Source organism: Miniopterus schreibersii, assembly GCF_964146895.1.
Source record: "Miniopterus schreibersii genome assembly, chromosome: 16".
Taxonomy (NCBI): Eukaryota; Metazoa; Chordata; class Mammalia; order Chiroptera; family Miniopteridae; genus Miniopterus; species Miniopterus schreibersii.
Window position 1 is genome coordinate 18,309,474 of NC_138116.1, and position 121,896 is coordinate 18,431,369.

Consider the following 121,896-nt stretch of genomic DNA (forward strand, 5'->3'; position numbering starts at 1 on the left):
CAGAGTTACCACATTATTAGATTTAAATGTCCATTTTTCAACAAAAAATCACAAGGCATACAAAGAAACAGGAAAATATGGCCTATTGGGGGTGGGGAGCAAAAAAACTGTGTGAAAGATCTGATGGCAGATCTACTAGACAAAGATTTTAAAACAATTGTCCTAAAGATGCTTAAAGAATTAAAGGAAGATGTGGAGAAAGTAAAAAAAACAAAACAAAAAAAACGTATAAAACAATGAAAATATCAACAAAGAGATAGAAAACCTAAAAAGAAACCAAAAAGAAATTTTGGAGCTGAAAACTACAATCATTAAAATGAAAACTTTACTAAAGGTACTCAAAAACAGATCTGACCAGACAGAAGAAAGAATCAGTAAACAAAGAATCAATAGGAAGATAGAACCTACCAAGTCTGACGAACAGAAAGAAAAAGACTGAAGGAAAGTGAACAGACCTTAAGAGACCTATGGAACACATCAAGTGGACTAACAGATGCAGTGTGGGAGTCCTACAAGGGAAAGAAGAGAGGGGCAGAAAGAATATTTGAAGAAATACTGGCTGAAAATTCACCAATGTGATGAAATACACAAATATAAGTATCCGAGAAGCTCAACGAACTCCAAGTAAGATATCAAAGAGTCCTATACCCAGGTACATTTGTAACCAAACATTCAAAAGACAATGACAAAGACGAAATACTTAAAGTGGCAAGGAGAGAAGTGACTTGACACAAAGGATCCTCAATAAGATTCAGCAAATCTCATCAGAAACTTTGGAGGCCAGAGAATAGCGGGCTGATATACACAAAACCTACCAAGACTAAGCCATGAAGAGATACAAAATTTGAATACACCTATGACTAATAAGAAAATTGAATCATTAATAAAAAATATAACAACAACAACAAAAAAAGCACATGAGATGATGGTTTCACTGATGTATTCTACCAAATATTTAAACAAGAACTAATACCAATCCTCAAAAATTTTCAAAAAACTGAAGAGGAGGGAACACTTCCTAAGTCATTCTATGAAGCCAGCATTACCCAATACCAAAACCAGACAAAGACGTTACAACGAAGCTACAAACCAGTATCCTTTATGAACACCGATGCAAAGACGCTCCACAAAATACTAGCCAACCAAATCGAGCAGCATATCAGAAGGATTATACACCATGACCAAGTGGGACTTATTCCTGGAAAGCTAGGATGCTTCAACATACAAACATCAGCCAATGTAATACACCACATTAAAAGGAGAGAGAGAAAAACACACAATCATCTCTATTGATGCAGAAAAAGAATTTGGCAAAATTCAACACCTTTTCATGATAAAAACACTCAACAAAAAAGGAACAGAAGGAAACTACCTCAACACAATAAAAGCGATACACTAAAAATCCACAGGGTACACCGTGTTCAGTAGTGAAACTGAAAGCTTTTCCTCTAAGATCAGGAATAAGGGGAGGATGCCTGCTTTTGCCATTTCTCTTCAATGCAATACTAGAAGTTATAGCCAGAGCAATTTGGACAAAAAACAGAAATAAAAGGCACACAAATTGGAAAGGAAGAAGTAAAAGAATCTCTCTTTGCAGGTAATATAATCTTATATGCAGAAACCCCTAAAGATTCCACACAAAAAACTGTTAGAACAAATAATTTAATTCAATAACATAGCAAGATACAAAATCAACACATGAAAATCAGTTGCATTCCTATAGACCGTCAATGAACAGTCTGAAAAAGAAATTATGACAACAATTCCATTTACAATAGTATCAAAAAGAGTAGTTTGAAATTAAATTAACCAAAGCAGTGAAAGACTTGTACAATAAAAACTACAAAACAGTGCTAAGAGAAATTAAGGAAGACATAAATAAATGGAAACACATCCCATGTTCATGTTTATGCCTTAGAACACACGTAGGCACTCTGGCTGGTTTACTCAGTGGTTAGAGCGCTGGCCCCTGGACTGAAGGGTCCCAGGTTCCATTCCGCCCATACCTCGGTTGCCGGCTTGATCCCCAGCCCAGGTCAGGCATGAGGGGGAGGCAACCAATCAATGTGTCTCTCTCACATTAATGTTCCCCCCAGCCCTGAAAAGCAATGGAAAAAATATCCTTGGGTGAAGATTAAAATAATAATAAAAAATTTAAAAAATTTTTAAATTAAAAAAAAAACACAACAATACACGTAGATATGGAGAAAAAGGCCATGGGAAAGTGGAGGCAGGGATTAGAGGGCAGTGATGAACCAGGGAACACTGAGGATCGCTTGGCAGCCCTCAGAAGCTACCGAGAGGGCCTGAAATGGAATTTCCCTCCGAGCCTCCAGAAGGAATCAACCTTGTCAACGCCTTGATTCAGACTTCTGGCCTCCAAAACTGAGAAAATAATTTCTGTTGTTTTAAGCCAGCCACTTTGTGGTTATTTGTTATGACAGCCCTAGGAAATGAGTATACCCTTGTTAAGAATCTTGGGGACTTTGAAACAGGGAGAGGTCTCCTTTAAGTCTTCTGAGCCACTGAGCTCCTTGCATTCTCAGGGCCTTTGCACTTGCATGTGCTGGCCCCTCTGCCATGAGCATGCTTCTCCACGTTCTCTCATGTCTGTCTACTTCTATTCCTTCTGGAACTAGTTCAACGTCACCTCTTTAGAGAGACCATGTCTGAGACCCAATCTAAAGCAGTCCCCCTGCCCCACCATAGTTCTCTAATACTATATGCACATTTTATCTAGAACTATGTGCACACAGTTCTCTAATACTCCATGCACTTAGACCGGGGGTAACCACAGGCTCATGTGTGGGATTGTTTGACTGGCATCTGTTTTCCATGGGGGCAGGAATAGTGTCTGTTTCATGGGCCTTCTTTACCTAGGCCCTGGGGTAATGCCTGAGAGGTGCTCACTAAGTATTCAGTGAAAAAAAGAAAGAAAGGGCAGAAGGAAGGAAGGAAGGAAGGAATGAAGGGAGCGAGGAAAAGAAAAAGCGCAATAACTGCTTTGGATCAAGGGCCTGACGTCCACCGAGAGATGTTTGCAGGGCCTTAAAAACTCCTTTCCTGGGCGTTTCTCTTACAGGAACTTTTGGGCTTTCGAGGTGGCCATGACCATTGTGGCGCTGAGAGTGAGTCAACAAAGAGTGACGCCTCCCACGCGCCAGACATTGTTCTTGACTCTGAACTTGACAGTGAACATGGAAAATCCCGGTCCCTGAGGAGTGTGGGTCCAGAGAGGGAAAACAGACTGTGAGTATGTCAGCACGTAGCTAAATGAGGCAATTTGCAGTGCTGGGACATGCCGTGAAGAAAAGAAAATAGAATCGCGTAATAGAGTGGGACTCGAGGGGCTGCTCTGTGCAGCGTGGTCAGGGTAGGCTTCTTTGAGGAGGTGACAGCTGGAATTGGAATGATGGGAAGATAGCCGCGTGAAGGCCAGTAGAGAAGTGGAAGGTGGGGTGGGGAGGGGGGTTTCCAAGAAGAAAAGCCTTTAAGGGCCTGGAGCCAGACGGATTTCAGACAGTCAAGGCTCAGAGAGCAGGCCCCTGTGGCTGGAATGCAGCGAGAAGGGAAGAGATGAGAAGGGAGGAGATGAGAAGGGCCGTGCCTTGTAAGTCCTGGAGGCCACAGTCAGGGGTTTGAAGTTTATTTCAAGTGCAATGGACAACCTTCAGAGGCCTTTAAGCAGAGGAATGACAAGTATTATTTCTGCTTCAGAGGAACCTCCCTGGCTGCAGTATGTAGGATGAACTGCAGGGGGCAGGATGACACAAGCGTGGACACAGGAAGCCAGCCGGGAAGTCCTTAGGATAGCCTAGGCTAGACTTCGGGGTGACTCGGTCTCCGGCTGTATCTGTGAAATGGTGAAAAGTGGGCACTAGTCTATTTTGGAGGCAGGATGAGGAAGTGAGGGAAAGCTAAACTTATTAGAATAACTTAGCTTTTTGGCCTGAACAGCTGGCTGGCTGGAGGTGCCATTTATTTATGATGTGACAACTTGGGAAGGACTGAATTTGGGGTGGGGTGGAGGGAAATCAGAGCCTAGTTTTGGCTGTGAAATGCTCATTAGGCATCCAAGTGGAGGTGATAGGTAGTAAAGCATAAGTTAAATATATAAGTCTGGAGATCAAGGGAGAAGTCTTGGCCAGAGATACAGATCCGAAATGGTCTGTGAAGCCACAGAACTGGATGAGACCCGCTGTGGGAGTCAATGAAGACAAAGACGAGAGGGCCGAGAGGGCCTAAGACGACACCTTCGGGTCAACTATGGTTTAGAGATGGTGGAGGGGAAAGGGAAGGAGCCTGAGAAAGAGCAGCCCTGAGTAGGGGGAAAACCAGGGAAGTCCACGAAGGGAAGTTTTTCCCGAAGGAGTAGGGGCCAAGTGCGTCAAAGGTCACTGATAATAAATGAGGCCAGAGGGCTGAGCTTTGGCTTCGGCGAGATGTAGGTTATTGGTGTTGTGGACAAGAGCCAATTCACGTAATGATGGGGACAAAGAGCTGATTGCAGCGGGAAGGAGCAGGAATAGGGGGGAGGAAGTAGAACAGCACACTCAGGCCAAGGGAGTGTCAGGGACGGGCTTCTCCAAGCCGTGTGGTGAGCATCTTTACGTACAGGTGGTGTGATAAAGGCCCAGTAATGACGGGAAAAGGCTGGTGCTGGAGGGCCTGCGGGAGTGAGGTCTTCAGAAGGTCCAAGGGGGTGGAATGCAGCTGGCGGTGTGGGATTTGGCTTCCACCGTAACCAGAGGTGGGAGGGGCGGGGGAGATTGGGTAGTTCTCTTGTGATTAAATGACTTATGTGATGCCATCACCAGCTGAAGTTGAGGTCAGGACTGTGGGAGACTCAAGGAGAGTAGAAGGCATGAATTAGTCTCTCTGCAGAGAGAGAAAGCAAACCTTCTAAGGTGGGATGGAGAAATTGGGGGTCCGCTTGAGATTCACAGTTTTGATTTTGAAGTGAGTCCAATCACACAGGTGTGCTGGTGCTTGAGCAAAAGTTGATTTCAATCAGAGTGTGGGGTTTTACCAGGTACATACGATGGATGGAGAGAAGGGTAAAGGAGTTAGCTGCGGGGTGGTGATTACCCGGCGGAATCAAGGACTCCAAGCTGCATAAGGAAGGCAGGGAGGACATGGCTGGTGGGGCGGAGGAGCTAAGGCCAGCGGCTTGGAGGCCTCAGTGGGCTCAGGGAATCGCTGGCATGAGACTGATACAGTACCTGAGCTGGAAGAATAGGAGGTGATGTCCAGGGCGTGGGAGGTTTGAGGTTATCAGGATGACAGGATCAGGTGTGCCCGTTCGAGAGCGTGGCTGAGGAGGAGTGGAGGAAAGGCTGTGGGAGTCAAGGAGGTTCTCTGAACTCTCTTACCTCCTTTGCCCCTCTCAACTTGGGAAACAGAGAGCTACATTCTACCAGAACTAGAAGGAGTAGACCTCTTCCTTGTACAAACAGGGAAACTGAGACCAGGAGATGCTGGGTGCAGAGACTGAAATGCTGGAAGCTGGAGTTGTGAGACTCAGTCCTGGGGTGAGGCGAGGTTTTTGGTGGTGCCCTCCTCCCAGCGCCCCACCGAAGCAGAGCTCCACTGTCCTCCCCCCTCAGACCCTGGAGCACAAGGGCCTCCCCTAGCACCCCAGCATGCCGCCTGCCTCACAGTTTTTCCTGCACTCCCCAGTCCTCTGGGGGGTCCCCTGCAGAAAGAAGTTCAAGTTCACAGCCACAGGGAGCACCTTTCTGGTGTTAACCAAGTTGTATGTATCTTTACAAATGTCTGATGGCAGATCTTCACATTTGCTCATTCATTCCCTAACTGAGGCAATCATTCATTCATTCATTCATTCATTCATTCATTCATTCAGTGATTTCATCTTTTATTATTCATTCATTGGGTTTGAGCTGCTAAACCAAGCAAAAGAAATGAATTCTCAGTCATTGTGAAATTGCTTATCCACCCACCCAACCAGCCAGACATCTTATATATGCTGAGAGCCAGTCACAGTCCTGTATAGGTTTCACATACAGGCATCACATGTCCTCATGTCTGGAGGTGTCCAGGCTTTCCCACGTCCATCATGTATCTAGTCTCTGGGTCACATATAGGTCATGTGTCTGCCACATGACTGAGTTCTTCCAGCCTCTTCCTCATAGCAGAGCTGATAATACATGAATTGCTGTCGATCAAAGTTCACAAGGTGAGCCTTTATTAACTTCTAAAGCTGTCTGTGTTTTCCAGTAAAGAAATCTTTTCTAAATCTGCAAAAGCCACGCTTGCTCATGGTAAAAATACAAACAATGATAAAGCATAAAAAGTAACCATCCCACAGCGTCAACCACTGTATAAGTGGGGCAAGTGTGGTTTGGTTCATATCCTTCTAGATCTTTTCCATACACCTGCAAAGGAAATATATATATAAAATATATGATGTAGTATATATTTACAAATTGAGATCATAGGCCTTTTCTCTGTGATAATAAATGATGAACATGGTGCCAGGTTGGTGTTTCAGACCCACTTCATTCATTTTAAAGGCTGTATAACATTCACAAGCTGGATGAACCTGGTATATTTAACAGGTTGCTGTCAATGGACGTTTACCCCCAGTTAGAATGCTGTGATGGGCATTTCTTAGAGCTCTTTTGTGTATGAGCATTTCCAAAAGATGTTCTTAGAAGTGGATTGCTGGGTTATGTGCATTTAAAATTTTAATGGAATGCCCAATACCAGGCATGGTGCCAGAAACATAGTAGGATCTTTGTAAATATCTGTGGCACAAATGAATACTGCTAGATTGCCCTCCAGGAAGATCACACTATATCCACTCCCACCATCTGTGAACAGAGCCATAGAACTGACCATTTCTGCCACCAGGTCCCAGCAACACTGGGCTTTGGGACCACTTCCCTTCAGGTCTCTCTACTGCTGCCAGGAGGATTTTAAGGCCCCATGTCATCTTCGATGAAAGGATGGCAGCGTCCAGGCTGAGGGTTACCTCCTCCTCAGGTCTGCCAAGCCCATTGCTTAACATGCTCCCACTTGGGTTGGAGGCAACATCAGCTCTGAGACCTCTGTCGTTGGACCCAGCCAGATTTACAAAGCACCACATAGCTCCCTTCTGACGCCCCTGATAAATCCCTGAAATTGAAGGGAAACTTCTGTGACTGAGCTCATTCTCCTTCTATCAACTCTACGTTGTGGGCGAGCACTGTGCTCCCTCTGAGGCCCTGTCTCAAGCAGGAACTCTCAGCCAGACAGCCCCTTTCTCTAGCCTTTTGGGGGCTGGCTGTGCCATTCCCCCTGCCCCTGCCCCCCTGCCTGCATCCCGATGCCCCAAGGCTAGGTATTACTAGGAGAGGCCTGGAGGAGCCATCAGGCCAGCACACCAGGGTCAGTGCTATGTCGTCCTCCCAGGAGCTTTGGCCAGTGCTGCTGCTGTAGCCCCTGCCTGGGGAGGAAGGCCAGCATTTGTGGGCTGCAGGGGAGCAGTGCAAAGGCAGGGTCAGTGCGCAAAGGAGCCCAGCCCTGCCTGAGCCCCACGACACGGGCATGGGCTCTCTCTCACTCTGCATGTGCCATGCTAGGCTCCCAACTCCATGCTCCGCTACAGACTCCCTGGGACCTATGCCCTGGCAGACTGTTGCAGTGTTGTATGCTTCTTTCCTCTTAGGGGTTAACCCTACAGATGGGACTGCCCAGAACCACCCAGGCTGGAAGAAAAGGGTGGATCTGCCCTCTCCTCTCTACCCTCCAGGAGATTCTAGGGTGGGGCTGATCCAGGTCTGGGAAGCCCAGCCCTACAGAGGGCCAGCCTCCTTACTCCCCTCCCCCAGGGTGAGAGGCAGGGAGCTGAGCTCTGTTTCCCCAGGACAGCAGCAGGAGGATGGGGTGCGGAAGTACACGGGTCACTCCCACCCCATCCCCAGCTCCCTGTCCAGGCTCTTTAGTACCCAGAGACCTCAAGGAACAGGAGGTCAAAGCATCTATAAAAAATCCTCTCCCAGAGGGGGGCCCATGGATGTACTGTCTTCCCAGGCTTATTGTCAACACAGTCCCAGAAGACTCATCAGTGGTGGGATTTTGGGTGCAGAGACACCCCCCCCGCCCACCCTGCCAGTTTCCCAGCAGGGTCTGGGCTCACCTCCCCATATAGCCAGAGGCAGAATCGCAGCAGCAGCAATCAGTTAATTTAGTGAGTACATGTGTTGGGGGGTAGGGTAGGGTAGAATGGGGTCTTCTCTATTCTGGTAGAACTGGAGGTGGCTCAGAGCTCACGCAGCCTGACCTCCACATTGGAGCTGGCTGTCCAGTCAAGAAACGGGGCTCTTGCCACTCCTCAGAGTAGTCCATTCTACAGTCAGTCACCTCCAGCTGTTGACATTTTCCTCTTGGCAGCCTCTAACTTGGGTTGTGGGTTGTGGGTTCTGGGGTGGATAGACACTGTTGCTCCAGCCCAGCCCTTGGGACAAGAGAGACAGCTGGAGTGGAACAGGGGCAGGAAAAGCAATAAGTTAAGTTCAAGAAAGGCCAGAGCTGTAGCAGGATGGGGGAGTGAGTTTCAGGGGTCCCAGGCATCTCTGGCTTGATCCAGGAGGTGTTGGAAAGGAGGTGGCTGAGGCAGGATTCCAGGCAGTAGGAGGTTCAGAAGGCTGGGTTGTCAATGCCCCTGGGGACCCCAGAATGTTCTCCAGGTCTGAAGTTGTAGGGAGGGGGTGGGTCCATGGGGGGCAGGCCCATGACTGGCTTCAGAATAATCTGCAGGGAAAGGAGGGACAGAGTATTACAGCCTGGCACTGGCGTCACCACCCATGTGCTGGTGGTGTGCCAGGGAAAGGGGTGACCCAGGTCTGGCAGCAGAGCCCTCCCCCAGGTAAGGAGGCCCTCCACTGTCACTGCTGCTCTGAAAACCGGGATGACAGGGAGATACGAAAGGCCAAGGAACAGAACAGGGATTAGGATAGACACCCACCTCACTGTAGGGAGGTGGGGGCTCCAAGGTGGACACCTCGACCCTCTCTGTGGGGAAGACGGTGGGCCGTTCAGGGGGCCCCGTGTCACCCATCGGGGGGTCCTGTTCCTGCCCTCTGCAGTTGTGACAGAAGTGCTTAACCAGGCCACAGATGCACATGATGGGCACGATGGTCAGGAAGATGATGATGAAGATCCTGGAGCGAGGAACCACCAACATCACCTGGAGCCTCCAGCCGTCCCCGCTGCATCTCCCTCCCTCCCCTCCCCTACACAGCTCCCCAGGGCAGGAAGTCCAGTCTGTCCTGTGTGGCCCAGGTCCCTCGGAGGGCTGTGCCCAGAGGAGCTGGCCCTGGGCTCACCTGAAGGGGCCAGAGAAGAACTCAAATTCCTCGCAGCAGGTGTCACCACAGCACGTGAATCCTTCGGGGCAGGGGCTGCTGGGGCAGAGAGGCTGTTACCAAGGTGGAGAGGCAGAAGAACCCCAGCCTCCCCAAAATGTACCCATATACTCAGGGCACGAGCCATGCCCTTTGTGGGGTAAGGGTAGGAGCTCCCTCTGGGCTCAGTGGGAGGAACCTGGGGCTGGGATCAGAACCTGGGTTTCAGTGCATCTCACTACTAGCCTTGTGTACTTGTGCCAAGTTATGCTCCTCACTGGGCCTCACTTTCCTCATCTACAAAATGGGTGTAATGAATGTCATTCGGACCTCACTGGGCAAATGTGGGGACTGAGTGTTGTAGTGGAGAGAGGGGGAGAGGGGAGTGTCCAGAAGCTAACTGAGGAGGAGCGAGCCCTTGGTGCCCATACAGTAGGAGTGGGGCAGGAGAGTGTTCCTGCCACTTCAGTGCTGACTTGATGGAAGCACTCTTCTGCCTATAGACTACCCACCTCCTCATGGTGCTCAGGCTTCCTGACATTTATATATTAAGGTAGCATACTGTTTGCCCCCTCTCCCAGGGTCCCCTCGGAGGGGAGATGGCCTGAGATCGCAGTAAATGGGAGGGGGATTAGGCTACAGAAGGCCCACAGTGTGAAACTCCCCCTGGGTGGCTGGTGGGGAGAGAGGGGGGGCAGAGTCTCCTTCTCTGGGTGGGGTATGGGGGGATGGTTTCTGCCTGGAAGGGGAGTGGGTGAGGGTGATGGATGAGGCGCTCCCTCCCATGAAGGCAGGCAGGACAGGTTTGGGATGTCGCCTCCCCAGTTTGGAAGTTGTAGCCCTAACCCCAGACTTACAAGAGGGCACATCTGGCTGCAGCCTGTGGAAGAAAAGAGGCAGAGGTTAGGGGCAATAAACTCAGATGCTGCCCAGGTATCTGACAGCCAGCAGGTCCCAGCGAATAGCATCTTCCCCTGAGCCTGCTCTCCACCTTACTCTACCATGTTCCCCTGCTCAATGATGGGAGCCCTACTAGCCCCCCGGAAGCGCCCAGTTCTCCTTCCTCTCTTTATCACACCCTCACACCACATTCACTCCCCCCAGGCTGCAAGCTCATGCCTTCTGACATCTGCAGTCCAGGACACTAGCAACTCTCTTGCCGCCCACCAGTCACTCCCCACGCTGCAAGCAAGTTTCTATTCACAAAAATCTGATCACCTGCAATCTTGCTGGAAGCCCCTGTCAGGGACTCCCTGGGGCTCTAACCCCCAGAGACCAGCCTTAGCCCCCCTCTTCCCTCTTGCACACATACCCACTGGGAGTTCCCTGAACACACCTGGCTGTTTTACACCTACATGCAGGGGCAGGCTCTCTTCCCCATGCCTCCATGGTCTGCTGAACTCTGCTCATTCTTCAGATCCCTGCCTGGTGAGCTTCCCCCCTTGCTCTTTCTAGTTGCCCGGACCCTCCTCTCTGGAACAAGCTCCTCTCTCCCCACCTCTCCTGCACTAGTTCTGCAGGGCATCCAGGATGTCTGTCCAGAACTTAACCCAATTAATAGCAATTATGTGTGCAAGCCTTGCTTGGAACATTCTTCCCCCAGGTGTCTGCAAGGCTGGCTCCAGCACCTTCCTCGAGTTCTATCAAGTGTCAGGATGATCTTGGGGAACCTCAGCTTACGGTCATGTGCTACATAACCACGTTATGGTCAATGACAGACTGCATATACAATGATGGTCCCATAAGATTATAATGGAGCTGAAAATTTCTATTGCCTACTGATGCCACAGCCATCAGAGCAACTTCCAGTCCTGTAAGCTCCACTCATGGTAAGTGCCCTATACAGGTGTACCTTTTCTATGTTTAGAAACACAAACACTTACCCTTATGTTACAGCTGCCTACAGGATTCAGCACAGTAACATGCCGTACAGGCTTATAGCCTAGGAGTGACAGGCTATACCATACAGCCTAGGTGTGTAGTAGGCGATATCATCTAGGTCCGTGTAGGTGCACTCGATGATGTTCCCACAATAAAATCACCTAACAATGCATTTCTGAGAATGTACGCCCGTTGTTAATTGTTAATCAGAGCATGACTGTACACTGTACTTACAGGTGAATTGGGGACCTTAGCAATGCCTGCCCCCCTGGAGATGTTGGGAGGAATTAACAGGATGCTCAGCCTAGTGATGGCACAGACTGATGGCCTAGTGACTGAGGAGTACCAGGGCTTCAGGAGCAAAGCAGCTCTGAAAGTCAGCACAGTTGTGTGAATGTGCCCTGTTCTGGGAAGCCACCCTGGCACTTCCCTTGGATCTTAAATAGAAGCTAAAAATCTGTCTTCTAGACTCACATCGGTTTCCAGGATAATCTCCCATCGCAGAACTGGATAGAACTTCCCCATCACTGGGGGCGTGAGAGATGAGGGCGTGCCCGCCCCTCTCAGAACCACAGATTCCAGAGGTCACCCCAGCCTCGGGTCAGGCAGCTGGATCAAATCCCATCATGGGCTGGAATCCTACCCCTGCTCCTGGAAAGTGACTAAGGAGCCTCCTCTCCCTTAGGGCACAAGCAAATAAACAGTCCAGAGAAGGCCAGGACTTCCCCAAGGTCACCCAGCACTGGAGGAACAGAGCTGGGGAGACAAGCTAGCTAGGCGTCCAGACCTCAGGCCCAGACGGTTCTCGCTTTCTGACGCATGGGGAAGGAGCGGGAAGGACTATCCAAGGCTAATATGCGGGTCAAAGTCCCCACTCACACAGAGGCGCTGGGTGTCAGATGGTGGTGAGCGTGGGTCAGTGTCACTACACAGTTCCCCCAAGGTGAAGGAACCCCGGGCCTTTTCAGGGCCCCCCTCAGCTGCCCCCCCTTCACCTCCCCAGCAAAATGAGAAAGGAAGCGGCTAACTGCGTGTGGTCACGAGGAAAGCCTAACAATGGGAGGCAGGGAGCCGGCTCCCGAAGCAGGCCCCAGACCCACAAAGGTAGGGCCCCGAAAGCGCCGCAGCTTCACCTCCCGAGCGCTCACCTGTTGGAGGCCGGCCAGCAGGCCGAGCAGCAACGTGGGCGAGAGCCCGGGGACCCTGGCGTCGCACATCCTGGCGCGGGGGCCGCGAGCTTCCGTGTGCGGGGACCCGGGCGAGGCGGGAGGGGCGGGGCCGCGACCTCTCCCACGTCCCTCCACCTATGGGGTCCCGCCTCGGGGTGGGGGTGGAGCTTCTGCGCCCGGCTGGGCCGGCCTTGGGGCCGGGAGGAGGCGGGAAGGAGAGGGGAAGGAGTCCGGGTTGGGTTTGGGGAATGGGGAGTAGACGAGATTAATTGGAAAAAATGGTGGGGTCCGTTCAAGACGGCTCAGCGACCCCTTCCCAACCCCCAACTACTGCTCCACGCCCAGGTGGCCCCAGGCTTAGGGGAGGGAGTGCGGCGCCCACGGGCAGAGAGGATGCGGGCGGGGGGAGCCGGGCCCCTCGAAGTCCCTTCCCACCTGGCCTTCTGGGGGGCAGAGGTTGAGGGGAGGAGGATGTTCCCGAGTGGGCTGAGGGGACTGTATGGGACAGGTGTCACGCCCCTGGAGAGGCGGCCTGGCTGAGTCGTGGTGAAGGAAGACCAGGAGGACACCCCTGGTCCGCCCGCGTCCCCCCACCTCCCTTGAAATCCTGGGAGGAGGTGTTGGTACTTCCTCCCTTTGACTACGGGGGGCAATGAAGGCCCCAGAGTTCAGAGGTTTGCCACGGGGTCCGCAGCGGGGCTGAGCGGCAGCGGGCGAGGTTCCGCGCGGGCGAGCAGGTCGGTCCGGATTCCCGGAAAGCCCCGCGCCGGGGTCCCCGCCGGGGGGCGGGATTCCCTCCCGCCGGCCGCGCCCGGCCCTCCAGACGTGCTGTGCTCCCCGGGTCTGGCCAGGAGGTGGCAGCATCACTCAGCCGGGGATTTTCCGGGAGCGGTGGACGCGCGGCTGCGGCTCCCGAGCTGCCTCCCCCGGAGCTGGCCGGGGGCGGGCTGGGAAGCCGTCTAGGCGGCGATAGGCGCGGGAGGAGAGCCAGACGCCCGGGCTCGGAGGAGCCCCGGGGAGACAGTGCGGGAGCTGGAGAGATGGAGCCGGACGCCTGGGCACGGGGCGCAGTGGAGCTGAGCGGGGCGCTGCTCTTTGGCCTGGGGAGAGGGGTAGGGCTCCAGGAGATGCTCAGTTCTTAGGTTGTCACACGTCCCCTGCGGTGTCTCACTCTGATCTTGCCCCTGGAAAACATCCCCGCGTTGGTAGGAAAGGACAGCACGTCTCCTCTGGCCCTTTTTCTCGCTCTCACCCCTTTCTCTTTCCCTCTTTTTCTCATCTCTCCCGGTTCTGCTCTCTCGGTTCTGTTTACCCTTTTTCTCATTTCTCCCAGTCCATCTTCCTGTTTCAGTTTCTCCCTATCTCTGTCTCCACTCAGTTCCTCTCCATTTCTCTGTGTTTCTCCTTTCTTCTGTTTGTTAATCTGTTTGTCTCAGCCCGGGAATCTGTTTTTCTCTGTTTCCATTTATTTCCCTGTCTCTGCTTTGGTCCTGTCTCCCTGTCTGTATATGTGTTTTTCTCAGCAATTTCTTGGTCTCTCTCTCTCCCAGGATCTCTCTCCCTGGTCTCTCTCTGTTCCCCCTCCTTCCCTGTCTCTGTTTCTCATCATATCTTGGCCCTTTTTGGCCCCAAAGGACAGAATCTTACAATTTCCTGATCCAAGTAGAATTGGGGTCTGGCCCTAGAAAATTGGGGTCTGGCCCTAGAATTGGGGTCTGGCCCTCTCTATTCTCATTTCCTGGTGATGCTGAGCTTGGAGAAGGGAATGTACATGAGGTGGGGGCACCTCTTCCCTCATCACCCTGACATTGCCTCTGGACCCAGCCTGCCCCTCTGCTAAAGGGGACCTAGTCCAGAGTGCTGGAGCCTTCTCCCATCACTGCCCATTCTGCTGCCTCTTTGGTGAAGCTGTTGCTAACTTGGACTTCTAAGGCCCTTCCATCCCTGCCCTGGTCTCACTGTGTCAACACTCAAGGCAGTGAGGGGAGTATCTCTACCATCCCCCCTGCCACCCTGCCCAGGCCTAGAGCCCTACAGAGGTGTAGCCCTTAGAGGAGAGAAAGATAGGTGAGTTTAGGGGAGGATGGTATCCTGGGGGGTAAAATGGGGGTGCATAAGAGGACATGGAGGAATTTGTGGGGTAGACATTGGAGGGCTGAAGAGAAGGGACCAGGTAGGCACCAGTGCCCAGGGATGGGCAGGAGGTTGGCATCATTCCCCTCTGGCTTTCTGGCATACACCTGACACAGATTTAGGGTTGCCAGACAAAATAGAGGACACCCAGTTATATTTGAATTACACATAAAGAATAGATAATATTTTTAGCATGAATATGTCCCATGCAAAATTTGGGATATACTTATACTAAAATTTATTTGTCGTTTATCTAAAATTGAAATTTAACTAGGTGTTCTGCATTTTTATTTGTTAAATCTGTCAATGTTACCCACATCCCTAAAATGTCATAGAACAAATATTTGAGAACAGCTGCTCCACTCATTGGCCCACCTCTCCCCAATGGGAAAGTAAGGCTCATGGAGCAGAGTCCAGAGGGCCTCTGGACCCTGCCTCTGGGTCCCCAGTTTTTTTTTTGTGACACAAAACTGCCCTTCTATGCTGCTTCCTGCAAATGGGGGTGGGGGGAGGGGCCTGGAGGTGGGTGGTCCCAGCCCAGGCCAAGAACACTAAGCCCTGTTGTCAGCATCCATCATGGCTCCCAGGGCCCCAGCATTCTTAGTGGGTGAGGTCTGGTGGGGGTGGGGGCAGAGTGGGGCCCCAGACTGAGCAGACAGGGGGCTGTTCTTCTGTAGAGGCAGGAGTGTCCTGGACAGAGCCAACAACTTCTGTTCAACACTTAATCTGGTAGGGGAGGGCACTGTGTGCATGGATGCATGCATGCACGTGTGTGCTCAGGCATCCAGGTGGCAGGGAGGCCCAGAGATCTCATGCAGTCAGTGGGTCCCTCTAGATTCCACACCAAATTCCGTCTGGGATTTCCCAAGAGCAGCAAAGTCCAAATGTCTTCATACTCGCTTGCCACTTTCCCAGCCCCTTCACTAAAGAACGAGCTGATTGTCTGTGCATCCTGCAAGGCCCCAGCTGGAAGGGCCTGGGAGGTCAGCTAGTCCACCAGCCCTTTCTCAGAGAAGCCAACTGGAGCTCAGAGGGGTGGGAAGGCCAAGTCACATGGGACATTGGGGCTGAGTCAGGACCAGAACCACACAGGTCTTGAGACCGACCCCATGCCCAGAGGCAGCCTCAGGAGGCAGCTGCTGCTCCGGATGGAGGAATCCTCACTGGGGGCCTTGTGCAGCCTGACTGAGCCCAGCCCAGGCTCTGGATGAGGCAAAGAGCCAGGCCAAGTTCTGTTCCTCTCAGCCCCGCTCCCCACCATACTGTGGTAGACACTCATATCCATAATGGCTTATGGCTCTGGGCTGGGATCTTTCTTTTCAAAGCCCATAGAACATTCTGCTCTAGCCCAGCTCTGCCTGGAGGGACAGTATTCTGTCATGTTGATAAGTGTGCCACTTACTATGTGGGACCTTAGTCAAGAAACTTAACTTCTCTGTGTCTCTCAACTCACCTGTGAAGGGTGGTGGTGGTGGGGGATAACCTACTTTATCACATGGGGTCATTATGGGGATGAAATAAGCCCCTCAGTGTCTGGAATACAGTAATGGTAAATAACTGTTAGTTTACTGATAATATGCAATAAATGTTTTGTTCCTGCCAGAGAAAAGAAGCCCAAAAGTTCCTTCTCTGTATTTCACTTACAGGCAGAGTGAGGTGACAAGGAATTAAGGATTTGCTTCTCTCTGAGAAAGGCTCTTCCCAGAATGCTGGCTCACTAGCCCCCTCTGCTGTCCACTCAGAGCTCTGCATGCTCCAAAGGCCAGGTCAGAGACCACCAGAGACCTATCTCAAATGGTTACTTGGCATTCACCACTCTTCCTAGAGAGCCACAGGGGCTCTGGATGTAACAGTGGTGCTTGGACCAGAGACATTTGATCAATTCCTTCTGTTTCTGGTTTGTTCCCCCTCCCCCATTCTGCTGCCCCACTGCCTGCTGAGCACTGCCTGGGTTGGCCTCATGGTGGGTGCCCACCTCTCTCTCAGGCTGAGCATTCAGGGGGACTGGGGACTCTGCCTGTCACAGGTGTCCCCGCTGCCACTGCTTCCATGCAGTGTGGCTCCCCAGGGCCATCACAACCATCTTCATAAGGCCTCCAGCCTAGTCTCCCCATTGCCCATGTTGGGGCATGTCACTTTCTTGCTCTTTAATTTCCAGAGGCTCCCCACTTCTACCTGAATAAGTTCCATCTCAGGGAGACCTCAGGGTCCTTCAGAACCAGCCCCACCTGGCTTTGCAGTGTGCTCTCTCTGCCCTGCCCACATGTTCTCCAGCCACACACCTAACCCTTTCTGTTTCCTCCCTTCCTCAGCTTGGGTAGCTCTCTCCACTTAGCACACATGTCCCCAGACCCCTCCCTGAAACGTAACAAATTCTCACCCCATCCTTCAAGGCTCAGCTCAAATGCCGCCTCCTCCAGAAAGCCTTCTAGGACTTGGATCTTCCTGTAAGAAGTGACTGATCCCTCCCTGCTCATCCCTACCCAGGCCTTCTCTCCCTAGAAGATGTGTGTACATGTCCTAATGTTTCCACCAGGCTGCGGGGGCTGGCCCAGTTCTGATTCAGCTTTCATTTCCCCATGGTGCTTTGTTCCAAGTAAACACTAGCTGTTGTCACTGAATTGAAGCTGGTTTGGGACCTCCCTGAGGTCAGGGGCCAGGTTTCTCCAGGAGGATAGGGAATGAATTCCTAAAGTCCTTGGTGGGGGAGGCTGTCAGTTGCGGGGGGTTGTTCCTGACTGACTGGCTCCTCAACTCCACTGGCTGTGTTGTTTGGGGAATCCACCTCTTCTGCTTCCTGCCCCTCCCAACTGTACAACACCCTCCTAGTGTGTCAAATGGCTCCCTGGGGATCCAGCAGCTCCTACGGGTGAGCTGCAAGGAATGCTTGGCTCACTGTCCACCTTCCAGGAGGAGCAGGCAATGCATGTTAGGTGGCCAATAGGAATTCTTGGGCAGGGTCTAAGTGTCCTTCCCACTATTCCTCTGGAAAGTGAACTTTACTGGACCCCTCACTCATTCTTGGGGTGATGGGCTGAGGGTGGTGAGATGACTTCTGGAGTTGACCCGAGGTCTGAGCTGCCAACCTGTGGGCCTGGAGGGTGGAGGGAGGCGTGCCACCTGCCAATTAGCGGTACAGGGAGCTTATTATCCTAATGAGTGGGTTGGAGGAGCTGGACTAATGCTCACCTTACAGAGGCTTAGCAGAGACAAAAATGGCTTTTCGGAGCCATTATCCTTCCAAAGTGTAGGTTTCCGGCTCCTTTCGGCCAGCAGTGGAGAGGGAAACACCTCCAAGAGGTGGGTGGGGAGAGTAAGGGGGGAGGTTGGGCTACTGAGTTTGGCCATCTGGGGTGGTAGATGGAACAGAGCCACTAAGACTCAGGCAGGAGGGCTGAGCCAGTACCAGAGCCAGTACCAGGTTAAGGGGCTTGAGAGTCCAGCAGCCCTGGTCTGCTCTCTCTGGGGCTCCTTCTCTCCAAGGCTTCCCAGCCCCTCCCCCTCTCTGTAACCCCACTCCCACCCCCATCCTCACTGTTGACTCTTAGATAGGACCCTGTAGCCAGAAAGAAGAAATGGGCTGAGGATCCCCTAGGACCCCCACTTTCTAGCTCTGCTCTTCTTAGCCTCTTGAAAGAGGGCTCCACTGCACCCTGCTGTGGGTTCCTCTGTCTCAGATCCCAATGTTACAGGGGATTGTGGCTAGACTTCAGAAGAACTTCCCAGTCCCAAAGCAGCTGGGAGTTCAGGGCAGCCAGTGGAAAGGGTAGCCCCTATGTAGGCTAGTTACACTTAGGGGAGGGCCTCTAAAGGGTCTGGGGTCTCAGACTAGGGCATCCCTGAAACTGATCACTTCTTAGGGACCTGGGAGCCAGGCAAAGAATGAGTGCCAGCAGAGGGGCGGGGGGGGGGGGGGGGGGGGGGGTGAGGGGGCAGGATCACATTCTTCCGCAAATCATAGCTCCTCTAAGCAGCCACATCATCTGGCCCCTAGCCGAGGACAGACTTGGCTTCAGCTGTGTGCACGCACGCATGTGTGGGCGTGTGCAAGCGTGTCTGTATGTGTGTACCTACATGGGCACGCATGTATGCACACAGTCCAGCCTCTCATGCTGATGTGGCAGCCCTCCTCCATCCCCCAGCTTTCTTATCTCCAGGCCAGCCTTTAGGGGTCTGGCTCCAGGATCCCCCTCACCCCAGTGGCCCTGTTAGCACCTCCTCCTTCCCTTGTTAGCGCTTCACAGCCCCTCTTCCTCTTCCAGCCCCTGCTGTCCCCTGGAGAGGCCCCGTGGCTTGCAGCCCAGTTCTCCTCTTCCGACTCCACTTTAGCTATTTTCCAAAGCTTCGCAAGCCCCCTACCCCCTCCACTCCTCCCTCGGCCCGTCCCCGTGGAGAGGTTCTTTGCTGAACAGGGAAGCCTGGGGGATTAAGTTGGTGTCCCTACAATTTAGTGCACACTCCTCTTCCATGTGGGGCGCAAAGTGAGTGCCCCCCAAGCCCCGCATCAGCCCCTCCTGCCTAGAGGGTGGGAAGGGCAAGTTTGGGAGGGAGCCCTGGACTAGGGGCCACAGCTCAGTCCTGGTGCCCTCAAGAGGGCAAAGCGCCACCCCCTCTGCTGCACTGAAGGGGTGGGGGAGAGGGACGGGGTAGAAGCTCCCTCTTCTGCCCATCCCCTCCAGGACCGCTAAGCCCATCCTAGGCCGGGCTGCCGAATGGGACAGGGTGGTCCTGCGCCCTGAGCCAGGCTGTCAGGCCACCAGGACTGCAGGTTTCCTCTACCGAAGGGCCCCTTCCTTACGGGCTTTGATGTGTCTGCGAGGTTAGAGGAGGATGTTTGGCTTCAGGGCCAGGTTCCAGGATAAACTCACTCTGCCTGCTGGGCCAAACCACTGCCTCCTCAGCGCCTGGCTCCCCTGCCTTCCCCAGCCCCGGCCTGGCCTCCCCCAAGGCCAGCACTGCCCTGCCCACCCAGGGGGTGGGCACTGAGTGGCTGCCTTTACTGCTACTGGGGAGAGGTTCTGAGGCCCATGGATGTCCTGTTGCCGAGGCTGTCACTGGGGTGCCTGCCTACCTGCTAGGTGACCAAGGGCCTGGCCCAGGTGGGAGGTGAGGGGCCAGACCAGCTGTTAGTGGAGGTGGGGGTGAGATGGGGGATGTGGGAGGGGTTTCCACATGGAGCTCTCTGCATAGGCTTCAGCTCTTCCAGATGTGCAGAGGCTCCAGATGTGGGGATGACTCAGCCTGGAATGGAGAGGTTGTGGGGGATCCAGGTCCATGGAGGGAGACAGAGCAGGGGGAAGTGAGGTCCTGGGCGACTGTCAGCTGCTGCTCCCCTTCCTCTGGAGCCCGTAGCTCCCTCAGGCCTGCGGGGGTGGAGTGGTAGCTGCCAGCTGCCGGGAGCTGCCCAGATGTGCAGCCTTCAAGGTTCCCACCGTGTGCAGATGGGGAGAGGAGAGAATGAGGCCTGGGGCAAGGGGCCCAGCTAAGAGGTTGCCCAGAGACTGGAGAGAGAGGCAGAAGGTAGGGGGCAGCGAGTGGAAAGAGGGGCTAGCAGAGGAGGTGGGAGGAAGGACAGAGACAGGGAGGGGAAGGGAGAACCTCAGGACTGAAATGTGAGATCCCCTCTTGGGCTCCCTTGGGGGTGTAACGCTGGGAAGAGGGTGCAGGGGTGCAGAGAACTTGTGTGTGCCCCTGTGTGCGCACGTGTGTGTGTGTGTGTGTGTGTGTGTGTGTGTGTCCTCATTGCTGGAGTGTGGGTTATATGTGGGGAAGGGGAGTTTGGAAGACGTTGTGTGGCTGACACGTTGAAGATGAGGTGCCTGTGGGGTATGGCAGCTGGGAGGCGATGGTCTCCATGGTCTGTCGATAGAGGACCAAGGCAGAGACAGTGTCTGTACAGTGATTGGCTGGGGGGCTTTGATGGTGCTCTTAAGCGAAGCCATGTGTACCTTTGGGTGCTGAGAGCAGGTCCCTCAGACCTAGGGGACATCCAGGCAGGCCAGGCCAGGGCTCCAAAGTCTTGGGGTTTCCTCCACCTCCTCCAGCTTCCCTGCTTCCTAGGGGTGGGGGGCATTTTGGGGGATGCTTCCAGAATCCTTGAAGCTGCAGTTTCTCCTCTGGGCCTCAGGCTGGTGTGATTTTCTCCTGCAGGGCAGCTAAGTGGCTCCTGAACTTTGGGGGGTAGTGCCAGGACCCAGTGTGCAGCAGGGCTGGTTGCCCCTCCATGCACCCCTCCCCCAGCTCCACAGAGCCTCTGTCCTGGCGTCCTCTTTGGCCTCCAGGTGGGTCTGCTGGCTGGGCCTCTGGCCGCTCCCTGGAGAGCCCCACCTGCGCCAGCCACCCATGCCAGGGTAAACAAGGCACTAAGTGTCTGGCCTGGTGCCTGCCGTGAGCTGGACACTGCTCCTCCACAGAGGCTCAGCTCCCGCCTGTGGCTTCGGTTGCCTCCTCCAGCTAAATGACAGGTCTGATGCCCAGGCCCCATAAACAGTGTTTTCTGGGCAGGTGGGGGTCGTGGGGACACAGTAAGCAGACAGATAATCAAGTTTAATCAGGAGACAATGTGTTATCACCTCTAAGGGGGGCTGTTGTGACTTGCACCCCTACCCCAAGCTACAGGGGCCCTTGACCCTCTCTGGAAGCACTGGCATCCTCGATTCCACACACACGCACAAACAGCCCGCTCCTCCAGGTGCCTGGCACAGTTCTTGCACCCACTTCACTTGTGAGTGCAAATATGCCCCCTCGGTAGTGGCTGGTGGCGGCTGGGACCAGTTCAGCTCATCTTGTGCTGCCTTGTTCCCTCTTTTTACAGCCGTGAGCGGAGCCCAGAGAGGCTGAGCCCTGTCCCTTAAATCACCAGCATGAAATATGAACTTGGATGTGTCAGGGTCCTCCAGACGCTGCAGTACTATCACCCACACACCGCCCGATCCTTGGCCATCTCCATCCCGCCTCCTGGGACTAAAGCCTGAGGGTTGGCTCTTTCTCAGGCTCTCCCAGCCTCTCCACTCCTTCCCCTCCCCTATCCCCTTCCTCTCAGTTCCTCTCCCCTTCCCTCCTTGGGGGCTGAGTCCAAGTGTGAGGGGGCACTTACTTCTCTGCCCTCCCTCTGGACTCACTGCTGCCCCCCACAGAACGGAGCAGGAGGAGGACCCTGGCCTCTTGAAGCTCCCCTGAGGGGCAGGTAATGGCCTTGCCCTTGGGGGAGTGGAGTGGGCTCCCACGGCAGGGGAGGAGCACTGCGCAGGCTGGGGTGTAGAAGAGCAGGAGCGCGCCTCCTGGGGGAGGCTGGAAGCCCTTCACCCACACTCCAGGAGGGCAGGGAGGGGGCCCAGGAGTCAGTGGGTCAAAAACAAGCATCCAGGCCCCTGGGTGCCACACAATAGAGAGAGTGATGCCAGGCCTGGGGCTCTGGAAGCACCCCCATCCTCCTCTTTCCCTCCCTCCCACTGTCATTACTCAGCCCAGTGTGTCTGTCTCTCCACATTTGTGTTTCTGTGTGTGTGCACTCTCTCTGCCTCCCCCTCTCTTCTCTCTCTTGCCTCTCCCCTTCCCTCCCCTTCTACTCCCCGAGAGGAGCAGCCCCACTGTCAGAGCCAGGTTCCCAGAATGGACGCTGGCTTTGTCCAGGGAGGTCCTTGGCTTAAGCCCATGGTCTCAAAATAGCCACGTCCAGCTCCCTGCTCTGTGCCGGGGTCCTTGGAGCCAGAGATATCCACTCTTCTGGGGTGCTGGGGGGTGCCCCGGATTCAGAACTTCTCCCCTCTGCAACCAGGGGTGAAGTCTCTCTCTCTCAATATCCCCCCCCAATGTCTTTTTCTCAACCTCTCCTCAATTTCTCTCTCAATCAATCTCAGCCTCTCTCTCTCTTAATTTCTTTCTCAATATCCCGCTCTCAGTTTCTCTCGCTCTCAATCTCATTCCCCTTTCTCTTCTCTCTCTCAATCCCTCTCTCTCTCAACTAATCTCAAACCCCCTCTCTCCTCTCTTTCCCCTTTCTCTCAATTTCTCTCTGAAGGCTGGAGTCTGGCTGCTTTCCTGGGTGACTAGATGTCCAGGGTGCCGAGGACAGTCCAGACCTATGCTGTGCCTGAGTGTAATTGTTAGCATTGCCCCAAAGCAACCTGATTTGAACTATAAATTCCTGGAGAGTCTCACAGCCTCCCCAATGCCTTACAACTCCCAGGAGAGCTGTGTAGCCTGCTGGGCCTCGCCTAAGGACACCAGGGCCAGACAGCAAAGAGGGGAGCTGTATAAATAGCCCATTTGGGGTAGGCCCCCCCAGCATTGGGTAGGGTGGGTCTGTTTGCTGGAGAAGGAGGAAGGAGAGCTGTGGTCGCCCCCAAGCAGCATGTAATTTAGGATTTATTTTGGGGCACTCTCTATAGCTCTGGGTGGGGCTGAGGTTAATTTAAGGGCTTAATGGGGTGGGTGATTGGATGGAGAAGGGGAAAGGGAAGCCCTCCCACTCAGGCCTGGCTAGAAAGGTGTGTCCTTTCCAAGATCCCTGCTACCCTCTGTTCCTGGGGCCCTCCTCAGAGGCCCTCAGGGACCCCTCTGTACCTGCCCTCTCTAGCAGCGACCGCAGCTGGCAGTCTCCTCCAAGGTCTGGGCTCCAGGTGGTGGGTCTCAGCTGCACTGGGAGCAGTTGGTGGTTGAGAGAAGTGACATGCTGGGGGGGGGGGGCAATGGTCAGCATGTGGGCAGAGAGGACCCTGCTGGAGGGTCCTTGGGCTGGGGAAACAGCCATTCCTAGGAGCTTTCTGAGCCACCTTAGCTTTTGCTCCCAGATGCTCTATGCTCTGTCCCTCCCCAGAGGGGCAGGGCACCCAGTCTGATGGAGGAGACTCGGGCTCTGTCCTCAGGAAGCCTGGGTCTGAGAGGAAGACAGGACACAGGCTCTACGTTCAAATGGCCAGTCATTATTTTCTTCACCACCCCTATTATGACCTTAATTTTTAGTCTTTATATGTTTGTGACTTTATAGTCTGTGTCTCTTCCTGGAGCTTAAGCTCTGTGCTGGCAGGGACTTGATTCTGTCTCTTACAGGATCTTCAGCACTTTAGAGCTCAGAATAGGAGCTCGGTCAGCATTTCCCAAATGAATGAATGAAGAAATGGCACTAGGTCCCAAAGCCCCTGGTCAAGAGGCAGCTGAGCACAAAGTCTGGCTGCTTCCCCCTTGGCGTCCAAGGCTACACGATCTAACCCCTTCACCCAGCCTTCTGCCCCCTCTGGCCCCGCTCTTTGAAGCCACCAGCCACCCTGAGTTATTGTCCGCTGCCTAAATGTTGGGCCCCTTTTCTGCCTCAATGCCTTTTTCACCATGTTCCCTCCACCTGCAATTCCTTTTGCTCCCATTACCTCTTGACCAAATCCTGCTGGTCATTCCAGGTCCCGGGCAGAGTCACTTCTGTGAAGCCTGCTCGGATATCTCCGCCAGATGCGAACACCCGTAGTCTGTTCTCTGGGCCTCGCCTCTCACTCTGCATGGACCTGCGGGGGTGGTTGTTTCTCTCGCTTTAGACTGTAAGTCGCTGGGGTTCAGGTTTGCCTGAGCTGTCCTGGAGCCTGGCGCCCCATGGGTGCTCAATCGGGGGAAGCTGGGCCCCTGGGCCGCCTGGTGGTGTGTGCTGCCGCCTGCCCCGGGTTCTGGGAACTCTGGGTAATCCCATTGCGAGAGGTTTACATGACAGGAGGCGGTGCAGGGAGGTGATCGCAGGAGCGAGGAAGAGGAGAGCAACCAGGACCTGAGTGGGGGACATGGGGGCGTGAAGTTTCCCTTAGAAAGATACTGAGCCTTCGGGTCGGAGAGAAGAGGAGAGTGAGGGTGCACTGGGGTGGGGAGGCTGGGGGCAGGCAGAGAGTGGGCAAGGCTGGGGTCAGAGAGAAGGGCAGGCTGGGGATCGCAGGAGGCAAAGACCTCTTGGTCCCGAAGCCCCACGTCCCTTCTCACGCCACAGCCTGTTCCACCTCCATAGCGGTTGATGCTGCTGGCCAATCTTCCTTTAAGACCCCTTGCCTTGGGGGCTCTGGTGGCCCCTCACTCCCTTACATTCCTTCTCCCTCTCCGGCCTCTCCTTCCCCAGCTATTTTGCAGACTCTGTTTCTTCACCTTCCCTCAGGTTTGGATCTGGCTTCTTTCCTCCACGCTTTCCCCAAGGGATCTCCATACATCGGGCCACCTGGCGAGCACGCCCACTTGGATACCGTACAGGTGTGTCGAAGCCACCGTGTTCAACAGTAAACCACCCAGCCAGATGTTCAAACCAGAAGCCCGGAGTCAGCCCTTATCCCTCTGCCAATGGGTCACCAAGTCCCGTGACTTCGACCTCTTGCATCTCTGGCAATCTGGCCACCTCTTTCCACCCTGCTGCCAGCAGCCTGGGCCTAGTCTCCATCACTTTCTACCTGGACTGCTGTGGCAGCTTCCTAGGTGCCACCCCACCTCCATGCTGATCACTTTCCAACCTACCCTCCACACCTCCCCCAGAAATCTTCCTAAAACAGAAATTTGATCAAGCCCTCCCACCTGGCCTACCCTGAGGGCTCCTTCCCAGCACCCACTCCTCCGTAGGTTCTGCACTTTGCAGATGCTGTTCCCGTGGCCTGCAGTGCTCTTCCTCAGGGCTCCACTCAGTCGTCACTTACTCTGAGAAGGCTTTCCTGATGCTCTCTCCGAGCTTGGGTCAGGAGTTCCCTTCCAGGGGCTGTTATCACCTTAATTCCCCCACCACAGCACTTTCTGTGTAGAACAGCGCTCCGCTCTTTACCGAGAACATGACTTCCCTTAATAAGACCTGGTGCCAATAAGGTAGGTGCTCAGGAATCATCTGTGGATGGAACATTCATTCAGGGGAGACTTACAGAGCAAGAAGGAAGACATATGACTTCCTCCCCAGAGCTGGGGGGGGGGCAGTGGAGTTGGGGAGTTTCCAGGGCCTGGGGATGGAGCAGGAGGCCTTGGTTGGGTTGACTGGGGTGTTGGCCTGGGATCAGAGTTGAGGTTGCCCCCATCTGCACTGCTCACCCTATGGAAGTTGACCTCCCCAGGAGACACAGGGAATCAGCAGAGAGCTCCAGCCCCAGGCTGGGGGTAAGAGAAGGCCTCTGCATCCCAGGAGGGGCCAAGGCTGCCCACTGGCCCCCACCAGCATCTTCAGTGGCAGCCTGGTGTCCAGACAAACTGGCCACAAACAGAGATGACCAGCATCCCAGCCCAGTTCATGGCCAGGCCCAGGAGGAGAATGCTGCTCCGTGACGGTTGTGGACAGCCCCAAGTGGACATCTTTGCAAACTTGTTTTCTACATTAAAAATTCATAGGCAGCCCCAGCCAGATGGCTCAGTTGGTTGGAGGGCCGTCGTCCCGTGCACCAAAAAGGCTGCGTGTTCGATTCCCAGTCAGGGTACATACCAAGGTTGTGGGTTCCATCCCTGGTCAGGGCAGGCATGGGAGGCAAAGATGGATCCCTGCCCCCCTCTTCCTCTCCCTCTAATACTCTAATATCAATAAACATATCCTCAAGTGAGGATTTAAAAATTCATAGGCATTTTTCTTCTTACTCTGTACTATGTCCTTATATGTTTTAACATCAAACTAACGTTTTAAATCACTTACCATTGGGGGAGGGGAAGACATTCTGGGAGATGAGGCAAATAGTCGGGGTGGAGCTATTCCTGCCCTCTTCCTGGGTTTGGAAAGAGTGTAGGACCAGGAGCTCCAGGCTCAGGTCCCAGGCCCTGCTCTGCCCACACTGAGCGAGGCTGCGTCGTCCACAAAATGGGCTTTGGCTTAAGACAGTGGCCACCATAAGATGGAGCAGTGGGTGTGCTGACTTAATGATTCACACATGGAGCCCCAGGTGCCAGGCTGGATGCCTGGGAGCCAGGCCCCTGGGGGACGGCGGGAGCAGGAGGGAGCAGCTAGGCCGGTTGGTGGGCGCCCCCAGCCTGGCCCCCATCCAGCTCCCCGGGAGCAGGCTGGGGGTCCAGGCAGCGGCCACCCCCTTCCCGGCTAGAGGAAAGGGTGAGCTCACCCTCTGGCCCGGGGAGAGCAAGCGGGCAGGAGAATAATTAAAATGCCAGAGGTTAGGAGGTGAAGTTACAATGGAAAGAATGAAGCCCCAGGCTGCCGCCCCGCTGCTGCCGGCTGCGTCTCCCACCCCACTCCCTCTGCCAAGCCCACATTTGATTTTTATTTCGGGAGCCGCCAGCACAGCACTTGGGAGGGAGCGCAGAAACCTCACTCCTGCTCCCCTGCCACGTCTGGAGCTGGGGCCCAGCGCGGGGGAGGGGGCTCCTGGGACCCAGAGGAAGAGCCTAGAGGCCCCACCCCAGGACCCAGCAGTCCTCAGGGACTAGGTCCTAGGGAAGGGCGGCATGTGGGCAGGAGTGGGATTGGGAGGCAAGAAATGGAGACCCCCCAAAATGAAGGCCCTTCCTTCCCGTTCCCATTAGCCTTTGCCCTTTCGCTTCTCTCTTTTGAAGCTGAGGGAGAGAAAACTCATCCAGCTTCTAGCTTGCCCCCTTGCTCCAGCTCTCGCCACGGCCCCCCTTCCACTGTGGGGACTTCCAGTGTCCTTTGGTATGTGCACACATGTAGAAGGGTTCTAACTCTGATCCTGTTCCTCCTGACTTGCTCTGTGACCCTGGAGGAGTTACTACCCTTCTCTGGACATCAGTCTCATCTATGAAATGGGAGGGTAGCTAAGATAAGCATTTTCAACTTGGGTTCAGCAGAGGTGTCTGGAGGCCTGGGCCCTGCCTTCCCCAGACCACCCTCTCCTGGGCACATCCTTCCTCTGCCCCATCCAGGGCCTGGGGAGGTGGGGGCAGCTGCTGGCCTCTCCTCTGAAGAGCACTGAGCCCCCTCTTCCTGCAGACAGAGCTGCCGGGGCCAACTCACATTTTCCTGCTCTCAGCTTTCTCCACTGCCCATAATACACTCCAGATGGTTTCTCCATCGAAAGCCGAGGCAGCAGATTCCAGAGGGAAAGTGGTTGGGCTCCTCTCTGGGCTCCTCTTTCCACCAGGCTGGAGAGGGGCCGGGGCCAGGGACTGGGGCTGCTGGAAAGATGGAGTGAGGGCAGTGTGAGACCCGCAAGAGGAGGGTGCCTGGAGGGGAGGTCTCTTCAGGCCCCTCTGGGCCAAATAAGGGGCTGGGAACGGTGGGAGAGACCGGGGTCTGTGCTGGGGAGGGGCATGTCCCAAAGTCCCTCGTGGATTCTCTCTAGGCTCTTGCCTTGACTGGAAGCCCACCCAGGAGCTGCTCAAGGGGCTCAGGCCCCCAAGGAGAAAGGCTTTCCAGTGTTTCCAGTGCAGGAGAAAGAGTACTGTCCAACGAGCTGGATACAACTGGGTTCAAATTCTGGCTCTGCCACGTCCAGGCTCGGGACCTTTGACTTCTTGGAGCCTTAGGTTCCTCATCTGTAAATGGGGATGGCTAATGCTTCTTGGGTGGCCATGAGAGTGTCAGGATAATGTACAGAAAGACTTCCAGTGTCCCCAGGTGTTCAGGAAGTGCCCAGCAGGTGCTAAGGAAGTGCACTGGAAACACTGGAAAGCCTTTCTCCTCGTCCTGAGCCCCTTGAGCAGCTCCTGGGTGGGCTTGAGTCAAGGCAAGAACCTAGCATGAATCCAGGGTCTGTCTCTCCCTTAGGAGAGAGCCCTGTCCCAGTCTGACTCAGATCTCCTGCTTTAGCTTCCCAGCGGGTTCTTCTAGGAGCCCAAGGGGACTTTTGGGACCTGTTTTGGGGACATGCCTAGGGAGAGGGTGCTAGGGGCCTGAGGCTGAACCCGAGCCAGTGCTTGTTTCCTCCCGGTCTCCAGGCCCCACCTCAGCCTCAGGACTCTGCCCTGGGCCTGGAGAGCCACGTCGAAGCAGAGGGGGCTGAGAAGGGAGGCAGTGTGTCCCTGCCCCGCGGCCAGGCCCCGCCCGACCCTCGGCTCCCCTGCCAGGACAGCCTCCCAGCCACGCTTACCCTCTCCGCCTCAGCTGTACCAAGGGGCGCGCTTCGATTTTTCCACCAGAAGAGCCAAGAGCAAAATGAGTAACAAATTCAGCCTGGGGCTGCCGTCTCCCTGCCTGCCCCACGGTGAACGGAGGGAAGGGACAGTGAGCCCCCAGCTCCTTCCCTGCTGCCACTCCCGCCCTCCACCCGGGACCCTCAGCCTGCTTCAGGGCCCCAGGGGCACAAGCCTTAGCTGAGGAGGGCAGAGGAGGACCCTCAGGTACCCACACCCACTACGAGGCAGAAATAGGGGCTCGCATTCACTGCTCCCCACCCCCAGCCTGGAGAGGACAGAGCAAAGAGGCTGCTTCCTTTCTTCACTTCCCGTCTGAGGCTGCGGGCCCATTGTCAGAGGGGAGGGGACAGTCACTGCTCTCAGGTGCTCCCAGTCTAGACATGGAAATGGGACCTCTGAGCCCCTTCCCACTTAATAAGTGCCCTCTCCCTACCCAGCCTCCTTCCTCTCACTGAGCTCCCCCCCAACAAAGCTCCCTCCCTCCATAAAGCCTCCCTCCCCTGCATCCCACTCCTCCACCCCCACCCCACGGGCTGCCCTTTCTGCAGAGACCTCATCTCCAGCCAGCCCAGGAAACGGCAGCCCCAGTGAGCGCTGGCAGTGTCCCACCACGGTCCCGCACACCTGGTGGCCCCAGCATTTCCTCTCCTCACCCTGTGAGGTGGTGCCCGCTCTGTCCAAAGTGTGCCTGCCCTGGGCTCAGGAACCCTCTCCTGCCCCTGGCCACCACCTCCTTCTGGTGCAGCCACACCTCCCACTTGAGGGCCTCCTTCCCACCTGCCCACAAACACGGGCTAGTGTCTCTCACCACCCAACACCCCTGAACCCCCAAATCACCTTCCTGGCTCTCATCTCCCCTTCCCGGAGGCACTTCTCATAGGGGCTGCTTCCTCTGCCATTCCCTCCTCAACCTGCTCCAATCCGGCTCACAGTTGCCACCCTGGAAAGGGACACACCCAGGGATAAGGGAGCACTGGAACCAGACCAGCTTCCGTCATCCAGACAATTTACCTGCAATCTGGCTGCGGGAGAAAATGAAATTCTGGGTGGAAGAGACGACATCACCAGAGCCTCTACAACCTGTCACACACCAGGTCCCCCTTTCAGTAAAAAAATTGCCAGGCAGCTCTCTCCCTCCTCCCCCGCCTCTCCTTTCCTCTCCTCTTCCCTTCTGTTCCTTTCAAGGTCAATTCAGTCCAGAAGTGGGGGAGGGGGAAATGCAGTTTCCTAACACGTGGTTTGGGGGCTCAGGTGAAATAGGAGGGTGTCTCTGATAGGGGGCAGTCAGAGGAAAGAGAGATAGAGAGCACGTTCCATTGCGCAGGCAGATGGCCTTGGCCAGAATGTTGGAGCTCGAGCAGAGAAAGGAGGGCATCCAAGTAGGAGAACAGCCCAGCAAGGAAGATTGGGCCCTGAAGAGGTGAGGGGACATCTGACCAGGGCAGTGACCAAGCACCAGGAAGTGGAGTCCACCAGAGACGAGAAGGGCACCTCTAAAGGGCTGGGGAGGGCGTCCAGAAGGTGTGAGATGTCAGAGCATGTTGAGATGAGGGGCACATCCAGGTAGGGAAAGAGGTGGAGAGGGTACCCTGAGGCAGGCAGAAACTCAGTGATGACACTGATAGGCTAGCTCATCCAGTAACAGCAGAAAACACATTCTTCTCAAGGTCACATGGAACATTCATTAAGGTTGACTATATTCTGGGTAATAAAATACACCTGAACAAATTTAAAAGTAGAAATCATATAATGTCTGCTCTCAGATCACAGTGGAATTAAATTAAAAATCAGTACCAGAGCCCTAGCCAGTTTGGCTCAGTGACTAGGGCGTCAGGCTGTGGACTGAAGGGTCCTGGGTTTGATTCTGGCCAAAGGCACGTACGTAACTCGGTTGCAGGCTCGATCCCTGGCCCTGGTTGGGGCACATTTGTGAGGCAACCAATCAATGTGTCTCTCTCACATCAATGTTTCTCTCTCTCTTTCTCTCCCTTCCACTCTCTCTGCAAAGCAATGGAAAAAATATCCTCGGGTAAGGATTAAAAAAAAGAGAAAAAATCAGTACCAGAAAGCTACCTGGAAAATGCCAGACAAAACAACACACTTTTAAATAACACATGGGTCAAAGAAAAAAATCTCAAGAGAATTAAAACATATTTTGCACTAAGTAAAAATGCAAACATAACATCAAAATTTGTGGGATCCAGAGAAAGCAATCTTAGAGGGAAATTTGTAACATTGAATGCATATATTAGAAAAGAAGAAAGATCTCAAATTAGTAATCTAACCTCTACCTTATGAAACTGAAAAAAGAAGAGCCAATTAATTCCAAAGTAAGCAAAAGAAATAAAAGTGAGAGCAGAAATCCATAAAATTGAAAAAACAAAACAAAAAACACACCTTGTAGCCACAGACAACATCATGGTGATTACCGAGGGAAAGGAGGTGGGGCAGGTAGAAGATGGTAAAGGGGAGACAAATGGTGACAGAAGGGGACTTGACTTTGAGTGATAAACACACAATGCAACATACAAGTAATGTATTATAGAATTGTACACTTGAAACCTATATAATTTTATTAACCAATGTCAACTCAATAAGTTCAATAAAAATTTTTAAAAATCAACACAATTGAAAATATGCAATCAATAGAGAAATTCAATAAAACCCAAAGCTGGTTCTTTGAAAAGATCAAGTAAATCAATTAGCTTTTAGCTAGGCTGACTAAGAAAAAATAAAAAGAGAGAAGACACAAATTACCAATATCACAAGTGAAAGAGGGGCAGCACTATAAACCTCATGTACATTAAAAGGATAATAAAGGGATATGATGACTAACTCTTTGATCATCCAGCTGAAATGGACCAATTCCCTGAAAGCACCATCTGCCAAAACCCCCACAAGGCAAAATAGACTATTTGAAGAGGCCAGTATCTATTCAAGGAATTGGGCTGATCATTAGTAACATCCCCACACAGAAAGCACCAGGCCTAGATGGAGTCACTGGTGAATTCTGCCAAGAATTTCAGGAAGAAATCAGACCCATTCTCCGCCGTCTCTTCCGGAAGACGGGCGCAGGGGGAATGCTTTCTGTCTCCCTCCATGAGGCCAGCATCACCCCAATAGCAAAGCCAGACAACCACATTCAAGAAAACTGTAGACCAATCTCTCTCATGCAAAAATTCTCAACAAAATATTAGCTAAGCAAATCCAACAATGCATAAGAGGAATTACAGGTGCGGAGCCTCCCCCCGCCACGTGGGAGGGACAGCTGGAGGGGGGAGGGGGGGCTAGGGCGGCGCAGCGCCCTCTGCGCCTGCGCCGGGGCTTGAGGCGGGGCTGCGGGCTCCCGGGCGCGGGAGTGCGCGCCCCCGGAGGGGCGCAACCGTCACCCCGCACTAGGGCGGGAGGCGGCGGGATGGCGGCGGCCTGCGGGTCCTCGGACTTGCCGGGCTCCAAAGCGCCCCCACCCGGCGGGGTTGTCCGAGCGGCGGAGGCTGCGGAGCAGGACCTCGAGGTGGTGCGAGTCCGAGTCCAGAAGCGGGAGGGCCACCTGCCGCCCGAGTCCCGCTCTTTCGCGGTGGACCCCCAGATCACCTCCCTCGACATGCTGCAGCACATCCTCAGGCGGGCGTTTGACCTGAACGGGAAGAGCTTTGTCGTCAGCTACCTGGGCCGGGACGGGCTGGGGCAGGACGCTGACCTCTCGCTCCTGTCCGACTGGGACCTCAGCACGGCCTTCGCCACCGCCTCCAAACCTTACCTGCAGCTGCGGGTGGACATTCGGCCCACGGAGGACAGCCCGCCGCTGGAAGACTGGGACATAATCAGCCCCAAGGATGTGGCTGGCTCGGAGGCGCTGGGGGCTGAGAAACGGCCACCCCTGACGGCTGCCCTGCCCTTCCCCCAGTCCATTCTCTCGCAGGTGGGCCGCACCTTGTCTAGGGTCCAGCAGGTGCTGAGCTGGTCCTACGGGAAAGAGGTCAAGTCCTTCAGGCCGCCCCTGAGCGACGCTGAGCTCCACGCGTACCTGAACCAGGAGGGCCAGCTCTCCCGGCCCGAGGAGCTGCGCCTGCGGGTCTATCACGGCGGTGTGGAGCCCTCCTTGCGCAAGGTGGTGTGGCAATACCTGCTGAACGTGTACCCAGAAGGGCTGACAGGCCGCGAACAGCTGGACTACCTGAAAAGCAAGAGTCGGAAGTATGAGCAGCTGAAGGGCGAGTGGGCTCAGCGAGCGAGCCCCGAGGGCCTGGAATTCCTCCGCGGCACCATCCTCAGGGACGTGCTGCGCACTGACCGGACGCACCCCTACTACGCGGGGCCCGAGGACGGCCCACACCTGCGGGCACTGCAGGACCTGCTCACCACCTATGCCGTGACCCACCCGCAGGTGTCCTACCGCCAGGGCATGAGCGACCTCGCCTCGCCCATCCTTGCCGTCATGGACCACGAAGGCCATGCCTTCGTCTGCTTTTGTGGCATCATGAAGCGCCTGGCCGCGAACTTCCACCCTGATGGCTGGGCCATGGCCACCAAGTTTGCCCACCTCAAGCTGCTGTTGCGACACGCGGACCCCGACTTCTACCAGTATCTGCAAAAAGCTGGTGCCCACAATCTCCTCTTCTGCTACCGCTGGCTGCTGCTAGAGCTCAAGCGGGAGTTCGCCTTTGATGATGCCCTCCGCATGCTTGAGGTCACCTGGAGTTCGCTCCCTCCCAGTCCTCCTGAACACGAGATAGAGCTTGTCGGATCCCCCGGCCAAGTGGCAGGCACTGGCTTCAGCAGCCACAGGGAGCAGCCCTTGAGACAGAAGCACATGCTGAGGCTTGCTGGTGGGGGAGGCAGTGCTTTCCAAGAGGCAGTTGACCACTTGGCCATGACAAGCCAGGGGCCCGGTGGAGGGGGTCGTCTCCTGAGACAAACCAGCCTGGATGACCTCCAGCAATTCAGGGATAACACCCACCCCAGGATGGACCCTCTGGTCCCACCTCCCCATCCAACTGCCCTCATCAGCTCCAAGTCCCTCTCCAAGCCCTTGCTGAACTCCTCAGACCCACTGCTCTCCTCCTCTTCCTGCCCTGATTCCCCACCTTCCTCATCTCCGCAATCCTCCCAGGAGGCCTCTCCTGCTGGTGACGTGGCTGCAGGATTCCCCCTGACGCCAGAGATGAGCTACCCACAAGACCCTGAGAAGTCCCTGCCTCCGCCCCACGAACTTGGCCAGGGGAACCCATTCATGCTCTTCCTCTGCCTCGCCATCCTGCTAGAGCACCGGGATCAGATCATGAGAAATGGGCTGGATTACCACGAGCTGGCCATGCACTTTGACCGCCTTGTAGGAAAACACCACCTGGGGCGTGTCCTGCACCGGGCCAAGGCTCTCTTTGCTGATTATCTGCAGTCATAGGCATGGGACTCAGAGGAGGGAGCTGAGGCCACAATCCCATCCCTCCAGCCCATCACCAGCCCCACAAGATCTCCATTTTTTGCCATAAGGGCTTCCACATGAAACCCTACCTACCTGCCTGCCAGCCCTAGACCTGTTGGAGCGTGGGGCCCTCTCTCTGCAGGTCCGAGAGTATGGGGCTCTGCTTCTGCACTGTCCCATTGAGGCTAAGGGCCTCTTTTCTGTTTTCACTGCTTTGTTTTTAACAACTGTACTTTATACACATGCAAATAAATAAATAAATAAATAAACAATAATTATACACCATGACCAAGCAGATTTATCCTAGTTATGCAAGGCTGGTTTACTCAAAAGTCAATTAATGTAATCCATCACATCAACAGGCTGAAGAATAAATATCACATGATCATATCAATAGATACAGAGAAAGCATTTTACAAAATCCAACACTTATTTATGATCAATACTCTCAGAAAACTAGGAATTGAGGGGAAGTTCCTCTTTCAGCAACTGATAGAAAAGGAGAAAAAACCCAGTAAACATATAGAGAATTTAAACCAATGTGACCTAATTGAGACTTGAGATATATCACACACACACACCAATGAACCCAGCAACTTCAGAATATATATTCTTTTCATGTGCAAAATTGACCTTATACAGGGTCATAAAGGAAGTCTTGAGAAATGTCAAAGAATGAAAATCATACAGAGTATGGTTTCTGACAGCCATGTAATTAGGCTAGCAGCCAGTAACAAAGGATAACTTGAAAATTTTTAAATGTTTCAACATTGAGCAATGCACTTCTAGATAGTTCATGGTTTGAAGAAGAAATCATGCTGGATATCAAAAATATTTTTAAAGGAATTATGATGAGATATATTAAAACTTTGGGATGTAACTAAAGCAGTGCTTAGACAGAAACTTATGAACCATATATACATACATTAAAAAAGAAGAAAGGCTAAAAATCACAAAGAATAGCAAAATAAACCCCATAGCAAAAGAAACCCAATAAAATAGAAGGGAGGAATAAAGATTAAGAATGATCGAGTGAGGAAGAAAGAAAAAAAGGGCACGAATTGCCAACACCTGGAACAACAAAGAGGTCATCACTATCCTACAGACAATTAAAATACTCTGAGAATATTATAATGACACTATGTCAGCAATTTTCAACTGGTGTGCCAAAAGAGGCACACTAGTGTGCTGCAAAATTTTTAAAACATGCAATACCTAACTTTTCAGTCAGGGGCACTGATCTCTTTTCCCTTAGATTGTCAAATAAAAAAATGACAACAGCCAACACAATAATAGCCATCCAGTGTGAATGAAAATTGTACCAATTTTTTTGTCATATAGGCAAAAAATATAATTTTTAATGTGCCACAGAATTTTAATAATTAGCTATGTGTGCCGTGAGATGAAAAAGATTGAAAATCCCTGCTCTATGCCAATAAATTTGAAAATGTTGATGAAATTGGTAAATTCCTTGAAAAGCATAACTTACCAATCTTACAGAAGACAATACAGAGAACAGTATCATATCTATTAGGAAAATTTGTCAGTAATGAAACATTTCCCACAAAGAAAATTTTAAGTCCAGATAGTTCACTAGTGAATTCTTCTGAACATCAAAGAAAGAAACATCAGTTTTACACAATCTCTTATAGAGAAGAAAGAGAACACTTCCTAACTTTTTGGATGAGGGCAGCATAACCTTGATGTTAAAACCAAACCAAGACATTGCAAGAAAGGATAATTGCAGAATAGTTTCTGTAAAATCAAAGGAAAGATTGAGGAGCCATTCCACGCTGAAAGAGACTAAAGAGGTATGGAAACTAAATGCAATGCATGATACTGGACTGGATCTTTTTGCTACAAAGAATATTATTGGGACAAATGGCAATACATGAATAAATTATAGTAATATAATTTATTTTTTAATCCTCACTCGAGGATATGCTTTCATTGATTCAGACAGAGAGAGAGAGAGAGGGAGAGAGATCAATGTGGGAGAAATATTCACCAGTTGCCTCCTGGATGTGCCCCAACCAGGGATCAAACCTACAACTTAGGCATGTGCCTTGATCAGGAATCGAACCTGCTTCCTTTTGGTGAATGGGACAACCCTCCAACCAACTGAACCACCCAGCCAGGGCTGTATTTATAATTTTTATGGTTGTCTTGTGATTATTTAGGAGAATGTCCTTGTAGGCTTTGCATACTAAAATGTTCAGGGGCGATGGGACATCATGCTGGCAATTTACTGTCAAATGCTTCAGGAAAAAATAGTTTTTTGCACCATTCTTGGAACTTTTCTGTAAATTTGAAATTATTCCCAAATAAGAAAAAACAGTGATAAAAAGCTTATAACTATTATGTGTATGGTAAAAGTAGAGGTGTGTATCTATGTTAGCAGCCAAGGGATAGAATGTTTTGGACATTTATTGCTTCTGCTTTCCCTAGCATTCATTCCTCCTTCTTCCTGAAACAGCATCCAGATTTTATTTTGGGGAACTGCCCCTCCCCCATGCTTGGTCCATGTGTCACTAGTGTGGGCATGAGCCCAGGTCAACCAGCATATTTCTTCCTCCTGGCCACTGTCATTGGTTTAGGGAAGGGCTCAAGTCAGCTCAATATAGGTCAACATTGGGATTTTTTTAAAACTATTGTGAAAGATGCTCTGTTTTTCTCCTGGGGTTGTTCAGTTTTTAGAAAATAAACCTGGAACTGCCTGAGACCACCACATGGAGCCAGAATGCCCAAGGGAAAAAAGGCGTTTCAGAGAAAAGCAAAAATAAGAAAGAAACGGAGTCTTCTTGGTATCATTTTAGCCCATAGACCAGCTGTACTTGGACTTTTTGGTTAAATAAGCCAAGTATATTTAATTTTCTGCTTAAGCCACTTTGAGTTAGCCTGTTGGCAACTTGCAGCTGAAAGAATCGTGACTAATGTTAGGAAATTCCTAATTCAGCTGGGCTGGAGTTCAGGGCAGGGTGAGGAGGGGGGATAAAAGAGTCGTGGCTCACAGCCAGACACGGCACGGCCTCTGAGCATCAGGATTCAGTGAGAGTCTTGGGGTGCTCAGGGCCACCTGAAGGTGGGTTTGGAAAAGTGGTAAGTGCAGGAGGCAGGGAGACAGTGACCAAACAGAAGTCCCTGAGTGACTCTGGACAAAGCTTAGGCTTAGGCTTATCCCCAGTCAACTCCACTCCACAACAGCTTGCTGCCCAGCCCAGAGCCCAGTGGCCACGCCCTGTGCCCTTGGCACAGCCCAGACCAGAGACGCCTGCAGGCTTGGTCCTGATCCAACCTTGGTCCAACTTCATGGTAACTGTGCCTTGCATTTCTTCGCACTACCTCTGTTTACAAAGCACCCTGTCTCCTGCCCTAAGAGGAGGCAGGGCTGCGATTATTCCCATTTTACAGATGTGGACAGTAAGGCTGAGAGGTAAAGTAATTTGCCCAAAGTTACACAGCTGTTCAGTGGCAGAGCCAAGACTAGGGAAAGGGGCGCTCCTCTTACCAAGTCCAGAGTTCTTTCTAGAGCTCCCTGTGCTTTAGAATTTCTGAGACCCGGCTTGGTATGGGAGCTGTGATGAAAGACAGAATCTCTCCCTTTGGATTTGGGGACTGCCCTTGAGTGAGGGGGCAGGGGGCCAGGCTTCCATGGCACATGAGCCCTCAGGAGAGGGGAGTGGGATGGGAACACTGTGAGGGGTCAGGATACTGACTGGAACAGGTGAGGGTAGCTTCCCAGAGGAACACTCAGTTCCTGGAGCAGAACCCAAGGGACAGCCCCATGCCATGCATTGGGCGGGGCCCTTGGGAGTCAGGAATTGAGAAAAGGTGAGGTTGGACTCCATACTCAAGGATCCCACTGTTCAGTGGAAGAGGCATGTAGAGGAAAACAGTAAACTAACACCAAAAATAAGATGAATAATAGTTATATATTACCTAACATATAGTGTCTGCTTACTTATGTCAGCCCCTGTTCCATGTGCTTAAGTTCTCACAACAACCCTATGAAAACCTATTATATCCCCATTTTAGAGATAAGGAAATTGAGGCACAGATAAGGGAAGTTGCCGAGCTCTCAGGAGCTCCATTCTCCTGCTCCTGCCAGGTCCATTGACCATCAGCTGCAGGTCAGGCGCTGTGCTGGGAGCCAGGATGAACGCGACAGGCGAGCCCCAATCCACCCAGAACTCGGGGTCGGAAGGTGGGATGGAGAGGACAAGCAGCCAAGCGGAGCGTGGGCTCCGGGAGGGCGAGTGCGGGTCCTGTGGGAGAGCCCTGGAGGCGTGGGTCAGGGGCGGCTCCCTGCAGAAGTGGTGCCCAAGGTGAGCCTCAGAGGGACGGGCGTCTGGGGCGCACAGGGGAGCAGGCTGGGGCGGCGGGTGCAGCGGAGGTTGTTCGGGTCAGAGGAGGGGCAGCCTCAGCACCGAGACCTCAAAGCCGGTTAGGACCGGGGCCTGGACCCCCTGCGAGGGTGGGCGCGGAGAGGGTGCCGTGGGAACCCCTGCTCCTGGGGCAAGGGCGGGGTGCCTGGGAGCCTGCACTGGGGGGAGGGGGGGGGTTGAAGTGAGCGCCTGGGTCGCACAGCGCAGGCCAGACACAGGGGGCCTGGGGTCAGGCAGGAAAAGCTCCCGCGTTTAGAGACACAGAGGAAAATGAGGGCCTGGGGACGGTGACCCGCTGGGGCGTTGACGTGGCGCAGAGCTGGGGAGGCGAGGAGCGGGGCGGGGGGTGTGATTGAGGGACGGGAGTCGTCTAGGCGGAGGATTCAAACCCGGGCGAATCCTGGCTCCGGAGGGCGGGAAAGCTCACCGCGAGCGGCCAGCCCTGTAACCGGGCGCTGGAAGGGAGCGCGCCCCGGGCCCGCGGGCCAAGTGCGCCCCGGCTCCGGCGCAGCGCCCCGCACGTTTGGAGCACCGAGCGGCCGGGCGCGGGGGGGGGGGGGGGGGGGGGCAGGGCGGCCGGGAAGCAGGGCCTCGGTCCCCCCCAGGCGAGGGGGAGGAAGGAGCGGGCAGGTTCTGGAGACCACTGGCCTTTGGGAGAAGGGGTTGGACAGGAGCGAGGAAGGGCTGGGGGGGGGGGGGGGGGGCTGATGCAGGGATTCTCACAGCTGGCGGGGCAAGGCCAAGACAGGGCAGCTCAGACCCGATTTCAGGGATCCAGAACTTTAGATCTTTAGATGGGGAGGCTCGGAGCCCAAAGCTCTGGCCATTTGGGCGGGGAGGGGGGTGCGGGGGGTGCGGGGGGGTGTTTAAAAACTGACTCTTGCCTGTCAGGCCTCAGTTTGAGGCTGATGTTGCCACTCCCTAGAGATGCGACAGAGGGCAAGTTACTTAACCTCTCTGAACCTCAGTTTCCTCATATGCAAAGTGGAGCTAATTAATGATGAATATTACTCATAGGGCTGCCGCGAAACTGGACGGGGGCAGAGTCTGGCGCTCATTCAGTCCGTAGCCTATTTTGTAGTTTAAGTTATTTTGCAGACATTTAAATGTGAGGGAAAGAGCCTTTCTGCGGACATAAAAAGGCTTGGGGTTTTTGTCCGAGCCCTTCCCCCACAGCCTTGGGAGAAGCTCCCTGGACTTTCGGTCCTATCTGTATAATGGGAACATTAATACCTCCCACAGTAGACTTGGAGTGGAGCAGATGGGACATTGTGAGCAGGAGTTTGTGACTCACTGGGAGAGGCTGTGATGGAGGGTCAGTCCAGCTGGCAGGCGGCCTGGACTAGACAAGCAGGGCTGCAAGATCTTAGGGCCTCTCTGGATTCCCTTTAGGGATTTCTTTATCTGCTGTGGAATGCGGCCATCGTAGGCAGTATGGAAAAATGTTCCCCACGCTCTTAGCATCAGAAATCCCTTAATGGGCACTGAGCTCACACACCAACCACCACATCTAAGCTAATTTAAAAAGAACATTGTATTTCTAAAGTAATAAAAATGCAGCTTTGTAATATGAAGGATAATTGTTTCCTATCTGTGAGAGAGATGACACTGTCTGAAAAGTCCCACCAGTATATCTATACCCTGTGTGACAATAAGGAGCCATAGGAGTTTTCACATCCTGTCAGTTTCTTTTCTTACTCCTATTTGTACTAAATTAGAAAATCCTAAACCACAATTATAGGTCATTAGAAATGCCAGCAAATGTTTGGTCGCTCTGTCAGACGGTTGCGGATTCAGACCAAAGAAGCATCCAGAAATCACAGAACTGTTTCTCCCTGAAGACTATTTTCCGCTCTCTCAGACACTAACTAGGTCAACAGGTACAGAGCTTCCAAAAGTTACAGGACTGAGTATTTCACCTGGAGAGAGAAGTTGACCAAAGGAACCATAAATCCTGTCTTTGGTTGAATTTGACGTCAGAAAGAATTCTTTAAGTTCTGATGTAATATTTGGATGTGGTTTTTAAATAATCTTAATACCATGTCACTGATTCCTTTGTCCTGCTCAGAAACAAAAATCACCAAGTGTTGAGAAAGAATCAAACTCACACAATGGAGGAATGACGCTGCAGTTTGGTTTGAAGAAATTCTGCTAATTTGATACTCAACAGTAAACATCGTAATAGTCTGGCGATGCTTGGGCAAGACAGATGTGGAACTTATGGCCACCTGAGCAGGTCACTGAAGATCTTAGAAGTGGTCTTGAGTGGCATTATCAATAACGACATGAAAAAAATGGTTTTATCTCATTGCTCTTCTCAAAACTTCTTGTGAGACCCTTTTCCCTCCATAGCTAAACTATCTCAGGGTAGAAAAGTGGACTTGAACTTGCTGCCGTTGTCTTTGCATAGGATGCTGAAAAGACGTGTACTCAGTGAATGAAATGGGATCAGAGTTACGCTTTTCACTATTTCCTTCAACTGCATATTGGGTAGGATTTCGGTTTGACCATTCATTATAAGACAGCAATTCATTTCTCTTTCATCTAAATAATCCAGAGACAGGTGGTCCAGGGCTGGAAAGGTGGTTCTTGCTCCCTAGTTTGGCCAGAGACCCAGGATCCTTCTATCTTACTGTTCTGCTACCCTTAGGCCTTGCCCTCACCAGTATGCTCCAAAGTGGCTCTTCACAACATGAGGTTCCAAACAGTAGTTGGAGAAAAACGTGGTAGAAAGACATGCCCGCTCCCTCTAAAGACCCGAAAGTCAGACTTCAGCTCACATCCCACTGGCCAGCACACTGTCACCTGACCACACCTCGCTGAAAGGGGGGAGGGGAAATGTCTTTTTTATTCTAAGTGGTCCTGTGTCCAGCTAAGAATTGAGAGTATTATTACTATGAGAGAGAAGGGGAGGAGAAATATTGAGGGACAACAGCTGACATTGCCAACATGCTGGGGAAAGAGCAGGAAACAGATAGGAATTGGCTTTTAGGCACAACCTCTTTCATCCTCGGAGGGGTGCCCTTCCTGGTGCTCCCTCAGCAGCAATAGCCAAGCCATCTTTTCACTTCATACTATGATTCACAAATAACCACTTAAGCAAAGAATTTTTTTTTCTTTTTTTCTTTGTTTTTTTTTGTTTTGTTTTGTTTTGGGGGTTTTTTTTTGTGTGTTTATTTTTGTTTAAAATATTACAGATGTTCCTTTTTCTCCCCAGTGACCCATTCCACACCTAAGAACCTTTTTTCTTGAAGCATGGACTCTTAGTGATAAAACTGAAAGTTACTGAACCCTTTCCTCTATATACGAACCACACATATGCTAATGTGTTTGCACTCTGCACATCATTGATTTAAACTAACCTCACACACATGGGCCCACATGAATTTTTGAAGAGAAATGAGCTAAAAACCATTGATTATGCCACTGGAGACCAGTTCTAGATCTTAAGCAGTTTGCTCAGAAGGCAGTATGTTCAATACCTGTGATAATCCAAAGCTAACCTTAGAAAAGCAAAATTTTACAATTTTTAAGGAGGAGTATAGGATAGTAGGATTTATTAAAACCCAACTATTTTCTCATAATGTGTGCCATGGATACTATGTGGTGCCCAACCCTGTCACTTGATAAAGGAAATTTGCCAAAATGTGGTTTTATAGTCTCTCTGATAAAAATGTATATCCTCAATAAGCTGTTTTACAAGATTCTCAGATAGTGTTACGTGTATCTGAGTTTTACTAAGAGGAATGCAATTTTAAATGCTGCCTGAGTAGCTTTGTTTTTCTTCCTCCCTTTGGTGGGGTGGGGTGGGAGAGGGATGGGGGGGAAAATCCATCAATGTTGTCCTGGAAAGCTTATTTTACTTTTGTTCTGGGGGGCGGGGGGAGCTCTAATGGTTTACCAGAAAGGTCACTGTGCTGTGTTTGAAAATGATGTGAAAGTCTTGATGGCTTTATGCCACTATTTGACAAAGTTTCATAACAAACGCACACTGGGGATTAGGATGGGATGGGTAGCCAGGCCATGAAGTCCAGTGCTGGCTGGTCAACTTCATACTCACTATTTACACTTTTTTATCACAGCTGCTTGTGCGAAATCATGATGCATGTCCTGGTTTTTAGAGATTTACATTTTTAGACTGGATTACTCTTCACTATTTACTTTTTTAACACTGTTCTCAGTTGTAGTATTTGGGTTACTATTTTCATCAGTCTTTTATGAGCCATTTTTTGGAAACCATTGACTTCTTATTTGAGTTGAGGATATTACACATCACAAAGTAATCACCAAAAACCCATAATTGACTTGAAAATATATCACCTGAGACAAACTTCCAAGATAGATTAACCAAATTCAAACCTGTAGTACATGCACTATGTTGAAGAATGTGACAGTTATTAAGAACATAATGGGATGGCTGTGAAAATCTTAATTTTGCATTTCAAATTTATGGGTAAAATCATTCCACCCTTCTTCCTTGGAAACCTCCAGCACCTGTGGACAACTTGTAGACCTTGGGAGAACCGCCCCCCACCCCCACCAATGGTCCACAAACAACATTTTAGGAAAATTTTTATAGCCATTAAGTCTTCCGTCTGAGTCATTGGATGGAGGGGTGTGTATGTGTCCTGTTACTCAGATCTCCGGCCACATCCAGCTGGAAGCACATGTTCTTGGCTGACAGGTTAAGTGGAAGGAACATTGATAGCCACATAAGGGGTCCCTCAAGAGAGATCTAGGCAATGTAATCACCAGAAACCCAGGCAGTTCAGTTAGAAGGAGAGGAGACTCATTGAAACATGGTGGATGTGTCAGAACCCAGCTTACGATAGGCAGCTCCAACCACGCAATCACCTGGTGTCCCTGGCTGTTAGGCACTCTACCTCTACCAAGGCCCCGCAGCATGACAGAAGCTGTTTTTAAACAGTGTGCAATCCTCCAATGCAGATTGCCTTTCTCTAACACCCTAGGAATCTACATTGTGATGCCCTTATTGAAATGTCAAAGTCTTTTTTGATGTCACAAATACTTATACCATAGGGTCTGTGGATCTTATGGTGCAAGTGGCCACACCTGGAACTTTTGTAAAGCTCTTTGCTGCTTTGGGTCTCACTCAGATTTGCAGCCTTTTATGTCACCTGTAAATGGGTCAGAGCAGTTTTCCCAAGTGTAGAATGTTTTCTCCAGAATTGGAAGAGGCCTCCCAGATGTGCTTTCTTGTGAGATATACGAGATGCAGTAATTTTCCCTTTTCTTTGGAAGGACATCCAGACATGCCCCAGACGCTAAACTCTTAAAGACTTCACCGGTGTTATGAGCCTTAAATCTCTGTAGGGAATTTTCTTCCCACCTCCTGGAATGCATGTCTCTTACCAATGTTCCCTCCACTTCTTGCTCTTCTGGCCCAATTAACATGATGTCAAATGTAGATCATCAAAATCATAGATCAATTGGATATTCTGCAGAATGTCCAGATCATCTAGGTCCCTTCAGACTATATTATGACAGAGAGTGAGAGAGTAACAACACACCCTAGGACAAGACCTTAAATGTATATTGCTGTCCATCCCAAGTGAATGTTCCTCCCTCCTTATAGGGATAAAAAATAGTTCATTTGCTGGATCAATACCATAGCCACATACTATGCACCTAAGGCATGTTAATCTGCTTAGTAAAGATACCACACCTGGCCCAGCAGCTGCAGTTGTGGCTAATACTTGGTTGCATTTCAACAGTCCTGTCACCCTCTAGCAGATATCTGGTGAGTTTTTGGTTTCACGTGCCTACTTCTCTGAGCTTCTACTATTTCCTATGGTACTTCCAGCATTTCTACTTTACTTAGTGTAAAGCTGGCCAATGGGCGATCCAGGTCCAAAATCCTACTGTGGAGTCTGCTTCCTTGGACCACTCCTGGTACCAACTGTCTTAGGACAGGTCCCCAGGATACAGACTCTGAAATGGAAGTTGGTTGGAGAGTGGATGAAGTAGGACGGGGCAGAGGGAGGTCTTTAACTGTAAAGGCCTCATCCCATCCACCATAGCTCTGGAACTGAGATGGCCCTTCAGAGTTGTTCCCCCTTGAGACAAAAGGTCAGGACTTTTGCACCCTCACATCAACCAGTCATGGCAAAGTAACTGTCTTTGGCTGGCAAAAATACTTGGAGAGGGATAGGGAGCCTGTCACCTTTCTATCAGCTGGGGAAATGGGTGTCCCAGTCCTGTAGGGTGTACAGGACACCCCAGGTGTGACTACAACAGAGGCTGTGGGGGAAGGGGGGCAGATTTCAGTGTTCTTTCCAGTCATCAGAGCTTCCTCAAAAAGTAATGATGGTCCTGTTCTTTCCAGTTATCAGATGGTCCTGTCACCAGAAGTATGTGAACCTGAGTCTATCTCTACCTGTCCAGGGCATTATAGAAAAAAAACATGCAATGAGCAGAGTTGGCCTCAAGTAATGGTTTTCAAACTAGGCTCCGTGACACCATAGGGATTTCTTAGAGTTCTTGCGGGGAGGGGAGGCAGGGAGATCCATATTCAGCTCCCCCCACGGCCTCTCCCATTGCTGCTAGGACCAGAGAACTCCACTTTTATCTCTGCTCATAGCCCAGGACTCTGCACAGGGTTTCGTTTAAAGGAAGGCTTTTCCTGCTGGGAAATAACACTGGGGAATTGTACAGAATATGTAACCAGGATGCCTCAAAACTATTCAAGCTGTGGAAAGCAAGGAAATGCCGAGAAACTGTCACGAACAGAGGAGACCAAGGAGACACGATGACCAAAGGCAATGTGATATCCCAGGTGGGATCCTGGAACAGAAAAGGAACATTAGTAGAAAATCTAGTGAAATCTGAATAAAGTCTGGAGTCAGTTAATACTAATGGACCAGTATTGGCTTCTTAGTTTTGGCAAACGTACCATAGTGATGTGGGATGTTAACATTAGGGGAATTGGATGAGGGGTATGTGGGAGCTTTCTATACTCCTATGGCAACTTTTCTGTAAATCTAAAATCATTCCAAAGCAAAGGGTTATTTTTTTCTAAATAAAATTAGGAAACCATCAGGCAAATGAACTCTAAATACTTCCAGAAATGAGGAGAAAGACAGGAGGAATTTGCTGGGCCAGGAAGGCTTCCAGGAGGAGACCAAGTTTGGATTTGGGGTAGGATCTGGATGTTGGAACACTGGTGATTGGGCAGGATCCCTGCCCACAGATTTTTCTGTGGTTTGTTGTATAGTATTCCAGTCTTCCATATCTCCAGACCCCCCAGGGCAGGAAGGACCCATCTGGGAGGGAGGACACTAAAGTTGGGCTCACTAGAGTGGGGTGGACATCAAAACATTAAAGTTTGAATGGGTTTTGGAAGGAGCTCTGGAGGGTGAGGAGCACTTCAGTCCCTTCATCCCTGCTCAATACCTCCCAAGGCAGAATCCAAGCTAAAGACTGGGAGACCCAGAAAAATGAGGATATGCAGGCCCTGCCCCCAGCCTGATGGAGGAAGCCCAGGTCATACCTTCAAGGAACCCCAGTCTGGTGGAGGAGACACCTTCAGGGAGCTCTTGGTCTGAATGAGGAGACGCAATCCTCATCTTCAGGAGCTCCCTGTCTTATGGGAGGGATACAGCTTCTTCCCCCAACCTGAAGGGGGGGCAGGACACATCCCAGACCTGCAGTCTAGGCTGACTTTCAGATATTAGTATTCAGGGACAGAAAGATCCTGGGAGGAAGGCTTGAAGAGGAGAGAGCTGCGGTCCTTTGTAGACAGGAGGCCGGTAGGAGGGATCCTGAGACAGAGCTGATGTCCACTCTGATGGTGGGTGACCAAGCCTCGGAGCCATCATCCCCACAGGGCTGATAGCATCTGATAAGCAGTGAAGGGACAGGGAAAGACAGGAGACAGATGGATACACACAGGGAGACAGAAATGGAGAGGATCAGCCAGAGATGCCAGGAGAGGGTCTGAGATGAAGAGACACAAAATAGAGTGAGCCTAGGACCAGAATGGAGGCAGAAGTAGAGAGATGGCCCCGCTCCACCCCTGGCGCAGCCCTGGCCCCCAGATGTCCTACCCTATTTGCATCTCTCTGCCTCTGTCCCCATTCAGGCTTTGGCACCACTTCAGTATTTTCCCTCACTAGGTGTCAAATGCAAACCAGAGCCAAGATCCACATATCCTGGCTGGCTGGAGAGGAGGCTCTATGGGAAGGAAGGGGAGTGAGTGGCGGCACAGCTCCCATCTATTGTGTGGTGCTGGGTAGGGCAGGTGGAGGAGGCAGGGAGGACCTGTGCCTTGTTCACTTCTGTGTGCCTAGGGCCTGGCACAGTCCTGGGGGCAACAAGGTGTTCGGTAGTGGTTGCTGACTGCTTGACTGAGTAGTACCCAGTCAGTATCAGAAAAAGGGCTACAGCAGAGTAGTGAGAGCCCGGGTTCAAATCTCAGCTCTGCAGCTTCCTAGCTGTGTGACCTTGAGTAAGTTACTTAACCTCTCTGAGCCTCGGTTTGCTCATCTGTAATATGAGGATAAGGATATTTACAGAACTTACAGCATGGAATTGTTGTATCCACTCAGTGAGCTAATGCATCTACGACCCTTAGGACAGTGCCTGGCACACAGAAAACACCAAGAAACTTAGCCTGCATCCTGCAGGTGCATCATGGGTATAATTTCTTGTATCTGTTACATTCCTGTGTGCTTGGGGGGGATGGGATGTGTGCAGGGGTGCTTCTGGGCTGGAAGACAGTGAGGGTGGCAGGTAGTATAGTGAGATAAGAAGAATGCTGGCTCTGGGGCCAGGCCAGGCAGGCACGGGTTCTAGTCACAGCCTCACCACTTCCTGGCCAGGGGCCCCCAAGCACAGGGCTTCCCCTCACCTACAGAATGAGTATAACACCTTCCTGGGGGGACAGTGGGGAGGAGCAAAGTGCCACTTGACACAGGACTGAGGGCTGAATCTTTCCAGTTACACGTGGCCTGTTGGACGTGGCTATGTGTGTCTAGTGGTTACGTGGATTTGTAATTAGGGAGCACACAGGGCAATGAGAAGAAGCTTGGCCTGGCACCTGGGTTCCCTCTCAGCTCTAGGAGGGGTTCTTAGATAATGCCTGAACCCTTCTGAGCCTCAGGTTCCCCATCTGTACAACAGAAGTATTAAGACTGACCTCCCAGAGCTGTTATGAGGATTAGATGGGATGACGTGCGTGGAGCTGTCAGCTCACAAAAGTTCCTCCGCAGTTGGGAGGGGGACGGCACTTCCAGGGAGCCTTCCAGCCGCAATGGTGGGGCCTGCGGTCAATTTCCAGCCACGTGACATGACGCTGTGCTCCTTCCCACGTGTGCGCAGGACGGGGTGGCATGTTAGCGTAACAAACGCTTATTCAGACTAGGCAGGGGGGCACCTCTTGGCAACCCACCTGGGTCTCTTAAGCCTGTGGGCTCTGGAGCCAGGCTGCCTGGGTTTGAATCCCAGCTCAGACGCTTCCTAGCTTTGTGACTGCAGGCAACTGACTTAACCCCTCTGTGCCTCTCTTTCCTTTTCAGAAATTGGAGACAATAACAGCACACACCTCAGAGGGCTTTGCGGGGAATACATTAGTTCAACCGCGTGAAGCGCTGCGCACAGCCTGGTACAGATGTTCGTGGTTATCCCTGAGTCAGGCCGGGTCTGAGGGGTGAGGGCCGCTGCCCAGTTCCCACGCCTCTTCTGGCCAACAGATAGCTCATCCCCTGGAACGGTCCTTTGTGAGCTCTGACCAGATTCCCTTAGGTGGAAGTTCCTAGAAGGGTACAGCCTGGGGCACACAGCCAGCCCAAGCTGCTAAAATCATACAGAAAAGGACGCCCCGGGATGTCCAGGGTGCAAAGATTTTTGAAAGTGATTGTTAATGAAGTTCAGGAGAGAGAAGTGAGGGGCGTCCCTGCAGGTCCCCAGCTAGAGGAGAAGAGCAAGCCTTTCTCTGCTCTGTTCCCTCTCCCCTCTCTCATCCCTCCCAGCCAGAACCCCAGCAGAGCCCAGTGACCTGAGAGGGTGGTGGGAGGGGGCTGCGGAGGGGTCAGATGTCTGACACTCCGAAGTTCACATCTCACATCCCACTCTTTCTTGTCTTTACCCTGCCAGTGACCTCAGGAGGGGGAGAACCAAGAGGAGGAAATTACAAAGGGGTGGTGAAGGGGAAGGAGGTGTGATAGGAATGAGAAAAGAAATGGGGGGACAGTGTCAGTCTGTCAGGAAGAGAGAGAGGAAATGTGGAGGCTGCTGCACCCAAAGCAAGCCGAGGGCCATGTGCACACGCAAAGGCTTGTGCGAAAGAGTGTGAACTCGAGTGTGTGGAGGGGGGTGTGTGAGACAGTATGAGTGTGTGTGTGTATAAGTGCCTGAATGTCTGTCTGTCTCACTGGGAAGACACAGAAATACAGACCAACCCCACTGGTAGGGACTTTTCCTGCCCAGACCCTATTTTGCAGGTGAGGAAACTGAGGCTCTGTAATGGATATGAAATGCCCAAAGTCACTAGGTAAGTCAGATACTAGATTCTTGGTCTCTAGACAACAAATCCAGGGCTGAGGGGCAGGAAATTGGGGAAGAAGGGGACAAGGGGACACATTGAGGTGGAGGGCATTGGGAACTTTCCCCAACTCCTGTCCTTCCCCTCAGTCTCCCCTCCACTATCAGCTGTTTCTTCTGACTGGAGGAGGAAGACTTGGAACAGGGCTGCCCAAGAGGAGAGACAGGAGAGGAGGAGGGGATGGGAAGCAGCCTCACAGGGTGCAGGAGCCCTGTGGGAAAGGTCCAGGCACCCGGCACCCCCCTTTCCTGCAGACGTGGACTCCCCACCCCGGCCAGGACTTGTCATCCTTGGAGTCTGCGGCAGTAGCAGTGGCCTCTCTCCAGCTTTCCTGCCAGACCTGGCTTTGAATGTAGGGAGGGCCCTTCAGAAAGAGGTTTGGGCCAGTTCCCAGCTTGGCCACGCTGGGTCCTAAAACAGAGGGAGGAGGAGCCTGAGTCCACCAAAGTTCTGGCCCTCCCCCGGCAGCCCCTCCTCAGTTTCCCCACCTAGGAAATGGGGAAAAGGACTGGAAATTCTATCTCTGGAGTCTGGGGGAGTCCTCTCAGTCCCCTCCTCGCTGCACTGGAGGGGCAGGGCCTCACAGGTCTTGCGCATGGCTTCCCTCCCCCTCCTCCAGACCCCCTGCCTGGGAGGGGCACCCTTGCCCTTAGCTTGTTGGAGGAGGGGACAGGGGTCCACAGCCTCAGGAGGGAAGCAGCAGCCAGAGCAGACATTCCCGATGACTCACAGGCCTGGAACGTCTTGAGAGGAGAGGCAGCGAGGGGACAGCCCCCTGTTCAGCTGGGGCAGCTGGAGAGAAGATCTAGGGCCTGAGGGGCAGGGAGGCAAGGGGAAGGCAGAAGGTCAAGAGGCTGAGCTGAGGAGAGGCTCTGGCCTGGGGGCAGGATGAAGGGAAGGTCACAGAGATGCCCTGGGGGAGGGGAGACGATGTGCTTTCCCCCTTATGTCCTAGCCAGGAATGACACTCCCAATGCAGCAGGAGCCAGAAGCCTAGATCAGAGACCGTCTCCACCCCCAGACACACACCTCCAAGGAACTCCCTCTCTTGAAAACTGTTTGAGAAGAGGAAGATGTCCTTTCCCTACCCCTTTCTGGATCTGAGAAGGCAAGGGGATGGCTGACATCACCTCCAAAGAGCACCCTTGGTTTTGCCTACTCCAACTTACTTCATGGTCATGCTCCTCCCAAGACCCCAGGCTACTCTGTTTATTGGGCTCATCTTTGGGAGGGGAAACAGGCCCAGAGTGGGCTCAGGGAACACAACTGCTGCCCCAGGTCTGCCTAACCTGGCAGGGCTCTGGGCTCAGGGCACCCGTGTCGGTCTGCTCTTCCTCCCAAGCAGTGGATGCAGCTAAAGCCCAGTCTACGTGGCAGGCAGAGGGGGGCCTGCAAGGGAGGGGAGCTGGGAATGAGGTCAGCGGGTTGGATGGGCCAGGCCATGGCTGTGAAGGCATCTGGGCTGCAGCAGTCTAGAAGGTAGGGGCCTCTGGGCTGCCACTCCCAGCCCCAACCCGCCATCCACCCGCCCACCATGGCCTCTTTCCCGGCTTCTGCCCCTCCCTCCCTGCAGCCCACACTCCGCCCAGGCCAGATGGTTCACATCAAGCCTCTACCATGTGGCAGTTCTACCCTGCCCACCAGGCTCCCTTCCCCCTCTGGCCACATGGCTCAGCTGAGAGTTGGGAGCAGCTCTCTCACTCTGTCCCCACAAGCCTGGACTGGTATTCTGTGGGATCCCCAAGTCATGTTGATACCCCCTTCCATCCACAGCTGCTCTCCTGGCCTCTCTAGTTCCTCAGCCCCCACCACTCACGATCTTGAAATGAGGCAAAGATCTTACCTCTGACCCCACAATCTCACATGTGTGACTTTAAGTAGGTTTCTGCTCTCCTCTGGGTCTTAGTTTTCTCCTCTGTGCAAGTTGGGGGGGGGGGGCAGGGAAGAATGAGCTCAGCATTCCCTTCCAGAACATCTATTAGTCTATGATATGCCTACCTTAAGATCACAAGATTCCAAAATCTAGCAGAGATCGCTTCTCGGCCTTTTGGCTAAGATCAAGTGCAAAATCTAGTAGAAATTGAAACCTAACTATGGAGGGGTCATCTGATCTACCTCCATGCCTGCTCCCAAGCCACATTTTCTTGTTGATTCAAGACTCACAAATCCCATCTACTTTCCTTGTATCTCACCCTTCCTTTAAGGACCACAGCCTTCTAAAGAGTTCTTCTGCTGTCACCAAGTTATAGGTTCTCTGGGTAAGTCTTTGGCAAAAAACTCATAGCCATATCCTGCTCAAAAACAGTTACTGGCTCTCTGTGGCCACCAAATTGATTATAAATCCTCTCCTAGAATTCCAAGCCTCTGAGAAGTTGTCCCCAGTCAATCTTTTACTGTCCATTTATTGAACATGACACAGGCCAGCAAGGTGGTTTTACTACTACTACCCCATTTCACAGATTGGAGAAATGAGGTTCAGAGATGAAGCAACTTACCTAAAATGACACAGCCAGTGCTGCCTTGGGTGAGAGACATTTTTGTGTTTATTTCCCTTCCTGACTCTCCACTCTCTGAGGGCAGGACCTGTTGTCCCCTGAACACTCTTCAGCACAGGCTGGCCCCAAGAAGTCTGTGTAACCATCCACGGAATAGTCAACTAAAGTGTCTGCAATAGACACCGAACTCAGGATCTTCCCCAAACAGGGTCCTCGCCCAGCCACCTCTCTACCAGAGCACCACTCCCGTGGTCTCTCAGGCAGAAGACCAGGAATCGGCTGTGCTCCCCACCACACTCCATGTCCAATCCAACCCCGCTGCCTGTCAATTATGCCTCCCAGTGGTCTCTTGAATCCATTCTTTCCTCTCTGCTCCATTCCCTCCAACCTGGTCCAGGCTCTCATCAGCTTTACCTGGGTACCTGCCGCAGCCACCTTCCACCATGGCCTTCCTTCAGTACCCACTCCACCTAGTGACCATGATGATCTTTTCAAATGCGGACATGATTGAGACCCTCTCTGCTCCAGAAGCTCTAGGGACAAAGATTAACACCCTTACTGGCCTTCTCTGGATTTCATGGGCATATAGAACTTGCCATGCTCCCTCCTGCCTCAGAGCCTTTGCCTGTGTGGTACCTTAATCCCCTACCTTGCCACCTACCCCTTACCTAAGTTATCTCTATTCATCTGTCAACCTATTCGGGGATGCCTTACTGGGTCCCCAGGTCTAAGGTGGACTCCCTGGAATGCCTGCCACTCAGAACTCTATATTTCTTTCTTGTATAAACTTTATACTTGCAATTACATGTTCATATATGTGATTTCATTCATGTCTGTCTCTACCAGACATAAAAGCTCCACGAAGGCAGACACTGAAATCCCAGCACCCAGCAAATAATTGTTTCATGAATAATTCTGGGTCCTTTCTGGGTCTAAGCCAGACTATGTCCAAAGGGGTGCTCTGCCCAGGGATGGTGCAAGCAAGCAGAGTGGGATCTCCCTCTTCGGCCCAACCCACCCCGGCTCAGAAAGTCCAGAATCCCAGGTTTGCCAGAAGGAAGGATTGGGAGCTAATGTGGAAGACACCAGACATCTGTGGCTGGGGCTTATCTGTGGGAGAAATGTGAGTGGAGGTGAAGGAAGGAGATCAGGATCTGGATAGGTGCCTCTGCCTCACACAGGCTTCCCCTCTCACTGATTTTTTTTTTTTTTTTTTAAATCTAAGCTTCAAAGGAACCTCTGCATCCATCTCCTGAATATTTCAACCAGACATCTGGTTGTGACGCAAGCCTCGGGCCCCCACCCCGCCCAGCTGCGCTCCCTGGTGGAGCTTAGGCATCGGGAGACAGGACAGATGGAGCACCAGAGAGGCCGGAAGCATGTGTGGGTGGAGGGGTGGGACAACCAGCCAGAGACAGGGGACAAAGGGAGAGGGAAAGGAAAGAACTAAGAAAAGGCAGAATAATACCTGAAGAGGGAAATGGTTAAGGGTGGGGGAGATAAAAGAATTGAAAGGAGAAGTGGGGCCTGGGACAAAACAAGCACAGTATTGGACCAAACCAGAAAGGGGTAAATAATCCTTCAATAAACTCACTCGCTCAAACCTGTGCTGAGAACCTGCGCTGCTTCCGGACACAGTGATGGACAATGATGAAGACCCTGACAGGTCCCTGCCCTGTAGCTCTCGGTCCAGCAGAAAAGACAGGAGTTGCCCCCTCACTTGTGATCAGCACAGAGTAGAAGAGAGGACTTGGGTGCCCCAAACCTGACAATGGCCCCATTCAGCCCATTATTCTCAGCTGAGACTGGCTGGGACCTGGAGGGGTGGCTGGAGTTGGGCCTGGGGAGCAGCATTAGCATGACAGTCCCAGTGTTATCTAAGGACCATGCTCCAGCCCTTTCTTCCCACCTCCTCCCAGCGCTTTCCCTGGTTCCTCTGCCCCCAAGTTTCCCCCTCTTGAGCTGGAGGAGGGTACCATAAATGAGGCAGGATGTGCCAGGGCCAGGGTCTTGGGCCGAGGGCTTGCTCTGGAAAGTGAGGTGGAGGCTGGGCCTGGTGCAGGCATCTGAGGGCTCAAGTCACCTGGGAGGAATAGAGAAGGGGGAAGAAGAACAGAAGAGGCACATGGAACCCACAAAAAAGGTCCAGAGAGAGGAAGGGTTTAAAAGAAGCAGAGTCCCATCTGGCCGGCGTGGCTCAGGGATTGAGCACTGACCCATGAACCAGGAGGTCACGGTTCGATTCCCGGTCAGGGCACATGCCCCGGTTGTGGGCTCGATCCCCAACAGAGGGCGTGCAGAAGGCAGCCGATCAATGACTCTCATCACTGATGTTTCTATCTCTCTCTCTTCCTTTCCCTTCCTCTCTCTGAAATCAAGGCATATTTGAAAAATAAAAAGTAAATAAATGAAAGAAGCAGAGTCCCACTGAGAGAAAGTGAAGGGAGGCAGGGAACAGAAAGACAGATAGGAGTGGGGGTGGGGGGAGTGGAAGAAAGAAGGGGAGGGAGGGAGGGAGGGAGGGAGGGAGGGAGGGAGGGAGGGAGGGAGGGAGGGAGAATCAGACACCCACTTTCCTCCCCCTCTCAGCTAAGCTCCCCTGAGTCGTCTGCACTCCGACCCCATTCCCAGGTCTCCCACCCACTCCTCAGCCCACTCCAGTCTGGCTTCCTCACCCATCACTCCACCAAAACAGTTCACCTTTAGCTGCCATGTTGCTAAATCCAATGAATATTTCCCTCCTTATACAAGTTCTCTCTGTATAACTGTCCCTCCTTCTAGAACAATCTTCCCTCTCCTTACATGATACCCACCACCCCTCTCCTCCTTGCCATCCCACTTCTCTCATTCTTGTCCCATCTCCTGTTCGGGCTCCTCCTCCCCTTCCCAACCCTAAAACCCAAAGGGTCCTCTGGGCTCCTTCCCAGCCCTTTGTCTCCCCTCCATGCTTTCTCTGGAGACAGTGCCATCCACCATGGTGCTGGGGGTCCCACATTTGTCTCCTCTGAACTCCAGACCCAGACACCCAAGTGTTTTCTCCTTGTTTCTGACTGGATGCCTCATAGGGACTCAACACGGACAAACTTAATCCATCACCTTCCCTCTAAGCCTGGAAAGAATGAGAATCAGAAAGCCAAAGGCCTTGGGTTGAGCTGAGGCCTAGAAAAGTTGAGACGTGCCTAGAAGCTAAGGAACTTAGCTAAGGACCAAGCGCCCTGGGTGGTGCAATGCTGAGGAGGGGAGGAAGAGAGGAGCCCATGCATCTGGTCTTCCCCGGGCTGCACCCCGGGCCTCTCAACAGGAAAGGTGCTGGGGCCCTGCTGGGCATGGCTCAGCGGTTGAGCCTTGACCTAGGATCCAGGAGACCACAGTTCGATTCCTGGTTGCGGCACAAGCTTGGGTTGCGGGCTTGATCCCCTGTCAGGGTGTGCAGGAGGCAGCCAATCAATGACTCTCATCATTGATGTTTCTATCTCTCTCTCCCTCTCCCTTCCTCTCTCTGAAATCAATAAAGATATATATTAAAAAAAAAGAAGAAGAAAAGAAAGGCTGAGGACCTGAGCAGGAGATGAGGAAGCGCTGGAACACTGTGGTCTTCCCCGCAGCTCACTCTTAGACCCTCCCCTTCTCTCTCCTCAACCCCGCCCTCTCCTGTGGCCCTTTCTCCGCCACCAGTCTGGGGCCAGGGGGGGTGAGAGGAGTCTTCTGGAGGGTCAAATTGGGGAGGGAGAGCAACAGAACTGGGGAACCAGAGCAGCTGGAAAGGGCTGGCCCACCTGCCCACCAGGTGCCCCACACCAGGGCATCCAGGCCTGGGGCTTGAGGGGCCCCTGAAGGAAGGAGAGTGGGGAGCACAGACCTGCCCCCCACTTCATGGAGGGAGGGCACTTGGGGAAAATTGGCGAAGGAGTGAACTCAGCGCTCAGCACTTTCCTCTCTGGTTTTCTTCTTGAGGAATTTTTTCCCCAAGTGCTGATGACTTTACCATTTCTTGGAGGTGGGGGAAGGAGACTTTGGCTTTTGCTCCCCCCACTCCAAATGCCGAACAAAGTCTTACATTCCACAAGAAGCCAGAGTTTCAGAGTTTCCTAAAGATGAGGTGGCGTCTCCTCCCCTCTCCAGCCCCAGTTCCCTCCCTCTTCCCTCCCCCCAGTCTCAAGCCCTCAGTCCTGGCCAAGGAGGCCCAGCCAGGCTGGGAGGAGACCCCAAGCACATTCTTCCTCTCACTGTCATGCTGCAGAAATTAAAGACACATCTTCGGGTTGGGCACCCGCCAAGCGTTTTAAGTCAAAAAGTGGCAGAGAAGGCCCTGGGCCTCAGCTCTGTGCCACGTGTAAAGGATGCTCAGAAACCCTCTGCCTGGAGCCCCTGGGATGGAAGTCTGACACTGGACATGGGGCAGTGGCTGTCACATACTACACCCACAAAGCCCACCCCCACCCCCAGGGATCCCTGAACACTTCAGAACCCCAGGCCCATGATGTAGTAACTTCCAGCCCACATCACTGAGGTTTAATCTTTTCTTAAAGAGGGGTAGGAGGGAGGTGGGGTGGGGAGAGATGGCCTGGACAGGGAGCACTTGGGGAGGGGGCTGTAGGCAGGAGTCCTTCTGGCTATGAAAACTCAGCAAGCAGGGAGGTGGCCAGGTAACACCAGCCATCACTCCAAGCCTGTGACACCCTGCCCCAGACAACTAGTCTAAATGGCTGACCTCTGAGGAATGAGACCCTCATCCTCAGTTGGGGGCACCCCTTGTCAATGGCCCATCCTGGAGGTTAAAGGAAGTGCCATCTCAGCATCTCAGCCCCCTGGTCCTGCCCTGCAGTCGCTGGCACTAGGCGGGGGCAGATCCTGGGCCACAAGTTGGTGCCACATGGTGGGGATAATTGATGAAGGCCCAGCCCTCCTTTGCTGTCTCCAGCCTGCCTCTCTGGAAACTGTATATTTTCCCTTTAATTATAGCCCCTGCAGTCCCCTCCACAGCCCCACCCGCACCGCTCATCCTGGCTGCCCACGGCCTACGTGGCTCCCTCCCCTTCTCTTCCCTTGGTCTTTTTTTTCCCTTTGCCTTCGTTGCACAAAAACCAGCTGGGGGAGGGCGTGGAGAGGGGAGGGGGGAAGCAATGGAATCTTGGATGGTCTGGGGGAGGAGGGACTCCCCACTTCCACGTTTGCAGCTCTGGAGTGATGGGGGAGGGGGCTGTGCGGGAAGGACTGGAGTTGATGGACACTGCAAAGGGACCCCCATTGCCTTCTCTTGGGCCCACAGATTTTTGGCAGGACCAGGACCTGGATAGACTGGGGTTGGGATAGAGCACTGTTGGGAGGTTGGTACATGGAAAAGAAAGGACGCTGTCTTCTAAGAGACATCTTCCCCAAATATAGCCTGTTGTTCTTGGGGCTCCCAAATCCTATCAGGGTACAGATGACTCTCTCTTGGTGCCAGAGGCAGAGAGCAATGGCCTAGGTTCTCGGGAAAGAGGTTGGGCATGGGAAACATCCTCTAAAATAAGGTCATTCACCCTCTCCTGCAATTTCATCCGAAACCCCCAAATTCAAGTCTCCCCCAGACATCCAAATTTTCCCATATGCCCCCAATCCTGAGTCCAGGTACAACCAGAGACAGGACTTCACGCAGCTCCCAGAAGGAGCACCCTCTCTCTGCTGAAGCGCCCTCCACCTGAGCGCTCTCCTGTTTCTCTGTGCTGCACCCTGGCCGCAGCCACCACAGTCCCTAACCCAAGACCCTTTTCTAAGTCACCAGTTGTCACAGACTTTCCCATGTAAACTCACTGTCCCTGGGGTGGAAAGATCCTAGCAACTCCCCACCAAAACCGTGTTGCCCCAACACTCAACACCGAAGCTTCCTTCTGGAGAGACCCTGAAGTCCAGTTTCTCGCCCAGTGCCTCAGCCTCCCACCCCATCTCTCTCAAGCCCAGGGGCTGGGAGAGAGCGTTTGAGCCTTGGAGCTTCAGGCATGGTAGAAGAATTGTCATCCTCAAAAAACCCTCTTGCCAGCATCCCTCCAACTATCTGATTCTCAATGGCTTTAAAGGCATCTCTAATTCGTTCCCCAAATATTCCTAAGCTTCATACTCAGGCCACACCAGAAGACACCCCTAAACAGGCACATCTTTTTAGTTCTCTGGTTCTCCTGTTTGAGAGGGTCCCCAGCTGGCCTCTTCATATCCATCCTTTAGCTCTTGCCAAGGCTGTCAGGAGGGTGAATGAGGCATGGCCAGGAGGACCCTCCCTCAATCACCCCCAATCTTTCCACCTTTGGAAGGCTCCCCACCCTGTTCTCCAATTCCAGTTCTTCCAGATTGGGGGGTCCCAGGAAGAAAGTGGAAGGGGTGCCCTGCCCACTCTTTAGCCCACACTATATTGAGGACCCAGACGCACCCCAGCAGCAGCATCTCTGGCCCAGGCTGGGCTGGGGGGCTGGGGAGGCAGAGCTGCGAAGGGGGAGATGTGCGGTGGACTCCCTTCCCTTCTCTTCCCTCCTCCTCCTCTCGGTTCCAACTCCCAAATTGGGGGCCGGGCCAGGCAGCTGTGATTGGCTGGGGGACGGGCGGCCGGCTCCCCCTCTCCTAGGGGCCGGGTTCCTCCCCACTCTCCATCGGGATGGTATAAAAGGGGCCCGGGCCGCTGGTCGGAGCAGACGGGAGTTTCTCCTCCGGGTCGGAGCAGGAGGCACGCGGACTGTGAGGCCACGCATGAGCGGACGCTAACCCCCACCCCAGCCGCAAAGAGTCTACATGTCTAGGGTCTAGACATGTTCAGCTTTGTGGACCTCCGGCTCCTGCTCCTCTTAGCGGCCACCGCCCTCCTGACGCACGGCCAAGAGGAGGGCCAAGAAGAAGACAGTAAGTCCCAAACTTTGGAGAGTCCAGGGCTACTTGGGTCGCACCCTGCGCCCGGTCTCTGGAGTCCGCGACTTAAACGGAGACTCGGGATGCTCCGGAGACCCGGGGATGGAAGGGGGATGATGGGGGCGCTTCTTTGGCACCCTGGGAGAGAAGGGAGTGCACCCTGGGTGGCTGGGTGGAGATGGATGCCCCCAGAAGCGAGAGTGGAGGCTGGAGCGCAACTTGAGTTAGTGCAGGAGGGAGTCCTGAGCGCGCACGGTGGGGTACAACCCGGAAAAAGGGGGCCTGAGCGCCGGGCGGGCGAAAGTACGTCGAAGATGGGATGGGGGCGCCGAGCTGGGAATTTGGAGCCCAAGATGTAAAAACGATCAAGAAGGCTGTGGGATGATTCATAAGGAAAGATTGTTTGCCCTCTCTGCAGGCTAGACAGTGTTGCTGGGGCCGCGGGGGTGCTGGGCTGAGGGGGAGGGGGCGCGGAGAGTGGGCGGGCTGGAGCCTGAGAAACTTTGGAGAGGACTGGGCAGGGCGGGGGTCCTTGCGCCCTCTGCTGATCAATATTGAGAACCGCTCCTCCCTGTCCAGCGCTTCCCCGCGCAGGAGCTCGAGCGGGAAGACGGGGGTTATTGCCGAGTGTGAACCCCACCTCTAGACCTAGAAAATAAAGCTGAAAGTGGAGTGGCCCCTCTCTCTAAAAATGTCCCATCCAGGGAAATTGCTTAGTGTTGCCCGCCACCTAGCGGCCGTCTGGGTAGGCGCTCCGGCGGTGGCCTGGTTAACTACTTGACTATTTGCCCACTGGTTGGTTCTTTGGCTGGGAGTGACCCAGAGGCACTGGCCTGCTTTGGGAAACGAGGGTTGTCCCAGAGAGGGTTTTTGAGACGTCTGGGCGCTGGAGGTTAGGGCGTATCCAACTTTGGGGGTATATTTCAAGTCTTTGGGCGGGACCCCAAGCAAACCAGCCCCTCCCCATCCTCGTAGCCCCGCCCACGCCATCCCACCTGCCTGGGGAGTGGGGCGGATGGGGGCTGGGCCTCCCATCTCTCCTCCCACCCCCTCCTCCTGTCGCCACCCAGACCACTCCCCACAAGCCTGCCCTCTGGATGGGGGCCCCTCCTGTTCTCTCTCCTTCCCCCACACACCGCCCCCCAACCCAATGGCTTTTTATTTCACTTGGCCTAAGCACCAATGGACTGAGGTTGGAGTTGGAAACAATCCCCGCCTAAAGCTTTGTTTAAATTCCTGAGAACTGGAAAGAGTTATAGCCGCTCTGGCCAGGCGCCTCGGCGCTGTCACTGGCTCTGATGAGGAGCAGATGAGCTTATGAGCTTTTAAGGATTTGGGGAAAGGAGGTGGGGGAGGAGGAGGCGGGAAATGGAAAGTCTAAATATGTCTCCAAGTCAGAAGGGGCGGGCGGGTAGGGTCGGGGACCCCGGAGCGCTGCGATGCGGACTCGGGCGCCGCTGACGGCCCCGCTTTTCCCCTTCGTGCCCCAGTCCCACCAGTCACCTGCGTACAGAACGGCATCAGGTACCACGACCGAGAAGTATGGAAACCCGAGGTCTGTCAGATCTGCGTCTGCGACAATGGCAACGTGTTGTGTGATGACGTGATCTGCGAGGACACCAAGAACTGCCCCGGCGCCGTAGCGCCCCCGGGCGAGTGCTGCCCGGTCTGCCCCGACGGCGAGGGTACGGGGCTTGGGGGCTGGGCCTGGGGCTGGGCCTGGGGCTGGGGCTGGGGGGGCCCGGGCCGCTCCCTCGGCCCAGGCCTGGGACGCCCCTGCGGCCGGTGCCCAGAGCAAACCCCGCCTCTAACACGCGTCTCTTCCCCCCTAGTGTCGCCAACGGATCTAGAAACCGCAGGAGTCGAGGTAAAGCTCTGCCCTCGACTTTTGCCACCCCTCCCATGACTCCCCGTGGTCCTCCCTCCTCTAACCCGGCTTTTTTTGTTTCTTCTCTCCCAACCCCAAAGGGACCCAAAGGAGACACCGGCCCCCGAGGCCCGAGGGTAAGCGAGGCGCGTGGGGCTGTGCAGGGCTGAGGGTGGGCGTGGCTCCCGGCGCGCGCTCACCGCCGCCCTCTCCCCGCAGGGACCCGCAGGCCCCCCCGGCCGCGACGGCATCCCTGGGCAGCCTGGACTCCCCGGACCCCCCGGGCCTCCCGGACCTCCCGGACCCCCTGGCCTCGGAGGAGTAAGTGGAGAGCGCTCCTCTCCTCCCTCCCCACCCCGTATGTGGGGGTGGGGGAGGGGCAGGTGGCGTTCTTTATGTTTTTTCAGTCTGCCTATGTATACGTATAATTATGGTCATTTTTCTTTCTGAATCATTTGTTTGAGATAAGTTGCTGGTATTATGTCCCTTTGCTCCTAAATTCTTTAGTGGGTATTTCCCGAGAAAAAGAACATTCTCTGACATGACCATTGCACAATGTTTACATTTTGGACATTTAACAATGAGACAGTACTATGTCTAATATACAGTCCAGATTCAAATTTCACCTGTGTGCTAATAACGTCCTTTATCGCATCCCCCCCTACACCACCACCCCCCGCCCCCATCCGGATCCAAGATCCAAGTCAGGATCATGAATTGCGTTTAATTGTCATGTTTAGTTTTCCTTTCATCTGGAACATTCCTCAGACTTTGTCTTTTATGACACAGATTTTTTTTTTAAAGAGGCTGGTTGTTTTGTAAACTGTCCCTCTTTTTGGGTTTGGCAGTGTGTCTTCATGGCCTGATTCTGGTGATGCCTTTTTGGCAGGACTCTCTTACATGTGGTGGTGTCCCACTCAGTGCATCCCATCGGGAGGCACATCATGTCCGTTTGTCCCATTATTGGTGCTGTCTTCTGCCTTTCGTCTCACTGTCCTGACCCCACTTTCTCATGCACTCTCTCTTGTGTTTTTTTCTAGAACTTTGCTCCCCAATTGTCTTATGGCTATGACGAGAAGTCAGCTGGAGTTTCCGTGCCTGGCCCCATGGTGAGCCACCAGGGGGAGTAGAGATGATAGAAGAAGAGTGATGGGGACCCAAACAAGATGGGCCGGTGGCCGCATATGAGGGTGACAGAGATAACCTAGGAGGTGTCAAGATGCCCCTTGGGATCTCAGAGTCCAGCAAGAATGCAAGACAACTGGGTCGTGCCAACAGGAACCAATGGGAGACAACAAGACCACAGCCATGTTGCATTTTCCCGCAGAGGTGTCATTATGGCTCCCTTTTCTTTTTCTTCTGTAGGGTCCTTCTGGTCCTCGTGGTCTCCCTGGCCCCCCCGGCTCACCTGTAAGTATCCAGGATATCTTCATACACCACCTTGAGCTTTGGGCTTCTGGAGGGAGGACTGGGATGAGGGATTTCTTGGTGAGATGGGAAAAAGTTGTCAGGGATCTGTCCTTTTAACCCGACCCCTCTTTCCTTGTCCTCCAGGGTCCCCAAGGTTTCCAAGGCCCCCCTGGTGAGCCTGGCGAGCCTGGAGCTTCGGTAAGTGCCCCCAACTTATACTGTGTACAAATACACACTCCATCTGGAAATACATGGATTCTCCATTCCCATCTGGAATCTTCCTTACCTCCTCCTTTCAATCCCAGTCTCCCCTCGTTTTTTCCTTGCCCTGGTAATTCTAACCTCCTCTCTCCTATCTCCTCTAGGGTCCCATGGGTCCCCGTGGTCCCCCTGGCCCCCCTGGCAAGAACGGAGATGATGTAAGTAACCCCCATGAGAAGATACCATCTGATCCTTACTGCCTCTATAAGCTAGGGCCTATAATACTCCAGCCAGTGCCCCACCTTTGGGGGTAATACCCAGAGAAAAGAGGGAAAGTTCTCCCTGATGCACGGGACTGACCTTAAACAATGATCTTCACCCTTTGTGGGATGTTTCTCCATTCTCCCCAACAGGAGCGACTATTCCCCCCCTCACCCCCAGCCACCTTCAGGCAATTCCCACCCCCGCCCCTCAAGGCAAATGAGTTTTTTAAGCTTAGTTGCTCTGGGCACCTCAGATTTGCCTTCCATATGATGAGATGAAACTGCTGGTGACAGAAATAAACAGAAATTCCTCTGGAGGGAATTAAAATCCACCAAACAAGGTTTTATGGTAGATTTAAATTGCACTCTAAATTCAAAGATGAGGTTCTGCACCCCTAAGCCTGACCTTCAACAACCCCAAGAAGATTCGGATCATCCACAGGTTTCCAGCCCATGGGCTTGGGCATGAAGGTCTTTTCTCTCCCTTGCAGGGTGAAGCTGGAAAGCCTGGTCGTCCTGGTGAGCGTGGGCCTCCTGGACCTCAGGTGAGCAAGATAGTGTGGCCGGCCCCCCATGTTGCTGTGTTTGGGCTTCATTTGGGAGCTGTGTCCAGAATGATGTCTTCTAATGGCCCTGCCTTTCTTTTCTTTTTCTTCCAGGGTGCGCGGGGATTGCCCGGAACTGCTGGTCTCCCTGGAATGAAGGGACACAGAGTGAGTCTCCTTTGAGTCCTCTAAGTTCTCATCATCCCACCATTCTAGCCCCTTCCCCAAAGGACCCTGGTGTGTGTCATGGTGGGTGGCAGCTACAGAAGTCCCAAGGGATAGAGAGTAGACATCCAAAAGAACTTCCATCCATTGGAAAAGAAATCCCGATAAAGGGATTGGATGAGATCTTGGGCCAGGTGGGATTTAGTCTAGCTCAGAGTCAGAGAATGAACGTGGTGACCTCCTGAGGCTCCTTCTTAGGTCTGGGTGGGTGTCAAGGTGGTCTGCTTCCTCCACAAGTCTTACCTTGGCTCTCCTTTCTATCTTAGGGTTTCAGTGGTTTGGATGGTGCCAAGGGAGATGCTGGTCCTGCTGGTCCCAAGGTAAGAGGCTGCCTCAATGTCATGGATCTCCACCTCCAGCCCAGTCCCACCATGAACAAAGGCCTAATTCTGTTCTCTGCTCTATAGGGTGAACCTGGTAGCCCTGGTGAAAATGGAGCTCCTGGTCAGATGGTGAGTGTGTCTAGTTCTAGAAGGAAGAGAGGGAGCAGGGTGTAGGGGCAAGATCGGGGCTTTAGGGAAAGGGGTGTGCCTCTCATCTCACTTGGTTTTTCTTGGTTTTGTTGCCAGGGCCCTCGTGGTCTGCCTGGTGAGAGAGGTCGCCCCGGAGCCCCTGGCCCTGCTGTAAGTACTACTGGCCCCTTGGGGGATCCATGGGCTCTGGAAGGAGTCCCCTAGGAGCTTCAAGGACCGGCCAATGCTCAGTGGACATAACCGAGGCTCCCCCTCTCTCCCTCAGGGTGCTCGTGGAAATGATGGTGCTACTGGTGCTGCTGGACCCCCTGTAAGTATGGCCTCTAGACCTCAGTGCCTGGGAGTTAGCTATTGGGATAGCACTGGGGATAGGCCATGTTGGTCTGAACCCCAAGGCCTCTTCTGTCCCAGAGTGTGACTTGCAGCTGCCACTTTCCTTCTTGCTAACATCTCCTTTTCATTCACAGGGTCCCACTGGTCCCGCTGGTCCTCCTGGCTTCCCTGGTGCTGTTGGTGCTAAGGTGAGACCCCTGCCCTCCTCTGAGTATAGCTCCCATGGGCCAAGGTGTCTCCTTGCTCCGCAAACCAAGGGGACCCAGAGTGGCAAGAGAGAAGTCCATCCCCAACACCTTTGTCCCAGGGTCCCTTTCTCTGATCTTGGAGTCCTGATTCTTGGTCTCCTGTCCCTACCCTTCACCCTCCACCTTCCAAAGGGAGGTTGGGCTCCTAGGGTGGCTCCTGACCTCTTTCCTTCCCATCCAGGGAGAAGCTGGTCCCCAAGGAGCCCGAGGCTCTGAAGGTCCCCAGGGTGTGCGTGGTGAGCCCGGCCCCCCTGGTCCCGCTGGTGCTGCTGGCCCTGCTGTAAGTATTGCCTCCTCGGTGCCCTGTGCCCCTCCCCAACTCAGAGTCCTTGCCTGTTGCTCACCTGCCTCTTTCTGTGCCACAGGGAAACCCTGGTGCTGATGGACAGCCTGGTGCTAAAGGTGCCAACGTAAGTGTCCTGCAGGTTTCAGAGCTGCCCCTGATACTCACCTCCCACCTGCCCTGTGCCCTTCACTGGTAGGCTCAACTTGTTCTGCCCCCTACAGGGCGCTCCTGGTATTGCTGGTGCTCCTGGCTTCCCTGGTGCCCGAGGCCCCTCTGGACCCCAGGGCCCCAGTGGTGCCCCTGGTCCCAAGGGTAACAGCGTAAGTACCATTCTTACTTCTGCCCCATTCTGTTCTGGCTCTAGTGTGGTCCTCATGTGGGGACTGTGCCCAGCTCTCTGCTCACCCTCTTCTCCCCCCACACAGGGTGAACCTGGTGCTCCTGGCAACAAAGGAGACACTGGCGCCAAGGGAGAGCCTGTAAGTCCACGTGCATGCAGCTCAGAGCGTGTGCCTGGGGGCCCTGTGAGGGATCTGGGGAGGAATGAGAGCCCCTCGTGCTGGAGGCCCGGCCTCAAGCCAGCGTGGGAGCTGGCACCAGGAGGGCCCCTCACTACAGGCTGTCCCCTCCTCTCTGCTGTCTCCAGGGCCCCACTGGTATTCAAGGACCCCCTGGCCCTGCTGGGGAGGAAGGAAAGCGAGGAGCCCGAGGTGAACCAGGACCTGCTGGTCTTCCCGGACCCCCTGGCGAGCGTGTAAGTGCCCCCTTCGCTGTCCCCAGTGCCAGCTTGGTGCCCCATGTCTGAGCTCACTGACCTCCTCTCCTCCTGCAGGGTGGACCTGGTAGCCGTGGTTTCCCTGGCGCAGATGGTGTTGCTGGTCCCAAGGTAACCTCTCTTCATGGCTGGAGGCGGACTCTGCTGCTCCCGGCCCTTTACTCTCCCCTTTCAGATGTAGGCAGGCCCCACCTGCCCCATGGCCCTGTCCTTAGTGTTCCATGCTGTGGCTACAGACCTCTCTCTGTTCACTGGCCCCATCTTAACCTTCCCACCTCCAACAATGCCCCTCAAAGCCCCCCACCTCCCTGGGAGGAAGAAGATGCTGGCCCTTGGTAGAGGCCTGGACTTGAGACTCTAATTGTTCCCCTGACTCCCCCAAACCAGGGTCCCGCTGGTGAACGTGGTTCTCCTGGCCCTGCTGGCCCCAAAGGCTCTCCTGGTGAAGCTGGTCGCCCCGGTGAAGCTGGTCTGCCTGGTGCCAAGGTGAGACCCCAACCCCCTGCCCTGCTTGGCCCAGGACCCTGCCTGTCCTATGTGAGGTCTGGGATGAGGTACTCTGGAGCAGGACCAAGGACCTGCCTGCTGGAGTGCCATCCACCCCAGCCTCCATTCTTCTCAGCCCCCTCCCTTATTCCCCTTCCTCCCCAGCCCACTCACACCTCTCTGCTCCCTCTTAGGGTCTGACTGGCAGCCCTGGCAGCCCTGGTCCTGATGGCAAAACTGGCCCCCCTGTAAGTATTGCTCCCCCCCCAGGCCCCCTTCTACTCTTCTCCCACCCACCCTTTGTTCTCATCTCTGCTTTTGTGACTTCCATCCTCAGGGTCCCGCTGGTCAAGATGGTCGCCCCGGACCTCCAGGCCCCCCTGGTGCCCGTGGTCAGGCTGGTGTGATGGGATTCCCTGGACCTAAAGGTGCTGCTGTGAGTATCAGTGAGGAGCATCACTGAGTCAGGGACAGACACACTGGGAGGCCAAAGTCTTGGTTTCTGGACCCAGCTTTGCTGCTGTCTTGCTGTGTGGCCTCAGGCCACTCACTGCCCCTCTCTGGACCTCAGTCTCCTTATTCATAAAATGAGAAACCTCTCCTGGTACCACTACCACTGCTCTATCCCTGGAAATGAGTATTGTTGGCATCCCTCACACACACACACACATACACACACACACACGGAGATGGGGGGGCCCTTTATATAATAGTCACCCCCAAATCTTGGGGGTTCTTTGAGGTTTAAAAGGAAATATCAGAGGAGATGAAAGTCCTTTGCAGCTCAGGTTCTCACAGGCAGGGAGAAGGGAGGGAGAGGGTGGAGAGACGAGCCTGAAGGGGCACTTGCCTGGGGGAGAGGCTAAGGGGTCAGCAGTAGATAGTCAGCAAAGGCATTGCCCCAGGGCCAGAGCTGGTAGATAAGAAAGTCCCTTTAAAAATTCTACCCCAAGTAAACAAGAGGGGCCCAGGAGGCCCTGGTTTCCCACTTCAGCCCCCTCAACCCTGACTCTTTCCCCCCAGGGAGAACCTGGGAAAGCCGGAGAGCGAGGTGTTCCTGGACCCCCCGGCGCTGTGGTGAGTATCTTACACCACCTGCCTGCCCCCTCGTCCTCCAGCCACCTCACCACCCTGAGTTCTTCTTTGCTCTCTCCCCACAGGGTCCTGCTGGCAAAGATGGAGAAGCTGGAGCTCAGGGACCCCCTGGCCCTGCTGTAAGTGTCCCTGTCTGGGAGGCCTGGGGGGGCACAGTGGAGCAGGAAAGGGGAGACACCTCTGCCCCTCCTCTCCTGGGCCTTCCCATGACCACAGCATTCTCTCCTGACAGGGCCCTGCTGGTGAGAGAGGTGAACAAGGCCCTGCTGGCTCCCCCGGATTCCAGGTGAGGCCTCACAGCTGGCAGGGGGTTGGGAGAGGGTTGGGTGTTCCCCTTTGTTCTCTTCTGGGTTCTAATCCCTTTCTCTTGCCTCCCCCTTTCCCCACCTCCAGGGTCTCCCCGGCCCCGCTGGTCCTCCAGGTGAAGCAGGCAAACCCGGTGAACAGGTAAGAGGCAGGAGTGCCTGGAGTGCAGAGGGAGAGGCCAGCCTCCTAGCTGATCAGACACCATCAGCTAGAGGGATCGTGGTTAGGCACCAGGAAGGACTTCCCATTATGAAGGGAGCTCCACAGAGGGAGGCATGATATGATCTGGAAGGAGCTGCTTGGTTGCTTGTCTGGATGACTTCTTTTTAGAGATGCTGGGATGTTCTGTGTCTTTCCCTCCACCCACAGTTGGGGGGGGGTGTCATCTTGAAGAGGAGAGAGGAGAGGGCTGATCCTAGTTCAGTGCTGCAAAGGTGCTGGTCTCTAATCCCAGATCCTGGGTCACCCCCACAGTAGGAGGGCAGGGCTGCTTTCTAGTGCCGAGGGCCTGGGTGGCCTTTGCTCACTGTCTGTCCCTCCCTCTCTCCCCTTCAGGGTGTTCCTGGAGACCTTGGTGCCCCCGGCCCCTCTGGAGCAAGAGTAAGTAGAGCCTCTGCTGCTCCCATCCAGATGCCCCGTGCTCCACCCTGTCTCTGGAGCCACCATCACGAGTCCTTTCCTCCTAGGGTGAAAGAGGTTTCCCTGGCGAGCGTGGTGTGCAAGGTCCCCCCGGTCCTGCTGGTCCCCGCGGGTCCAATGGTGCCCCTGGCAACGATGGTGCTAAGGTAAGGACAGCACAGGGACCAGGTCTCACCCCTCCTGCGGCAGGGGACACCTGGCTGTGACCACAGCCACCAACATGTGAGGAACGGGTGGGGAGACGGGGCTAGGGTGGGGCCCAGGAGCAGCCTGAAGGGCTGGGCCAGAAGCTTCTCCTCTGAGCTGGTGCCTGTCTTTAGCCTCGGAACCAAGCCTGGGAGATATTAAGAGGGGCTCAAGGCTATGGCCTAGTCCTGGGACCCCAGGCCTCACTCCAGTCCTCTTTGTTGTCACATAGGGTGATGCTGGTGCCCCTGGAGCTCCTGGGAGCCAGGGTGCCCCTGGCCTTCAGGGAATGCCTGGTGAACGCGGTGCAGCCGGTCTCCCAGGACCTAAGGGTGACAGAGTAAGTTCAACCCTGTGTGGCTCCCATTCTTTGTGTACTCTCATCCCTCAGCCTCTCTCCCCTCCCTGTGGCCTTTCCCTCCTCTCCTGAATCCCCCCACTTCCCCTCTGGCCTTTTTGCTGATGAATCCTCTACATGTGGTCCAGGCCCTTCTCTCGCCATGAGTTACCTTGACAACGAGAGGTGGGGTTTCCTCCTGGATGGGGCACTCCCTACGCATCCCTATACACAGGGCAGGGCTCTTAACTTCCTCCAGCAGGCACCTTTTCCTCCGAGAAGTCTTGAGTCCTCTGCACGGGAGGGGGTCATGCAGAGCTGGGGAGGGTTCCAGACTCCAGCAAGAAGCGATAGGTTACCTCCTTGCCCCACACTCGAAGTCTCAGGCTTTCCTATGTCTTTAGGGTGATGCTGGTCCCAAAGGTGCTGATGGTGCTCCTGGCAAAGATGGTGTCCGAGGTCTGACTGGCCCCATCGGTCCTCCTGGCCCTGCTGGCGCCCCTGGTGACAAGGTGAGGTAGCTGCCTCCCTCCCTCCTTCACTAGTGCAGTTTTCCCCCCAAGCCTGGGCGTGGCTCTGCGGCAAAGGCAGGTCCTGCCATTCTGAGCTGACAACCCGACGGAGGGGGAGGGGGGAGGGAGGGGAGGCTCTCCTGGGATCATCTGCCAGAAGTATTTAAGGTGGGCGCTGACCCTGAGCCTCTTGTCCCTCCCTCTCAGGGTGAAACTGGTCCTAGCGGCCCTGCTGGTCCCACTGGAGCTCGTGGTGCCCCCGTGAGTACAGAAGACCTGATTAATGCCCCATCCCTGGCCCTTCTCTCCCCCTACACCGCCCCCACCCCTTTCTACCCCTCCTCCACCTTTGCTATCATCTCTGGTCCCTGGAGAATGCTCCTGGGGCCCCTCCTTCTGGCTTGTCCCTCTGCCACGCCAGGGCATCTCTCCACTTCGCCTCCTTTTCTTCCAGGGAGACCGTGGTGAGCCTGGTCCCCCTGGCCCTGCTGGCTTCGCTGGCCCCCCTGTGAGTATCAAGACTCCCTTCATTTTTTATCACCAACTGGGACTGGGGACCTTGGGTGACTGGATGAAGACAGACAGAAGCATCGACCAGAGGGGGAAGGAGGAGGGGGAGGGGACTGTTTCCCATTCAAGCATCCTCCTGCCTGGAGTTGCTGTCCCAGCCCAGCCTGTGGAGCAGCCTGACTATTACACTGGTGTATCCATCTCCTCTGCTCACCACTCTCCCTCCTCCCCCAGGGTGCTGATGGCCAACCTGGTGCTAAAGGCGAACCCGGAGATGCTGGTGCTAAAGGCGATGCTGGTCCCCCTGGTCCTGCTGGCCCCGCTGGCCCCCCTGGCCCCATTGTGAGTATCTCACCTTCTGGGCCCCGAGCTGCCAACAGGCCTGGATCCAGGACTGGCCCAGCCTTGATGCCTCTATGCTCTCCTACAGGGTAATGTTGGTGCTCCTGGACCCAAAGGTGCTCGTGGCAGCGCTGGTCCCCCTGTGAGTATCTCCCTCTGTGTCTCTGCGGAGAGACCCCCAGCTCTGATTTGGAGGTGGGGCAGCTGGGTCAGGGGAGGGCACTATTCTCCTGACTACTCATTGTCCCCTTCTGTAGGGTGCTACTGGTTTCCCTGGTGCTGCTGGCCGAGTTGGTCCTCCCGGCCCCTCTGTGAGTATCTGTGGTGGAGACTCCATTGCTCTAGGGGCGGTGGGGGGTGGGGGCCAGGAGTGTAATGGGCTTGACTGAGGCCTCAGTGGCGCTCCAGAATCCACTGGAATCTGACAGTCCCTCTCCTCATCCAGGGAAACGCTGGACCCCCTGGCCCTCCTGGCCCTGCTGGCAAAGAAGGCGGCAAAGGCCCCCGTGGTGAGACCGGCCCCGCTGGACGTCCTGGTGAAGTTGGTCCCCCTGGTCCTCCTGGCCCTGCTGGCGAGAAAGGATCCCCTGGTTCTGATGGACCTGCTGTAAGTGTGAACTCCGGAGGGGTCCGGGGGGGCCTTGGTCCCTGGCCAGTGCCAGGCCCTTCACCACCATCTGTCTCCCCCAGGGCTCTCCCGGCACTCCTGGACCTCAGGGTATTACTGGACAACGTGGTGTGGTCGGCCTGCCCGGTCAGCGAGGAGAAAGAGGCTTCCCTGGTCTTCCTGGCCCCTCTGTGAGTGCCCCCTGGACCCTGAGAGGAACTGTCACAGGACTTAAAGGATGCAGGATGGGGGGGTGGAGCCAATGAAGACTGATATGCTAGATGACCAGGGGACTCTCAGGACCTCCGCACCCCATCTCTGTCCTGACTCTCTTTCTTCTACCTCAGGGTGAACCTGGCAAACAAGGTCCTTCTGGAGCAAGTGGTGAACGTGGCCCCCCTGGTCCCATGGGCCCCCCTGGATTGGCTGGACCCCCTGGCGAGTCTGGACGTGAGGTAAGCAGTCACCAGCCCTCAACATGGCCCTTTTGGCCTTCACCTGAGCCTCCCTCCCCCTGGATGATGCTGACCCCTCTCCCTCTCTCTGCAGGGATCTCCTGGTGCTGAAGGCTCCCCTGGACGAGATGGTTCTCCTGGCCCCAAGGTAAGACGGCTGCACCCTGAGGTCACAGCAGCGTCTGCTGCTCCCTGGGCCCTACCTGGCCCCTTCATGTGGGGTTGACCTGGACTTTCCTCCTCTCCCCTCCCAGGGTGACCGTGGTGAGACAGGCCCTGCTGGACCCCCTGGTGCTCCTGGTGCTCCTGGTGCCCCTGGCCCAGTTGGCCCTGCTGGCAAGAGTGGTGACCGTGGTGAGACTGTAAGTAGCTGGGCTCCCGCTTGCTGCTTGTGGTCAGGCCGGGGACTATCCTGGCATGCCTAGGGGCCTGCAGGTGGACACCTGACTTCAACCAGGTGGGGGGAGGACAGGAGGTCTTCAAGGTGGCCAAACCCTTGGCCCCCCTGAAAACACTGAGCCACAGCTCAGCCTCGAGACCCCTCTCCCAACAGTACCCCATCTCCCCCAGGGAATGGGGTTGTCCCCAGGTTACTGCCCCAGCTCACATGAAGTCTGAATTTCCATGAAGCTTCATCTGGAGCTTAGGAGAGATGGGCATAGTGGGGAAGGATGTAAGGAAAGAGGGATCTAGCCAAGGGGAGGTTTCATCCTGCAGGTAATGCTGGGCCAGCCCTTGGCTGTGGCCTCCCTGGCCAGAATCTAACGCTCTCTCTGCTCTCCCCAGGGTCCCGCAGGTCCTGCTGGTCCCATCGGCCCCGCTGGTGCCCGTGGCCCTGCTGTAAGTGCCCTGCTCTGGCCCTCGTGTCCTCAGAACCCTCGTCCAGATGTGGACAGCACCCCACTCGGTGCCAATGGACCTTCCTCCTGACATCCTGTCTCCTCTGCTCTTCTAGGGACCCCAAGGCCCCCGTGGTGACAAGGGTGAGACAGGCGAACAGGGCGACAGAGGCATAAAGGGTCACCGTGGTTTCTCCGGTCTCCAGGGTCCCCCTGGCCCTCCCGTAAGTACTTCCCCCACCCCCTGCTGCCATTGAGTCTTCTCTTATCATGTCCCGAAGCCTTGTCATGTGATGGCAGGGGTGGGGGGTGGGGGGACACTGACTCAGTCTCCCCCTCTGGGTAATCATTCTCACTCGTCCCTGGTGATGACTGGGATCTGAAGATTTATGGGCATTTCCAAGGAGCTTCTGAGAGGGCGAGGGGTGAAAGAGCATTGTGGGAGGAGTCTCAGCCTAGAGACACCCTGAATAATGGAGGGGGGGCGGTTGCTGGCTGCATTTGACCCACACTGGGCTGAAATTGCCTCTGCATCTGTCCTTCAGGGCTCTCCTGGGGAACAAGGTCCTTCTGGAGCTTCCGGTCCTGCTGGTCCCCGTGTAAGTCACACCTTCTACCTCCTCTTGGGTCCCAAGCCCAGGCTTACTTCAGGGCCCGTTGCCTAGGACGCAGATGTTCCACCCCTCTCAGGAGAAGGGTCCGGGACAGGGGTTGGGGGAAGGGAAGAAGAGTCTTAGACAATCTCCTCCAGCGCTTGGCACCCTCCATTCGTCCCACCAAGTTTTCCTGGCCCGGGCGTGGGAGTGAGCAGCCATGAGCACCGGGGGAGAGGGGTGGGGGGTTGAGGGGGGCCTTCTCCACTAGAGTCGGTGGTCCTGTGCTTTCTGGCAGACTCTGTAACCATCTTCCCCTCTGCAGGGTCCCCCCGGCTCTCCCGGCGCTGCTGGCAAAGACGGACTCAACGGTCTTGCAGGTCCCATCGGCCCCCCTGGCCCTCGTGGTCGCACTGGTGATGCTGGTCCTGTTGTACGTACCTCCTCGCTCTGCCTGCTCGTGGCTCCAGCCCCGAGATGCTCAAGCCTTGGTGATCCTCACTGTCCTTCCTTTCCTTGCAGGGTCCCCCCGGCCCTCCCGGCCCTCCTGGTCCCCCCGGTCCTCCCAGCGGCGGTTTCGACTTCAGCTTCCTGCCCCAGCCACCTCAAGAGAAGGCTCATGACGGCGGCCGCTACTACCGGGCCGATGACGCCAACGTGGTCCGTGACCGTGACCTCGAGGTGGACACCACCCTCAAGAGCCTGAGCCAGCAGATCGAGAACATCCGGAGCCCTGAAGGCAGCCGCAAGAACCCCGCCCGCACCTGCCGCGACCTCAAGATGTGCCACTCTGACTGGAAGAGCGGTGAGGACACGCGCGCCCTGTGCCCGTCCGCCTCCTCCTGCCAGGACAGGGCTTAGCCCCGCGCGCCCCACCTCCCAGGCCTCCCCTGACCACCTCGTCCTGCCCCATCGCAGGAGAATACTGGATCGACCCCAACCAAGGCTGCAACCTGGATGCCATCAAGGTCTTCTGCAACATGGAGACTGGTGAGACGTGCGTGTACCCCACTCAGCCCAGCGTGGCCCAGAAGAACTGGTACGTCAGCAAGAACCCCAAGGAGAAGAAGCACGTCTGGTTCGGCGAGAGCATGACCGGCGGGTCCCAGGTGCGTGAGCTGGACCCCGGAGCCACTCTCACAAGAGGGCTCAGAAGGGGAGTGGGGAAAGGTCCTGGGGGCTCTAGACCTCTGCTGAGTATGACAGACAGAGCCGGGCTGGGAAGCAGGGGCCGGGGCCAGCGACACTGGCTCAGACATAGAGTGCCCATGGGCAAGTGTAGCCACCCCTGCACATGGGCGGTCACAATGCTCTCCGAGGAGCCCAGCGGGGAGGCCAGGACTAGAGGCTCCAGGACAGTCACTCACTCTCTGCTCTCCCTGTCCCTTGCAGTTCGAGTATGGTGGCCAGGGCTCCGACCCTGCCGATGTGGCCATCCAGCTGACCTTCCTGCGCCTGATGTCCACCGAGGCCTCCCAGAACATCACCTACCACTGCAAGAACAGCGTGGCCTACATGGACCAGCAGACAGGCAACCTCAAGAAGTCCCTGCTCCTCCAGGGCTCCAACGAGATCGAGCTCCGGTCCGAGGGCAACAGCCGCTTCACCTACACTGTCACCTACGACGGCTGCACGGTGAGTCCCACCCCCGCGGGGCCCCCTCTCCGGGCTTTGACTTTGCAGGCAGGCCATAGTTGTCCTCATCTCACCTTTCCCACCTGGTGACACCCCTCTCCCATTGTCTCCCCTTCACCCCAGAGTCACACTGGAGCCTGGGGCAAGACAGTGATCGAGTACAAAACCACCAAGACCTCCCGTCTGCCCATCATCGATGTGGCCCCCTTGGACATTGGCGCCCCAGACCAGGAATTCGGCATCGACATTGGCCCTGTCTGCTTCCTGTAAACTCCCTCCACCCCAACCTGGCTCTCTCCCACCCAACCCAATCGCCCCTGACCCTGGAAACAGACAAACGACCCAAACTGAACCCCTCAAAAGCCAAAAATGGGAAACAATTTCACATGGACTTTGGAAAAATTTTTTTCCCTTTGCATTCATCTCTCAAACTTAGTTTTTATCTCTGACCAACTGAACATGACCAAAAACCAAAAACGCATTCAACCCTACCAAAACCAAAAACAGAATAAATAAATAACTTTTTAAAAAAGGAAGCTTGGTCCACTTGCTTGAAGACCCACGTGGGGATAAGTCCTTTTCTGCCCGTTGGGCTTATGATACCCCAACGCTGCCCTTTCTGCTCCTTTCTCCATGCCTGCGTGGGGCCTCCCCGCCACTGCTCCCCAAGTCTCAGTCTCCCTAAAAGACACAGGAATCCATGCATTGTCTGCCCAGCAACCAAAGGCAATGCTAGAACACCCGAGTGGCCTCCACTCCCAGCCCGCTTCCCTCACCCAGCACCCCCAAACCCTGGGGGGACCTGGGCTTCTCAGACTGCCAAAGAAGCTCTACCATCGGGCGTCCCCTGGCCCGGGCAACACACCCCTCTTCGTTTTTGAGGAGGGCATGCCGGGGGACCACTGGCCCTTCATCGCCTGGTTTGGAGGAGAGTCAGGAGGGGCCACGACAGAGCAGAAACGTGTCGATCCCCGTGCAACAGGGCTGACGGGAGAGACTGCTCTGTTCCTTGTGTAACTGTGTTGCTGAAAGACTACCTCTAAATGTGTCACCAGGGCAACTGCGTGGGGGCGGGATGGGGGCAGGATGGAAGGGGCTCCCATTTTATATCAAAGGTGCTACATCTCTGTGATGGGGGGGTGGGGTGGCAAGGGGATCACTGGTGCTATAGAAGTCGAGACGCCCCCACCCCTACCACCAGGCCAGCAAATGTTCCTTTTTGTTCAAAGTCTTCTGAATTCTTTGTTTTTTTTTCTCTTGTGGATGGGGACTCATGTGAATTTTCTTAAGGTGCTATTTAACACGGGAGAGAGTGTGCCACTCACTCCTCGCCCTCTCTCCCTGCCACCCTCGCCTGCTCAGGCCTCTCTCTCAGACCTCTCTCCTCTGAAACCCCTCCTCCTCCGCCGCCTCCCATCCTCACCCCTCTTGGTCTGTCCTTTGTCTTTTCTCCTGGGTTTCAGAGCACAAATTTCCCAAAGCACAAAGCAGTTTTCCCCCTGGGGTGGGAGGAAGCAAGAGACTCTGTACCTATTTTGTATGTGTATAATAATTTGAGATGTTTTTAATTATTTTAATTGCTGGAATAAAGCATGTGGAAATGACCCAAACATATTTGTAGTGGCCTCCTAATTTCCTTCCTTGGAGTCCGGAGAAGGGAGACCTGGGGAGGGAGCCTTGGGGCGGTGGGAGGTAGGATCTCCTTCCTTTTCTTGGCCATTTGGTCGTCCGCTGCCCCACCTAGCACCCTCCATGGTCCCTCTCCTTTCCTCTTGCCTTTCTTACACCTTAAACCACTTTCTTCCCTTTCTCATGCAATTTTCCATACACGTCTCTCCCAAGCCCTCTTCCCCCTTACAGTGCATGCAGGCAATCCACGCGTGCAGCAACACATACACACGCACACGCACACACCTCCCTTCAGATCCTGGGCTGCCCAAACCTCGTGCCCACTCTCCCATCAAAGCCATCAATTCTGCTGCCCTCCCCACTGCTGTGGGCACTCTGCAGGGTTGGGGGACCTGGGAAGGCACTGCCCATGGGGCCCTGGGAGGCCCTGGGTGAGGGAGGTGGGACTGGTGGGTGAGGACACCTGGAAGCCCTCAGCAAGGCTTCTCCCTGGACAAACAAGGAGGGTCATCGGGCCTCCTCCCTCCTTGCCCTCTCTGAGCTCCTCCAAAGGAGAAACAAGCAGTAGAGACAAGAAGGAGGACCCTGAGCCTGCGCTGAGGGCTGTGAGGAGACCTGGAGCAGGATGCCTCCTGCTCGAGATCCAGGGCTCCGGGGTAAGGAAGGAAGGAAGGAGTCTGCCCAGGGGCCCGGGAGGTGCAGTCAAGGCATTTACAGGGTGCCACTTGGAAGGTGACAGGACTGACCCTGTTGAGCATGTACTGGATCCCTCTTGGCCTTCTAAGTCCTCGAAACATGGGACCCCCTGGGTGTGGGGCAGGCTGTGGGGTGGCCTGGAGAGGTCTTTTTGCCCAGCTCCTGCCCCTGCCTTCTCCTTCTCCTTTTAAAAATCCTTGCCTCTTTCTACTGCCTCTCCCCACCCCCGCCCCTTTTCCCTTCCCCTCTGTTGGCCCCCTCCCTGCCTGCCTGAGACCCTGAGGCCCCCAGGGGGAAGGTGACTGGTCAGCTCCCCACTCTCAGGGAAGGGGGACAGCAGTGTGCAGTCAGTGGGGACACAGAGGATCCAGAGAGTCAGAAGTCTGGTGCAGACCAGGTGCCTAGAGACCTGGAGACAGGGAGAAGTTGACAGTTGTCCCCACTTCCCACACCCCACCTCCCACCCAAGGTCTTAAGGCCTAAAGCTCAAAGGCAGGAAAGGCCCATGTTCCTCCCACAGGTCTCCAGAGACATGAAAAAGTCTGCAGTGCCATCCTCTGCAATCCTCAGGCCCCTGCTGTCATTAAGTAGTCATGGCGATTCATTAGGGCCTTGAATAATTCATCATTAGCACTTCTGCCTCAATCAGGACAGTGTAAAAGGGAATTAGTCTAGAGAGGGTGAGAAATCTTGGCAAGAAAAGGAAGGCTTATTCATATGCAAGTTACTTGGTGACCTAGTGACAGACCGATCAATTGGAAATCCTGCTGGCACCTCCCTCGGCAGCCCCCATCTATCTGGACTTCTGGCCCCTGGGACCCTTGGCCGTCTCACCCCTTCCCCACCTGCCTCCTGGGAGATCCAGAAGCATCACCCCAAGCCTGGTATTCAAGGCTCTACCTGGCCTCTATGTACCTGGGCATTCTTCCTGTCCCCTCCCTGCCCACACCTGTACACCAGCCAAAACGGGTGGTCAAAATTCCTGCATATGCACCCCACTTCCCACTTCCAGGCCTTTCTTTAGGCCTCTTGCTCTTCTGGAAGTGGCTTCCTTTATCTCTGCTTTTGCTCGCCCCTCCCCCCAGGCCATGCTCAAATGTCTCAAGTCCCCTCGTTCTCATGCCCAGCCCAGGCTCAGTTTGCCCCCTCTGACTTTCCAGAGCCCTCCATGTCTACAAAATTCATCTTAGCCTTGATGCCGGACAGTGCTGTCGTTGTACGCTGTGCTGTTTTCACCAGGCCACGAGCAGCGGACTGAGGCCAGAGGCCAAGCGCCAAGGCCCGGGGCTGGCACAGAGGCTGGGCATGGATATTGGAAGACTAAAGAGAGAGGAGAGAGCAAGGAGGGCCTTCTAGCTGAGGGTGTGGAGCTGTGTGCACCTTCCTGAACATGAGTGGGCAAGTGTGAGAGGAAGAGCAAGCCAAGCACCCACGAGTGGGAGCAGGCGGCGATGGAAGGCCCCAGGCTAGTGCTTTCTGCAACGACGGACGCGCACCCCATCCGGACCGTCCACACTGTGGCCATAGCAACGCGTGGCTGTGGAGCACTCGACATGTGGACAGAGCAGCTGAGCAACTCAATTTTAAATTGCATTTACCTGTAATTGACTTTAGTAGCTACTTGCAGCGACCCTGAATGTCAGGGCCGTGGTGGTGGCAGTGCCCCACCGTGCAGCTCCGTGCCTGCATCACGTGGTGTGAGGCCAGGCTGCGGTTTCAGTGTGTGCAGCACCGGAGAGGAGGGGGACAAAGGGACCATTGTCCCGCATTCCCAGCCCAAGCCCTCCTTCCTGCTGACATCACAGCTGCCCTAAATAGAGCCGCGCAGACCGCTCCCCCAGACCCTGCTGTCCCCCGAGTGGTGGCACAGCGCCCTCCTTCCCAATGCTGCTCCCAGGGACTCACCTCTGCTTCTCTGCCAGGAGATGGGCCACCTTCCTGTGGATGATTTTTCAGTCAGATCCAGATGGAAAATTCTAGAAAAGAAAGAGGCTTTGTTTGGATGTTTCATTTTTTCTGCTCTCTCAGCATCCTGGGTCCCTTCGGTGAGGTGAGCCCGTCTCCTGGCAGGATTTTCTATAGCTGAAATGTGGCGATTTTCCCTCCTTTTTGCCCCAGCTGCTCAGCCCTCAGCTTTCCAGGTGCCTCCAAGACTTTCCTGGACGGAGCCGGGTGAGGTTTAGAAAAGGGGAGCTTGGGAGGGGGCTTCCCAGCTGGAGTGTAGGAGCTTCAGGTGAGGGGCACATGGAGTGTGTGGGACGGGGGGGGGCGTGGGGCAGCTGAGACCCCCCAGGAGGTGGCTGCGTGGTGGCCCTGCGTGCGGGAGTGAGTGAGAGCATGCAGCCAGCCGTCCCCGTGTGGGTGAGAGTGAGTCTCACTCTTGGGTGCCCACCCGCCCTGAGCAATGCGGCTGTGTCCACAGGGGCCCTAGGTGCGTGCGGGTGTGTTGGGAATGGCTGAGGGGTGTGTGAATGTGGGGACAGCTTTCCCACACGCACGGCCGCAGAAGAGACCCTGTATGCACGGAGCCCGCATAGGTCTAGCATTGGGGACGTGAATGCGTAGGTGTGACAGGGCATAGGAGGGTCTGCCTGTTGATGAGGAGGAACAGGGAGGAGTGTGGGGGAAATTAGGAGAGGCTGGGCATGGGGGAAGACCACCATCCTGAAGCCCTAGGGCCAGTGGATCGCTAGTGTCTCTGTGTCTCCTCCCTGGTGTGTGCCCCGGAGGGAACCAAGTAAGGCTGAGCGATGTCCAGGGACCAAGGGGCAAGAGCCTGGGAGAAGGCTGGCCTTTGTCTAGGAGGGCAATCGGACCATCGCACACTCGGAGACTTCCGTGGTCTGCAGGCGACGCACCTGGCAAGGCCCGAGGGAGGTGAGTTTGGTGCACGCGGGTGCTGGAAAAAGTGGGGTTTTCTTTGCGTAAGACAGTGGGAGGGAGAGAAAGATGGGATGGAGTGGTGAGGAAAGCACATTTTAGAACAGGGAGGCCACATAATCAAGTTGTAGGTGACTTCACCGCTGTGGGGAACCCCCTCCCGCTCCGCAAGGCTTTGGAAAACTGGTGCACACACAGAGGCCTGGTGTGAGCAAGTGTCCTGGAGGAAGCAAGGGGAGGGGCTGAGTTGTAGGTTTGGGTCAATTTGAAGTGGAGATAAAGGAAGAGCCATGAAACCCACGCTGCCCAATAAAAATATAATGCGAGCCATGTAAGTAATTATAATTTCCCAGCAGCCCTAATAAAACTATAAAAAGAAACAGGTGAAGTTAATTTTAATCATAGATTTTATTTAACCCAATATATCCCCCAATATTATCGTTTGCATTACATTTGCAGGCCATCTCAGTTTGGATGGGCCACATTTCAAATGCTCGGTGGCCGCAGGTGGCCAGCGGCTGCTCTATCAGACAGCCCAGCGCGGGGCAGCAGGAGCAGGAGGATTTCAGTCTCCACCCCAAACTCAAGGAAGAGCTTGAATTTGTCACAGGGTGCAGAATAGAAATTGAACCCACTTGACTTGAGCCTTAGGGGGTAGGGAGACCCCACGGACCTCTGGTTTTACGGTGATCGTGTGAGGGCTTATGTGTAATAATGTCTCCATGTTCGGGAGCTGCCAGGTGCCAGGCATTCGCCAGACCCTCACAAATTCTCGCATGGGCCAGAGGCAGCGATGATTAATGTCTAGGAGTAAACTATGTGTCAGAGCTGGAATTCGATTCCTGCTCCTTTTGACCCCAAACCCCACCAAATACACCAAGGCGCTCTCTGTGAGATGAAGTGTGTGTGTTTCAAGATAAAAGAGAAGGGTGCCTGTGAGGGCTGAGGCCAACCATGGGCGGTGCCCCACGTCGCCACGTCTGGCAGGATTCCTCCTCTCTGGTTGAGAGGCGGTGAGGAAACGTCTAGAGTCAGGCCACATGTGGGGGCTCTGTTCAGGATGAAGGTGGAGGCCACTCACTGGGTCCTGTGGGCAGTGCCAGCTGAGGGATTGCAGGAGCCAAGGGTGGAGCAAGGTGTGAGGTTGAGTCTCATGGTGGAGATGGGGGGACACTGTGGCTATTTGTCTTGGGCTGTGGAGGGAAGGGCAGGGAGGGGATGACTGCCCAATGGAATCTTACCCCTCAGTAAGTTGAGGGGTGCTGAGTGTACCTGTGCCCTCCCCTGTGCTGCCAGGGTGGCTGGGCTTGCGTGCGAGTTGACCAGGCACAGCCCAGTGTCCTATGCAGTCACGCCATCCTCCCAGCTACTTGTCTGGGCCACTTCCTCCCAGGCCGGCAGCCAGGCTCCCGTGTGCTTCTTGAGCAGGGAAGAGGCGCTGCCAAGATCCCAAGGCAGAGCAGGGAAGTGAGGGGTTGGCCTCGAACTCTTCCGGTCCCAGCTGGCACAGAAAGAGGGCAGAGGCCCAAGGTGGGAGCACGGAGGGCAGCCCCCTCCTCAATGGGCAGGATTCAAGGAAGAGCTGCCCCAGGGCACTGGCCTGCTGCTTCAATCTGGGCAGACTCTGTGCAGCTCCTGGTCTGGGCCAGATGAGGGGCCCCGGGAAAAAGAGGAAATTTCCAATAAGAAGTCAGAGGCACCTGCTTGCCAGAGAGCCCATGTGCTTGGGGGTGGACACCCAAAGAACTGTTCAGTCAACAGATGCCTATTGAGCACACACGGTGCAGACACAGCCCCAGCCAGCCTCCGCAGATGCTTATGGGATTAGCTAACTAATGGCTATGGGATGCCCAGCAGGGAGGGTGCCAGAACACAATGATAGAAGCTTTAGCAATGGTTTTGCTCACCCTCTGCCCAGCGAGGAGCAACTCAGACCTTCATTCCTTCAGAACATCTTTCTAGAGTGCCTACTGTGTGCATGCACGCAGATTCCAACCCTCCTGGAGCTTAGGACCCCAACAAGGCGCCATATAGAACAGCTCTTCTGCTCCAGAGGCTGGGCCAGAGAGGGCTCTCTCCAGAGGGGGACAGCCTGTCTGAGGATCTGACATTTGCAATGAGGAGGGAGTTGTGTGGACTGGGGGGACTCTGGGTTCCTGGCGGAGGGAACCGCAGAGTGTGTTAGGAGGCAGTGTGGCTGGAGCTGGCAAGCGAAGGGAGGGTGGGGTGCTGAGGGCAGAGAAGTGGACAGGTCCTGCACCAGCACAGAGTTGAGAGCACAGGGCAAGACCCCCTGACTTTTTCTTTTAAAGGATGGGTCCAGCTGCTGTTGGAGATGAGACTGGCAAGGCAGGGAAGAGGCAGGGAAGACAAGGGGAGGCGGTTGCTGGGGTCCAGGAGCGAGATACTAACACAGGACTGGAAAGTGCAGGCCGTGAGAAGGGGAAGGATTCAGGACATATTTTGAAGGTAGGGATTCTGAGGAGTGAGACAAAAGAGAAGGGGGTCCAAGGACAATTTGGGGGCCCTTGTGACCCCCTTGCCTATCCATTTCTGAACACCGGGACACAGTATTCAGAGACTCAGCCCTCCTCAGGGATCCTTGGCCAGGAACCACCACCATCAGACTGGGGGCTCTTCCACTTGGTCACCTACCCCATTGGCCCCGAGGCAATGAGGGGCAGGGAGAGGCTGCCGAGAAGAAGGCACTGGCAGCAATAGATTGGCAGGGCTGCAGGTGTTTATTTTGGGGGTCCTGACCCCAGACACCCTCACCCCACCCCACCTCCATCTCTCTGCTTGCTCCAAGCCTGGAGTCCATCAGACCAGGAACCAGAATCAGGAGGAAGGACGTGGCCCCGGGTGGTGGTTGCTCTGCGAGTTGGGGGAGAAGTGAAGACAGGGCCAAGGCTGGAGCTGGAACAGTGGAGGGAAGAGAGAGTGGGGCTGTAAGGTCCAGGCCCTGGTTCTCCTGCCTTCCCCACCCTGACACTCTGACCCCCAGTGCTTGGCATTGAGGGGCATAGCTCTGGCGCTGCTAAGCAACCCCTCACTGCTGCCTCAGTGGGGTGGACAGGTCTGTGTGTCCCTCCTTTGAACTCCCCATCCCCCATCACCTGCCCCAGACTGGAGACAGAGGTCACCATGTTCCCAGAAATAAGGCTGGCGCTGCCCAGCTGGACCTACCTGGACGAGCCCTCAGTGCTGGTCCAGGATGAGGGGCACCTGGGCGCTGTCCACTTGGGGAGGCAGCCGCTCGCCTGTGCGCACGTTGAACATGGGCAGGGTGGAGAGTGGCCTGGGTACCTCTCGGCTAGCTGCCATGTGGCGCAGCTCCTCTGTGTTCCCACGGATGGTGCAGTGGTGGACCATCTGGATGCTGGGGGCACAGAACCGCAGAGTCATAGGCTCTGGGAGTCAGTCTCCCAACTTTGGAGTTCAACCTGGCATTGCCTCTGAGCCACCCTACAGTCTTCCCTACCTGCTGTGTAGGGGAGACACACATACAGGATGGGTGGAGGGAGGGCAAACAGGACGTTCTACGGGGCCAGCTCAGTGCCAGTGACTGAGACATGGGCTCTGGGTGCAGACAGCCTGAATTCAAAGCTATATGTCCTTCACAAGTTGCTTAACCACTCTGTGTCTCAGTTTCCTCAACTGTAAAATGGGGCTAATAATAGAGCCTTCCTCTTAGGATTGTTGTGGGACTAAATGAGTGTTTAGAAAGTGCCTGGCATGTGGTAAGAGCTCTCAAGATGCTAAGACATGAATAAATACCCACAGTGGATATATATTTCCAGGAGCCAGCATTTACTGGGCTTTATTTTCTCTTTTTATATTCTGATGACCCTCTAGGACCCTTCTAGGGCTCAGTTCCCTTCCCTAATACTCTCTCCCACCACTGAACACTCAATTCTCCTCCCCTCCCTATCCCTGCCTGAGTCTGGCAAACCTACACCCTCCACCTTTTCCCACCTTCTAGCTTTCGACCAAGCTCTTTCTCCATGTCCTGCCAGGCAAAGACCGGGTCATCTTTCGGTTCCTCAGACCTGTCCTCCTCTCCCTTTGTACCTTGACCCCTCCCCAGCCCACCCTAGCCATCACTGACTAGCTCCAGACACTGCTTCTTGTCTCCCTGTCTTTGTTTCAAACCAAGGCTCTCTGAGGTCTGTGCCGCTCCACCCCCAACAGGCCTGAGTGAGCAGATGGCCACACCCTTTGGGCAGTCCTTCTAGAGTCCTGGCTCGTTTCTCCTCAGAAGGCTCAGCCTCATTCTCGTTTGACGTTCCCATGGGCTTGCTTTCTGCTGTCCAGGGGCAAGCTTTAGTTCATTCTGAGAAGATGGGCAGCACCATGGTTAAGCATGAAGACTTGCTTTGGGTTTGAATGCGAGTTCCACTACTTACTGGCTGTGTGACCTTGTGCAAGTTACTTAACCTCTCTGTGCCACCATTTCTTCAACTGCAATGCAATTGTTATATGAATTAAATGAGTTAATACAGGAAAAACACTTAGAATGTCTCCTGGTCAGCATGCAGCAAGTGGTAGCTATTACTATGGGAAGCCTTCAGTTACTATTATTATCACTGGTGTTAGTTTCTTATGGTAAGTCCACTTGGCCTCCAGTGTAGGGAGGTCTGATGAACTTGGCCTTCAGAAAAGGGATGACTCTAATTCCTTCTATACAAACCCACCCATATTTATGGGGCCCAGTCTGGACACATTTCCCCAGACTACCTGGTTGCCAGGTCAGACAGACAGCCCAGACTTTTCATTACAAACAATAAGAATTGGTTTTCTTAAAGGAGTGGGTCCCCAGGTAGGCCTGAAGCAACCCTACCTGCCACTAGGTTATGGATCAACTGGGGGTGGACAAGTGGTCCCCATTCATGTCCAAGCCTGGATTAGGGCACAGACTCCAGCTAGAGCCTGACAGACTAGACTCCAGGAAGGATGGTCAGCTTCCTGCTGACTCGGCCACAAGCCTGGGGGGGGGGGGGCGGGGGAGTAGGACACAGTGTTGTCTGGTCTCCGGGAGGAGGTGGAGTCACCCTCTAAGGCTAGGGGAGGGCCAAAATGAGCTCTTGAGTCTGGAATTTGGCAAGCAGAGTTGTCCAAAACACAATTTTCCGTTCCCAGGAAAGGGGAGGCTGAGGGAGAAAGGGAGCAAGAAAGCAAGAAGTGTGTGGCTGCTGAGGGCTGGAGGCAGCCAGGCAGGTAATGCCCCTTAGGGGGAAGGGCCTTAGTTAATGGGCCCCCTCCCCACTCCCAGCGCCACATCTGGGCCTCATTACTCTGGCAACACACACAGGTGGAAAAATGTTCTGGGGATGTTTTTCCAGAGCAGGAGCAGAAGCCAGAGCCGAGGTGCTTTTCCCCACAGTCCTTCCACATCAGCACTTGGGCAGATGGAGAAACAAACAGGCAGGCTTCCTACACACACACACTCGCATACGCACACACACAGGCACACACTCCACCACCAAGCACACAGCCCCTGGAGCCCTGCTCTGGCACATGGACCACGGGGGACGGTCACCAAGACTGGGGGACGGTCACCAAGACTGCAGGACTTTCCACCCAGTGAATCTGACATAGGTGAAAGCAGGCAGCATAGTCACAATTTGTGGATAATTTGAAAAGCGGTAGTCACTGAACAAGAGGGGGGAAAAAGGATTTTGTAGAAATAAATCAACAGAAAATCCAAACCCACAAGGGCTAATATTGCAAATGGTAAAATCAGTTATTGATTCAAAACTGGTGGGGGAAGCAGATAGTCCTGACACCATCAGAGCTACAAAACTGACCATGGAAGGCAGGACGTGGTGGAAATAACTGGTCAGAAGAGAATATCCACGATCACGATGGCAGAAGACACATGGATGAAACTTGGCTCAGGCCAAAAGAAATTGAGGAATAACATCTCCCTTGTGAGACTGATGGAGAAAATCACTGATCTCCATGGGGGGAAAAATCTATCAAATAAAAGGAAAATAGAAAGAAAAAAAACCCAGGGTCTTCATTGCTTTGTATAGCAAGTTGATCAAGGAATTGAATCAATGTAGGTAGATCAGGGAATCCTTCTACTCACTCTGGAAATTTATTCCCCATAAAAATCCCTAAATAATGGTATAATTCTGATTCTAAAATGTTTGTATTTCTCAACCCAGTGGGTCGAGACAGTGGGGTCAAACTGGTGGATTTAAAACTGGGGTCTCAGAACACCCTGAAGTCGAGGGCGCTCACACATATACATGTCCACAGCCCTTCTTCCCAGCCCACACTGTCTGGCACCTCCTGTCTGCCCCTCCCAAGAGGGAACAGCCGGGCCACTGTGACCCTCACAGGATTCTGGTGGCCTCACAATACCCCTATGAGGTCACCACAGAGATAACCTTGCCACCCCCTGCACCAGAGGCACAAGTCTGCTGAGACCAGCCGTGGGTGATCATCCTCGGTCCTCCTGGCCACCCAGCGGAAGGCTTGGGCCAGAGCCCTAGGAGGGAGCCTCTGAGAGAAACAGAAACTAAGACGTACCTCACCCACCAAGGAGCGACCCAGTGGAGATTTCCAGCTGCCATCCTGGAGGTCCTCGCACCCAGTTCCCTTAACCCACCCCAGGAAGAGATGCAGAAAGACACTTCGATGCCACCCGCATCTTCGGCCTCGGCCTCCAACACCGCCACGGGTGCAGGCCCGCAGGCCAGTGTGTCGGGAGTCCCCAGCAGGAGCGAGACTGGGCGCCTCGCCTGCCCCACTGCCTACAAGAAGCCCAGCATATCCAAGGTGATCCTGGAGGTCATGGCGGACAAGGGGACACGCAATCGTGTGTCCCTGGCCACCCTGAAGAAGGCTCTCACCACCACAGGCTACAACATGACCCGCAACAACTGGCGTTTCGAGAAAGTGCTCAAGGGGCTGGTGGACAAGGGCATGCTCAGGCAGGTGGCCAGCAAGGGGACCTTGGACGCCTTCCGCATGAGCAAGAAGCAAGCCTCCAATTTCAAGTTTGAGACCAAGAGACAGGGGCAGCAGAAGCAGCGCCGACAGTTTGGGCAGCACCGGTCTAGGCAGCAGCGGTCTGGGCAGCGCAGGTTTCTGTTGAGCTCCAAACAGGGGCACAAGCAGCTAATCAAGGGAGCTCGCAGGGTGGCCAAGTGCCCCCGCAATTAATGAGGCTGGCCCAGGAAGCAAGCAGAGGGGCCAGGCCCGCCAAAGGCTCAGAGCATGGGAATAAAAGGAGCCTTATTTAACACCTGCCTCCTGGAATCTTTGGGATTCAAGCGAGTGGGAGGGGGCTGGGGCATGGGGAGGGGTAAGGCCATGGGTGGGGGAAACCTGGGCCAAGTAAGGGTGAGATGGATTGGGGAAGGGCTGGGGGGATTGAAAGCATTCACAAGCAGCAGCTAGTCCAACCTCACCATAGCAACCAAGGCCGGAAGGGGTCACAGTAGCTGTGTGACAGCACCCAGCCTGGAGCCCAAGTGCCTGACTCACAGGGAAGTGCGTGTGGGTGCGAGTGTGTTGAAGGTCTCTAGAGCTGCTTCTCCAACCTGTTCCCCCAGGGTGGCAGCAGATCTCCCAAGCCTGGCCAAGTCCCCTCCCCTGTCCCAGCCCACATCAGACTCTTCCATGGAGACCCGAAAAATCAGAAAGCCAGGCCAGGATAGGTCAGGCCCAGCATCCAACCCACCCAAGGCTGGGCTTCAGAGGCCAAGGGTGGCCTCATCATCTCAGCATAATCTCGTTTATTTATGCTGCTCATGCAGGTGGGATGGTCCAGCTTGCCAGGGTAAGGGGCTCCCACCCAGCCCCCAGCTTTCCCTTACTCACTCAGAGGTGGCCAGGTCTCTCTTCAGCCTGTGGAAAAGCAGGGGAAGGGATTCACTGTTATCCACACCCCCCTCCCAGGCTCTGAGTCACCCAGAAAGGGGCCCCCTCTCCTCTCCTGGCTGAGTACCCCACTCCCTGAGGGGGTCTGGGTCCCCACGCAGTACAGGTGCCACAGGGAGTCCCACGACTGAGCACCAACCACAGTGCCCTCCCTACCCCTAGGCTCACCGTCCTTCCCGCCGGCAGCACATGACGTAGGCCAGCAGCAGGGTGAGCAGCAGGGCCACCAGCAGAGGCACCAAGAGGGTGACCAGTGCATCGGTCAGGAAGTCTCGGGCTGTAGCCTCAGTGGGTGGGCAGAAGAAGGGATCACGCTCCAGGATCCCATCGCCTGGAGTGGGCACCTCGTCTGCGGGCTCTGGCACTGACTTATCAACCTGCTCAGAGAGCCCAGGGCTGACCCAGGAGCAGCTGGCTGGACACAGAGACCTCTCCCCAGGGGGAACAGGGCAGGGATTCCGGGGCACCACTACCTACTGCCCCATGAAACCACAGGGTTTCCTCCTATCTGCCTTCCCCAGCTCCAGCGACCCAGCAGGACAAGCACTAGACTAGGAGCCAGGAGAGTAATTCTCAGAGAGGCAGGACCATAGAATGGTTAGAGCACAGCTCTAGGGTCCAACTGCCTGTGTTTGAATCCTGACTCAGACAAGCGCTTGGCGGCGATGATTTACTTCTAGGTGCCTCAGTTTCCCAACCTGTAAAGTTGGAATGCTAATAGTGGCACCTGTCTCCTGGGGTGGCTGTAAGAATAAGAAAGGTTGAATGTATGGTGCCCAGCGCATAGCAAGTGCTCCTGAATGTTGCTGAGTACCTCTGGCTGCGCTGTTGGTCTAGTCACAAGAACAGAGCACGCTAGGGACCTTAGATACCTCTACTTAACCACCAAAGAACAGTGGTGGGTGGGAACTATCTGTTCCTTGCCACAGGCAGATTTACTCTGTGACACCTTAGAAGGAAGCAGGCAGAGCTGTCACACAGAGGCCCTCCCTGGGGAAAGAGTTTCCCTCATTGTGAGAGTGATTATTCTGGGACTTTGGGAACCAGAGATCTCTGGGTTATGGACTCTGCCGCCCTCTTGTGTTAGAAGGTGGAACTTTGGGGGGCAGGGAGGGGGGGCCAGGATAACCAGAGAAAGATACAGAACACAGAGACTGGGATGGGAAGGGAGGAGGGAGCCAACTGTGATGGGGGCCATGCCCCATCCCCACCCCGGAGTCAGGGTGCCTCCTCACCAGGGACACATTGCACCAGTCAACTCGGAAGTGAGGTGCCAAGGTGTCATAGCAGGATAGAAGTGGAGGCTGGCCCTGGGCACAGCGAGCATGGCTGTCGGGAGATGCCACCATCTTCAGGCAGGTGGAGAAGGGTGAGGCAGAGCCCACCTTGATGTATACCCTGGGCCCAGATAGAAGCCACTGTCAGCAAATTGGGAGGGTCACTGAGCACTGGAGATTTGGGGGTTACAGGGCCACCCTGAAGTCTGGGGTTATGGTGATAGTACACAGAGCAACCAGGTCTTCTGGGGGCCTTATCCCTCCATGGATGTCCTTTAAAGGATGGACCTTGTATGTCCTTGTGGGCATAGGAAGCTGGAGTTCAGGGTAACAAGGGTTTGGGTGCAGGAAGGGCAAGGGAGAGATGAGGGGGTGACCAGAGGGAAGTGGACGGTGGAGTAAAGCTGGGAGGTGCAGATGGGCCTGGTGAGGGGTGTCCAAAGTCTCCTAGTAAACGTCTTTGCCACATGCATGTTCTCTGCATAACTAATGGACCGTAAGGCAATTTGACTGCTTGACTGTTTGGTTGACTCTAGCAGACAATGTATTTTGTCAGTTTGGTTTCATTTCTCCATTGACAAAGTTCTCCCAGAACTCCCATTTTTATATGACCCTTAACCCTCATAATGGTCTATACAGTGCTAAGGAGACATGGTGGTTTGAAAATAGCGGGTGGTAACAGCTACCTGTAGAGCCAGGCTGCAAAGGTATGTGCAAAACCAGATTTCATGCCCTACTAGAAAATGATCACATCTCATTTTGCAAATCTTTCGGTGAGTACAGTCATCCTCCCCACCTGTCAAAACCAAAAGTGTACCAAGGTATGCAAATACAAAAGAGGTGGCCACCAACTCACAAGCCTTCAAGCACATTAGTCATTGATTCTTTGGCAGAAACTGATACCTCTCTTAATTAAGGAAGAAATTTTAGTGGAACAGAAAAATAATGTGATGCTGAACGAGACTAATCAGCAAGCAAAATAATAATAATAATAATAATAATAATAATAATAATACTATGAACGAAAACTCCAAAAACAATGTATTTTCATTTTTGGCAGTAAAGTCTTTTATTTTGTTATTAATTTTTTGTTTCATTATGTCCCTTTTAATGTCCCTCTGTTATTTTTTTGTTCTTTTATCTTTTATGGCAAAATTGCCTCATGGGCAATTAGTTATGCAGGAAAAAAATGTTTGCAGCAAAAATGCTTGTGGCAAAGATGTTTATGGGGAAACTATGTAGAACGGTGGTGAGGGGGCACAAAGGTGGGTAAAGCCCCAACCAGAAATTAGGGAGACCTATGTTCTACGTCTACCACCCAGACAGAAGGCAAACTGCCTCCTCCTCCAGGAAGCCCTCAGGGGGTGCATGCCTACCCTTCCTTGCGGCCCTCAATGGGAAGGGGTACCCGTCCCCCACGGTCCAAGGCGGAGGTGATGTTGAGCAGCTGGAGCTCTACTGGCTCCCAGAGGCCCCCCAAGGCTGTGAGGAAGCGGCTGGCAGGCGTCGAGGGCAGCACCTCCTCCACGTCATGGCTGCGCACCAGGAACTCAGCCTGGTATGGCAGCAGGGGGCCTGGAAGGACCAGGTTGGCACCTCAGGCTGCACTCAGCCCTGCAGAGGTCCTTTCCAAGCCTCCCCCAACCCAGGCTCCTCCCTGTATCTCCTCAGACTCCTTCCTTCCTCCTTAACCCATACATCACAGGCCCCAAACGCCCTTCCCCAACACCCTCAGACTGCCAGCAGAGCAGCCAAGGATAAAACTCCAGAGGCATTTCAGGATGCCCTGCTCCCCACTACTCCCAAGTCTTTCCTTCCACACACCTCCTTCCAGGGGAGATCCCCCAAGACTGGTGTTGGTGGGGTGGGGGTGGGGCAGAGTAGGAAGTACCTTCTGGGTCCCCAATCAACAGCACCAGCCTCTGCCGGGTGGTGTCGAAGCTGTCCCGGTTGTAGGCTATGACCTGCAGGGGACAGGAAGAGGGCCTAGAGCTGGGGTTAGGGGAGAAAAGCGGTGCAGCTGGGGCCTGGTGGGGAAGGACTGAGCTATTACCAAATTAGAGGCATGTAAATAATGTAAATGAACATGAACAAGCACCCACATGTCACACAGCCCCCTGGGGTCCCTGCTGGTACCTCAATGACCTGGCGTCCACGATCTCCTGGGGTGGGGCTACCATAGAGAAAGCCAGGGTGTTGGGGGCTGCGCTGGGTATAACGGAGCCACCGAGGCAGGTCTGGGTGTCCCTGGAGGTGGGCGTGGTAGGTGACAGGGACAGTGGGTGGGACAGCTGGTGGAAGGGAAGAGAGGGGATTGGAGACATGACAGGAGCCTTCACCAGCCTTGGGCCAGGCATCCCCAACCCACCCTAGTGCCCATGAGGCCCCTCTCACCCACGTGCTCAGGAAGGCGCAGGAAGGTTTCACGGTCCAGGGTATGCACGAACAAACGGCCCACGGCTGGGTGTAGGGTGGTCTGCTGGGTCTCAGTGCCCCCCAACCCTGCCAGGAGACCTGTGGGGACCCCACAGCCCCCAAACTGGTCTCAGCCTCAGTCCAGGACATAGGATATGCTCCCTTTCCCCACCATGTCCCTGGTGCCCCAAAGGGACCAGGAAAAGTGTGTGAGAGGAGAGGGCTCCTTTGCTAGCTCCCAGGAAAGGATAGAGTAGGGTGCTGGTGGTGCCACACACTTTAATCAGTGACGAGACCCAGAGCTTAGGTCGGTTTGAATTCATGGAGCTCCCTGCTCCTCAGTTGGGGCCCCTGGTGGGGCTCACAGTGGGCAAAGACTAATGTTTGGTGGGAGGGGTGGTGTGTGTGTGTGTGTGTGTGTGTGTGTGTGTGTGGTGAGGGCACTTAGAAAAGAACCCCATGCTGAATGTCTAGGTGCTTGGAGGGGTGGAGGAGAGGGAAGGAACCTTTGGAGGAGGAAGGTAGCCATTCTGGGACCCTCACCCACCTCCCCTAATATACAGGGGAACGGGGCCCCGCTAGAGGCTAACAAGAGCTGAGCAAAAGGGATCCAGCAGGCCCCACACTCTCCTAGGGCCAGATTTAGCCCGGGCCTAGAGTGAAGCCAGCCAGTCAGCCCATTAAAAGGCCCACAACTCTCAGGCCCATCCCGGCCTAGGACACCACCCCTCAGAGCTACCAGGGCCCACATCCCAGGGCCCCGCTCGCAGCCCCAGTCCCCTGGATTCCCCCACCAGCAACAGCATTGACACCCCAAAGTCCTCCTGACCCCGCCTCACCCCAAGAACCCTCCCGGAGGAGATTCCTCTGCTTCTGTGTCATCACGGCTAAATCCCAGCCCCTCCTCCCGGGCCTCTCCCTGAAGAAGGCCCCAACTTGCCCGCAAGGAGAGGAATCCAGATCAGCGCTGCTGCCATGGCTGCCCCAGCCTGGCTGCCAGTGAGTGACAGAGACAGGAGCGGGGGGGGGGTGGGGGGGGACAGGGAGGTGTCTCCAGCAGCTGGGCCCTGATTCAGCCAGCGGAGCCCTCCCCCTCCCCACCCAGAGCAGGCACTGGGTCAGGGTGGACACCCTCCTCACATGGCGAGTTTCCTTCAATCACCCCCTCCCGGTGGCCAGAGTATGTTTTCCACCACCAGTCTGACAACCACGGTGCCCCTCGAAAACCAGACTGGCTCCCACTACCCTGAGTTCCCCAGCTGCGGACGACCTGCAGGCCCTTCCCGTACCTGACCACCCTGCCTAGAATTCCCTCCTCTGCCTCCACCACACACACACACACACACACACACACACACACACCCCGGGCTCTGCCCAGCCTCATTCTGCCCTCCAACCTGACATGCTCTCCTAAGTCTGCCCAAGCTGTGCCCTCTGCCCAGAGTTCCCTTCCTGCCCTCGGCCATCAGGCCAACTTCCACTCACCTTTCCAGACTCAGCACAGGCTTCCTCTTCTCCCTAAACCTCTGTCCTTCCCTAGGCCAGCTGGAGGGCCCTTAGCCTCGGTGACAGCCCAACCACACAGCTTTTGGGGTGAACTAGGATCATATCTTTGGACCCCTGGGCCTGGTCCAGGTCCTGGCAGCTAGTAGGTATCGGAGGCTAGGTGACAGCTTCCTCAAGAGCACATGAGGGTGCCGGCTCACCCAGCTCTCATCCTTAGACTAAGCATCTCCAGCGTGCACCCCAGATCTGAAGAGAGAGAGAGGCCTGGACAGGACCAACCAGGAGGAGACAGGGGAGAGGGACACAGACTTAGAGGCCTATAGGCCTAGACATGGATCCACCTTGACCATTATGGCAGATGTCGCCGTGGAAGAGTCAGCTGCCCTCTGGGCTTTGTTTCCACAACTGCAAACTGGCAAGAACAGTGCTCGCCTCTCGGTGCCCTTGTGAAGCATCCACAGCATCATGAGTTTGGCACATGTTAAAGAAGCACCTGCCATGTAGCAGGCGCTGAGGATGCAGAAGTGAGCAGACTCCTGGCCTGTGGGGTTTGCCCGCTGGTCGGTAATGACAACTAAGCCCGGCCTGCTACATGTTGAAGGTTTGACATAGATTTACATAGAGTAACTCATTCCCTTTCACAGCAGTTCCATGAGGTGAGTATTATTGTTGTCCCCGTTTACAGATGAGAAAACTGAGGCACAAGGCATGTATAGCTTCCCCAAGGCCACACTACTGAGCAGCTGAGTACATGTAAAGCACTCAGCCCAGTTCTGACTCAATCCATGGCACCCTACCCCTTCCTTCTGTGCCAAAGGACCTAGTGCAGGTATGAATGGGGTACCCTTCCTCCTGGGGGCTTCCCACTCAGAGCAGGCAGAGGTGTATGCTCCCCAAATGCCCTGAGAAGGGTGCCAGGGTTTCAAAATTCTTGGTGCCTGTGTGAGCATCCCTCCTGGCCTCAGACAAAGGGCGTTGTCGCCTCACCCTGGAAAATGCCCCAGGCAAGGATATCTGGGACCTGCACTGGGTAGGGCCTGCAGGGGCAGGTGTTGGCCTGTAGATTAGGGTGTGTGTGAGGAGGTGACTTAGCCCTTGTCCTTTCCTCTCTCTTCCCTCCTGACTGTCCCACCTATCCCAAGAGAGCCAGCAAATTCTAGAGTCAGCGTCCACTCAGACTCTCAGGCAGGGTGGCATTTGTCCCAGAGTCACCTTGGCACCTCTCTGCCTTCTCAGAGATGGAGGGCAAGAGGGAAAAAAGGTTCTGCAGGCAAAGAGAGAGTGAGAGGGCTCTGGGGGAGCAGGCAGAGGTGCCAGAGCCTGGCCAGCTGCCCAGGCCTCAACCCCTCAGCAGCACCATGTGACGCCCCCCTCCCTCCTCTGTTATTTTTGGAGCCACCCTCTCATACTCTCAGCTGTCTTAAGGTGGCACTGCCGGAACCCAGTGCCATCAGGCCCAAAGAAGCCAGCCTCCCTTACTGATCCTTCTTCCCCTCCCCAAACCAGGGACTGTGCCAGGGACCAGCTGGAAGTCCCCCGAAAGTCTCCTCTGGCCCAGCAGGGGACCTACCCATCCCAGAGCTGTTTGGATTGCAACCTGCTTTATAACACTCAGCGCCTTCTATTCCTTGGGGCCTATAGGTAGGGAGAAGGGTCACAGCCTCTTTAAACATATTTTAGACATTTTTGAATAAAACAAATACACAGGATCATATAATGAGCCCCATCTGTCCATCACCCAGCTTCAATCGTCATCAACTCATGGCCAGTCTGATTTCATCTATTCCCCTCCCAGTTTCCCCTATTTAATTGCCTGTATCAATATATCAGTATGTATCTTTGGGAGAGGATAATTTTTTAAACATAATCACAATTATTACACCTAATCACATGATTAGACCTTAAAGTTAATAATTCCTTAATACCCGATCTATAGAGTTCCAATTTCCAATTTCTTATAAATGTCTTCTTGTTTGTTTTTGTTTGTTTTCGGTTTGTTTTTACAATATATTTGTTTGAATTGTGGTTCAAACAAGGCACACACACTACAACTGATTGACAGGCCTCTTTTAAATCTCTTTAAATCTATAGGTTCCCATTCCAACTCTCTCTCTCTCTCTTTTTCCTTGAGGGAACCAGGTTATTTGTTGTGTAATTTTCCACAGTCTGGGTTTTGCTGATTGCATCTCTACCGTGTTCTCTCACACGTTCCTCTGACCTCTGTACTTCTTGTAAGTTTCATTTCCTGTACATTTTTATTTCTCATAAAATGTAATTGGGTCAAGAGTCTTGATCAGGTGTAGTTCCATTTTCTTTGGCAAGACCACTTCATAGGTGCTAATGTTGTTTCTTCCACCCAAAGGCACAGCAGCCATTGTTCTCAGTACCTCCTCCATCTGCTCGTTTTTATTTATTTTTACAAAACTGTGGTATTCAAATTCAATCACTTTCCTTTATTAGCTGGAATAATTCTAGACAGAAAAACTACCCTTCACGTACTATTTGGTTATTGAGTGATATGCAGCTCATATAGGAAAGACAGGAAAAATGCTTGACTCTATTCCTGTATTTACCAATTTTCAAATAATGAGTTGCTTCTCTAGCATCCTCTGAACTGTGACCAATTAGCTTTTTAAAATTAGTAGTATAATTATGAATTTATGGCTTTAAACGTATTCGACTGTTTCAATCCCTCCGGGTACTAAGTTGTCCCATCTTGAGTCCAGATTTGGTCCTCACCAGTTGGAACATCCATCTCGGGGACTGGAGGTCAGGTCTCTGCCTCTCCGTCTCTCTCAGCTTTGTCCCCACAAGGCTAGCCGGACCCTTAGCTAGCTGGTCCTCTGTCCCTGCTACTTTGCCACCTGCACCTGTCTCCCAGCTTTCTGCCAGATCTTGGCCCCTCAGTGTCTCAGTTTAATCCCTCTGGTCCTTTGTACCTGTCTCTCCCCATCTCAGTGAATGTTTGCTGAATGAATGAATGAATGAATGAATGAATGAATGAATGAATGAATGTAATTGAATGAATGTATCGTCTCCCCAACTGTCTCATCCCACTTCCATCTCTATGCACCTGTCTCTTGATCTCTGATGGCCATATTTTCTTCGTCTGCATCTAAAACGAGGCATGATATGCTGTTTCAGAAGGGACAAAGGAAAGGGATTCTCGTCACAGTGATCTGATTGTCGCATCTGCTTCCCAGACTCCACCCACCTCTTTCTCCGCCAGCCTCTACGCTGCCCCCAGAGCCACAACAAAGGCTGAGATCTGTCAGCTCGCCGCCAGAGGGCGCGTTCGAGGCACCAGCCCGGACCTGCGCCTGCGCAACATTGGGGTCGAGGGGGGTGCGGGGGTGGGGGTGAAGAATTCGGGTGGCGGCGGCGCGCCCCGCCCGGGGTTGGGGATGCGCGGCAGAGGGGCGTGCTGAGAATGGCGAGTAGCGGGAGCGACGGAGGAGGGGACCCGCGCCTCTAGCGGGACCTCGACCTCCCCCTCCGGGGCCAGAGGATGTTCTTCCAAACGGGGAGGAGAACCCGCCTGGGGGCCGGGTGCTGGACACGATTCCCCCTCCCCCCCGGCCTCCCCGTCATCTGGGCCAACCCTCCGACTCCAAGGACATTTCTGTATTTCTCCGCTCACCCCCACCGATGACATTAGGGGGCACCAGCCTGAGGACCTAAATGTACCTAGAATCCTCCCTTCTTATTAGTGTTCTTCAGCCCTCGAAGGGGTTCCTTGGGCCCCGTGACCGGCCAAAGCCATCAGTCATGAGTCTGAGAATGCCCGAGGCCATCCCTGGCCAACTTTTTAGTTTACAGAGAAGAGGGGGGTGGGGGGGTGCCCGAGGTCCCACAGCACAGTAGTCTGTACAGCAAGGCCTGTGGACGTGAGGCCCAGAGCCCTTTCCGCCAAGACACTCCTTCTCTGTAAAGGGAGGGTAATAAGGGCGGTGAGATAATGGAAGCAAAAGTGCTTTGTAAACTGTAAAGCTCTGGAGAAAGTAAGGGGTCTTTATTTATAGCTGACAGTGCAAGACAATAGCTGCCCAGGGCCAGTCTACTGGTGCAGCCTGAGAGCTGGAGAAGTCAGTTTTAGAAGCCACCACTCAGTAATAGAAGAATTAAGAAAATAAAAGAAACAAAATCTCTGACATTTTTTGCAGATGTTATTATTTATATAGAAAATCCAAGAGATTCTACAGGCATGTTATTGAGCAAGAGAGATCAGCAAGGTTGCTGGACAAAAATTAACATTCCAATACAAATAAAGTACAAAATTCAACAGTGATTCCGTAATGAGCAATAATTTACCTGAAACTATATCTTTTTAAAAAGAAATCATTCACAATAAAATTAAAATTGTACAAAACCCAGAAAAAATGTAGAAAAGACATTTAAAGATATTTGTGAAGAAAAACTATAGGCTATAAAAGGAATAAATTGAGAGATGGAGAGATGTCATGAAGACAATTTCTCCATATTAACCTATCGATTTAATGCAAGTCTACTAAATATTCCAAGAGGATTTTTCAGAGAGCAAGGCAAACTGATTCTAAAATTCATATGAAAGAGCAAATACCAGGAAGAGACTAGACAATTTTGAAAAAGAGTAAGTCCCTAGCAGATACCGAGCGATGGTAATTAAAACAATGTGGTATCAGCACAGGGCTAGACAAAGAGATCAATAGAATAGAGTCACAGAAACAGTTCCAAGTGTGTGTGGGAATTTGATTTATGGTGGCAGTGGCAATGCAATTCAGTGAGAGAGAATAAGCTATTCGATAAAAAAGTGTTGTGACATTTGGCTTTTCATATGAAAAATCTTCACACCATCCATAAAGATTAATTCCAGATGGATTAAAGACCTAAAAGTGAAAAATAAAACTTTAAAATAATTAGAAGAAAATGTAGGAGATCTCAGGGTAGGAAAAGATTTCTTAGACAAGAAACACAACTCATAAGAGACTGATCAATTTATTTTACTACATTACCAACAAAACAAAAAAAAAAAAAGAAGAAAAGCTTTCTGCTATGAAAATGACATTATAAACAAAGTTAAAAGACAGTGACAGCGTAGGTGGTAATGTTAGCAGCACATAAAACAGGTAAAGGTATAGTATCCAGGATATAAAGTCCTCCTACCAATCAATAAAGAAAGCAGACCTTTTCGAGTGCCACCCCACTGGCTTTCTCCCCTCTTCCTTGCTAATAAAACCGTATTGTGATTCAGGAATCAGGGGTCTGGGCTTTGCGGGGGGGCTGGGCCTGCCCCATCAGGTGGACAGTGATTGGTCTAAATAACATGATTTTTAAAAATAACATGAGAATTCAGTTCCTCTGAGCAATGATTGGTTTAGGTGTGGGCACGTATGCAATGCTGTCCACTGAGGCTGGAAGGGAGACCTCCTGCGGGGCCCCTGGGAAAGAGACACTAAGGAGGCATTCAGGTTCTTCTGCCTCTAAACATTGTTGTCTTCACTTGACACTCAGAACCAAGACGCCATCTTAGTATATTCTCTAAAGATGGTTCAGGCAAGTACAAGGGTGTTCACTGCAGCCCTGCTTATAATAGCGAAACATAGAAACAACCCAAATCCTTGTCAGTAGAGGAAGTGACAATTATAAATTGTGGTATATTCGCATGATGAAATAATACACGGAAGTTGAAATGAAGGAACCAGTCACATTGTATCAACGTGGCTTCACGGTGAAAAACATGTCCTGTGGGGGGGGGGAAAGACATAAAAGTAGGCAAAAAGGCATAGTCTATATTGTTATTATTACCCTCACCCAAGGATATTTTTTTCCATTGCTTTACAGAGGAAGTGGAAGGGCGAGAGAAACATAGATATGAGAGAGACACATCCACAGGTTGCCTCCCACGTGGTGGGTCAAGCCTGCAACCAAGGTTCATGCCCTTGACCGGAATCAAGCCCGAGACCCTTCAGTCCACAGGCCAACACTCTAACCACTGAGCCAAGCTGGACAGGGCAAGTAGACATAGTCTATAAAGCCACATGAAGAGTTAACTGGCCCTTGAGGGTTAGTTATTAGCAGAATTTAAATTTTGATTCTAGCCATTTGGACTGCAAAGTAACGATGAGATTAAAGGAATACATAATTGGAGTACTTTGGGATTGAAGGCTTTTTCTTTTTTAATAGACAGAAATTTTCATAAATATTAGCCATGCTTTAGATACCAGGTAAGAAATACTACGTTTCCCCTGAAGATATCACCTACTGGAGTGTGGACCCTACTGGAGTGTGGACGTGTGGGGAGGGGGTGGGGAACTCATTTACAACGTAATCTAAAGGAGATAAACATCTGTGGGGATAAGTATCCAGTGATGATTATATGCAGGAAAACAAGCCATTTTTGGCCTCTATCCCAGTGAACTTGAGGTACTCATGACGAAGCACTTGAAGCACTCGATTGCACTATGACCTCCTTGAGTGACCTGGGCGGTTCCTCTCTCACTATTTGTTTCTGTTTAATATGCAAATGTAGTGTGAGATGTTCAGTGTGTTTGCATACGCTGACTTAAAGTGAATTTAAGTACAGTTTTCTGAAATATTTCTATTGAAATAAATTACTCAAAAATAAAAAATAATAGACAAATGATACACAGTGTGATGGTTGTTATACACATTTTAATAATACAGAAAACATTATATTGCTTTATGGATATTTAAATGTGTAGGGGAAACATGAAATTATGGCTAGACTTAAGAAGGAAGGAAATTCTGACACGTGCTACAATATGAATGAACCTTGAAGACATTATGCCAAGTGAAATAAGCCAGATACAAAAGGTCAAATACTGTGTGATTTCATTTATATGGGGTACTGAAAGTAGTCAAATTCATAGAGACAGGAAGTAAAATGGAGGTTGCCAGGGGCTGGGGGATGGGCACATGGGGAGTTATTATTTAATGGGTACAGAGTTTCATTTGGGAAGATGAAGAAAGTTCTGGAGATGGAGGGTAGTAATAGCTGGGCAACAGTATAAATGTACTTAATGCCAATGAACTGTACACTTTAAGTGGTGAAAATAGTAAGTGTTATGTATATTTTACAAATAATAATAATAATTTTGAAAGTATGGGCTCCAAAGGATGCATTCCCAATTTGTGAGAGTGGGTAGGTGGGCAGCAGGACTGGGGGGGGGCTCACTCATCATCTCATATTCTAGTTCTTTTATATGATAGGACCTGAAGGAAAATGACACAATGCTAGATTTGTAACTTCGGTTTGTTAGATGATTCCTGAACTTTTCTTATTTCTTTTTTTTTTTTTTTAATCTTCACCCAAGGATATTTTTCCATTGCTTTTCAGAGTGTAAGGGGCAGGAGGGGAGAGAGAGAGAAACATCAGTGTGAGAGAGACACATTTATTGTGTCTCCTGCACATGCCCCGACAAGGACCAAGGACCAAGCCTGCAACTGAAGTACGTGCCCTTGGGCGGAATCAAACCCAGGACCCTTCAGTCCACAGGCTGATGCTCTAACCACTGCGCAAACCCGGCCAGGGCCGAACTTTTCTTATTTTTAAAGGAACTTTTCAAACTAAGAGTAAAAAAAATAATAAGTATAAATAACTTTTTTTGGAAAGAGGAATTCTGTGAAGAAGCACTGCCCTGAGGTGGCAGGATTTGTGCCTCCACCGCTCACCCCCAAGACCACGTGAAGTGCAAGGGGTTGAGTGTGGGAGACTGGAGAGCTGGCCTTACCAAGGCTACACCTGTGCCAGGCGCCACGCCAACCTGGCGGAGCCTGGCAGAGCCAGTCAGGAGGGGAGCTGGCAGGGGCAAGATGCTCTTTCCCTTGACCCAGGACAGGTGAGGCAAAGGCTGGTGAAGGAAGGTGACTCTGAGAGATAGTGTCCTCCAGCACCCACTGCAGGGGATCCAGAGAGCAGATGAAAAATAGAAACCACCATCAAAACTCAGGAATGTGTATTATTAGCAGTTGGAGCAGGCAGCAGAAAGAATTCTTCGAATCTGCTGATGACAAAATGTATTGCCCAATCTTTCCGGTTATTTTTTTTTCTTCTTTGACCTCCCTGCATATCTCTGGAGCTCCCACGGCTATGGCTGTCTGGGTTGCAAAATACATATTTACAGGCCCAGTGAGCCCAGCTAAATATAGGCTTTCTTTTAAAGCAACTGATGATTTGGAGAAATCTTTCCTATGTCCCACCCCTTCCCTGCCCCCCAACACACACACACACACACACACACACACACACACACACACACACACACACACACATTCCTCCTTCTTGGTCTCCCTCCTAGATCTCCAAGTTGCATCCCAACTTTCCCAGTGGCACTAGAGTGAAGTGTGGAGGGTGAGTGAAAGAAAGTGGGGCAGAACAGAGGGACACAAGGCAATCTTCTAGCTGTGGGACAACCCCAGGGAACCCCTCTCCCTGCTGGGCAATGGGGGACTAAGGAACCAGGAAGCAGGAATGAAAAACCCTTTGGAAGATAGGGAAGAGAGGTCACCTTCACTTCAAAAGATGATTCCAAAAGATCTGGAGGCGCTGCAGGCAGGGGGTGCATATATTGCAGAATTGCCTATAATAGACCTTACAAGGAAACAGAGGCCCATGCCTGCCCCATGAAGACTCATGGAAAGAGGCAAACACCGATCAATTTTCAGCCATACCGCCCCACACATGAGCACACGTGCAGACGCATTCATGCGTGTTCAGATACACAAGCAATCAATAACAGCCAACACCAAGCTCCTATTTTGTGCCAGGAGCTGTTCGCAATGCTTTATGCATTTTGAACTCTCTTAATCCCCATAACACTATGAGGTCAGTTTATTATCTCAATTTGGTAGTTTGGAATTTGAAGTCCCTTAACTGGGAAGTGGCAGCTTGGGGATTGTAATGAACATGATCCGGTTTCAAAGCCCACGTTCTGCTCTGCTCCACACTGATTTGGGGGAGATCCAGGGTCGCCCATGCTCAGGAGACACACTCAGACACCCAAATTAAGCATTTTGAAAAAATAGGGGCTTCGAGAGTAGAAATGACTAGTCCAAGATCACCCAGCAAATGGGTAGAGTTAGGACTCAAGTGAGACCTCTGAACCCTAGCCTGGTTTCTTTCCTCCAAAACTGGATAAGTCACTTTCCACATCTCAGTCTTCCTCATTCCTCCTGGGAAGGGGTCAGCCAAGGGCCATTAAAGGCCATCCAACACTGACATCCTGGATTTGAGTTGGGTACATAAAGCACATACACATATACATACACCTTTACAGCCTTCTTATAGCAGAACAAGTCCTTAGCAGAGGAGAACGGATAAAGGAGCCAGGAACCACTGGCTCAACATAAAAGGGCTGAAGGCCAGCCTCTCATCTGATCTGGCCAGGGAAACACCCCTTTCAGAGGCTAAGTCTCAAGGTCCCAGGACTGGGAAGAGAAGCCAGCCTTGGCACCCAGCCAGGGCCTGAGCCCGGGGTGCTGAGGGTTTGGTACTTATCACAAATCAAGTCTCTCCCTGCCATCATCACCCATCTTTACAGTTACATCTAGTGTTTAAAACTAGCAAGCCTCAAGGAACAGGGGGTATGAAGGTCCTTATCAGATTTGGGGGTTGGTGGGAAAACAGGGAGGGGCTTTGTCAAGGAGAGTTGGGGATGGATTATGTCTCCCTATAGAAGCCTCCAGCCTTTTTAGCAAAGACTGTAAAAGACATCTCCTTCCTACACACCCGATCTTCTGTGTTCCAGTCACTTTCACCTGTTTATCCTCTCAGACCACAGAGGGGCTAAGTGACTTGTCCAAGGTCACACGGCTAGTAAGTAGTAGAGCCAGGATTTGAACTCTAACAGCCTAGCTCCTGGGTCAACTTGGGGAACCACTCCACCCTCTATTCCAGGGCAAAGGTAAGGAAGGAACTTTTATTCAAAGATCACCAGGCAACTTGACCATCAAGGCCCCCTCCACAAAGGACAATGAAAAAGAAAAAAAAAAGAATGGCCAAATTATCCTGGGGTACTGGACTGGAGGACACAGGTGAGGATCACAGCCTAGGAATAAAAATTAGATTTAAACCCTCCCATTTGGATGACAACCCTCCCTAAAGTAATATCCTCCTCATCCTCACATGCATGGGGAGACCTGGCCAAAAATGTACTGCCCCAAGCAGGCAGGGAGGGGATGAAGGAGATAAATCTCCCAGGCCTGCTGGCTTGGTGTCTGACTCCAGGGAAGGAGTGATGGTAAAGCACTTATTGCTCAATAAAACTTCTTCGGGAATTCTGGCTGGGGTGTCATTGAGCTAACCAGGAGCCCATGAAATAATAATCCCACTGATTAGCCTCAGTCATCCAAGCTCTGGGCTGGCTCCACCCTCCTGCATCCCAGAGCCCTTAAAGGGGTTTCACTTTTGGAAGTCCCAGGGCAAAGGAGACCCAAGCATCCCAAGAATTCTAGTTCAATCCAAGGTGCTGCTGAAGATGTTGTTGGGGGTCCTAGGGCCCCTGGGCCTGAATGCTGGTTCTCAGCTCCTCCTCCCACCCTTAGGAGCTGTCTTTCCCACCTGGCCAGAAGCGTGGGCACAAACCCCTTGGGCTGGGACCAGTTAAGATGACTCACCAAAGGGTGTGGGAGATTCTGGGCAGAACACCCTGGGGCATTCGACCTCCAATTCACACAGAGTTTCTGAGGACACTCTGCCCAAACCCTCAACACCAGCTAGGTGAGATTTGTCTCACCCACTTCCATAGTGGGGTTGGGGGGCAGGAGGGGGCCATCAAGCACCAGACTTGTGCTTGGAAACCCAAGTCCCAAAGCTTGATCCTGAAAGGAGGGAGAGGAAACTGAGGTTGGCTTCTTCTCTCTGCCCCATGCCAAAGTGTAAAACTGGGGAGGGGAAAGTTTCCTGACCAGCTGGGCAAGGCAGAGGCAGGTGGCTTTGGAAAGCCTGAGGTCTGGGTTCATTTCCCGTCCCAGCTCAGAACCCAAGTCTTCCCTCTCACTTAGTCTCAGGCTTGCCAGCCTCAGGATCCAGTCTTGTGGTTCCTGGCCCCTCCCTGTCCCAATATTCACGGTTCCCAGGCGGCTTCCCACACCCCATCCCCCACGCTCTTTTACACGTGCTAACCGGTTTCTACCCCACGAAACCCACACACACACCTACAGTGGAGGGGTGGAAGGATTCCCTTTGACCGCCCTTCCTAGGCAAGGGGGGGGACTGGGAAGGGAGTGGGAGATTGGGAAGAAGAGGAAGAGGATGGAAGGGAGGAGGGCGGGGGAGGAGGCAGAGGCCGCAGGAAGGCCTGAGATGCAGGAAGCAGCTGGGAGTGGGGGGAGGCTTTGTGCCTGAGTTGTTCCCTGGGTCCTAGGGTCCACAATATTCGCCATTTTCTGGGATCTGTGGAGTGAAGCAGTGCATCTGGACCTGTCAGGGTTAGAGGGTGGACGTCCACTCCCAGGCCCCGGAAGCTGGGGAGGAGTCGAGGGCAACCTTAGGCCCCTTGTGTACACGGGGGGTGGGGAGAGTATCGAAACAGCTTTCTGGGGTGCCAAGACAGAGGATGTGTAGGTCACTGCCACCCTTCACCCTTCCTCCCTGCACACACTTGCACACAGTGGCCAGGATCCCTTAGAGCAGAGACCCAACCTAGAGTTCTCACTAGTGAAACTTTGGCCCCAGGCCTCCAGAATTGTTCCTCCAAAACTTCTTTCTCTTTGAAAGGCAAGATGCCCCAGAAGGGGCATGAAGACAGGGATCTGCTCCCTCCCTTCCAGCCTGGGTGCAGAGCAGGCAGGTGATAGGACAACCTCTTCAACTTCCCAAGGGAAAAGGCCAGCTTGGGTGAGAACCATTTCTGTTCTCCAGCCCCCTTCCTCCTCAGCACAAGGCCAGCAACACGGGGCCAAGGTTTCACATCTTAGAGAGTGGGTGCAAAAGGTTCCCGGTGGGAAATTGTTAAAATGCAGATTCCAGGGGCAGGCTGCTGAGATTCTGCTTCACAAAGTTTGGGGAGGGCCCCCATATCTGAAATTTAAAAAATTTAAAAATCCCAGAGTGACTTTGATGCTGATGGCCTTGAACCATGCTAGGGAGATCAAAGACCATGAAGGACATAATCCTTTGCTCCTTCCCACTAATCTCCCTTCACTTTTGGGTTGGAAAGGGGCGGCACTGAGACCACTGTGTTTGGATTGCCTCCCTGCAATATATAGTGGGGGTGCGGTAATGTGGGCTGTTATAAGCAGCAGTCAGAAGTTCAGATGGAAGCGTTGAAGAGGACTGGCCAGTGTCTGGGGTCAGCGGAATGCTGTCGGCGAGGGACCGGGAGGGGATACATTTGGGTGGAGGGGAAGGGGAGGGCTCACAGACGCCGGCCCCGGAAATCCCATCCCTCTAGGACCCAGAGGTGCCAGTTCCCCAGCGGCGGCGGCGAGAAGGGCAGCCGCTCGGTCTCTGGCAGCCGCGGCTCCGGCAGAGCCCGAGAAAGACCGAGGCTCGGGGCACGGGGGGGAGGGAGGGAGGGAGGGTGGCGCGGCGGCAGAGCGGCCGGGGCCGGCCGAGCAGCCATGGACGCCGGGGTGCCGGGCCCCCCGAGAGCCAAGGTCCCTGGCCAGGGTGGGGGGCGCCCAGGCTGCCAGCCCCGCTGACACCGCCTCGGACGATGTGAACCGGCGCCTTTGCCGCTGCTTCGCGGGCAGGGCGCGCGGTCCCACCGGCTCCGCCGCCGCTTCTAATTTGGTTGGGGGCGACCGGACCAGGCCGCTCGGGCTTTGGCGGAGGGGCTGGATGTCTTTGGCAGCTTGATTGGGGGAGGCGACCCACACAGGGCGCTCGGAGATTTTTTTCTCCCCCCCCCTTTTTTTTTTTAAAGCGGCCTTAACTGTCTTTGGCAGCTTGGTTTTGGGGGGAGCCTATAAAAGGCCTTTCGGGGTTTCTTTTCTCGGGGGGAGGGGGCGGTGGTTTCGACTTGGCCAGCCGCCTGTTGGAGGGGGGGAGCGGGAAGCGGGGGCATGCGAACCCGGCTCCCCCCATCATGATGAAGACGGAGCCGCGGGGGCCCGGAGGTCCCCTCCGGAGCGCCTCCCCGCACCGCAGCGCCTATGAGGCGGGCATCCAGGCGCTGAAGCCGCCCGACGCGCCCGGGCCCGACGAGGCACCCAAGGCAGCCCACCACAAGAAATATGGCTCCAACGTCCACCGCATCAAAAGTATGTTCCTGCAGATGGGCACAACGGCGGGGCCGCCGGGCGAGGCGAGCGGCGGCGCGGGCCCCACCGAGGCCCCGCGGGTGCCTGAGCGCGGCGTGCGCCTGTCGCTACCAAGGGCCAGCAGCCTGAACGAGAACGTGGACCACAGCGCCCTGCTCAAGCTGGGCACCAGCGTGTCCGAGCGCGTGAGCCGCTTCGACTCCAAGCCCGCGCCCTCCGCGCAGCCCGCGCCGCCGCCGCACCCGCCGTCCCGGCTGCAGGAGACGCGGAAGCTGTTTGAACGGAGCGTCTCGGCGGCCGCGGGCGGCGACAAGGAGGCGGCGGCGCGGCGGCTGCTGAGGCAGGAGCGCGCCGGCCTGCAGGACCGGAAGCTGGACGTCGTGGTGCGCTTTAACGGCAGCACCGAGGCTCTGGACAAGCTGGACGCCGACGCCGTGTCGCCGACGGTCAGCCAGCTCAGCGCCGTCTTTGAGAAGGCCGACTCGAGGACCGGCCTCCACCGCGGGCCCGGGCTCCCCAGGGCCGCGGCCGCCGGGGCTCCCCAGGTCAACTCGAAGCTGGTCAGTAAGCGGTCCCGGGTGTTCCAGCCGCCGCCTCCACCTACCGCCCCGTCGGGGGATGCCCCAGCCGAGAGAGAGCGCGGCCCCGGGGGGCAGCAGCCCCCGCAGCACCGAGTGGCCCCCGCCCGGCCGCCCCCCAAGCCCCGGGAGGTGCGCAAGATTAAGCCGGTGGAGGTGGAGGAGAGTGGGGAGTCGGAGGCCGAGGCTGCGCCTGGGGAGGTGATCCAGGCGGAGGTGACGGTCCACGCGGCCTTGGAGAATGGCAGCACCTTGGCAACCACAGCCAGCCCCGCACCCGAAGAGCAGAAAGCCCAAGCAATCCCCGAGGAAGAGGCGGCGGCCGCGGTGGCGCCTGAGAGAGGGGTGGGCAATGGCCGGGCCCCGGATGTGGCCCCGGAGGAGGCGGATGAGTCCAAGAAGGAGGACTTCTCCGAGGCAGACTTGGTGGACGTGAGCGCCTACAGTGGGCTGGGGGAGGACTCTGGGGGCAGTGCCCTGGAGGAGGACGATGAAGACGACGAGGAGGATGGGGAGCCCCCCTATGAGCCCGAGTCGGGGTGCGTAGAGATCCCTGGGCTATCGGAGGAAGAAGACCCGGCCCCAAGCCGAAAGATCCATTTCAGCACAGCGCCGATCCAAGTAAGTGAGCCCCCCTCCCCGCCCCCGCGCCGTTTCTGCCACGTGCACGCTGTCGCCCCCACCTCGACCGTGGAGTTTGGCAGGCAGAGTCAGCCCCCGCCACTCAGCCCCCTTCCCAGAAGTTACCACCCTGAGGTGTGTGTGGGGTGGGGGGAGTTCCAGCTGTTTGTCAGAAGGGGACAATTTTCAGGCCTTAGAGAGAGGTGGCCTGTCCCGACCTGCCCTCCAGATCCTCGGTCTGCTGCCCCGCCCAGGGCTCACGCCACACCCGCCCTGCCCCCACAGGGGTCCTAGGGCACCTGCTTTCCCTTCCATTCCCATACATTCTTCCTCCAGAGGTACCAGAGGCAAAGGCTTAGGTGGTGGGAAGGTGTGTGTGTGTGTGTGTGTGTGTGTGTATCTGTCTGTCTGTGTTTGTGTGTGTCCACAGGAGAGCCTCTCCACATTGGTCCTTACCCCAGTCTGGGCAGGAGGGGGTCAGGGGAGCTCAGAACACCCGTTGTGTTCCCCTTATATAGGAGCAGTATAGGATGTGGGAGGGAGGAGCCAGGAACTTCCCAAAACTAAGGTGCAGGGGACCCTAGCTCTTCCTCCATCCTGTCTATAGCCCCCACACCAACTTTGCAGAAGTGAAAGAGGGAAGCAGTTCTTTGAGGGTGAGCTGGACTGGGGTCATGTGACTGGGGATGGGGGGAAGGCCAGTGCCAGGGCCCTGTTTCTTGGGGTCTGTGTGAGCCAGGGGGAAGTGTTGGGTTCCACAGGGAGTAGGCACTTTGTGTGGCCCTTGAGGGGGCTAGGCCTTAGCAAGTCAGGGAGGAGGTGGTGAGGCTGAGACCCCCCCCCCCCCCAGGGGACCTGGCAGCTCCCTGCATGCCTTTGCTCTTGACTGCTTAATACAACAGACTCCCATGGCCTTGGCAGGCCCCAAATGCTCTTGCCACATTCTCTGAGAGCCCTGAAAGAGGGATGGGATCTGCTCCTTTTTTAGGGTTTCAGCTTGCCCCCTCCCATTCCCACCACCACTCTTGGTGATTGCTTTGTAGATTGTGTCAATGCCCTGAGATCCTCAGAACAGTGCTGGGGGGGGGGGGGGGCATTCCCTGGGGAGACTGAAGAACCTCAGGCTACACCTCCCCCCATTTTCTTCTACCCTCCACTTTTGACTGGTACATTCGGCCTAGATGGCCCTTTCTGACTACCCCTGGTTCAGTTATGAGGTCCCCTGCATGGGGCTGCCAGGTCCCTGGACTTTCCTTAGCCTGGACCCTGCCTCTACCCCTCCCTAGTCATCTGTTTGCTCTGTTTCCATAACAACTCATAGACACTGAAGCTGGCCCAACTTCCTCTCACTTGCCAGAGTATCATAATCTTTGTCCCTCTCATCAAGAGGCCTGATAGGTCCCACCAGGCCAGCCCCTTCCATTCCCCAGCTGCGACCTTACAAGTCTTTTTCCAACCCTTCACTCCTCCCAAAGCAATGAGATCCTAGAGGGAACTGAGGATTATGGTGTTTCTTGGGATGCTAAGGAAGGGGGGCACCACTGAAGAAGTCAGGACCCCACCACCACCACCAGCTCTCTGAGCCACCTGATCCCCTCAGAGGTGGAATTTTGTCTTTCAGTCCTGGGCCTCTTACTGTCTATATTTGACACCTTACCCTGATTTTTGGGTAAAAAATAGCGCATGATTTGGAGCAGTGCTCCCTGACTCCCTGGTGACTGTTGCTGGCTTGAGTGTGGCAGCCAGTGTGTCATGTGGTCCTGCCTTATTGTGTCTGACTTTTGACCTTGGGGACTTCCTCCTCCCTGCCCTCGGCAGCAGTCCCCATTTTTTCCCCTTTCCCTGCCTCCACCCTGCATTGATACTAAGTCCAGGGCCTTGTGTCCCGCTGATGACCCAGTTATTGCCTTTTTGGAGGCTTCTGCTGAGGACAGAGATCCTAATTCCAGATTGTCACTTGGGGCGGAAGACTTGGCCCAGGGCTCTCTGATGCTCTGGTCACATCATGGTGGGCAATGTGAGGGGTGGTCTGGGATCTCTGAGCCTGGGGCCTGAGTTTCCTGCAGGGGGCAGGATTTAACAGACTGAGAAAAGACGATAAGGGCAAAACCCAGGACAGGCTGTGAGGGTGTTTAGGTGGTCACTGTGTGTGTGCACACACACGGGCACATGTGCATGGGGGGGAGGGTTTGGTGACCCAGGCTACCACAAAGACTGAGTGATGAAGGGACCCTGACTCAGATGCAAAAGTGGGCCAAAGCCAGTTTGCCAGGTCTAGGCTCATACCAGCTCCTGTCCTAGGCTGAGACATGTGTGCAATGGGGACAAAGTCACAGGTGACCCACCCACCAGAGCCCAGCTGGGCCCTGCTTTACCACTGGCTAACACAGGGTAGCGGACCTGGCATCTTGTACCATGTGCAGACTGGGTCACCCTCCTTCCAGGGGGCTTGGAGGCTGTTGGCCAGTTGTCAGGAGGGCAGTCCAACTGCCTGCTGCACAATTGATGATGAGCTTTAAGGGCCTGAGCTTGAGTTTCTTGGATGCTGTGAAATTGAGGGCAATGAGTTAAGTGGCTACATAGCTCCCCTCCCCCAACTGTGCTTCTAATCCTGTGAACCTTATCCTGGGAGTGAGCCTCTGGGGTGGGGAGAAAGGACAGAGGAACCCAAACTAAAGCTGGGGCACAAGAGTGCTGCTGCCTGCCGTGTGTTCATGGGACCTTATCCTGGAGGAGAGGGGGCCCTGGTGGGGGACCTCGGAGGTGACAGTGCCCCACTCCAGCCATCTGACAGAGCTACTCCCATCCTTTCTCACCCCCACTTAGCTCCAAGTGGTGTCAACCCGTTGTGGAAGCAAGCAGGAACAAGTCATGGTACCCCAAATGGTGCTCATTAACCTCCCACTGGGGGCTCCCCTGCCTGGGCCCAGAATTAGGCTCTCCCACACAGTCCCTGCCCTATCTTCTCTGTTCCTTGGAGAAGGGTCAGGCTGGGGAATCCCTCTTTTTGGTGAGAGACATGGGCAAAGGAAGACAGCAGAGGGGCACAGGGGACAACAAGGCAGATCTCGCCTTGGGGCCACCATGAAAGCTGGGTTCACTGTAGACAGTGTCAGAGAGGCTGCCACTTCCCCCATATCCTTGTCTCACCAGGGCCTGGTGCACTGGTGATAGGGTCCACCCTCAGAGAGCTGTGGTCCTCGAGGGAGACTGAGGCCTGGCCATGCAGGCAAGGCCGTAGGTGTTCTCTCCCTCTCCTACCATCTGAGGGGTGACTCAGGCGGAGGCCTGCCCTTCCTCCATGAGGACAGAGGTTGTCCTTCCTGCATCCCTTCCTCACCCCGGCCTCAACTTCAGGTTCAAGTCAGCTGGGTCCTCTCCATCCCTGTTTCTCCTGCTCCCCTCCCCCTCTCTGTGTCTCACACCCCCTCCCTCCTCTCTCCCCATCTGGCACCCTCCAGCATCTCCATTCTTTCTCCCCTCCTCCTCTTTCCCTCTCCTGCTTAGCCTTTTCCTTCTGCTATCCTGCCCTCTGTGATTGTCTATGTCTGTGTCTACCCTCACCTAGGTCTGACTCTCCCTCACCTCTCACTTGCTATTCGCCCGTCTGTCTGTCTTCCTCTGGCCTGGGGACCTGGGTTCCCGAGTCTGAGTTTCTCCAGCATGGCCCTTCCTTTCCTTATACAGAGGGCCATGCTTATGCCATCAGGGTTGTAGAAGAGAATAATGGTGTGCGTTGGACAAGGCTACGTCCCTTTATATCTTGCCCCATGGGCTCCAGAACTAGAAGGGCCTTCAGTCCAAGCTGGGGTTATCGAGGGGCTGGGGGAGGCCTTATCTCGACCTGACTGGAGGGTGGAGGAGGCTGTGGCAGGAGGGGAGCATCATTGGGTGGCACAACCTGCCCTCTTGGCCTCCCCAAGCCAGTTCTGCTCTTTCCCCCTGACAAGTGGTCCCCTCCCCAGGTGTTCAGCACCTACTCAAACGAGGACTACGATCGGCGCAACGAGGACGTGGATCCCATGGCGGCCTCTGCGGAGTATGAACTGGAGAAGCGGGTGGAGAGGTTGGAGCTGTTCCCTGTGGAGCTGGAGAAAGGTGAGAGGCCAGGGCCAGGCCATGTGTGTCTCCTTTCTGGTGCCAGCTTCTGCCCTGGGCCCCTGTCAGCACCCCACAGCCACATGGACTCCAGTCTAGCCTCAAGCTCCCACCAGCAGTTCTGTGTGCTCCTTCAGTTGCCAGGTTCCTGAGGGCACTGTATGAGCTGTCCTGGGCTGTGTGTTGGCTAGAACTATGGGGGCGGCAGATATTGATGGAATAGTCACATCTAACTATGTCTTTATGGGCTGTAATAGGTGCTGGGGAGGGACAGGAGGGGCCAAAATAACAGCATTTTACAGTAGACCTGACCAGACTCGGGGGCTGGGAGGTTCCCCAAGGAAGTGATACTTGAGTTGAGCTTTGAAGAGGAGGAGTTCGGGGGAGTGTGCGTGAAAGAGAGAATACAGGCTTGGCTGGGTTTGTACAGTGAGGGGAAGAAGGGTGTACAAGCAAGGCCTTGGAGACCATGTGAAGGACACTCTTTTTTCTAAGGTGCACTGGAAGTCTTTGCAAGGTGTGGGAAAGGTATTCTAGAAAGACCACTCCAGGCTGTGATCTGTGGAGAATGGTCCTAAGACTAGTGGTGTGGACAAGATGATGGCCATGCGGGAAGTAGGTGGACTTGAGAGATCCTGGGGAGTTAGAATCGGCAGGGTTGAGCGGTTGTTTGGCTTGGACAGAGGCTGTGAAAGGGAGGGAGGAGTCCAGGTGACTCCCAGGTCCCATGAGGGAGTGGCAGACAGGAAGAGTCTGTTTGTGGGGGAATACCATGAGTTTAGATGTCAGGGAGGGGGCTTCAAGGGAGAGAAGAGTGGGAAGTCTTTGGTCATTGAGGCTGTGAGTGTGGATGAGACAGCTTGAAGAAGATTGAGCCCATTGCTGTGACCCCCCTCCATCCCCATTCCTCCACATACCCTCATCTGCACACACAGTAGTCTTTGGCCCACCCATGTGGGTCACCTTAGCAGGCCCTGCTGCCCATCAGTTCTGTGGGTGGACAAAGGTCAGGGAATCACCCAAGAGAATCCTAGTTGACTTGCCAAAGGGGGGATAGACAAAACCGTGTCCCTTCCCCAATTATGGAAAACTCCTAAGCATAGGGACTGTTTCTGAGGTAGGGCCATGCCCCAGCGTGGGGGTGAGGGCATCTCACTCTGTCCCCTGCAAACCCTGAACTAGAGCTTCTTGTCCTCCCCTTCTCCATGCCCCCCCATCTCACCTCTCTCTGCTCCACAGACTCCGAGGGACTCGGCATCAGCATCATCGGCATGGGGGCTGGGGCAGACATGGGCCTGGAGAAGCTGGGCATCTTCGTCAAAACTGTGACTGAGGGCGGCGCAGCCCATCGGGATGGCAGGTACCACCTCTCCCTTCCCCACCAGCCATCATCTGTAGGGTGCGATGGGCTACTACCTGTGTGGGGCTCAGATGTTCCTAGAGCAATACTGTGCCAGGTGCTGGTCTAGGCCTGAGGCTACAGCAGTGAACAAGATAGGTGGGACCTCCTCTCTCATGGCACTTGCATTCTAGGGGGTGCTGAAGACTGGGGCCGGTTTTGGGTTTTTGGGTGTGTGTTGAGCCGTGGTAGGGAGAGCATGAGCATGGAGGCTATGTACCTGGTGGAGTGGTGTATATTTAAGCATTCTCCATTCAGTAAATATCTAGTCCCTAACTCTGTCCTAGGGCTGGTGGCAGGCCCTGGGGAGTCAGTGATGAGGACCTTGCCCTTGCGAAACACATGGTGTGGTAAGGCAGACATTTAAGTGGACACAAAACGGTGAAAGGGAGGGAAAATTCAGGGTGCCATGAAGGCATAAAAAGGAGGGCTTGACCTTTCTGGGCATCAGGGAAGTTTTTTTGGAGGAAGTGACATTGGAGCTGAGACCTGAAGGATGTGCAGAAGTTAGCTAGGCTAAAGGAGTATTACGTGAAGGAGGTTCCAGGCAGTGCACCAAAAGCAGGCAGTTATGGTGGGAGCCTAAAGAACAAAGTGTATGGTGTGGCTAGAAAGGCTGGTGGGGGTGTGCCTAGAGAGGAAACTGCTCCTTGTATGTGTGTGCACATGTGTGCCTGTGTTTTGACATCTGAGGCTGGAGGAGATATGTGGGTCAGAAGGTTCTGGGAAGGCCTCCTGGAGTCCTGGGAAGCCCAATGACCCCTCTGTGGACAGCTCCACTGTATGGGTATTGCAGCAGGGAAGTAGGAGGGGCTTTGGGGCACCCCTGTAAGTTAGAGGTTGACATCAGGGATGCCTTGTGGTGGTACCTCCAAATGCAGACCCCTTCCATGTGACAGAGATGAGTGGGTATCCCTGTGAGGGCAGGATGACTTTGGGGTCATGTTACTAGAGGTGGGGTTTCTTCATTCAGGGGGCTTCTGCCTGCTGCAGCCCAGGTGGCATGGGGGGGGCAGAGAAAAGGAAGATGAGAGCCCCTGCTTTTTCTTTTAAAAAAAAAAATATATATATCTTTATTGATTTCAGAGAGAGGGAGAGAGAGAGATAGAAATATCAATGATGAGTCATTGATCGAGCTCACAACCCAGGCATGTGCCCTAACCAGGAATTAAACCCCGATTGCCTGGATCCTAGGTTGACGCTCAACCGCTGAGCCACGCCTGGCTGGGCCTGCTTTTTCACTTACCCCCCTCATTGGGACTTTACAGAACCCTTCCCAGAGTCACCTGGTCGGGGCTTGTGTGTGCATGTGAGAGAGTTGTGTCCATAAGCTCATGCCCACATGTGAGGCATGTGGGGGTGAAGTGTTTACAATAGGCTGTGTCCTCCACTTCTGCACGGGAGTCCTGAGCGAAGGCCAGGAGCTCCAAGGGTGGTGGGAGTGGAAGAAGGAGGGGACCAAGGGTCTGCTCACTCCATGCCGCTCAGCAGGCCAGGCTGGACCACCTCCATCTCTCTCCTTGTGTGGAGAACAGGGCTTCCGGTGCCACAGCTGGACCATGTTGGGGGCTGTGCAACTGTCAGGGTGAAGCGACCCAGTGGGACAGGGTGTGAATATGAGTGTGTGCAGCAGATCTCAAACATTTGGAAGGAAATCTTCAGACCAGGTCTGTGCAGACTTGTATGTGTAAGAAAGCTGTGGGCCTTGCCAGTGCGCATGGTGGTTATGATCTCTGTGGATGTCACACTGCTCTGTCAGGTGTGATGCAGGAGGGGACAAGGGTGTGATTATCATGAGACGAGAGCTTCCCCCACTACTGGTTCTGGACACCTATGTTTGCTTGCCCAGGTCTCACTGCCCCTACACTGGTGGGTCTGGCTGATATCTGATCCTCAGGCTTCATGCGTTTTATGCAGGTAGACAAAGTACCACGTCCCTGTGGGGACTAAGCCTCAAGCTTCTGATGGGAAGGGGGCCATCTCTACCTCAGTTCCACAGTTCCCCTCATGACCCCCCTAATCAATGTCACCTCCTCTAGGATCCAGGTGAACGATCTCCTGGTGGAGGTGGATGGAACCAGTCTGGTGGGAGTGACCCAGAGCTTTGCAGCCTCCGTGCTCCGGAACACCAAGGGCCGAGTGCGGTGAGGGCATGAGGGTGGGGTGGGTGGGGAGTGGGAGCAGGCAGGAGGCTCAGCTTCATCTAGCCACTCTCCCCATTTGCCCACACACAGTTAAGGTTCTGTGTGGCCCAGTGTATAGAGGAGGTCCCACTGTGTCCCTGCCCAAAGGAATTGTTGTGCCCATATCCCTTGTCTCAAGCCTCCCTTCCTGTCCTGAGCCCTTGACCGCCACCAGCACTTGGGCCTCAAGGCCCACTCTCCACTGCAGCTCCAAACTGGCCTCATGGGCTCATTCTTCCCCCTGCCTGTCCTGACTCATTCATTGAAGAACCAAGATGTACAGGGGGAATGCCATGCAAACTGGGGTCCCTTCCTCCTCACCTGCTCTGTGTAATCCTGGAAGCGCTTTCCTCCCTGGGCCTGTCAATTAAGGGGTTGTGTAGATGCTTCCTGTGTCCCTCTTTGGCAAAAACATTTAGGGACCACTCCCTGCCCTCTCCAAGAGGGGCACTGCCCCCAGGAAAGGGTGGTAGAGAGAAACAGGATGTGGGTGGCCACGGAGAGGAGGGGCTGGTGCCTGGAAGTTCCACTGTTTCCTCTCCATCCTAATCTCCAATCACCATCATCCCGCCCCTTCCTGAAGCTCAGGGCCTTGGAGCTTGTACAAGATACCCCTACACAGTCCCTGCCCTGCCGGAGTGATTCATCTGTGCCATCCCCTGCTTTGTTTTCTCCCACATGGTGGGGTCAGAGCCCTACACTGGCAGCTCCTAAACTCATGTCCCCTACAACTCAGCCTGAAGTTTGGCTGACGTCACCCCTCCCCCAAAACTGGCCAGGAGGGCTAGTGGGTCTTTGCCTCTCCTGGGAAGGAAACCCAATAAGGGCCCCCAGCTCCCCTATTCATTATTAACATTCTGCAGCCTCTGGACTCAGCCCTCTCATTTCACCTCCCCTGGGAGGACCTGGGTGTGGAGAGAGGAGCACCAGCGGGGAGGATGGTGGCATTACCCAGCTGAGGGCAGAGGCAAAGGGAATAACACCCGTGCCCCCGCAGGTTTATGATTGGCCGGGAGCGGCCTGGCGAGCAGAGCGAGGTGGCTCAGCTAATTCAGCAGACCCTGGAACAGGAGCGATGGCAGCGGGAGATGATGGAGCAGAGATACGCCCAGTATGGGGAGGATGATGAGGAGGTAGGGATTCCTGCCCTGGCTGCGAGCATCACCGCCCCCTGGTGGCTGGATGGAGCTTTACAGACATCCTCTGCCTCTGCCCCTTTCCCAGGCCTTGTGAAGAAGCCCAGAGCACCATTCCCTCTCCTAGGATAGCCCCCAGTCTGAGGGAGGTGATGCAGACCCTTTCCTCCAGGAACCCCGAAGGAGGAGTCACACCCTCTTTCTTCAGAGAGCCGTCCTGGTCCTACAAGGAAAATATAGTTCTTCCAAGAGCCCCCACTCTGAGAGGACGGCATAGCCCTTAACCTCAGGGGACATAATCTGAGGAAGGAGACAGCTCCAGACCTCAGGGGGTGCATAGTGTGACGGGGAGAGCACAGGCTATGGCTTCAGGGGTCTCAGTCTTACGGGGGAATTACCCATGCCTTCAGGGGAAGACACAAACAATGATCCTGGTATGGCCCCCAGTCTGATGGGGGTGACATGAACCAAACCCCGTAAGTAGCCCCAGTTTTACATGGGCAGACTATTGCCAATCTAAGCCCCGGTTGTCAGGCTGAGGGAAGCTGGGATGGGCAGAGTGCACGGCCTCCTGTCTCCTTTGCAGACCGGAGAGTATGCCACTGACGAGGATGAGGAGCTGAGCCCCACGTTCCCAGGTGGCGAGATGGCCATTGAGGTGTTCGAGTTGGCAGAGAACGAGGATGCCTTGTCCCCTGTGGACATGGAGCCCGAGAAGCTGGTGCACAAGTTCAAGGAGGTGGGAGGAAGGGGTCCCTGGGGTGGTGGAGGGCAAAAGCAAGCCAGGGTCCTGCCCTGCAGCACTGCCTACCCTGGCCGAAGCTGAGCACTTGCCCCTCTCCCCTACAGCTCCAGATCAAGCATGCTGTGACTGAGGCTGAGATCCAGCAGCTGAAAAGAAAGGTGAGAGGAGGGGTGTGGAGGGGGGAGGAACAGGGTCTGAGGGCTGGAAGGATGATCCCCCACCCTCACACCTGCACACTGACACTTGCCTACCACCCACTACCCAAAAGCATGTATAGAGCAAGCTATTCTTAGGCAGGGGAGGGTCGTGTAAGGAGCTCGAGCTCTGGACCTGTCTGCTCCACCATACACTTGCTGCTCTGTGCCTCATTTTATAGGTGAGGAAATATAAAATGGGGTAATAATAGTGCCAACACCATAGGATCATTGTGAGGATTAAGTGAGATGATATATGGAAGGTCCTTAGTGCAGTGTCTGACACATCATAGGTGCTCAATAAAAGGTTGCACAATTAGCTATTACACTGAAGCACACACATTTCATGTGCTCTAGATGTCTTCATGTCCATGTCCCACATGTGTCCTCTACATATAGGGCCAGTGATAGATGCAAACTGCCCAGAGATACACAAAGGCACATGCCAACCTAGAGCCCAGGCACATAGTACCCGGGGCCATTCACCAGACACCTTCTCTATACAGATAGAACACAGAGATGCTGGGCCCATGCTTCCCATGGTATTACACCCAAGCGCATTGCCCTGGGTAGTAGACCCCTCTGTCTTGCTCTGATGTAAGATGCATAGGCATGGCCATCGCGAAAGTGTCACAGGACATGTGCCTTCTAACAGAGGTGCTGATGCTGACGCTTCCAAATGGTGACACACGTGACATACAGAATCACACATATGCACCATGCATAGACACCCACACAAGCCTATTGGGTGCTAACGCTCACAGGCATGGAGATGCACAGGCTTCATATTAAAAACTTATATTGGGCCCCTGCTGGACCCAGACATTAGGAGTCCTAACTCCTGTGGGGCTTCCAGTGTGGTGGGGAGAGGCAGGGGTACAGAGCCACGTGGATATGGTACACCCAGGTACACGTGTGTGCACGCCCACATGTGGGTTTACACCCACTGTGCATGGAGAGAGGAGAGTGGAGCTGAGCCGTGGGGGAGGGCAGGGTTTAGATGACTGAAGCAGCAGAAAAGCATCACTGGCAGAAAACAAGTTGGAGCTTGGAGGCTGGCTTTGGGCGGAGGCCGTGGGCTGTAGCAGCAGTTCCTATGGGGGAGAGGCAGGAGCAGAGCTGGACTGCCAGGGTGGGCTGGAGCTGCAGTGTCCTGATTTCCCTCTAAGGACTCCAGCCTTGGACCTGTGGTCACATAAGGGGGAAGGTCACACTGCCTATGAAGTGGGAGGACACAAGGTAGGTGAGCCAGGAGGCGAGCGGATTTAGAGGCAGGTGCGGGCCAGGGCTGCCCAGAGTATGGCAGAGGTTATAGAAGGGGAAGTTGGGTTGGAGCTGCATTTCTGAGGTCGAGATGACAGGCCATGTTCCTGGGTGGATGCAGAGCATGAAGGGGCAGGGGAAGTAAGGTCTGTTCATGCTTTCAGTCAATAAACATCTATTGGGTGCCTTCTAGGTGCCCGGCACTATTCCAGTCCCTGTGATAGGCAAAAGTAGATTTGATTCTTGCCCTCGTGCAGCTTAAAGTCTGCACACCAATGACTGTATCGTTACAGACTGACATGTGGCTTTGTAGGAGAGGACAGGGTTACTGAGCTCCTAGAGCAGCAGGACCTGATAATGGGTTGGGGGTGGGGAGGACTGTGCTGTTGGAGGTACTCACAGGAGACTTCTCTGGGGAAGCGACTGAGCAGAGAACCCAAGAGTGAGCTAGTGGGAAATGATGATGCAAGGAGCAGGGGAGATGGGAACACTCCAGGCAGAGGTAACAGCACTGGCAAATGCTATGTGCCAGGAGGGAACCTGGCAAACCTGAGGATCTGCAGGAAGGCCTACATGGCTGGGGCATAGAGAACAAGTGTGGCGTTTGCAACCAACAGGTTGGAGGATCAGGTAGGGGCTTCAGGCTGAGCGCTGGAGTGGCAGTGAGATGGTGGCACCTTTAACAGAGTGGGCTAGACAGGAAAGGAGGAATAAGTTTGCATGGGTGGGGGTCAGATTTGGGGCATGGTGCCTATGAGGAGTTGGAAGTGATGTTGGGCTGGAGCTCAGGACTCAGAGCTCTGAGTGCACAAATGGGGTGTGGGAGGTGAGAGAGAGAACAGAGGCTCCAGGACTGAGCTGTTGGGGCTGGGAGGTCCTCACTGGCATAGCCTGGCAGCTGGGAGAGGAGCCAGGATTGTTCAAGAAGCCACAGAAGCAGGAACTGGTCAGTAGGGCCATAGGTGCAGAGAGGGGACAGAGGGCAGTGGTGACCTTTACCTGCCCAGCTCTTTCCCATCTACCACCTCACTGACACCTTTGTGAGCATGGCAAGGCAGGAATCAGTCCCGTATTACAGATCAGAGGACTAAGACTTAAGACAGAAGTTGCCTTGCCCCAAGTCACAGAGCTAATCAGTGCCTAACCCAGCCTCCTGCCTTTTAGGAGTGTGGTACAGTGTCAGGGACTCGCTGGGAGCTCTGAGGCTGAGGTCCCACCTCTTCCCAGGTCTCAGGCTCAGCCAAGTAAGAGTTAGTAGTTGGGGGGCAGTGGGCACCACATCCACAGAATCATCCAGAGGCTTTGACACCAGTGCAGGATGGGGATGCTCCTGGGCTCCCTCTGGCCCCCACCAACCCAGGGACATTCCTTCCTCTCTCAGCTGCAGAGCCTGGAGCAGGAGAAGGGGCGGTGGCGGGTGGAGAAGGCCCAGCTGGAGCAGAGTGTGGAGGAGAACAAGGAGCGCATGGAGAAGCTGGAGGGCTACTGGGGTGAGGCCCAGAGTCTGTGCCAAGCTGTGGATGAGCACCTGCGGGAGACCCAGGCCCAGTACCAGGCCCTGGAGCGCAAGTACAGCAAGGCCAAGCGCCTCATCAAGGACTACCAGCAGAAGTATGTGGCCAGGGGGCCAGCGGGGGGGAGGGGGACCTGGACCCAGGGAGGACAGAGGGGCCTTTGTGGCAGTCACTCCCCATTCCCAGCTGAGTAGGGAGGCGAGGAGCACAGAAGTTGGAGAGCCTGTGTTGGGGGTACCTGGGCCCAGAATGACCAGGCACCAGAGCCAGCACGACCAGACCCCAGGGACTATGGGAACACCTCGGCCTCCCTGACCTGAGAACAGGGAGAGGGCAGAGTTGTCCAGTTAGAGCTAAGGATAGGGTTGAGGATCCTTCCTGGATGGAAGCCAGGCTACACACCCTTACCCACCGTCTGTCTCTGCTGATTGCCAGGGAGATCGAGTTCCTGAAAAAGGAGACCGCACAGCGCCGGGTTCTGGAGGAGTCGGAGCTGGCTAGGAAGGAGGAGATGGACAAGCTCCTGGACAAGGTAGGCCCAGGGGTGCCCTAGGGGCAGGGCCTTATGGAGGGAGCAGCAGGTAAGCCCCCATCTGACACCCACTCTGGATCCTGGAGGGGAGAGGGGGAGTCATGCTGCTGGCTGAGAGCTCAGGGTCATATACCCACCAATGGGACAGAAGGGACAGGGCCCATGCCTGGTACCCAGGCCTGACCTCCTCTCCCCTTTGTTTTCCAGATCTCAGAACTGGAAGGAAACCTGCAAACACTGAGGAATTCCAATTCTACTTAACAGGAATCTTTCCTTGACCAGACAATAATTAATCCCCTCCCATTGTCCTCCCTCCCCTGTCCTCAATATTTCATCCCTCCCTCTACCAGCCTGGGGACAGGTGCCCCAACTCCCCCACCCCTCTGCCCTACCTCCCCCAGCTTCAGGGACCAGAGGGCCCATATCACAGGCCCCATTATGGTGGCCCCGGGCAGACAGGTGGCTGGAAGGATGGCCTCCTTCTTACTTCATGGGGCTGAGGCACAGAGGCCAAGGGATGCCGAGAGCTGGCCTGGGTGGTGGATGGACACAAGGAACTGCAGAACAAACTGCCAGACTTTATAACCTCCAGCCTTTGTCTCTGGACTGGAATGGGGCTGGGGGCTCTCCCAGCATTTCACCACCTGGAGGCTGCTCCCTGCCCACGAGGCTCCTTGACTTGAGATTTCTACCTTCTTGGCCCTTCCCCCTACCCCATCATTGTGCTGTCTCTGTTTCATTCTGATCCTCCTGCTGGAAGGGGATGCCTCCACACCTCCTCCCATCCCTGTCTCCCCTCCCAGGGGGAGAGAGTCCACCCCAGAGCCTGGAGGCTGGGCCTGGCCCTGCACTGATTTCTCATGTATCCTTCAAGAAAAGGGGAGTAAGAGTAGGAAAAGGGGGGCAGTAGCCCTTAGTTTCTCCTTGTGCCTCCCACCTGCCCTTCCCTGGTGCCAAATAGCCATAACCTCTTCCTGGAACAGTTCTGTGGCCTCTCTGAGATCCAGTTTCCTGGCCAAGGAGAGGAGATCGGCTTAGTGGGGCTGGCTGCAGAGACCCTGGTCTTAGGCAAGAGAAACATTTCTTACTGAGAGCCAGGCCCTGCCCTGGACCACACATGGAAGCCTTGTACTAACACCAGAGATTCAGCCTCACCCTACCCACACCCACACCCTTCCAATGTTTTGACTGGAGGGCAACATTTTACTACTAAACTTTTTGGAGACCAAGGCTGCCCTACTGACAGCCTGCTTTCTAAGTGAAATTGACTCATTTCCTCACTTTAACCCCAAATTGGGGCTTGGACCAAGGGAGGTGAGGACCCCCCCCACACACAGGTCCGCCTCCCCTTTCAGAATCCATCTCATTTTGCCCCTTCCTGATGCCCCTACCCTAGCCTGGATTTTTGTTCATTTTTAACAGACAACCTCCGTCCCAACCCTTTTGGCTTCTCCCCGTCCCCTATAAATAGACCATGCCATCGATCAGTATTTCTTCCTAACCCCCTTCCCGCCCCCAGACGTTTCTCTACCCCCCGAAAGAGCTGGCTGTCCCAGCGCCGGGCCGCGCACTTCACCTCCTTCGCCCCCGCAGACGGAGGGGGCGGGGCCAGGTGGGTGGCGCCGCGGGCGCTTCCGGTTTCTCTGGCGGTTGGCGGTCCTTGCCCCGCCCTCTGCAGGACTGCGTCTCTGTATATAATATATATATGTATGTATTGTTCCCGGTTTTGTACGGACCATGCCCTCTGTCAGGTTGTCCCCATAAACGCAGCCCCCAGAGCCTCGCTGCCTGGTTTTTTGACTCGCGGGAGGCGGGTGGAGGGAAGGGCAGGGATGCCAGTCTGTGCCCAGTGGTCCCCTCGCACCACCAGTGCTGCTCGGTTCCTGAGGATCTTTCTAAGGAAATACCCTGTTCCCGGTCCCCGAGCACTCCCTCTCTGCTACCGTTGCCCCCATTAACACCTATGCTTTTTTTATCCATTCCAATTGGGCAAAGCTGGGGTTTCTAGAGAGTTTCTTGGGTGCATCCCATTCTTTTTACAAGGCCCCTGATGAAATTCCAGGATGGGTTAGATATGGCAGGGTGAACCCCAAGTCCCTCCCTGGAGAAATTCTCAAGCCTGGTGGGGATACCCAGCCCGTACTCTCACATGGCACCCTGAAAAATCTAAGGTTTCCAGGAGGTGGCAGTGGGGATGGGAGGTGACATGTCAGAGCCATTTTGTCCCCAAGATCCTAAAGAATCCCTCTGGGGGCCCGCTGGAGAGGCCTTAAACAGTCTAAGCCCCCTGCTTCTATGCCAGCAGGTCTGGTTGCTAACTCACCAGCTCTAATATGAATGGGTCTGGGAGTCCAGATGCCAGGGTTCCAGGGACAAACTTTGGTGAAGTCCCAAAGAGGTGAGAGCAGGGAGAAGTGGGCCAAGACTTGTGATTCCTAACAGCAGCCTCTTCTTCCTCTGGGTGCTGGTGTGTATATGTGTGAGAACTTAAGCACAAGGTACTTGTGGTCAGTGGCCTGACCCCCCCAAGGAGATTCTCATATTCCCCTTTGCCCTAAGGAATGGAAGTTCCAACATCAGGGTCCCTCAAGGTCACCTTGGTGGGTCTATGACAACACCTGAGATGAGTGTCCTCTATAAGAACTCTCAGTGGCAGGCAACTCCTGAAG

At 54.1% G+C, this 121,896-nt stretch overlaps 5 protein-coding genes and 1 pseudogene across 10 annotated transcripts; 4 read left to right on the plus strand and 2 right to left on the minus strand.

The window, feature by feature from the left end:
* Positions 1 to 8,166: 8,166 nt before the first annotated feature.
* Positions 8,167 to 12,482, minus strand: TMEM92 (transmembrane protein 92). Its single transcript, XM_081161472.1, has 5 exons — positions 12,377 to 12,482; positions 10,205 to 10,227; positions 9,330 to 9,404; positions 8,969 to 9,164; positions 8,167 to 8,754 (listed from the first exon to the last, which is right to left on the minus strand). The coding sequence occupies exons 1-5, from the start codon at positions 12,443 to 12,445 to the stop codon at positions 8,641 to 8,643; spliced, it is 477 nt and encodes a 158-aa protein (XP_081017598.1). The 5' UTR covers positions 12,446 to 12,482; the 3' UTR covers positions 8,167 to 8,640.
* Positions 12,483 to 31,973: 19,491 nt separating this feature from the next.
* On the plus strand, positions 31,974 to 33,962 carry LOC308569020 (TBC1 domain family member 25 pseudogene; annotated as a pseudogene). Its single transcript has one exon. The product of its transcript is annotated as a TBC1 domain family member 25 pseudogene (transcript).
* A 24,120-nt stretch (positions 33,963 to 58,082) lies between these two features.
* COL1A1 (collagen type I alpha 1 chain) lies at positions 58,083 to 75,077 on the plus strand. Its single transcript, XM_081162433.1, has 51 exons — positions 58,083 to 58,291; positions 59,788 to 59,982; positions 60,130 to 60,164; positions 60,266 to 60,301; positions 60,384 to 60,485; positions 61,205 to 61,273; positions 61,530 to 61,574; positions 61,719 to 61,772; positions 61,940 to 61,993; positions 62,530 to 62,583; positions 62,698 to 62,751; positions 63,075 to 63,128; positions 63,216 to 63,260; positions 63,378 to 63,431; positions 63,547 to 63,591; positions 63,749 to 63,802; positions 64,044 to 64,142; positions 64,228 to 64,272; positions 64,370 to 64,468; positions 64,574 to 64,627; positions 64,795 to 64,902; positions 64,981 to 65,034; positions 65,311 to 65,409; positions 65,604 to 65,657; positions 65,747 to 65,845; positions 66,433 to 66,486; positions 66,570 to 66,623; positions 66,737 to 66,790; positions 66,898 to 66,951; positions 67,366 to 67,410; positions 67,497 to 67,595; positions 67,868 to 67,975; positions 68,377 to 68,484; positions 68,692 to 68,745; positions 68,939 to 68,992; positions 69,229 to 69,336; positions 69,425 to 69,478; positions 69,594 to 69,647; positions 69,782 to 69,943; positions 70,027 to 70,134; positions 70,291 to 70,398; positions 70,493 to 70,546; positions 70,653 to 70,760; positions 71,185 to 71,238; positions 71,354 to 71,461; positions 71,783 to 71,836; positions 72,156 to 72,263; positions 72,353 to 72,635; positions 72,749 to 72,939; positions 73,223 to 73,465; positions 73,589 to 75,077. Exons 1-51 carry the CDS (start codon positions 58,201 to 58,203, stop codon positions 73,733 to 73,735), a joined length of 4,380 nt encoding a protein of 1,459 aa, XP_081018559.1. The 5' UTR covers positions 58,083 to 58,200; the 3' UTR covers positions 73,736 to 75,077.
* A 6,308-nt stretch (positions 75,078 to 81,385) lies between these two features.
* On the minus strand, positions 81,386 to 91,269 carry SGCA (sarcoglycan alpha). 5 transcript variants are annotated; one of them, XM_081162436.1, is made up of 10 exons: positions 91,196 to 91,269; positions 90,235 to 90,354; positions 89,977 to 90,131; positions 89,732 to 89,804; positions 89,217 to 89,415; positions 87,799 to 87,961; positions 86,732 to 86,847; positions 86,504 to 86,530; positions 81,857 to 82,049; positions 81,386 to 81,586 (listed from the first exon to the last, which is right to left on the minus strand). In XM_081162436.1, exons 1-9 carry the CDS (start codon positions 91,230 to 91,232, stop codon positions 81,869 to 81,871), a joined length of 1,071 nt encoding a protein of 356 aa, XP_081018562.1. In that variant the 5' UTR covers positions 91,233 to 91,269; the 3' UTR covers positions 81,386 to 81,586; positions 81,857 to 81,868. The 5 variants fall into 5 exon arrangements, with proteins under 5 accessions (XP_081018562.1, XP_081018561.1, XP_081018560.1 ...); XM_081162435.1 differs by having other exon boundaries at positions 86,732 to 86,940; XM_081162434.1 differs by having other exon boundaries at positions 86,732 to 86,940; positions 91,095 to 91,250.
* LOC308569047 (histone H1.9-like) lies at positions 82,799 to 85,916 on the plus strand. The gene has a single exon (XM_081162439.1). The coding sequence runs from the start codon at positions 85,298 to 85,300 to the stop codon at positions 85,841 to 85,843; it is 546 nt and encodes a 181-aa protein (XP_081018565.1). The 5' UTR covers positions 82,799 to 85,297; the 3' UTR covers positions 85,844 to 85,916.
* A 13,388-nt stretch (positions 91,270 to 104,657) lies between the features above and the next one.
* On the plus strand, positions 104,658 to 121,007 carry PPP1R9B (protein phosphatase 1 regulatory subunit 9B). Its single transcript, XM_081160932.1, has 10 exons — positions 104,658 to 106,163; positions 110,129 to 110,261; positions 111,501 to 111,621; positions 113,700 to 113,804; positions 114,841 to 114,976; positions 115,566 to 115,718; positions 115,829 to 115,882; positions 118,563 to 118,792; positions 119,131 to 119,227; positions 119,435 to 121,007. The coding sequence occupies exons 1-10, from the start codon at positions 104,790 to 104,792 to the stop codon at positions 119,486 to 119,488; spliced, it is 2,457 nt and encodes an 818-aa protein (XP_081017058.1). The 5' UTR covers positions 104,658 to 104,789; the 3' UTR covers positions 119,489 to 121,007.
* Positions 121,008 to 121,896: the final 889 nt, after the last annotated feature.

What these genes read in the sequence shown, in the direction of transcription:
- TMEM92 (XM_081161472.1), bottom strand. Translation starts at nt 12,445, where the DNA reads ATGTGCGACGCCAGGGTCCCCGGGCTCTCGCCCACGTTGCTGCTCGGC. An exon ending in TGCTGGCCGGCCTCCAACAG is followed by an intron (nt 10,228 to 12,376) that starts GTGAGCGCTCGG and finishes TTTCTTCCACAG; the next exon opens with GCTGCAGCCAGATGTGCCCT. An exon ending in GCAGCCAGATGTGCCCTCTT is followed by an intron (nt 9,405 to 10,204) that starts GTAAGTCTGGGG and finishes CTGCCCCAGCAG; the next exon opens with CCCCTGCCCCGAAGGATTCA.
- COL1A1 (XM_081162433.1), top strand. Translation starts at nt 58,201, where the DNA reads ATGTTCAGCTTTGTGGACCTCCGGCTCCTGCTCCTCTTAGCGGCCACC. An exon ending in CTGGTCTGCCTGGTGCCAAG is followed by an intron (nt 65,410 to 65,603) that starts GTGAGACCCCAA and finishes GCTCCCTCTTAG; the next exon opens with GGTCTGACTGGCAGCCCTGG. An exon ending in TTGGTCCTCCCGGCCCCTCT is followed by an intron (nt 69,648 to 69,781) that starts GTGAGTATCTGT and finishes CTCCTCATCCAG; the next exon opens with GGAAACGCTGGACCCCCTGG.
- LOC308569047 (XM_081162439.1), top strand. Translation starts at nt 85,298, where the DNA reads ATGCAGAAAGACACTTCGATGCCACCCGCATCTTCGGCCTCGGCCTCC.
- SGCA (XM_081162434.1), bottom strand. Translation starts at nt 91,137, where the DNA reads ATGACACAGAAGCAGAGGAATCTCCTCCGGGAGGGTTCTTGGG. An exon ending in CCTCCGGGAGGGTTCTTGGG is followed by an intron (nt 90,355 to 91,094) that starts GTGAGGCGGGGT and finishes GGGTCCCCACAG; the next exon opens with GTCTCCTGGCAGGGTTGGGG. An exon ending in GTTGATTGGGGACCCAGAAG is followed by an intron (nt 89,416 to 89,731) that starts GTACTTCCTACT and finishes TGGTCCTTCCAG; the next exon opens with GCCCCCTGCTGCCATACCAG.
- PPP1R9B (XM_081160932.1), top strand. Translation starts at nt 104,790, where the DNA reads ATGATGAAGACGGAGCCGCGGGGGCCCGGAGGTCCCCTCCGGAGCGCC. An exon ending in CCCTGTGGAGCTGGAGAAAG is followed by an intron (nt 110,262 to 111,500) that starts GTGAGAGGCCAG and finishes TCTGCTCCACAG; the next exon opens with ACTCCGAGGGACTCGGCATC. An exon ending in ATCAAGGACTACCAGCAGAA is followed by an intron (nt 118,793 to 119,130) that starts GTATGTGGCCAG and finishes GCTGATTGCCAG; the next exon opens with GGAGATCGAGTTCCTGAAAA.